The 144179-nt window shown below is 40.3% G+C and overlaps 2 protein-coding genes across 3 annotated transcripts; both read left to right on the top strand.

Annotated features, from left to right (window-relative positions):
- Positions 1–52668: 52668 nt before the first annotated feature.
- Positions 52669–89133, top strand: LOC116398571 (tissue factor pathway inhibitor-like). The gene is made up of 7 exons (XM_031874979.1): positions 52669–52876; positions 73707–73907; positions 83373–83549; positions 84083–84160; positions 85337–85390; positions 87841–88017; positions 88184–89133. The coding sequence occupies exons 1-7, from the start codon at positions 52777–52779 to the stop codon at positions 88249–88251; spliced, it is 855 nt and encodes a 284-aa protein (XP_031730839.1). The 5' UTR covers positions 52669–52776; the 3' UTR covers positions 88252–89133.
- Positions 89134–89592: 459 nt separating this feature from the next.
- On the top strand, positions 89593–118340 carry calcrla (calcitonin receptor-like a). Of its 2 annotated transcripts, none has more exons than XM_031874977.1 (13): positions 89593–89937; positions 107016–107124; positions 107951–108107; positions 108341–108451; positions 109639–109751; positions 110405–110496; positions 110604–110730; positions 110964–111117; positions 111459–111519; positions 111949–112015; positions 112517–112735; positions 113461–113502; positions 114644–118340. In XM_031874977.1, exons 2-13 carry the CDS (start codon positions 107050–107052, stop codon positions 114863–114865), a joined length of 1440 nt encoding a protein of 479 aa, XP_031730837.1. In that variant the 5' UTR covers positions 89593–89937; positions 107016–107049; the 3' UTR covers positions 114866–118340. The 2 variants fall into 2 exon arrangements, with proteins under 2 accessions (XP_031730837.1, XP_031730838.1); XM_031874978.1 differs by lacking the exon at positions 114644–118340 and adding an exon at positions 113598–113786.
- Positions 118341–144179: the final 25839 nt, after the last annotated feature.

Genomic DNA, 144179 nt, shown 5'->3' with positions numbered 1-144179 from the left:
ATCCCGAAACGCTGTCGGGGGGGGGGGGGGGGGGGCTCCGAGAATTTTATTTTAAATATGAGCTTTAAAATGTAGCATTCTGGTGTACTCTGAGAATAAAATTAAGTGATAAGACATTTACTTTAAGCAAAAAATTAATTTATTCAGTTATTAATCAGTATTTCTGCTCTATTATTAATATTAACCTTTATTTAGACAAAATCCATTGAGACCGAGGTCTCATTTTCAAAGGTTTTGGTCAAATAAAAACAAAGATAGCAAGAGTAGCGAGAACCATTGCCTGTACAAAGGAAGTGATTAGTTTTCATTGAACCCTGTAACTGTATGGCTTCATATTAACTTCTACTGTTAGTGTAAAGCTGTTAGAATTGTGGCCTATCTTCTATTTGCAATTAATATGCATTCAATCCAGTTCAATTATCTAAATGAAAATGATAATCTACTCTGGCTGAGGTAACTTATCAAGAGTAAAATAATAGCTGTGATCTATACACACCTCTGCATTAGCAACCCGCTGAAATGAAGGTACAGGCACCTTAACCCTCTCATTACTTCAGGGTTCTTGGGAGCAACGTGGGACTGTTAGTACACTGGCTGTGGTCATTACAGTGAACAGTGTGATGAGAGGACATGTGAGCCCTTGGAGCAGAGGCTGCATTCAGCATACCCTGCCTTATCAATGTATTTAAAACACTGTGACAGCGGGAAGCTGTACTCACGTCTGTTTAGACCTCCACCTTTATCCAGGCCCAGCTCCACTCACAGCTCAGCCCTGTGTCAAGCTGCGCTACACAACCAGCATCCTCTTCCTGAAGCTCTTTGACCTCATCATCTCATCAGTATCTGGGCCTCATGTTTCGTGGTCATGAAAGTTATTCTGACCACGAAATCATCCTCATTCTACTTTGAGTTCAAACAAACAACCTGCAACCATATGCGCCGGTGTTCCGGTTTAACGTTAATGAGTGACCGCGTGAACTGAACCGGAACACGGGGGGGGCTGCATGTTTCATCACGTTACGTTTTTTCCTTCTAAATCGTGATAATGACGAACGTTAACAGTCGACAAAGTTCCGCATGCAGTGGACGCTAACTTAACCCAGCAAGTCTGAACGGTAACGGAACATAACGTAACTTAAACTTTAACAGAGGGAAATAAAGACGCTGTAGACATCTTAACGCTGATTGGCCAAGACTCGACACATCAAAGATGTTCTATTGCGAAGATCACGACATCACATTTTCTCCTCGTCTCACTCCAATCTGAGAAACGCTGGCTGGCCAGTTGACCCCCCCCCCGAAAAAAACCCCCTACGGATCTACACGATTCACGTGGATGACATATTTTTGATTCAAAACGGTGAATTTCACCAAAAAGTGACAAGTTTGCAGGTATGTAAGTGGAATTACAACTCTTAAAAGTTGTGAAACTGACTAATAGCCGAATGCAAAGGGGTTTCTTTCCTCCGCTCAAAGGGAACAATAGTGCGCTCGCTCTGTGGGCCTCATGGATGCAGACAATCACAGGAAGATCTTTGTGTTTTCATCTGAAATCTACACTCGGAAGTTAACCTTTTTTTTTTGTTTCATGCGCCACTGAGCAACTTTCATAGGGAATGAATATCCAGTTATTTTTAATACATCCATGCACTCTAAAAACTCTAAACATTAGTTCCTTAAAAAAATGATGGCAACAAAGTGACACGTAATATAATTGATTCGATTTTAAGTGCTACAACATTGAGTAAAAAGTATTGAATAAATAAATTAAATCTAAACAAAAAAAATATGTAAATGACTGAATATCATGATTTATATTTACTGAATATTTGGGTGAAATTGATTTATATTTATTAATTATCTGGGTTAAATTGAGTCGGATTCACTAAATAAAATAAATTATATCAATTCACATTTTAGCACATTGTTACTTAATTCAACACATTTCCACTGCTATTCTAATTTCAAGTCTATTCAATAAAATTGATTGTCACTTTGTTGCCTAACTCACTCAATACTGTGTACTCAATACTCAAATCAGTATAGTTAACATTTGAACAACCACATGCAGCACTAAAACTCCGGCCCGCCACGTCATTTTATGTGGCCCGCGGATCCGCCAGCAAAAAAAAAATATATATATATATTTCTTTTTTTTAACTTTGAAAAGTTAGACTTGAAAATAAAAGTATCCCCACGGTCGAAATTATGAGATAGAAAGTTGAAATTATGATATAGCATGTTGTCTGTGTACCGACATTAAAACTATCACAACAGGTGGACAGGAGAGGCAACAGCCCGTAAAGCGTTTTTCCAACAAGTGATTGAGTTGAAAAAGATCGACAAATAATCCCAAAATGTCCACGAAGAGAAAAATTGATGAAGAGGGAAGAAAATGTAATTTAAGATGGGAAAGCGAATACGTTTGTTCTTCAATGAGAAAAACGGGTCTGTCTTCTGTGTTATGATGCGTGTCGGTGATGAAGGATACAATTCACGTCGCCATTTTGACACCAAACACGAAGCTAAATTTAACCTCCAAGAAAAACATAAAATTGTCCAATAATTAAAAGGCAGACTGCAATCACAGCAGAATATATTTACAAAAGCTACAGCCTAGTGCAGGGGTCGGCAACCTGCGGCTCTTCAGCCCCTCTGTTGCGGCTGACTGAGTTCACATCCACACTTATACGATTTTGTTAAACGATCTCCAATATAATTCGACACGGCGTTTCAGCATCGTTTTCTAAATCAGTGGTCGGGGGCCGTGGATCATTTGGTACCGGGCCACACAGAAAGAATAAATATATTATTTCCATTTTATTGATTATCAGAGTCCGAAAGAAGTTTTATTTTGAATTTCACCCGCCTGTGCCTCTTGACACATGTCAAGACACTTGTCTCGGTCACGTGATACGTTACCTCAAAAATTAAGCCCGCAAACTAGCGAAAATGAGTAAATAACTTTTGGAGAGCGTCTTTGCAAAGGGGAAAAGGGCCACTAAGGAGACAGAAGAAGAGCTACAACTTCCAAGAAAATGAAAGCTTCATCAAACAGACAATATCAGGAGTCTGATTAAATATCAGGAGTAATTCTGACGGTGCCAAGCCCGCTCTGCAGAATATGTGGCGACAGAGGAAGATCAGCTGCTGGAGATTGCAAATGACGGTGGCCTTAAAAGTATGTTTGAGACAACAACTCTGCTGGTGTTTTGGATTAAAATCAAGGCTGAATATCCTGAGATCGCCACTAAAGCACTGAAAACCCTGCTTCCATTTCACACGTCCTCTTTGTGAAGCAGGATTTTCTGCAGTGACGGCAATAAAAACAAAAAGGAGTAGACTGGACATCAGGAATAGACTTCGGGTGTCATTGTCTCCCGTTACCCCCAGATGGGACCGTCTCGTTGCAGAGAAACAAGCTCAAGGCTCCCACTGATTCAGCGTTATTGTGAGTTGTATTTATTTATGCATTTTATATTTGCTTTCATGCCGATCGTATCATTTTATTTCGTCGTGTTTTTCCGCCACACCTTGAAGGCCGGTCCGTGAAAATATTGTCTTGCATGAAACTGGTCCGTGGTGCAAAAAAGGTTGGAGACCACTGTTCTAAATGATCTCTGTCCAGACTCAAATGCCTGAAATCGAATATCACGTGACTATTCACGTACAGTGGGCATGAGGGTGGGTGCTGGTGTAAACAGGAAGTGGATTGGTTGCTCAAAGCCGCTAACGTGACTTCAGAGGGCCGCTCCGTAGGTCTGATAACGCCGCTAATCGCTCCAATAACAGCTGCTTCCTCCGTAATTACACTCTCAAAACAGATGTGTTGAAAATAACACATCATGTGTTTATTTTTAACACACCTGTGTGTCTAGTTAAGGACAACACATTTTGTGTTGCTTTCAACACAGTCAGTGTGTTAGCACATTTAACACATGCTGTGTGTTACATAGTTCAACACAAAGATGTGTTTATACTTTTTTCAAAAAATTATCCTTAAATGCAATTTTTGTCCATGGTAAAATAACTCACAAAATAAACAATTACATAAAATTCAGGTGACATTTATTAAAATCATCAATTAAAACATTTGACAGATGTTCACAGATCTGTTTTCCAAAAATGACCACTGTCAACAAACATTTCATACACAAAATACAGTAAATACATTTCATTTAATTGCTTGTCAATGGCGCATGTCAAACCCTCGTCTTGAAGAGGGATGGCGACTTTGTCGATGTTTGCAATGATGATGTGCTGACCTGTTGTGCTGGGGTGTCCTAAATACACAAGATGAAATTATTATTATAATTATTATACAAATATCAGCCCAATATCTGATACTAGTATCTATGCATCTCTCAGACACAAACCTCCCACTGACCACTTGGACCAGCTGCATCTGTACTTGGTGGTTCAGCCTTAAAAAGAAAATAATGTCACTGATCGATCAGGAACAATGTAAATGTACAGCTGCACATCAGTATCACACCTATTGCATCTCTGTACAATAACAATATTCCAACTTGATCACTGTGTACATAACTATTTGTATCTATGTAAATATACATACCAGCTGCTTCCGTGGGTCATTTGGCTTGATTGACTTGAACAAAATTTGATATTTGTCAAAGTTTTGGACATTGTCGTTGATGTCTGTGTCAATGAATTCACTAAAATCTGTGTTAAATTTTAGAAATCTATCACATTCTGCATTACAAGTCAATTAACTTTTGCAGGCATCAAGAATTTCTGCAATAGTGTTCAGTTGATGAATCTTCTTACACATCTCCCTGCCATCTAGGAACACTGTTAGGTCTTGGGAGTCTCACTCCCTTCCATTTGAAAGCTGTAAAAAAAGCAAAAAATAGTGTTATTTTGCAAATGTGACATCCACTATCCCAACTTAACCCAGTTAAATTGTTTGTACCGTATCAACATATCACACATTATTACTGACAGAACGTCCTCCAACTGATTTGAAAAATAATTTTGAGTTTGAAACGCCTGAACAATGAACAAAGTGGCGCGTCCAGAAAATCTAGCTAGCTTGCGAATCTTCCTTTTCCCGCCTTTACCACTTGACTGCTAATTTTGTTCACAACCTACTTACGTTAACCTGCATTACAGTATAGATAGTGGAAAGCATTACAACCTACTGTACCGACTGCACGAAGAAACATGACGCTAACCCACCCCCTTAATGCTTATTACTACAGCTTGCCTTGTCAAAAACACTTGCTAAATGTAGCACGCTCTGTTTTACATCATGGTAAATAGCTATAAGGCTAATCTTGTGTTGTCGTTAACTTTCAAGAAAGGAATGGTAACATTTAACGTTGACATTACCGTGAGCTGTCTGCTAAAATAATGCTGTTAACGCAACCATCACTCATTCCGACTTTGACCGGTGACAGCATCCATCATGTTAACGTTAGCTTGGAGCATCAGATAAGATGCAGACCCATACAATTAAATAACGTTTAGCTCATTCCATATTTCACAGCAAACATAAACACACGACACTAGTAGTGTACGCCAATATGGAGAAAGCAGTTAGCTACGTATTCACTTTTAATGCCGTCGCGATACAACATTAAAGTTAATTACCACTTGTTGAGTTACTGTTTTCCAATGAATAATGTTACATTTTCGAAAACTCTGCCACATTTCACAAGCTCGGAAACGCATTTTCAACAGCATTAGCGCTAATATTGATGACTAACTTACCTGTTTGCGTTTACTTTCCTCGCCTCAGCAACCCGCTGTCACAGTCATAAGTAACGAACGTTCTTCTTCTTCTTTGGATGTTAATGGCGGCAGTGTTGCCAACTCCTCAGTAAGGAAAGTAGCTATTGGCTGTCCTGAAAGTCGCTTGAAGTCGCTAAATGAAGTCATCGCCTAATTTGCATAATTGTAATGAGCGCTGTAGGAGAGAGGCGGGAACAGAATGGCGGTTGACAAACCAACATTACCGCCACCTACTGGATTGGAGTGTGGAGTAGTAAAAACGGATTGACTTTTGGGAGGGTTTTTATTTGGATGATGACGTTGGCACCACAGTGTGTAACTCGATTGGACAATAATTTAACACATGTTGTGTTGGTCACTCCTGTGAAATATTTGTGCTATTTTAACACAAACATTGCATATTTCAACACGTGTTGAAATAGTACTAACACAAGAAGTGTGTATGATATTAACACATCCTTTCTGAGTGTGTATGCAGACTTTAACTGGACAACAGCTGCTAGTAAAGACAACAAGGTCAGTAATACCTGACCTTAAATAAAAATGTTTTAATATTTAGTCAACTAAAATGTGCGTCACATCCTTTAATACCTGTCAAGCGCCTTTCCCTGCAGGTGGCTAATCATGATTTGCAGACCCCCGCCCTCGGTAAACGGTCACGGAGGAAAATAGAGTTTAATTCTGCGTGGACGTATTCATTTGCTTTCACTGCCAACGATGCTGGCTTACCTGTATGTTTGATATGTGCAAAAAATGTAATGTTGAATGTCACTTCCAGAACAAACACACAGCATTTGCTGAAAAGTATCAAGCTGGAGATGATTTCTCAACTGCTGCAGCAAACTCTCCTCTTCATAAGAGCTTGATATTGTTATAACAGGTAATAAGCAATAAAATGTCAAGAATTGTCTTTATTCTTGTTCTATAATTTCATAAATACAACAAACTATAGTTTTTGTATATATAATATAACTATATACAAAACATTATAAACTGTGATATCAAATAGCTTTTGCGGCTCCAGACAAATTTTATTTGGTGGAAAATAGAGCAAAATGGCTCTTTGGAGAGTAAAGGTTGCCGACCCCTGGCCTAGTGCATGCTAAAGGTATGTGAGCAGGTGTGCTCCGATCAGATACAGACTTTTACAAATGTCAGTTCGTGAAGAAACACCATCGCAGACTGAGTTCAGGAACTAGCAGCAATCTAACAACACAGCTAGCCGAATAGACGAGCAGTAATTGTCTTCTTCATTAGCTGTTGATGAAAGCACAGACAACACGGATACAGTGCATCTATCCGTGTTTATAAGACCTAACTCTCAGTGAGGAGCTCTTGGATGTAGCTGCCATGCACGGGACAACGACAGGGAGGGACATTAGTGATGCAGAGAGGTGACAAAAATAGCTTTGAATAAAGTTAATGTAATAACTTGTGTTTGATAATATTTGTCTTTGTTATTTTCTTTAAAAGTTTGATCTTTGATAGAGTAATGTGGGTTTCTTAACCCTAAATTATAATGATTTATGTTATAATAACAGAAATGTGCTTAAATATCATTTTACAATATAACTGCATGTATAATATTTTTACACTTGAATATACAATAATCAAATGCAGAGAGAGTTATTTAACAATAAGTTAGGGAGTAGTTACAGTTATAGTCTTATGCCGTGTTCACACCAAACACAGCGCGAATTCGGTCTCGGTCTCACCGGGGACCATTTGTGTTCATTTGCGCGAATCGCGCCGGAGAGTGGGCGTGGCTTATCACCCTGAAAGCTGTTCAACTGTCTGTCATCAACCATGGACAAAATAACCTCTATTTCTGCTTAGTACATGTTGTGGAAGTCACAGATATCCCAGGAAACTAAACGGCGTCACGTCTGGGTTCATAATATTGTCCAGAGGAGCTCTGTGGATTTTATCGAGGTGTATTCACTGTGTCTAGCAAAGCCACCCGTCGCTGTTTACTACAGCTGTATGAACACAAAATAAACTGATTTGGCTGTGATTTAACGGCAATAAACCGACAAAAAAGGACTCCGAAATAACTACGTAATGATGCCGATTTGTAGGCTACTTGTCTTCTCAATGGAGCTCAGATGGATCGGTGCTAGGCTATGCTAACGTTGTAGCAGCTCCACCAACACTCAGAATAACTAGACATCTAGACGTAAATACGGCAGCATCTACTCATTGTTTGTACCATGTGCTTTACACACACACATGTATACAGATAGTTTGGTCCGGTCTCTATTGGTATGAGGTATCGTAGCGCTCTGGGTGAACACAGACGGCTACAGTATTTATTTCCTGATTCAACAACGGCTGGAAGTCAGTGATGACAGGAGAAATATCTCAACGCTGATAGGCTATCGCGCCGGGGCGTAACGCGAATATTTCGCCGAAGTTGAAAAATTTCAACTCATGAGTTTGGGGCGATTTGGCGTTGGATGCGAATTCGGGTCAATCGCGCCACGCCATCACAAATTTGCGCCGCCCCAGTCTCATCGCGTCTGTGCATAGACTTTGTATGTAATCTACTCGGGCGAATAATTCACGCAGCGTTTGGTGTGAACGCACCATTACCGTTATAACCGGCCCTTTGAGGGAAACCATGATGCTGATGTGGCCCGGAGTGAAAATGAGTTTGACACCCCTTATTTAGGACATTTCACATGTAAAATACACTACGGACAGCGAGTGGGGCTGTACACAGTTTAAATGTGGAGGACGTGAGTAAAACAAAGTAATGTACTAATAAGAACACGGTCAAAACATTGTTGTTTGGTTTATAGCAATATACAAACAATATAAAGTATATACTGTGTAATATCCAGGTCAGCATCGTTCCGTTGAAAACACGTTTAAAATACGTCTATGGTCTCCGGTGAAGAGACCTTCAAAACTGGTCTAAAAGTGAATACTTTAAATACTTTATTTACAGATGTCCAGCTTGAAAATATGGCAGATCTCCTGAAACCGGCTCCTGTGTGGCTTTGAAAACGACTTTTAAAGTAGGAAAAATAGATTATATATAAAGAACATTGTTTATATTTATATTTTGCTTAATAAATACAAATTAACTGTTGCCTGTGTCACTCGGTTTTTTGTCCTGTAAGTGGAAACTGTTGATGTGTTACTAACATTAAGTATTTAGTTGCTATATATTGATCTGAGAGCATTTTGACGGTTAAAACACGGTGACGTTGAAAAGTGAAAGTTTTTTAGCCGACTATTTGAAGACGTTGATTCAACGTTCACGTTTAGACCAGGTTTCAACATGATTTCCAATACTGGCTTTCAACTGATAAATGTGGATGTGGTTTCTTAGTAAGCCTCTAAAATCATGATATATTATTATTAGCACAATGTAGAGGACGAAAAATTGTAGTATTGCAAATCACGTTGAAATGGTCTAAGCGTGAACCTTTAATCAATGTCTACAAATAGTCGGCGAAAAAACTTTCACTTTTGAACCAATTCTGAACATCTTTTCAACGTTGGGCGTAGACGTCTTTTCAACGGAAAAATGCTCACTGGGATATCTTAACATGAAGCTCAGAATGAGGTTCGTACAGAAATGATGGAAGCGTCAGCTCCTATCATTTCCAAAGGCTTCTCAAACAAAGGTTTATATCTCAAATACAGAAATTATGGGAGCGTCACTACCGGTAAAGACTACCGGTAACATTGGCGTGTATATATATTGCGACGTCTTCGGGCAGTAGAAGCCACACTGTCAAAATTTCCTGCGAAATGTTCTAGTTATTTAGCTAATATTGAATATTCAATAATATTAAACTATGGTATTTAAACTGGTCAGCTTAGGTCAGCTGATCGCTCTCACTGAGACTCGTTTAAATCAGGCGGCAACCTCCGGTTCTGCTGAGTGAATCCGATGCTTCATGTGTTAAAGCTGCATTCTCTCTAGTGTCCATCAGGGGGCGACTCCTCTGGTTGTATAGAAGTCTATGAGAAAATGACTCTACTTCTCTCTTGATTTATTACCTCAGTAAACATTGTAAACATGAGTTTATGGTCTCAATCTGTAGTTTCAAGTCTTCAATACAGCATGATGTTCATTTAGTAAATTATGGTCCATTTTGAGTCAAACAGACCATAAAGCAGGGGATGCTTTAGGGCGGGGCTACACGGTGATTGACAGGTCTCTCTCTACCAGAGACGTATACGGCGTCTCTACGTCACTCCTCAGTCCAATAATAATAATAACTTCCGTTCATTGGTTGCCAAAAAAACTGGTCTCCTATCTTTTCTTTACGAGGCCGATATGAAACATATTAATGAAACCTATTTTCAGTTCAGAAACGTCGACATTTAACTTATCCCGTGGTTTGCAGAAATGAACAATGCCGACATTTTGGGTTGTGGATTGAACGACGAGCCGGGCAGACATTTAATGCAGCCTCCCCCGCGGCCATACCACACCATGTATAGCTCCACGTATTTACCTCCAATCCTCGCGCAGCTCTCAGATATGGTGGCGATGGAGAAGAAACCGAAGAAGTCACGTGTTTAATATCTGTGCTTTAGAGTGTTTTTACAGAGAGTTTAAAATATATTGTAAAGATTAAAATAGTGTGTGTTAGGACTGTTGGCGAAATGACAAAAAAGAACAAAAAGTATGATTTGGGAAATCGCAAGTTGTTAAAAACATGGCTACTTTATTAATCATTGGCTGTGTCCAAAGCAATCAGCTGAAGATTAGCCCTGTGTCTGCATTTAGAAGAATAAAAGTCTCGACCTCTTTCTGTTTCCTGTTGGATGTCGTGAACGTTTGGTGATTTTCTGATCATTTCGTTGCAAGTTTCATGGAAGAAAATCTGTAATTTGGCACCAATGACAAGGAAAATAAAGACTCAGTTTGGAGACATTTATTTGAGTTTGGTTAGTTGTATTGAGTTTATAATAATAATAAATGGTAATGATTATCATAATAATAAATGATTATTATTTAGGATTGTCAACTTAATTTTCCATATATAATTAAATGTAAATTAAGACGAACTTCACCAGCAATGAAACGGATTCAACTCAAACACTCAATTTCCCCTATAGTTAGTAGCAAATTACAAAGTGCTTTCCAGGAATCATCCTAAAGTTCTTCTACCTTCTAGGAAATTATACAAATGCATGGGACCTGTAAGCAGTGTTGCCAACTCCTCAGTAAGGAAAGTAGCTATTGGCTGTCCTAAAAGTCGCTAAATGACGTCATCGCCTAATTTGCATAATTGTAATGAGCGCTGTAGGAGAGAGGCGGGAACAGCGGCGGCTTTGCGCATGCGCGATTCATTTGCAGTCTGGACACGGAGAGTGTGGGTCTCCTCTTTCTGCAGCTGGAACTGCTGCGCGAGGGGCGACTGTGAGACTAACTGCCTTTGAGTGCTTTGGGGCGGCGGAGGGGCTCACGGCAGCTCCCGCGTGCCGAACGGTACGTGCTTTCACGTCAGAGTCAAAACACCAGAAAAGTCTCCAACAACATCAGAAAAAGTAGCTAGATTTGTCGCTAGTAGCTTTTGACAAAAAAGTCGCCAGATTTAGCGAGAAAGTCGCCAAGTTGGCAACACTGCCTGTAAGTTTCTGTGACAATCAAGAAAAAACATCACAAACCCACTGAGATAGAATTACTGGTTACTTTTATACACATTTTAAATACGTCAAAATCAGACACAATTGCACAATTAAGGACTCTGATTTCCACTTTAAGACTTTCAAGAAAACAATCCAGTATTTCCCTTAGTTTGAATATTTATTGATTAGACATTACATGAAATGTGCATTTTAAATGCAGATATTCACTTATGTGCAGTGTCTTTGGTTTCTTTTTGTTTCCTCAGACACAGACCTATTGTACGTCGTCATTGCTTTTAACATAACATTTTATTAAAGACAGTACAACAAAACAATGAAAACTGATGTGGTTCTTACTATTACAATTATGTAATTGATATTTCACAACAAACTTGTGATAACAATTTCTATCCTGTGTGGACCCAGTTGGCAGACGATGCGGTGGACAGTGGAGAAGCATCCCAAACACTCTGGAGACCACCCAGATGTACCACAAGACCAGGGCCTTTGTTGTGGCACCCCATCAGGAGTTTAGTTATTTTATATGTTCACTTTTTTGTTTTTGATGTTCCAACATTCATTTATAGTTATTTTTCTTAATTAATAGTTTTTTTTAATTAGTCAGTTATTAAATCAGTTAATGTTTTTGTTTTTTGGATGTCAATATCTTATTTATAGCAATGCTCTGTAAGTTCTATATTGGAACAGTCCTATGTAAAGACAACAGGAAAATAAATAAAACAATGTATTTAACAAAAAAACTTTATTTGATTTAATTTACATTTATTCACATTATTTATCAATCATTTATCAATCAGTTTCTCCAGTAGAGAAAAGAGCCTGACCATTATTTCTCTGCTCTCCTGCACTCTTCTCTCCTCTGCCTCCCTCTGGAACCTCATCAGCTCCATCAGCTCATCCTTATCCTCTCCCTTTCTCTTTCTCTTTCCTTTTCCTGCCTGGCTTGGCCCTGGCAGACTTTCCTCCTCCTCCTCCGCTGCCTCCTCCTGGTCACCCACTGCGCTACTTGGCCCTGGTGTGTCCTCAGGGATGGAGGCAATTAGGACAGGGGGGTTTATAGACGGCCTCTGTCCCAACATCTCATCCATGAGGACAAACCACGGCCAAGTTGCAGCAGTGGGTTTCACACTCACTCCCTCTCCTGACCCTGGATACTTGCAATCCTAAGGCAGAGGACAATCAAGACGGTTAACAAAAACAACAGCAGCGAAATTAATGTTGGCAAACGTGTTAATTAACTTGTAGTTGCACATACTTTATACTTTTTCTTGAGGTCCCATTTTGTTTTTGCCTGCAAGGGACTCACCTTCCCCTGCAGGCACATCTTCTCCAGATCTTCAGGATCTGACAGAGGTGCTTGCCAGTCTTCATAACTGAATTCAGTCTCAGAAGAGTCTAAAGCCGTTCCATCAGTTTGTGGTTGAATATCTTGATCCAGACTCCTGGCTGGTTCTGATCCTCCACGGTCCTCTCCGTCACTTTCTGTTTTTATTTGCTTAGCTGAGCTGCTGGCTGGAAGCTCTACTTCTCTGTCCTCGTCCCTTTGGCTTTGATGAAGCTGGGAAGACTGAGGCTTCTCTTCATCATCTTCCCTCTTCACAGGAACAGCAGTGAATGGTGATATCAGCCTGGTGATATCGGCCTCCTGCAGCCCACTGAGATGTTTTCCCTCCAGACCGGTCCAGAGTTCCTCTGGCTCCTCTTTAAGGTGGAGGGGCTCTGGGTCCTCCTGGTCCAGGCTGGGGCTCCACTCAGGGGGGGGCATCATCTTTAATCACCAGCAGCTGCTGGACATCTGCAAGGAGCACATTATGGACAACTGTGACTTCACACTGGTCAATACTATATTAGTGAATTCCCAATTCCGCCAATTCCCTCTGAACCACTTTTCTTTTGTGTTCAGGTAACCTGTAGGGGCGTAACCTCACCGTCACGCCCGGGGGAGTCTCAATTTGGTGCTCTATGAGGTCTGTGCGTCCTGGCCGGAGGGAGAACACGTCAGCAAACTGCTTTTGCAACTGGGCAATGTCTGTTCTCTGGGTCCCGGAGAGGTGGGCTTCACAAAGGAGCGAGGTAGATTTTTGAAACCTCAGGCCCCAGCTCCTCACCCTCAGATACTGTGGACACCAGAGAAACAGACTCAGCCTCTCTCCATGGAGGAGGAGGAGGTTGAGGTGGTAGATCTGTGTAGCTCCGCCCCTGTCAGAACGCACAACTTCATAGTCGACATCCCCACCACAAAGGGCCCTTGCCACTTGGCGAGGAGTTTAGAGCTGGAAGAAGGAAGCAATACAAGTACCTTTTCTCCCGGTGTGAATTGTCTCAGCCTGGCCCCTCTGTTGTACAGCCGTTGTTGACGTTCCTGGGCTTGGAGCAAATTCTCACGTGACATTCAACCCAGTGTGTGGAGTTTTGCTCGCAGGTCCAGGATGTATTGGATCTCACTTTTCCCGGTGCTCGGACCTTCCGCCCAGTTTTCTTTAATCAGGTCGAGCACCCCCCGTGGTGTCCTGCCAAACAGTAGTTCGAAGGGAGAAAATCCCGTGGAGGCCATCTTCGTTAATACATTTACGGATCATGGACTTTAAAGTCTTATTCAGACGCTCCACCAAACCATCGGTCTGTGGGTGGTACACACTGGTCCGAATAGATTTAATGCATAGCAATCCGTAAAGTTCTCTCTGTGTGCGTGACATGAATGAGGTGCCCTGGTCAGTCCTGAAACAGAGCCTGCGCGACACTTTTTGCAGGAATGTTGCGCAACGGCACTGCCTCGGGATATCGTGTTGCGTAATCCACCAGGACTAACACAAAGCGATATCCACGTGCACTCCGGTGAAATGGCCCGATGAGGTCCATGCCGATTCGCTCGAACGGGACCTCCATTAATGGTAGAGGACGCAAAGGCGCCCTCGGAATGGCCGGCTGGTTTACCAATTGACACTCTGGGCAGGATGCACACCAACGGCGCACATCCCCCCGAATGCCTGGCCAATAAATTCGGGTCATTATCCGGTCCAGTGTTTTTTCATATCCCATGTGGCCAGCCATCGGGTTATAGTGAGCCGCCTGGAAAATAATTTCCCGACGGCTTTTCGGCACCAACAACTGTGTTTTCTTGATCTGACTGAGTGTCACGACTCACTCTATACAGCCTGTCCCTAATCAATGAAACGTGCGGATATGACTGCTGCGTCAGGGCGCATCAACTTACCATCAATTCATATCACTCAGGGGGGCATCATCTTTAACCACCAGCAGCTGCTGGACATCTGCAAGGAGCACATTATGGACAACTGTGACTTCACACTGGTCAATATTATATTAGTGAGATCAGTGATGATGTTCAGTGGTGTTCATTTTATCTATATTACTACAAAAACATTAGTGGCAGTGGCAGCCATTTTCTAGGAAACTAGTAGAAATGTATTTGTTAAAGTCTTAACAAATTTGTTAAAGTCAACTATTCCTGAACTTTAGTTTATTGTAGCTCACTTAGTCACACATATTTTATTTTGCAAGTTAGAGAGATTTCAAGTAAAAACAAAGTCTAAAACTCGAAAGAAAATGGAGTATACAAAAAACAGACACTGAAAAAGGGCCTCACTGAAAACAGATGTCAACAATGACATCTGATTAAACAGATTAAAACAATGTCTAACGTGAAATAACTAGCTAACTAATGCTACCGTTAGCTACTGTACATGGAAACTGCCACTAAAATGTGACTAAACCGCACAGAACTAATGTAGAGACTGAGAAAAATGTTGAAATTGTACAAACCTGATCTGTTTAAAATCGAAGTGTAGGGTTGAAAACCGCATCCAGTAGTTTGTGTTGTCTCTCGTCGTCTTTTAAGCGACACAGTTCCTGCTCGTAATCTTCTACCGTTTTGTCAAACAGCTCAAATATGTCGTCGGCGGCCGCTTGTAGTCGCCGTTTCAACAATGATTTCAGCATTTCCTTGTTTTGTCATGTAACGTTAACTTAGCTAAACAAAATGATTGATGCCATTCTCTAGAAAATGTCCTTCAAAGTGTCTTGAGCAGTAAAATCAGTTTGGTCTCAGTCACACAATAACTGCTGCTATCATTCCATTTTCAGTTACTTTGAATGACGGCTTCATTTCTACAACTAATAAATATCCCCATTTGTATTTCACAGTTTCCAAAAATGTTATGCTTGAATATGCAACTTAGGCATTATCTTATTAATTATGTATATTAGAGTCAAAGGTTTTTACAGAGGGAATTTAGGATACAGTATATCTTTGTGTCACTTGTAAATTTGCAAACACTTTCAACCGCCATGAAAAAGCATCAATTTTCGCAATGTTTTTAAGAAGAACATGTTCTATAAATCAGGCTGTAGATTATATATTGACATGCCCATCTGTAAAAACCTATATAGATATATAATATATAATATAGATATAGTTTCTTGAATATGCAAATGATGCATTATTTATTGTTTTTTTTTTGGTGACTTCAGGATACATCTACTGATGCAACTAGAGTAGTAAAATAAATACCTAAAAAATATGTATTATATATAAATACTAGAAAATTTCGCAAGACATTTTGACAGTGTGGCTTCTACTGCCCGAAGACGTCGCAATATATAGCTACACACACACCGATGTTACCGGTAGTATCGTTGAGGTTCGATTGATATATCACTTTTCTCTTTTCTGCATTTTAGATTATACTCTTGGATTCAATCTTGTATTCGTGATGGACAGTCCACAAAAGGCAGCTCGGTGTAACGTCATGACATCGGTGTAAATGTCATGAATAAATAATTGAAATATGTTGAATTCAGCTCAATATAATTCCAAACTTTACAGTCTTTTTATTATGTAAAGGTTACCATTATTTATTTAGGAGATATTAATTAAAGCCAATCACAGTTTTTACAGTGCATAGGCTATACCAAACAAAAACAGCTTCTCCCTCTTTATAAGATTCCCAGGTAGCCAAAATGACCTGGCCCAGATCCGGCATAAGCCCGGCACGCCGGAAGAAACGCGTCGGGCCGAGTCCGGTTGCCGACTCGGCTGAGTCTCGGCATGAATGACGCCACAGAATCGGGCCGAATACACCGGCCCGATTCCGGATGCCGACACTGCCGTCACTGGGAACGTAATCGAAACTAACCGGGGCCAGCATCGGCCCGAGCTCGGCTCGCCAGAAGAAACGTATCGGGCCGAGTCCGGTTGCTGACTCGGCTGAGTCTCGGCATGAATGACGCCCCAGAATCGGGCCGAATACACCGGCCCGATTCCGGGTGCCGACACTGCCGTCACTGGGCCATAATCGAAAATAACCGGAGCCAGCATCGGCCCGAACTCGGCTCTGGTGAGGAGTGCAAGGTTGGGCTCTGTCTTCAGCTGGAAAGGAACTGCTTCAGGGACTACCCTGGAGCTAAAAAACGCCTCGACATGGACAAATATAACAGCCTGTAGCATGGACACTGAAAGCTCTAGGCAAACAAAACAGTTTGAGAAGATGTAAAATAGGTTGAGTTTCATTTTTGTAATCTCAAAAGTTCTGTTCATGTACAATTTACAAAGAGAAAGTTGATGAAATTCAAATCCGTTTATTTACTTTTTGTTCACACTGTTTTAAGCATTTATAACATATACAGTATTAAAAGGGTAAAATTAAATTAAAATAAAAACACAAACAACTGCCAAACAACACCACACTGTGGTAGGGAACTAGTTGTCACTCCGGCAGTGGCTTCAAATGCCAATCTTCAAACCCGGAGGTTGCAGCCTGGTAGAAACAGACAAGAAAGAGAGTTGTGAGATCTCACAATTTACAAAACATAAATGGTAAATCTATCAATAGTATTGCACATCGTTCTCACTCATTATGCATCAAATATCGTGTCTGTATATAATGTAATAAAATGTCTGACACCGGCAACGCCTGTGCGACACACTGTATGTGACGCACCAGGCTTCCAACACAAACACACCTGCGTTCTTAATACAAGCTCAGAACTGACGTAGTGTAGAGTGTGAGATAGTCCACACAAGCCGGAGAGTGATAAATGGGTCAAACAAACACAGGACTTTTGTCTAAACCATACCTTCCTGTCGAGGTGGGGATTTCTTTTTTTGTATAAGACACGTATGCATGTAATGAGCGTCCCTGACACATCCAAAACTGACACTAGAGGGGAACGTACAGTCATTGTTTGAAGCTTAATAGCACTGACTGCGGTATTTGACACATTGGGGTGAGAATGTGTTGAGTATTGAAAGCACACTTACTAAGACTGTGGTTCAGGGGTCGCTTGCCTCAAGGCCCACTCTCTTCTCCCTCCATCTCGATCGGATGCCAGCTGGAGCCATCGCTTTTGAAGCGCTCCGTTTCTCCATCGCTTGCATTTGCGGTAACAGAATTGCGACGGACTGATTCTTTAAAAGGAAGAGATACACCGGTCACTGGCCATGTTCATTAAAAACTAGTCAAGTCAATCACATCAAAGTTCTATACTGTATGCTTTACATCAAAATAGACCCTAAAAGGACCAAAAGGAGCGGAAGAAACGTATAATGTAATAAATTCAGCGCATAGTGTATAGTGTTGTGTCTGCCATATAAATAGAATAACATGTAAACTATAAAAAGTTATGAACCTTGTAAACGTTTGATATCTAAATACCCTATTTAGAGCTCCGACATGTTGAAAACTGATATGTTGAGAGTCGAAAAGTACAAATAATTAATTTCTAGTAATTCATTTCTTGGTGACACTTATTACTACTATGCTCAATGCTGTGGAGCACTTCTGAATAGTGACTAAAATGCATTGAAATAATCTTAATTTTATTTAAAAAACGTCATTTATTGATGTATTGACAGACTAGTGTCTGTTGAGTGTTAAAGATTCAGAATGAAAGAAACCAATAAATACTTACTCGAAACAACATATTTTAAACCAAGGGACTCAAAGCCTGTTTTTCCATTGACTCCTCTCCAGTTGATTGTCTTTGCCAATGTGTTTGACACCATCTTGCCAAGGACTCTCCAGACTCCTCTCCAGTCTCCTTAATGGTCAACCCTCCAACGAGGCTAAAATAGGTGACCTGAAAGACAAAATTGAAAAAAGAGGCAAACCCGAAAACAATTAAGTATGATAAATTACAAAACATTAACTAATAACGCAGGGCACATAGACAAAAACATTATTTTGGTAATATTAACACAGAGGAACTCCAGTATATAACATCCAAAAATTCCACATCTGTCACATAAACTTGGTAAGACTGCAGTGATGGATGGTGACACCTCAAAATAGACAGCAAGGCAGTTAATGCAACCAAAGTGATGCCATACTCCAAGGCCCAATTAACTAAGCTAGCACTGAGGCTTGGCTGTTGACTATTGTCACCATCAGCCTCATTTCTGCACTCTGGTTCTTCCTGAAAATGGGCTCCACATTCCTTTTCGATCATAGTCTCAGACTCAGTTTCCATCAAAGTTTCGCCTCTGCAATTAGTTTCCGTCACAGTACATGCTCCACACTCAATCATATTTTCAAATTCCTGATCACTGTCAACAACATTTTTCTCTGAAATGTCAATGGGCTCAAATGCCTCAGTAACGCAGCTTTGAAAGTTACAGAGTGTTTCCAGACGCTTATTGACGGTGGATGCTGACCTTCTACGCAGATTAGAGGACTTAATGTAGTCAGAGTAACGCCCAGTCATTGTGAACAGATGCAAGTACAAAAATAATTCAAACCGTAAGAGGACCAGCTAAATGATTGAAGGTAGTCACTGGGAACTCTATAAAGATGGCTGCAAAACTGTAGTCTGGAAAGACACAAATGACAAAGTGTTAGGTGAACAACAAAAATCTTGTTGTGATTTATGTGCCCTGGAAAAACAGTTTGTGATTTAAATTTCTAAATTAAGTATTCTCATTCGACATTGATATTATACAGTTTATACAATTCACAATACGTCTCTGAGCTCTTGTATAAAGGTACTGCATTTTTATATATACATACACATGTTTTTTTATTTACAAACCATTAAGGTGGAACACTGAGTGCATGCATGTATCAATAATACTGTGCTATCTTTAGCATATCCACTTTTTTTTTTTTAAATACAAGCAAATAAATGATGTGGCTTGAACGTTTTTTTTTCCTGGAATTTTAAGTAAGACATTAAGAAAATATATTTGTATTCATGGGGAATGCCCCAGTATTTCAATAGATTATTTTAGCAAAATGAAGTGAAAAGAGAGCTCATATATTACTGTTTAATTTGAAAATATCCATCTATTAATAGTAAAGAAAAAAATTAAGTCTGTAGGCCTTCTTCCAAAAACTATTGTAACTATTGTTTATTCCAACATGAAAAAAAGCAGTAAATAACACTTTGACAAACACGTCAGGACATCTTATTTTAGTCACCCACACAGGGAATGCAGTATAATATAATAATATATATACATCATATAATAATAGGCCCGCGTTCATAATGCCAGATTGGGCCCAGATTGGGCAGCCATCAACGGGCCAGAACCTGTTTCAGTGCTGGCTGCCGATTAACCCGGCTGCCATGTCTCAGCCAGTTAAGGCCCATTTCTATAATGCCATATTCGGCCCAGATTCGGCAGCCATCAACGGGCCAGAACCTGTTTCAGTGCTGGTTGCCGATAAACCCGGCAGCCATGTCTCAGCCAGAATAGGCCCGTGTCTGTAACAGCCAAATCTGGGCCAGATATGGCAAAAATGTAATGGGCCAAAGCTGGCTCACATTTGGCCGCATCGAGCCGGAACACAGCCGAGTCAGCCGACACTCAGCCGCAATACGGCTGAGTCCGCTGGCTACCTGGGTTGCTACTATATAGTAATATGTAAATATGTATACTTTCTTATCTCCTATATGTGATTATGTACTTGTCTGCGCTTGTTTTGTACTCACTTTTCTACACAATAAAAAAATATAAATTATAATGTGGCCATCCTGGTAGCCAATTGGTTTGCTATGATTGCAGGTGTCCCCAATTTCAGACAAGCTAAAGACCTTTGTTGCATGTCGATCCTCATCTTTCTCTCGCCTCACTCCCTGTCAGCTTACTACAATAGTGTTTCATGATATACAACCAAATCTAGATTCACAAATTATCATGAAGGCATCTTCCTATTCCATTCCTGTCTAACTGCTTTTACAAATAAAATACTTCCCAGCTGGAAATAAAGTCAGGTATTACACACATTTATTTCCCCCAAAAATGTATGCTTGTTTTCATTTACATTATGGCATTCTTTAGCAGATGGAGTTGCATCTCCTTTTCCCCATCCTCCTCCTCACTGACACCATGTTCCATTATGTGAAGGAGACGGTGACGGAAATGCCAAATATAAGTCACGTGATAGTAACTAAACAATCTCCATGACAACAAAGCAACTTCACTTGGGATGGCCACGAGATGCTGTTGGAAGCCTCTGAAAATAAGCTCTCGTAGTTCATCACGTACACGCTTCACATGGCTTTCATAACATCACTTTTCACTGACTGTCCTGTTCTTCGTCACATGGAGCATGTAGAGGTTGTGTCCCTTCAGCATTTAATTCCAAACCTATAAACATCAACCGCTTTTGTACAAATAACAATATAATTTCTTTTTATACCCATATTTGTCACTATTGAAACATATTTCTCAATGTAAAACTTACTTTTTATTATTAATTATTAATTTAATTTCTGGCTTTTTCCTTTTTTTTTCACCGATCTTTTTTTTATTTCATTGCCTTGTCTTGTAACATATGCTTTGAAATGTGCTAATTAAACACAGTTCATTGTTACTTATTCTCCCATTTACAGAGTACAGATCTTTTCTGCAGCCCTTTATCTTGTCGTAGGAGCAAACACACAGGTGTAACTAATGGTATTTATAGGTGTTCCCCCTAAGCGGTGACAAGAGAGCCAGCACAGCAGGGCCCCGACACTGGAACCCCTCATTTGGAGTGCGCACTTTAAAGTTATTAGTTACACCTGCGATTGACAAGTCAAAATCGACAGCATTAAGCTGCCTAATATCTCTCCACAAGCCCCTAATGGCCCATAATCTAGTAAACGTTTATGTGTAAGTGTTGATGTTAAAGTAAATTTGGAGAGAGAGAGAGAGCGAGAGAGATAGACCCGCAGTGCTGTAACTACGTCTGAAAAATAAAACTTCAAAAACTTTCCACGAACTGTGTCTGTTTGAGTTTATAGCTGACGAGCTTTTGGTGCAATGGTTTTGCCATTTACAGCTTTCATTGTTGCGTGAAAGACATCTGCTTATTCTTGAAGTCGGAGTAAATGCATTGGCCCCCGAGGTTACAATGCTCCGACTTTGAGTGGCATTCTATTGTACTTTTTTTCGAGTGGAAGGTCGGAAAATTTGGGGGTCTGATTTCTCTGGAACGCAGCATAGAAGTGAGGTCTAGCTGTGGTAACAGTTGGCAATCAACAGGTTTGACTCTGCAATCACTTTAAACAGTTAAAGCTACTTGCAAGTCATCAACTCACACTCTCTCACACACACACACACACACACACACACACACACACACACACACACACACAATCCAAGCAAGTGAGATAGAAATACAGCACTACTGGCAGTTATATGCATATGCAAAATAAACAAACCACGCAGGGCTATAACAACTTTTTTTTTTTACATAAAACTCTTATATAGTAGGTATAAAATAAAATAAAAATCTACATTCTGCCACAACAAAAGGTATGTCACTCCTACGGGAGTCATACATATGGAACAGCATTTCCATGCATACAGATGGTGTTCTTCCCTCAGGGGACAGAATGAGTTCAGGGTAGTGCTGCAGATATAGGAAATCGATACGAGTAAGACGTTGACTCATGCTGATGCGTTGGAAAGGTCCCCATCTACATGCTTTATAAAACTGCGACCCTTGACGCGCACTTAAAATCTCACGATTTCTAAATGTATTCTCCATAACTAAACAATATTGTGTTGAAGTTCTATCAAAAAGAATAATAGCACCGTTTTTTTTCTAAATGATGCAAAACATTTAGTTTTTGTTTTAGCAAATGCTGGACTAACTTGCACCCCGAAGAAGGTCAAACGAATGCATATGTGAACTGCTCGTCGTTTGCACACTGCTGTGATGCGGCCTACATCCTCACAGACGATTTAAGGTACCTCAACTGTTAGTGCGGCTTGGCCTCTAGTTTGAAAGGACAGCGCAAATATGCCGTGACCCAGGAGATTCACATAGTGAAGAGAAAGTCCTTTCAACAGTTGCCATCAACAATCACATGTGTGGCAGGAAGCGAGCACGTACTTGTTATTCAAAGGAAGTACACTATTGGACACAGATGTGAAACAGTCCTGCATCTGCCTGCCAAATCCAACACTCAGCATAACACCAAAAGCAACAAAGGGGCCTTATTTTATTAACACACCGTCACGCGGTGTTGCAACATTTTTCTGTTACCCTAACCTATAGGCACTGCCATTGTTGTTATGAATGAATTGTTGGGTCTTGCACACAGCACCGATCAGATCCACTCCTTATAATCTAACCTTTCACAATAAAAGCCCAATATTTTCAGGCGAGTATTTCGCATTTTTATGTTGTTTTGTTGTTATTTGTTATGCAGATCTGATGTTGTCATCTGTCGCCAAGTTTAAGTTACATGCTTCACGTACGTCATAAACCACGTTTCATGTCTGTTACCATTGCAAGTTGTCTCATTTTGTTTTTATCGATACGCCACCTTTTACACCTAAGCATTCAGAGTTTTTATTTTATTTTTTTTATTTCAGACACATCTACTATGTTTTTCTTTTGCGCAAATTGAAAAATGCTCATTAATACACGAGGGTTGGAAACACACTTGATGAAATACACGAGTGCCATAATTGTCCTCTAACTAGAGCTCGTGGTTCACCATCTCTTCAGTCATTTATAATCAGGGAGAGGACTATACCGTGGACCTGGTCTTTCCGTTCATGCGTTAATCACATGCATGATCAGATGATGTTGGTGAGCAGACTGATGAAACCCACTGCACATGTCGGAGGCACCACTTTAGTCATTAGTTTGCTCATGGATCATCTGCATCCAGTCAGACACCTCTGATTGAATTTGAAAAGGAAAAGGACGCATCTCGTCGTCGCGGTGAGTTCAAAATGACAATGACTGGCGACCTCAAGAGTCGCCACAGGTATGTGGTGGAGTTTTTAATTTGTTACTGACTGGCTGTGATGGATGGGGACGACATCATTCATGGACAACATGTACCCTGCTGCCTGATAATATTCAAATGCTGTATTTCCTGGGTTCAATGGGGAAGCAGAAAAAAAAACGATGTAAATATAGAAAGTGGCTCTTTCGATTAACCTAATAGTGCTACTGTGTTGTCTGTTTTTGTTTTCTATTACCAGTCCTCTGATTATGAGACCATGCAGGGAAATCCTTGTAATTAGGGATCCCATTCGTACATTTAAGTGGATGTAATTTCGTGCCAGTTCACAGGAGGACAACCACACTTAATTTCACTGTCAGCTTATTTTTTTGTACTGGTTGTGGCTCATACAATTAAAGGATAATTTGGGCTTGTTACAGAGTGTATTTTATATTGATGCTTTGGCCATCAAATCTGTGTGCTAAGCTCAGAATCCTGAGGACTTAAGTGCTGATGCGGGAAGGCTGGAAAGTAGTCTCCCAATGTTTTCCAAACCTTGTTTTTGTCTGGCAATAGGCTTGCACCAAAGTCAAGCCATACTGAAGTTTCACAAGTTGTTTGCTTTCGTCACAGTTTACAGACCAACTGGCTGGTACGACTTTGACCTAAGGTCTTCCTGTGCACAACACACAAGATTATTGCTAACAGGTTTTGCATTGCAATAAATGGTTATATTATGGCTGTTTTAACAGCTTGTTTACTGGTTGCCTGTTGGTCTTCATTGCAGCAATGTCTCTGACAGCAATGTTATCATTACCAATAGAAAAATACAACACTGGGACTCAATCTGTAATGAACCTGTTACTATTCCTTAAAAATGTAGTCAGCAAACTGACTCTATATGCTTTTATTCCACATTTCCCACATTTTAAGTACAACAAAGCTATAGAATGGATTCTAAAATGTGTCTTTTTTAGTCATTTATCCGAAGCTAATTTTGTAGGTTTCAGTGAGGCATTTGCTTTTGATTTTTATGCAGATGTGTCACCTCATTAACCAGGAATTCACCCTTTGTCATCGGGAAATTGAAAAAGCAAATGCCTGGAAAGACGTTGCAGCTGCTGAGAACGCAGCACTTGATTGAGGAAACCAGCGTGACAATCCCTGCCAGGTGACGTAGCATTGTGCCACACAGAGCACCATGTGCATGTATTCCTCAGAGAGCTGTCAGGCTCTTTAAGTGGTCTTGATTTAACGTGCTGTCAAACACATTAATTACACACTGCCGACAAAATGTTCCAGCCACTCTAGCCTCAGCATCTGGTTGATAATGCGGGGACGTGTGCAACTCAGCAGTCAGAGGTGTTGGGAGGTTAACACAGAGGCACTGGCCCTGCATTAATCACTGAAAGGTCAGGCAGGGAAAGGCCAACCAGAGAAAATGACTCCTGGCTGGACTTCAGGTGATCTGAATACCCATGAAGTTAAATTGATTCATGCACTGTTTTAATAGCTTGCCAGTGTGTTTAATTATGCCACCGCTTGTTTTGTCTAAAGGAGGCTCTCCTCACCAGATAAACAGCATCTGCAGTCGGTTCAAATGCTGAAGGTGACTTCAGTTTATCTTTCTGATCACGAGACCTCTTGTGATCTGTGAGTGTCCGCTCTCATTAAATTGGCATGAAATGCTCTTGTATCGCTGCATTATCCCTGCCAGCATATGACATGTCAAAACTCCCCAAACCCGTTGTTTTCTATGTAATCCCTTACGTGTCATTGCCTATGTACATCTTGATGTTAATTTGCAACCATCAATCAGCCAATTAAATGGCTGTTATCAGTTGTTATCACTCCCATTCTAATGCTTCAGACGGGCCAAACTGCACCTACCAGTTTGTGAGAGTGAAACTGTCCAACACAAGGTTCAAGTTGTAAGTTGAAACTAAACAATATCAAAACTACTTGGTTAGGTTAAGACAACAAATCTACTTAGTTTGGTTTTGGCAGAAAAGCTACCTGGTTCAGGAAACAAAACAACTTGTTTAGGTTTAGGCAACAACAGTACTTGGTTAGGTTTAGGCAACAACAGGACTTGGTTAGGTTTAGGCAACAACAGGACTTGTTTAGGTTTAGTCAACAACAGGACTTGTTTAGGTTTAGTCAACAACAGGACTTGGTTAGGCAACAACAGGACTTGGTTAGGTTTAGGCAACAACAGTACTTGGTTAGGTTTAGGCAACAAAAGTACTTGGTTAGGTTTAGGCAACAACAGGACTTGGTTAGGCAACAACAGTACTTGGTTAGGTTTAGGCAACAACAGGACTTGGTTAGGCAACTACAGTACTTGGTTAGGTTTAGGAAACACAACTACTTTGTTATGTTAAAACAAAAAAACTACTTGGTTAGGTTTAGGAAAAGGTTTTGGTTCAAATAAATAAATTTGCTAAGTAACTTATTTACGTAAGTCATTGTATTGAGTTTTGATTTCACACGAGACACACATACAGCAGTCTCCTGGTCTCCATGAAAGTCCAGCCCAACCCGCCATACAAACCAAACTCCTCCCCTAGACTGTGTCTCTTTTTACAGACAGATTTCTGTGCAATGCCACGACAGAGACACGCACACAACTAGAGGGTTCTCTCCAGGTTCTGCGGCTTCCTCCCACAGTCCAAAGACATGGATATTAGGTTGACTGAAGAGTCTGAATTGCCATTGTGGATGTGATGGTGAATGGTTGTCTCTCGTTATATGTCAGCTCTGCGATAGTCTGGCTAATAGTCCAGGGTGTGCCCTGCCTTTCGCCCAATGTCAGCTGGGATCGGCTCCAGCCCTCACCGCGACCCTGAACAGGATAATCGGTTAAAGATGATGGATGTATGGAACATTAGCTAGCTAGCGAGTGATTACTAAAACCACTTGAAGTCGGTTAGGCCTTCTAGAATTCCTATCGGTGAATAAGTGTAGCAGGCCCCCTCTAGCCCATTCAATGAGCTGATAACATTCAATGCGGATGCTGGCAACAGCTTATAACATTTGCGAGAAATGTATTGCTGATGTATATAAACCGGATTTTTTGTACAGTGTGGCCAAAGAAGCAGCTCGTTCACCACATTGGCAGTGCATCTGGTTATCATGATCCTAACCCTAACCTTGACCAAGCAGTTTAATTGGTGGGTCTTTTTTAGATTGCAGGACTTATACTGTCCCTCAGGTTTGAGTCCTCGTCGGTCAGAGTATTGTAGGCTGCAGCAATTTGTGTTCACCCATCCAAAGCATTCAAAAATTCTTTAATAGATTTAAAGACCAGTCAAAGGCACAGAAGAAGATACATCAACAAGTCAAACAGCTTCATATAAAAGAGGAGGAACATGGCCACATTTTCTAAATGACCTTTCAAATTTAAACCATTTCTTTTGTTACATTAAATATTTCCATTTGTCTCTGTTGATTGGTATGGACTGACTTTTTCAGCCTTATGGAAATTCCCTCGCATACAAGTTATTCATTATTTTCTCCCAGACTGACATTTTGAAATGAAATAAGAAAAAAGTCAATGCTATTAGTTCAGCATTTCACAAAGCTTGATGATAAAAAAAGTACATGTCTTAAGTATATAGAAGACATTTCTTATGTGAGCAGAACACTAGTGAACATATCGTCAAGGTGGAGGGTGACAATGATGAAGAGAATGCAGCCTATGTTTCTTATGCAGTCTATGCTGCCCTGGTTTGGTGCTGGATAAAGCCACACTTTTGAATTTAAATTTCAGATTTAGTTTATTAGCTTATTTCGAGACCTAATCAGCAAATCTGTTTCCTGGAGGAATACTTTCCTCTGTTAATAAGATCTTGTTTTTCTAATTGGCAGCAGTCGTTTTTCTCTGCAGTTGAATTTTTTGGTTAAATTCAAACAGAAACTTTATTTGTAAAATAAGGTCGGGTTGCGTGGTATATGTATGTTATCCACCATGTGATTCTTATCAATCCATTTTGTTCTTTTATATGTAAAGCTTTGGTGTGAAAATTAAAAAAAAAGCTGCTATCGACCACATCGTGCATCAAGGCTAAGTGCACATTTATCTCAACATGTGTTTCACAAAAAAAGTCTCACCTGAATTCTCTCCACGTTGCTTTCACACTGCACTGGTACAAGAAAGAGGCATCGCTAATCATTTTGGACAGATGATACTATCTCTCTGTTTGTGTGTCTCCCTGTGTTTGTGTTTTGGTCTGTGTCTCCCTGTGGCTTGTTTTTATTTTTTATTTTTTTTCAAAGCCTTGATTTTAAATGACTCCTAACACTGAAGAAGACATTAAACAGGAGGCTCAGATGTCAGATGAGACATCTCATCCAGGGAGATTAATGGATTCCCACTACGTAGAAGTTTTTTTCTGTTGGATCCCATTATGGAATCTAAAGATCAGCTCAAGGACAAAGTGTGAGCTCACAAGATGCCGGATCACATCAGAAAATTACTCTTTCAATTCACCCTGAGGTGACTGCTATTACTACTTAAGTTCTTATCATTCAACTATTGACTTTACAGAATCCAATAACCGCTGCTGTCTACGGATTCACAACCTGCAATTTTCTTTGTCTGAGGCTATTTGTTTGATATATTTATGTTGGATAGTGAGAGTATCTCAAAAAACACAGTTGTTAATGAAGAATTTGCTTCACATTTGAATTCTGCAGATTACTATTTACGTCCAATGTAAAACCCAGTGTCATTATTAGCTGGTCAGAGCAAGTGATGCAGTATAAAGAGGCCGCTGTTCACATCCCCAGTGAAACAAAGTTAACGTTGACTTAATTGTACCGTAGTCAGTGCAGGCTGCTTGCTTTTCCTCCCGCACGTTTCTGGTGCTGCTGGAGATTGTTGAGAGTGGAGATGACGTCAAGAAATAAATAAATGGCTCAGGGTTCTTCTCCTTTTCAAGCAACTGCCGCTCTTGAATAATGAATAACTTGTAAACACAATTACTTTGGCTGTTAATTGCGCATCAATACTCAAGGCAATCCTTGTCATTATGTCCAACACATCCCTCTTCAGTGTTTCTGCAGGGTTCATCAAGTTACTTTCAAGACTTTTAAAGACCTTCTCAGCACTACAGAAAGTTCAATATATACAATGTAATGCAGTACAGTCTTACTGGCAAAGGTATGACAATAGTAAAGAAAACCAATAGGGACAATACGGATATTACATTTTTGTCACTGCTTCTGGCCAGCAGGTAAGAATAACTCCTATTTGAATGGTATATAACTGAATACACCATTGTAAATGCTTCATTTGTAATGATGACCTAATTTAGCTCAGGAAATAAACGTCTCCTTATTATCAAAAGTCATTGATACAAAGAAATGGCAAACTCTTATTGTGGAAAGACAATTTATTGCTAGCAGTCTAGCCTTTCCACCACGATTACACAGACAGTGGCAGAATTTCAGCCTTAGTATTACTAGATCTCAGTGCTGCATTCGACACGGTCGATCATGCCATACTCCTAGAAAGACAAAAAGTCTGGGTGGGACTTTCTGGCACAGCACTTAACTGGTTTGAATCCTACTTGAAGGACAGATAATACTTTATCTGTAGCTAATTACACATCAGAGCTGACTAAAATGACATGTGGTGTTCCCCAAGGTTCAATACTGGGGCCTCTTCTGTTCAATATCTACATGCTTCCACTAGCTCAGATAATGGAAAACAACAAAGTGTGTTATCATAATTATGCAGACGACACACAAATCTACATAACTATGTCACCAGGGGACTATAATCCCATACAAGCGCTGGGTAACTGCATTGAACAAATCAACAACTAGATGTGCCAGAATTTTCTTCAATTAAACAAAGATAAAACAGAAGTAATTGTTTTTGGTACCAAGGACGAACGATTGAAAGTCAGCACTCAGCTTCAATCACTGATGTTAAAAACCACAAACCAAGCCAGAAATCTAGGTGTAGTTATGGACTCAGACCTCAACCTGAACAGCCACATCAAGACAATTACAAAATCAGCCTCCTATCACCTGAAGAATATATCAAGGATGAGAGGACGTATGTCTCAACAGGATTTGGAAAAACTTGTCCATGCATTTATCTTCAGCAGACTGGACTACTGTAACGGTGTGTTTTCAGGTCTCTGTAAAAAGTCTGTCAGAAAGCTGCAGCTGATTTAGAACGCTGCAGCGTTCTGGGTGGATCACATCACTCCAGTTCTGAGGTCTTTGCACTGGCTTCCTGTCAAACAAAGAATTGACTTTAAAATCCTGCTGTTGGTTTACAAAGCACTGAATGGTTTAGGGCCAAAATATATCTCTGATCTGCTGCTACCTCATGAACCATCCCGACCCCTTAGGTCGTCTGGGACCGGCATACTTTCTGTTCCCAGAATCAGAACTATACATGGAGAAGCAGCGTTCAGTTTTTCTGCTTCACATATCTGGAACAAAGTCCCAGAAAGCTGCAGGTCTGCTGAGACCCTCAGCTCCTATAAATCAAGATTGAAGACTTTTCTGTTTGCTGCTGCCTTTAATTGAACCAGATTGAATTAATATATTAATCAATTTCCTGCATTTCTGCATTTTACTACTGTATTTTATTTCTTACACTGTTTTTTTATGTTTTAATGACTGTTTTTATTGTTTCAATGAATGTTCTTAGTTGTTTGTAAGTCTCCTTTTCTTTTGCCTTATGTTTTGATGCTTTTAATGGTTGTATGTGAAGCACTTTCAATTACCTTGTTGTTGAAATGTGCTATACAAATAAGCTTGCCTTGCCTTGCCTTCCCTTACCATCCAGCAGGACATGTTGCCAGAGCTGTCAGCCGTCCCCACAGCAAAGAGGTCCACTCTACTTTTAGCCACACTGGATAGCATGCAACCACTGAATCAATTGTTTTCTATTTAAAATGGGAGGAAAACCTCTTACAAAACATCAATCATGGCCACATTTTAAATGACAGAATCATAAGATGGGAATAAAAATGTAACCTGGGAGACTGAACAAGCGCTATTAAAAGGACCCGTCTTCCCCAGGATGCCAAACAAAGAACATTTATAAACATAATCCCCAGCTCCCTTCATGCTATTTAGCGCTGCTGATGTGTTTGAGAGACAGGGTATTGAGAATCTCATTACATCCGCTGCCACTTCCCTCAGGTGTTGTGAGTAATGACGCCTCACCCACTGACACTGCAGAATCCATTGCCGCCGATTTAAAACTGGGCCGAGTTAGAAATTGATTCCTCAGCTCAAGTTTGAAGGCGATCTCGCTTTAATTGAGTTGCAGGGCGACGCATCAGTATTCCACCTCGTGGCGTTACTGGTACATGAACTGAGCTGGAGTTGAAACGATCCTCTCTTTTTGCATGGGGGAGAGGGATCTCTCAGCCAGGGAGACATCCAGGTGAGTGGTTAGTAATGTGAAGATGCACCGTTGTCGTGGATATATTAAGTGCCACAACAGATGAAAAGGATGGTGTCATTGTGACTCGTCGTTATTTGCTGTTTATTTTCGACTATTTCTCCTTTGTAATTGCTCCTTGCATATATCAAATGTACCTTTATTCTCTTGGAACTCTTGGAATAGATATTTATGATCTGATGGTGATATCATAATTCATAAACTGACACCTGAGGTATCTGTACTGGATTCAAGGGCTATGCAATTCATCAAACAATGGACCTTGACTTTTGAGAGGTAGACAAAAGCAGGCTTTTGCTCCCTAAAATGACGAAGCGCTAACCACACTAGCAGCGGTATCAGCTCCAGCTCTGGATTGAAAACTGTATTTTACATTTACAAACAAATGGTCATGAATAAGCACTGATAACATACAAAAAAAATGTCAGCATCCTTGCCAGTATATGATGAAGACATGGAAATGAACAAGTAGCATTGCTCTTGTATAGTTAGCATAAGTATTGATGTCATTGTATCAATTATACTGAAAAAGCAGAAACCCACTGCTATTTCCTTTTAACATAACACTGTTTGGATGCCTATTGGAAAACATAATTTGGACGATTGAGCCACTCAGTGTGGCTCCCTAACCCGTTTTCATTCCAACCTTTCTCACTCCCACCTTGTCACATACGGACGCTTGGTCAGAACCACTTGGCATCACTTTTTAACACACTTGGTAACCATTGGCATCACCTAGGTTTAGACGATGAAACTACTTTGTTAGATTTAGGAAAATAGCCAGGTTGGGATGAAATAAGTTTAGCTTGTTGAGTTAACTCATTTAACTTAAGATAAGTCAACATTGAAATTTGGTTTTGAGGGACACAAAAATAAATCTCCAGGGGGAATTTTCAAGTAACGTAAATAGATAATTTTCAGATAACTTTTGAATTCATTTGAGTTACACAATGGTTGATTATGATTGGATAAAAGTCCAACATGTTTGATGCCATAGGCTTAGACATTATAGCCAAGGTTCTATGACCGTACCACCTGGCTTAGAAAATACCTTTTTATTACCATAGCACCTGAAAGTGGGGTAACAAAAAGTCTTGTTGTCCCCATGTTCTGGCGCCAGTGCCGAGGGGCAAAATGAAGCGTCCGTATTTGACGACCTTGGCGTGCGACTTGGCTGGTCTCCCACACACGGTGGGGACAACACTACAGAGTGTTTCCTGAATATTTTCCTTTTTTGTTATGTAAACTGTAATCCTACAAAATAATGTTAGCAAAGGGTACGCTCATTGGCCTTGGATGTAACACTGTGAGTTACTACTGATAGTATTCAGCCAGGTATGCTAATGATTGAAGCTTAAGTTAGAGTATATAAACACATATAATTCTTTCAAACTTTGCTTTTATGTTTTAGTTTTTTTGAAATGATAAAAAAAGACGCCAAACTACCGAGTTATGATGGTTAAGCTACGACTGGGCAATCGCTGATCGGGGGGAAGGGTTGATCCATCTATGATGGACAGCGGCTACACTGCTCTGAATCTACAGAAACAGCCCATTTGTGAGAGACTGAGGGAAGAGGACAAGGATCAGTGCAAGGTCATCATGAAAAAAACATCAACCTAAATGTAACTAGATGTCAGGCCTTTTCAGACCACGGTGCTTCAACGACATAGAGATATTTAATCTAAACAGACCTCCACAAGGTTAAAGTCACAGAGTGCTTCGCATTCAAGAGAATAAAATGCTATGACGGATCAATGAACATTCAAAAGTTTTTGACCAGAAAGTAAAATTATCCTCACACTAAGCCTCAGTAAATATTTGATTGAACTTCGTAGGCTCTTTTTTTTTTGTCCTCAACCTGGTGTCAACCTGCTTTTGTTTGCCTGCCTGCCGGGAGAGCAGCTTGGCGGGGGAGAGAAGCGATGGCAGAGCAGAAGGGCTGGGGTTAATCCTCAGTGCCACTGGGAGAGGGTGAAGTGGGCGTGAGCCAACAAACCGCCGGCCTGCTGCATCACATTCTGGATGCCAACCACTGGCCCCCTGAGCGGCATTTTAACCATCAGCTCCAGCTCGTGCACAGCCGTCAACCCCACCCGCTGATCCCACCTGTGTAGGTGTGTGCGTGAGTAAGAGAGCGAGAGAGAGATAGATTGAGAGAATGATGAATGGGGAGTGTGGGGATTTCACTGTTTTAAAGAAGATGAAAGAAATCCCTTAGCGAGTGGGCTGTTGCTTTTCAGTTAAATGCATTTGCACACGCTCACTGATGGAGAAAATGTTAAAAACTTCAAATGGTGTGTTGCATCATATTCTCAAATTGCTAAGAAATGTGAATAAATGTGATAATGCAGGAAAACCCAGGCAGCTAATTAGCAGGAACAAAAAAGGCTCGAAAAAAGAAAAAAAAGCTTCGGCAAAAGCCACAATTCAATCAGCTTCACATTTTCAACGGCTCTTTGAAGTTAATACTTGACAGGCCTGGTGTGCTTCTCATGTCATACTCCTCACAGGGACAAACCTATCTGAAATGAAAATGTGCCGCTTTCATTTAGAATGCAATTTGCTTAAAAGTCCAGATCGGTATGCAAATACAAACAAAAGGATCAGTCGCATCGGAAGTGCATAGAAGGTGAAGCCAAAAGTCAATATTGCACAATCAAAGTGGAATTTGTTTTCCTGACTCCGTTCCTAAACTACATAGGCCTACAGCTGATTTCAGTGCTTCCTTGTAAATTTATTTGCAACTCATAATCATACTTGCCCTTCTTTTTTAGCCAAATGGCTTTGGGGTCCAGGTTTTTAAATGCAAAATAAATGCATGGTAATAATGCATTTAAATAAGCATTCAAATGTATGTAACTATTTACTGGAGTCTACCATGTGCTGTATCATCCAAGATGCAAAAAATGAGATGACGCAACTAATGTCTGTGGCTTTATTCATTTTTTTCTGATGACAGTTTCTATGTCGAAGAATGGCCGTGCTTGCAATTATTATTATTCTTATCTTATTTCTTTATGCTGTTACCTTGAAATGCACGAGTTAATTATTTGTTTTTTAGAGAAACAAGCTTTGTTACTCGTAATAACCAACCAGTGATTACGAATACAGAAAACATTGTTTCCTCCTACTTAAAATGTTTATCAGAGATCAGAAGTGTCGTGGAAAAAAACCTATGATACTGAAATTAAGAAACACTGAGAAAAGAAGTTTGTCTTTAAAGTATTTATTCTCTGCGCAGAGAAGGTTCAATCAGACTGCGATGCGGCCTGAAGGAGGAAGAACCCAGAGTGTTGGTTGTGTACGACTTATAAAGGCCTTGAACACATGGTGGGGTAGGAGGAGTTCATCACTAGGACATCTGGACAACAGTGACCATTCATTGGTCAACCACTGAATGGTCCACTGATTGCATCTCCATTCAGCACCTTATCTCAGCTGACAACATCATGCCCCAGATTAAGACACACACACAGTATTATTCAACCTGAGAGGACCCTCACTGACCATGTCTGACATTCATTAACCTTACTAAAACAAAAAGGGTCAAAACACTGAGTGGTCAGACAATAAAAACAGATACAGTAGATAAGTCATAGTGGACATTTGCCATCACAGAAGTGCCATGCCAGCATGCGTGGAACATTCACATATAACATATAACATTCAGATCAGTCCTCAGCATTTAAGGAGAACAGTTACTACTAATATTGTTTTTTAAACAGAGCTAACTTTATTCTGGGTTAACATACATGAGTTATCTTTACATGTCTGACGCTGTAAAGCTTACTGTATTTAACCCACAGAAATGATTTAACCCTGTTTAGCCTGAAGCGGAGCTGTCCAGGCCCCTGTGGTGCTGATTAGGTTACCGTTCAAGCGCAGCATCATGTTTTCCTTTCCCTCCACATCCAACTACTTGGACGTAGTCACGAGAAATTTGCCTTTTGTTTTCTGAAGAATTGTCATAAATTAACCTGTTGTCACCAAAAAATAATGTTTAGTTAACTCGAGATAACAAAATAATGTATTTGTGATCTCGAGATAATTTATATTTATAATATGAATTAACATTATTATTGCGGATGCAATTAAGCTTAAGTATAACTATTATTTGATTACTTTATATGCTGTTAGGTAGTTTAATCTATAACAATAGCCTAAAATGTTTTTTTAAAAGGTTAACATATATCTGAGGTAAATAAACTCCTTTTTTAAATCATCGGAATTTCACCATGTTAGACGAATGTGGCTGGCAATGTTACCTCGTGACAGTTGAGGCAAAGCAAATGCTGAGGACCTTTCTGTGGATTATGCAGTTTCTACTTGTGCTCTGGATGCCTCCCATAACTCAAAGACATGCATGTTAGGTGAACTGGCGGCTGTGAATTGTCCATAGATGTGAACGTTAGTCTGTGCAGGACATCCACGCTTAAGTGGTGCCCTCCACAGGACTAAAAGGTTGTGACTATGACCTGGTCATGGTCTATGATTCATAGCTTATGGTAAAGCTACAACGTGCATGCTTTTATTGCCATCTAACTAAATGGAAGGAGTTTCTGTCTGTCCCTCGATTTTCTGGACTGTTCATCCGTTCATTGACTTCATACTCGATGGGTGTATTGCTGAGGATTCAAGGAAGTGCGGTGTGGAGAGCACTTTTAGTTCAATTTTAGATTATTAAATGCCATTAATAGTATTTTGAATGTGCATAAGATCCCATATCTGACCGGCTGATTATCATTGCCTGAAAATGATTAAAGATTTCCGTCAAGGTCTCGAATGAATCAATACGTCTAATATACAATTATGATATGGATGCTTCCCCCCCATGGCGGGTTCTGTCTGGATTAGGTTAATTATCGCAGCCATATTCATGCTCAAACACGGTTTATCCCGCATGTGAGGGTACATTGCATACGCTGCATTGATTATGAGGGCATTTTTTATCTCCTCCTCTCTAGCGCTGCTATGCCTTACTAATGCTTCCTGATGAGGCTTGGCAAATGCAGTAAGGAAATGTAACCTCAAAATAGATCTCACAGCAGCTCAGCAGCTTTTCATCTAGTTGAAAGGACAAGGAAAGGGGTGGGGGGGGGGGGGGGGGGAAGAAGAAGTTTAAAAGAGGAGGAGAGATTTATTTATTTACTTCATTAGTCATGTTGTCGAAGCCTGTGACAGGTAGCAAATGAGGGATCGAGCAGAGTATTGACAGCACGCATACATAAGAGTCCCACTAGGACACATCAGGAGCAAACACGAGAAATATGTCAAGACAGAAAAGAGGATGCAGCCCCAGATACACATGATTCATAGTGATCACTTATGCATGTAATACCGTCTGAATCCTACCCATCTCTTGCAACTATAAGTAACAGCTAAGTCATGAATAAAAAAAGGATGCATTGATGAATTATTAACTAAAGATTTCTGTCTTCATATCTCTGTTGACATCACGTCTGTTACTGCCCCAAACCGTCTAATCTCGTGAACATTTTTTGTTTGTGTGTGTTTATTTGTCATCTGCCTCCCACTGGTTTTAACTGTACCCCGATTCAGGCGGTATGCGGGGGCAGCAGCACTTCTTATTTGCTGCTTACCGTGTGTTTATACTGCGTAGCTGTGTCAGATCCAACTAATGGATGTCTTGTTTGATTTAATAAAAGATAGCACTCCCAGGCAAAGTCCACATGACTGCCCCGTGCAATGTTTGTTTCCTGACCACTGGCAGCCTCTTGAGAAAGACGTTATTGATGTACGGTAAGCTCCGCGTGCGATTGGCCGCCATGCAATATAAGAGGGTTTTTTTTTTCAGTATGGTGGGCCTGGAGATAGAATCGTGTTTGATTGATTTTGCTTTGTCTGCTGTTCTTTTGTCATAAAGAAACACAAGAGAGAAGCATTGATCAAACAGGAAAACCTGTCTGTCAGCTGCCTTTCCTAAACACTGTTTGTCTGTTTTGAAAAACCCATTGACTTAAGTTACCATCTATAAAATACAACTATCTGTTCTAATAAAGGTTTTTAAAGTAGTTTATTAAATGGGTTTGAAATTGTAGTACCGATCAATATGTTTATAATATTTATTCATTTCTAATAGAGAAAAGTATATAGCATGAACGTATGCCGCATTCTGTAGCATTTATAGCTGTGGGTTAGCTGTTAGGTGTAGTTGCCCATCCCGAGACGGGCTTTTAAAATACACAAAACTGAACTCAACAAGAAACTGCTTACACTGCCACACGAAACACAATCGTGTGTACTTAAACCATACATCTTAATGACAAGCACCAGATGATTCATGACTACATGACCGATCCCCCTTAAAGAAATTCTAAGAGTTCAAAATGATCTATTTTTGAGTTCTGTAGGTAAGGAGTTCTGTTGATTGTTGTTTATTGAGTCACTGTATGCCCATTCAAGAAACCCACTGACTTTGAGACGAGGGAACCGGAAGTGATAAAATGCCGACTCATTCCCGTACCACTCTATTGTGTAGTTTCAGCACTTCAGCATCTCTGCTTGCGCACCAACTGGTAACTTACTTTTTCTTTTCAATGACTTCAATGATTTATTGATCATTTCAATTTGTATCGATTATATATTTTATATGACAATTGTTAAAATAAATTGAACAATACATTTAAAAAAAAAATTCTACAGTTGGGCGACGGCTTAAATCCTTAGGAATAGAATTAACACATTTACAGTTTCTAAATATGGACCACAGATGGGTGTGTTTGTAAAGCCAACAGGAATCTTGTGTTAACACTCTAAACACAACATTCCTGGTACTTATAGTCACATTAACATGTTGGCAATTGACACGTTTTGTGCTCATATTAACATCTGTTTAAAAAGTGTACTCCATTATATTTTATATGCAAATCGTTGTTTGCTTCTTTGTTAATGCTCTGAATTTCAAACTTAGTACCTTTAAGTATGAGACATGGAAAAGGTTTTCTTTAGCGATTTCAAAGATGTCCGGCTTCAACTACTTTGCAACACATACAGGAAGCCGGGAGCATTGTTCTGCATAGTGTCCCTCTTACTGACATTTCCATACACCTTGTGTGATACACAGTTTGCCACAGTTAATGGTGCAGCTCTCACTGAAGCAACCAGTAGTTCAAATCTATGCTATCACTGTGCGATAGCTGAGAATGCCCCCACAGTACACGGTATGCATAATGATAATTAACTTTTTTCATTTATGGTATAAATCTATCCAGCGGATGGGTGATAGCCCATTTCATCTCCGAGCTTCGGATCCATGCAGACACAGCATAGACGGTAGTTGATGATTAAAATGGGTTTTTAGGGAGTTGGCTTTGCGTTGCATGATGTGATTGCATCACTTTAGAGGGAGCGTAGCATTTGTGGGGCGGGGGAGAATAGCTTGCAAAGGGATATCACTGCCATTTGTTAAAATCTGTTGAGAGCATGGCCTCTAATTTTAGCTTGTAATGTAATTATTTCAGCATAGCCTTCTCTTCAGGTCCTCCGTGACTGAAAGGGCAGACTGGTTAATGTTCCCTCTCAGGCATTCTCATGTGAAGCAGAAGGACTGGCTGACAGGGAAACTAAGTTTAGCCATCATACATTTTACAAGGTCTGATTTATATTCAAAGAAGCACAGGTGAATGCATTTTACAACACATTGTTTTTATGTGCTGCGATCATTGAATTGCGACAGAGTTGATGGGTGTGTTGGTGGGTTGAGTGGGCATTATTTAAGGTTAGGGGCGTAGGGTTAGGGGCAAAGGGTTAGGGGCGTAGGGTCAGGGCCATAGGGTTAGGGGCAAAGGGTTAGGGGCAAAGGGTTAGGGTATGAAGGTAAATCACTGTCAAAATCCGAAATGAGATCCGTGCGGGCGTGGGTAGAGGTCCCGCGAGTGCAAATCAAACAGCTGTGCACGTATTTTACTTTGGCGAGCTCTTTTACATCACTCCACGCAGAATAAGCTTTACTTGCTCGCGCGAAACTTTCACCTGCTCGTTTGCGAGAGGGCGGACCCAGTCACCATTGTATAACTACATTTAATTGGTTACAATCCTCGTGCTGCATGTTTTTAACTCCTTTATATACTGTTGGTTAGTTTAATCTAAAGCAATGCATCATATTCTATAAGATCATGTTTGTAGTGTCAGTACAGTACATAGCGTCTGTGTCAGAGTGATATCCGGTCAATCTAAAGACGAGGATTGTAACCAATTAAATGTAGTTGTTGGAATGCTGTTAACAACGACTTGGAGGCATTGTTTGTCTGTCTGTCTCACTCACATAAAACTGTCTGTCTGTCTGATTCACTCAGTACATAAAACTGTCTGTCTGACTCACTCAGTACATAAAACAGTCTGTCTGTCTGACTCACTCAGTACATAAAACTGTCTGTTTGACTCACTCAGTACATACAACTGTCTGTCTGACTCACTCAGTACATAAAACTGTCTGTCTGTCTGACTCACTCAGTACATAAAACGGTCTGTCTGTCTGACTCACTCAGTACATAAAACGGTCTGTCTGTCTGACTCACTCAGTACATAAAACGGTCTGTCTGTCTGACTCACTCAGTACATAAAACTGTCTGTCTGACTCACTCAGTCCATATAACTGTCTGTCTGCACTGTCTTTCTCTCTCTATCTTTCTGTCTATGTCTCTATCTCTCTGTGTGTCTCTCTCATACAGTAATTCAGGTCTATGAGATTTTGAGAGGCGCGGCTGTTTGATTTGCACTCGCGGGACCTCTACCCACGCGCGCACGGATCTCATTTGCGTATTTTGACAGTGATTTGCCTTCATATTAGGGTTGTGTGTTCATTAGTTATTGTATTTTTGTGTGGACTCGTTTGACAATAGGGAGCCGGGCATTAGAAGAGTTTGTACCATTTTTTCTTCTTCTTCTGCTTGTCGGGGATCTGGCTCTGAAGATCTTCTTCGGTGGGCTGAAGATCTTTTTCGGTTGCCTGAAGGAGGGAAGACTTCTCCTGCTGCAAAAGGAAATGCTCAGTTTCTAACAGATCTTCTGTGTTTTTACGGGCTGCTTTGATCCTGTTTATCTCCACTCTCTGCTCCTCCAGCTGAGCTTGGGACGCCTGGTCTCTTTTGGACATCTGCCTAACTTCCTCCTCCAATGTTTGAAGAGTAGCTATGTTCTTCAGCTGGGCATGATCGAGGTCCCTGCAGGTTTTTTCCAGGTGTGCCGTGAGGAATGACTGTTCCTGGAAACGGAGACGTTCAGCTTCTAACAGATCTTCAGTCTTTTTCAGAATTGCCAAGATCTTGCTGGTCTCTGCTCTCTGCTCCTCCAGCTGGCCTTCATGGGCTGCCTGCAGCGTCTGCTTAGCTTCCTTCTCCAGCAGGTCCTGTGTTACATTCAGAGCTGCTGCGATCCTGTTCCTCTCCGCTCTCTGTTCGTCCATCTGGGCTTGATAGAAAGCCTTTTTCAGCTCCTGCTCGGCCTTCTCAAGAGCCGCCTTGAGCTTACTGCTGACATCTAACTATTCATCAACTTTTGCCTGACAGAGGTTCTTAAATATCTCCATCTCCTCCTCGGTGGTAGTTTTAAGCTGAACGTGACGCTCAATCTCCAGCAGGTCCTGTGTTTCTTTCAGAGCTGCTGCAATCCCTTTGGCTCCGCTCTCTGCTCCTCCAGCTGGGTTTGGGATGCCTGGTCTCTTTTGAACGTCTGCGTAGCTTCCTCCACCAATATTTTAAGAGTAGCTATGTTCTCAAGCTGGGAATGACCGAGGTCCCTCCAGAATTTTTCCAGGTGTGCATTACAGGATGACTCTTCCTGGAAATGGAGACGCTCAGCTTCTAACAAATCTTCAGTCTTTTTCAGAGGTGCTTTGATCCTGTTTGTCTCAGCCTTGAGCTTACTGCTGACATCTAACTGTTCATCAACTCTAGCCTTACAGAGGTTCTTAAATATCTCCAAATCCCCCTTTTCTTCGAAAATATTTAGAAAATGTTGCAGATAGTCTTCATCAATTTCTAGGAGGACGCTCCCCTCAGATTTTGTTTGGGTGAGCCTCGCCTTGCTGTCCAACAGTTTACATCTCACTTGTTCCTCCAGTGAACTTAGGTAAAAATGATTATATATATATATATACATACATACATACATACATATATATATATATATACATACATACATACATACATACATACATATATATATATATATATATATATATATATACATATATATATATATATATATATATATATACATACATATACATACATATACATATATATATATATACATACATATACATACATATACATATATATATATACATACATATACATACATATACATACATATATATATATATATGTATATAAAAAAAATATATATATATATATAAATCCTCTTAAAATACTGATTTAAATGATTGTGTAATGTTTTCAGTTGATTTAATGGTGTTAAACTAGAGTCTAACTTCTTACCTTTCTAACTGAATATTTAATTATTAACTTCAACGCCGGTGAATTAGCCGTGCGCTGCCCTTGGCCAACAGACGACCCGGAAACGGAAATACTTCACCCATCCAGGAACGAAACGGTTGTGATGGCAAAACTATATTGTTGGTCAGACGTATTCTCGAGTTTATGTCGAAAGAAACTATCTTTGAGAATAAAACTAGATACGAAGTAGTGAAACAGTGTTTAGCAATAGCTAGCTGGTGTTGTGAGTTCTGTGGCTACCTGACGTTAGCTAACATAACACCCTATTAGAGGCTTCAGCTAGCTTAGCTAAGTTAGCACCCAGATAGCATCACAAACACACACAAGTGGTAAGTAAAAGGTTTTCTCTTTCATCCCAAAGAAAACATAGCAACATTCAACATAGTCTGTGTCAGATAGAGTTTCTTAACTGTGACATTATTTTAAAGGTCCTAATCTAATTCAAGTGTTGAACTGTCAGGCTGCACAACCAGCTCTGCTCCCATTAGACCACACAAACATGAGATTCTGAAATACAACTTTGTAAGTAACTGACGCATTATCACAAACATTTTAAAGTTTATTCCATGAAAAGAAAGCTTCCATGAGGTCACAAGGTCTCGTTTGCTCCTATTTTGTTGACTCAGCGTGTTGACGTGAAAGGAGGAAATATTAATGAATAAACTCCTTTCAAAACCCAAGTGTCTGGACTCAGTGACAATAGCTAACTGGCTAGCTCTGTGCTGACTGTTGGCTCCAGGCTAGTCCAGTTGGCTCCGGGCTAACCCAGTTAGCTTCTCTCCCTGGGAAAATAACGCTGACCTGTGACATCGATTGACTGCCTGGCGCTAAATTGGACATCTAAGTCTCTACGACCTCTTGTTTGTCTTCTTGTTTATCGCTAACACAACAAACCAATGTAGCCTGAACTGTAAGCTAGCGACGTCCACCATCAAAGATGGAGTAGGTAGAGGAACTAGACAAGGTAAATAAACCACCATCACCTTGGAGGACATCATTTGTGAGTAGATCTTCATTTGATCTTTCTAACAACGTAACTAGTCAAGACACTGCCTCTACTAAAGCTCCATTTGCTGCAACTAATGCATTTTCTGCTCCTGCTACTACTGCTGGCGAATGGGGCTCCTGTGGCAAAAAAGTGAACGAGGACGACAAAGCCGTCGTGTGAAGTCTACTTACTTTGGTTTCACATAAAATGTCAGAAGGTTACAATCAAACTGTATGAAGTCCTCGCTAACAACGACAGCTACTCCTGGTACTGTTCCTTCTGTAAACGCTGAGCCAAGACACTTCGACTGCAACTAGTGGCTATCCAAAGAGACCAACTAAATATGCAGGAAGCAATTGAAACTCTCTCAGACAACACCAGTGCAAACACGACTGACATTGTAAAGCTGCAAACTGATTTACAAATGACAAACACCAGTATAAACTCACTGAACAAAGATTTAGGAAATATAATTGAGCGGATGGAGGAGGAACTGAAAAAGCCCAGATCGCACAGCCAACTTGCCGCTGACCTCAAGACTGAAGCAGAACATATATCGGCATCTAATGCACTAGCTACGGCCAAGATCAACTCACTGGAACCAGATCTAAACTTGCAAATTATTGTTTGCTCCTATTTTATTTCTTGGAATTCTGTATATAGAATATTTAACAAATAGTTGAGACCAAGTGTTTGATGTGATTTATTTTATTTCTTGTATATATTTTTTTCTTTCTATTTAGGCAGATGTATTAATTGAAATATTTGTAGACAGAGAGTTGTTTGAATCCGCTCACTCCATCGAAAGGTTGGAGAAATGTGTCGTCACTTCTGTCTGATATCAGGAAAGACAAAGAGCTTAATAATTATTATTATAATGCACTTCTAAACTGAAATAATTGTTGCATGCAGGTAAAACTTTGAAGAGGTCTTGTCAGCAGACTCTTCAAAAATGGATGTGAGCATTGCCGTGATGCTGATTCGAGGCCAGATGGGTGCCGTGGTGGAGCGAGCGGTGGCCGAGATGCTCAAAGAGGTCCAAAAAGAGAAGGAAAATGACAACATTCGAGCCAAGCTGTGCTACACCGAGCTGAAGCTCAAGTACTACAGGCAAGGAGTGGAGGAGGAGCTGCAGCAGAGGGCCTCTGCCTCCGCTCAGGTCCGCATCCACCCGTCCACCTTTCTTCAGGCACAGAGAGATGGTACAGGTGTTTCCTCCACCGAGGCCTCTTTTCGTTATGCTCCACCCAGACCAGGACTTCAAGCAACCAAGGTAAAGACCACGGAAATGACCGACTCCTGGGCTGTCCGTCCCATGGATGTATCTTAGAACTGGATACCAGACCACAACATGGCGCCTATTCAGTCCAATTGATCTCTGGCGAGTTCCCACTTTGCCTATAGACTTAACATTGTATAATTAACAAATATCAAACCTATACGGATAACAAATTCATAATAGCAGACTCATAACTGACCTAGTTTGCAGTTCGATATATCTTAACCGTCTTACAGACGTTTCTTTTATAATTGTGGTCTATGGGGAAATGCTTCTGGGGCTGCAGGTATCCAGTTCTGATTATACATCCATGGTCCACTCCGAAGTGTCTAACCCCCTCCTGTGTTTGTACTCTCAGAATGCACCTCTATATACAGCACGAGCAGGCGTTCAATCAGAGTGCGTGGTAATTCAGACGTGGGAATTGTTAGCTGTGGCACGTCCGACTTACTGCTGCCTGTCTCTCTCTCTGTGAACACGCCAATAGAATCTCTGGACAGCAGTGCCGGTACAGAGCCGAGGGGTTCAGGAATGTGTGTGTGCTCTCAGGTCTGATGCCTCTCCTGAAGGAGAATGTCTTAGTTTTGTTTTTTTACATGGATGAATGCCTGAGAGGTTTGTATTTAAGAGTATATTGTTTACATCTTATAATAAATATTAAAATGTTCTTGATCACTTTGTGTTGTGTCTATTTCCCTTTTCTGTTGAGAAGACTATAACGACTAGTAACTACCTGAATTAATCATGAATTGCAGTATTAATACGCTTTTATAAAGCATATATTAACATAGTCCCTAACCATTAGTGCATATCTAAATCAGTATATATCTAAAGGCATGGATAATGAACATCTAAATAAGTTGTTAATCATTTACTTACACTTTACAAATTATTATTAATCATCTACAACTCCTTAATAATTGCTTTGTAATATCTTTAATACTTCATTTACAAATGGGGAATCCATCATTTATAAAGTATGAAAACACAATCATGAAACAATCATAGACAAGCTCAAGAATAAAACATTTATAACTGTTATAAATTGCATACTAATGAGTGTTAATGTAGGAGCAATGCTTTATAAATGATGAATTAAGTGTTTACTCATACTTAACTAATGCTTCATAGTGTGTAGTTATAAAGTATTACCGGATTATTTTATTCACATTAGCTAAGGGATTTGTTGTCTCTGTAGTGGTGTACTTCATGCTGTAAGCCCATAATGAGTTTTTGGCCACTTAACAGACCTGCAGTCAAAAGAAAATACATTTTTCTTTGTAGTCCAACTGTGTTACACTGGTTAATTCACAACAGAGTGAACAGAGTACGAGGAAAGTCTTAAAATAAATGTAAAGTTCCTGAAATGTAGCTTGATTTTGATCTCAAGACGCTGCGTCGATGAGGTTTTCTCAGTCTCGCAGGATAAAAACATTAGCAAAATGATATATTTGTTTTCAGAGTAGATAGCTCCAAGCACAAAATAAACAGCGATAGTGTGTTTGTGTCAGTGTGTGTGTGTGGGTGGTTGTGTGAACTTGTTTTTTTCAGTGATCTGACTACAAAGCTTACTGACTTTGCTTTCGAAAGAACAATCTCTTCAAAGTGAGACTACAGTGTCATCTTAAAACTTACAATAAGCGTAAAATTTACAGACTTCATGAGTGCATTTGTTATGCCTGATTTTCAATCTCCAAGTTATATTTTTGCCCTATAACCACAATAAGATACTAATAGCTTGGGATACAAGGACTTTAATTAAAGAGCAAATGCTTTACTCCTATTTCTGTATGAAGTCATTGTGTGAATTGGAAATCCCCTTAGGCTCCTTAGGCCTTGACATTAGCCTAGTATGTAAATCCATTTTAATCAAGTTCCAGTTTACTTTCCCTTTAATATGTGCATGCAATTTAACCTATTCATGCTGAGAGAGATATGTATTCTCATCCTTTCTTAAACTAGGTCTGGATGCTTTCACAAAATGTGCACATGGTGAAAGGATTTAGAGCAGTGATACTACTGCAAAGTAATACCGCATATGTTATGATTTGGTAAAAAAATATATAAAGTATAGTATTGTAATATAGTACAGGAGGAAAATATCCATCAAAACAGAACCATCCGAAATGGTGTGATTCTGTGTCAGCATGACTGCCACCAAGCTGTACTTTGCAACACCATCTAAATAGGTAGCTAGAATTAGATAAACGGAATTAGCTAAAAGTAACGGATAAACGTAATAAGCTAAAAGTACGGATAAACGTACCTAGCTTAAAGTAATGGATAAACATAGCTAATAAACAGTTTAAATAGATAACTATAGATAATGGATAAGTAAAGGTTCACTCCAAGTTGTAGAACCAACTTAAACATTGACTATTAAAGTGTAAGCCAGTGATTAAAAAAAACCTAAAGTGCTGTACTTTATCAAACCATGTTGATAACTGTTCTTCATAACTTTTCAGCAAAATCATTTCAGCTCTGCATGCACGCCTGTCTGTCAGGCTGGCCGGCTGGTGTTGATTCCAGGCTATAGGCATACTATAATACATTATAGAGCGATACCGAAGGCTACAGAAAACATAGGGACGCACTTTTTGACAATGAGACAATGACATCACAACTGGCACAGTCTAGCATGCTTTAAAAATAATGAATTAAATAGGAATAAGTAGCAAGAGATTGCTGATATCGGCTGATGCACACACTGACATGAAAAAGGGAGTACTGAAACTTATTTCTTTTCACTTCAAGCACTAGTATTTTGTACATTTTTATGAACACATTTTAACAAGTGGTGTTTATCTGATGTTTGTGTGGGTTTGTCAGACAAAAAAGGTGAAACTTGATCTAACTCACTATCTTTTGTGTGTGGCTTTGAATAACTTGTCCAATATGCCCTTGCAAACTGCTTATCAATGATGCTCTATCACAATACGGTGGCTGCATTAATATTACTGTGACAGTCGATAGCAATGATGATCTTGAACTTAATGATGTTTGAGTTTCCTTGTTCTCACTTGCATAACTTAAATGTTAATCGCTCAGAAGAAAGAAAATCCAATTAACGGGTGCAATTTAATATTTTACTGCCCTGCCTTGTGACATAGAGATCACCTTTTTTGTATATCAAGAAGTGTAACATTTAATATCATAGGTTTTCTTTCTCCTGATGGAAAATGAAACATCATCCTGTGGAGATGCAATTAAAGTGTCTCATATATTTAACTGAGACTTGAAGTTAATGCAACCTTGGTTTACACGGTGCCCATGGGAACAGCTGTACAAGGCGATAAACAGCAATGTACAGTATGGTGTTGTGTTATTTCCTCTTGATATTAGAGCAACAGCAGCTTGTATTTCAGCCCCAGGTGACAGCTTTTGTACAACCCTCCGTCAGTGTTGTCAACCGATTCCAAGTTTCAAACGGCTGCCAGCTGTGAAAGACATGTAAACATATATATATATATATGTGTGTTCCTGAAGGTTTCATGCCAATGAAGTGTCTGTGAATTAGAATTTGCTTACTCACCGGCTCCTAAGAAGTTACTAAGCTTATGTTGTGACAGACAATGAAGTGCACCAGGTGGTAACAGAATCCAGAAGGGGAATTTCACATAAAAGCCAGCAGGTGTTGTAAGTGTGAATCATGCTCAGACCCACACTGCAGGCCTGTATTCAAGAATCTGCTCTCTCACCCACCACCTACAGGACCGTCCTTTGTCAAACGAAAACTTCTACCGACTCATTAAATTCATTATTGATTTGATGATTAACTCACCGTGGAGTGTCATTTTAATTGTTCGCTTCTTTGCTTGATTTAATAAAGGAACGCCGTATTGAAGTTGAACTTTTATGAATGTGGCAAAGTAATAACACAATAAATCGCATGGAAAGCCTTCGGCTCAAAACAAAAAGCCTCATTACTTGCCTTGCTTAATCGCTCGTATTGATTTGTCCCACCAACGTTATTTGGCTATTTTTAAACTTCTTTTCATTATAACTTGAGACATGTCTGGCTCCAGTAGAGGATTTCTAATGGAGCTAAGGCACAGCAAGTGTTATCTGAGCCAAACAGGGTATGACAGAACGAAGTGGTCTTAAGCAGGGCTTAATCCAAGTCTTTTGGGGAGAGCTGCAATATAGGACAGAGAATGATGGCTTTGAAGACTGAGACTTTAACCTACAGACAACCGGGTGTACTTCTGATAGTGTTGCGTGAATGTATGGAATGAGGAAATGAGTTGTTACTGACTTTTTAGATGGAACAAATTGTAGGAACGGGACGGCTCTTTCATTACCTCACAAGCCCACACTACACATTTAGCAGCTTGCTGATTCTCCACAAGGGGGAGTTGTTTGGTCATTGCCTGTCCAGATTTCATGCTAACCTGCACCACCCGTTGGAAAAGAAAGTAATAGCTGTGACAGTTTAGAACTCCAGATGTGGACATGTTGATGTCATCTCCTAAAGCCCTGGTTCTCAACCATTTTGACTTTTATTGACAAGCCACCTGCTACCAAGTTGCTTATATCTATATAAGAGTGATGTTTCCTTCTTAGATAGTTCGTTATAGGTGGTGGTGGAAACTCCTGAATTCCACAAGCAAAGCAACGATTTATTGAAAAGCCAGAAAAGGTATGCTTTTTTTTTCTCCTTTCTTAACTTGATAATAATCTTGAGACCCTTCAGATGTATCTTGTGGCCCCTTTAGGGGTCACAACCTGGGGGTTGGGAACCACTGTCCTAAGCGATAAACAGCGGAATGTTACTGCTGCAGTATTTTCCTTACAGCTGATGTTTATGTGTCATGTGTTTGGGATTTTACGATAAATGACCAGTTACCTAAAATAAAATACAAAAAAACAAAAAATTAATAATTTTGGCCTCTGCATTTCCAATACATATTTTATTTTCCCTCCAAAGACATAAAAAAATCAAATCATTCATCTCTGAGGCCAGACAAATGACATCACGTCTTCTGCTACAAGCCAAAGTGTGTCAGGAGTCTTCTCCTCCAACACATTGTTTCAAGCGAGAAATATTGAGGCCATGATATCGTGGGAAAATCAGCACACAGGAAATTCCATCAAAGCGTTGCTGCGGATTTGACCATGTGACTTTGACTTTCTCTCACTCGAGGACTTTCCATGCAGAAGGTGGGGGGGGGCTACAGAGGCACAGTTTCCCTGAACGGAGTGAGTAATAGTGCTGCCCGATTAGTCTCACAGACAAGCACATTCTTGTCCACTGACATCCCACACGTGCACAAATGTACGACCAAGCATGCACACACAGAGGGTGCCAAGGCTGTGGACTGGTGTGGTACAAGTGATTTAGTGCAATTTCCAGCCTCCAGTGCTCATTTTTCTCAAAACTAGAACAAATCTGGCAACGGTTTACTTCAGCTTGTGTGGTTTATTTGGTTTCAGGGATCTTCAAAGTGAGTTTTATTATTTCATGTCTTACTATTTGTATATGCATGCACCACATTCAGACATCTTAACATTTGTTTGCCATACATCTTCTACTATTACACCATTATACACTTAAGTTGAAGTGGCAAAGACAATAACTACTGTACCTTCTGAGTTAGGATACGAAGGTAATCCAAAATAAGCCACTATAGTCGAGCTCTACTGAGCAGCATCAGCGCAATTACGATGCTAATTTGAGAGAGTGAAATGCATTTTGGGAGAAACATAACGATGGTTGAGCTACACTTTCCTGAAACATATTAGACACAATGTTGATTGTGAATTTGGTTAAAGACATAGGCAACTAAAACCGCTAGTTTAAGTTAAGTGCTGATGGCATTATGGTTAATGTAGATTTAACCTTCATTAATTCAGTTTTTCGCCACTTGGGGACAGCACTACACTAACATTTACATAATATGTCCATGGTCCCAACATTAGCATTACTTTTGAGCCATGTTTCTGACAAAGTGGAAAAAACGTAAGTCCAATATTCACTCTCCTTTTAGCTCTGTTCTGGTCTCCACCAACTCCTGAGGAAAATGCCTGCCTCTAAGCTTGCCGCTAACTGTGTCTCTATGCCGTTTTTTTCAGTAGTAGTTGTTTTTTTTGACAATTTTTTGCTAAAAGCAGCTGTTGCCACTGAAAACAAGGTTGGTAAGACCAGTGACATTGAACCAAACAGTAAAGTTGTGGGCCGTAAAAACCAAAAGTATGAGCTGATATTTTCCAGTGGGTTAGTCATAAATGAGCACCACATCATCATCGGCCCTCCTGGCGTGGTTCTTATTGTGGGTCCTCACATTTCTTAGGCGGCCAGTTGTGGTACCAGAAACCTTCTGGCAGTGTGGTCTTTGATGTGAGGTTCTGGAAGTGGGAAGAGGGAGAGCCATTTTGGTGGGGACTCACGGAGATCGTCTTCATGGATTGAGGCTCCAGCATGTAATCTGTTTTTCCATGCGGCTCTGTTTTGGAAAAGGTCTTGCCAGTTAGAGCTGTTATTGTGGAATTAAATATTTATACATATGTACCTTTGGCAAAACTATATGAATTCATACGATCAAACTCTCAGTGAATGTTGCCATTCAAATTAAATTGCTACTTAAGATGAAGGTCATTCACAGCAGACAGCTGCTTGTTTGGAACCGTGCTTTAAATCTATTTGAATACAACGGACTGGAGCTTTGTCCCCTTAATAAGATTTCCAATTTCCTTTCTACGTGCAACTTGGAAGTAGGCGAAGTTTTTCCAGAAATCCCGGTTCTCTTTCGACAACACAGCAAGCTGCACCTCAGAATATGACACCACACCTCCTATAATGATGACACAATGCTTGTCAAGAAAAGCATTTTGTCAGGAAGATATTGGCCCATGCAAAACGAAATCGTCATCGTTTACTCAGGGTGGACTTACGTGATGTAACTGACTCATGCAGTTAATAACATCTCCACGTATCACAGTCAGTTATCTTAGTGACATTTCGAGAGACATATCACTATTTTATCATTTTTACTATTGTATTTCCAAACCTTTATTTGCCAAAGGAAGGTGGAGGGAGCATCCTTGCTCAATTCCTTTCTCTGCATCACACTTGTAATGTTCCACACAGTCACTCCTGGGAGCTGACTAGTATGACCACTGTCTGCTGCTGCTGCTGGAGGTTTATGAGCGCTATGAGAGCAGTTGGGGGTTTAGGAGGCTGTCTTGATGACAGCACAGCAGCCCTACATGGAGACAAAACAAATATTAACTTTTCCCAGCTAACCCTTGCTCCAGAAAGAGAGCTTGTCTTGGCAACTGTGGCACCATCTGAGGACAGCACAAAAACGTTTTCAAGTGTTGACATCAGTTTAGGAACAATTTGGATTTGTGAGATCTTTCACTTTCTTTGAAAGCAGTTGGATCTACTGATCTACTGAATCCCTAAGCGTTAATCACTATATTGTATCATTATTTCCACTGTCCAAATTAGTGACTTTGTGCTTTTTTCCTATATACAGTATGTAACATCGTGGCTTGAAGCTTGATGCAAGACTGCGAAAGCCACAGAAGAGATCACGACACGCGTTCACTTTTGGTGTAGTTTGGAGGCTTCTGAGGTTTGAAGTTTGTTCCCAGTGCTCATATCTGCCTGGTTTTGTACTGAACTGAATGAATAAAGTTTGAACCAGCAACAAAAATGGTAAATTGTCACGTTGAAACAGGAAAGGGCCTTCATCAATCTGTTGCAGTAAAAGTTGGAAGCTTTTGTCTGAAATAGCATTGCATGCTTACAGGAGTAGTTTGACATTGTGGGAGATACACTCACTTTTGGCCAACTGCTGGCTAAATTAGCTTAGCACAGCAATTTGAAACAGGGGGAAGCAGATGGCCCGCTCTGTCCATAAAGCTCTTATATTGTTTATTTTGTACCAGACCAGACTAAAATGTGGGTTATGTTCCAAACTATTTCATAGCTGGGACTGTTTACTTCTTGGGAGTCTCTGCTGGTAGCCTGCTAGCTGGTCCTGGTTATGATATGAGCTGTGTGCAGTTTATCCCTTCACACAGACACTGGGATATTTCTTTGTATTACAGCTGGTGGCCTTGAGTCTCTTAACAAGTGAAGTATTCCAGTTGACTGTGGATTTAACGTCATTGCCTTTGCTTTCATCTTAAAATCAGCTTAGCACATTCTAAGGATAAGGATAAATTCCACCAGAGTGCCTTGCATGACATTCAAACAGCAATAATATTTATTCTGGGCAACCCCCAACTGTGTCTGAAATCTCCTGCCTTGGCACAGTGCAGTTACTGTGCATTGTGCGGCATTTAACACAGTGTAATGAATGTATTGAAGTTCTGAAAGTACAAGGCGCAGCCATTTCAGCGTATATGTGCCAGCTTGAAGCTCTATTACAGTATGTGTCACTAGAGGAGCTGAAAAGGGGGGGTTTCAAAACCTCTCTAAAGGCCATAACTCAGGTACGCATCTCCTGAATGAAACGGACAGAGCTCTGAGTCTGGGCTTCAGAAGTATAATTTCTCATCACTGCAAGATGAATTGGAGTGAATTAAAGTGTTTTAAAGGGGGTTGAAAAGATGCAGCCTGGGTTCTTGGCTTGCTACAGTTCATCCGCTCCCAACAGAGAGAGAGAGAGAGAGAGAGAGAGAGAGAGAGAGAGAGAGAGAGAGTGTGTGTTTGTGTGCTGAACGAAAGGATCAAGTTTTCTGCTGACATCCCATTGCCCACAGTCCTTTTATTGAAGTATTCATGTCATACTCCTTATTTTGGGTAATATGAGAACGTGCCATGAATAATAAAGAAAAAAAAATCCTCATTAGTTTTCTTTTTAATTCCTCGGTAACAGTTATGAGTCATGGGGGATATTGTATTTCCTGAAGTGTATGACCCTCCAGGAAATTACTTGCAATTTAGATTGCGTAGTGCCTGATGACTCTACTGTTATCAGACGGAAGGACGCGCCCACACGCACACGCGCACGCTCACAACTTCAGCGCTACAACTTGATGAAGTGTTCCTCTTAACTTTACATTCAGCGCCGACCAGCCCCACATGAACAATAGCATGACTCTGTCCAACAAGTGGTGGATTTTGTGCGCCGTTTCGCTCTCCTTTGTCGCCCGCTTTGGGTCTTGCAGAAGACACATAGAAGGTAAGGTGATTGAAGGAAACAGACGTATGTGTAGATCAATTATTTCAACTGTGCTCAACGTGTTTACAGTTCGTCTGAGCGGTTGCAAGACAGCGCAAGGGAAAGTTTTAGTCACGAAAGTCGTGCGTAAAGTGGAGCTGAGTCTAAAGTTTGTTTACACGTTCTGTATGTCCTGGCTTCGGTTCATTCTTGTTTGGGCTTTACATTTAGTGTGTTTTCTTGTAGTACGTGTTGTCCTCGATTTAATGTTGCTTTAATATTTATTGTTGTTTATCATGTTTGTCTTTCAAAATTGAAGCGCAATCTCGTTTCCAAACGGAATATGTGTGCCTCAAAATGACTCGTTAAACTGGCTAACACTTGTAAAATAACATCTTATCTACTCTGCCAGTGTTGCTCAAAGAGTGGTCAACCACACACACACACACACACACACACACACACACGATCCACAATCTGCTTTCACTGAAATCCTGCTGCGTATCGACACCACCGTTGACGCAACCCTGAGCTTGTTTTGATCCGTTAGAGGCCTTTCTAAGTCCTTAATAGCGACGGGAGAGATGTGACGTCATGCTAGGCCAAAGTCCACACCGACAGCAGTTCTCATACCGGCCACGACCCACACCTGAACCGCCTGGCACCTCCTCCCGTCCTGTCATGTCGCAACAGCCTTCCAGGCGGTAATGAGGCTGTTGGGATTGGATGTCAGACACCCAACAAGCTGAGAAAGGTCTGAGTGGAGGCAGGTCTGATCCAAAGTGGAAGGGAAACTGCACTCCTCCATCCCTGAGAGCAAATGTTGAGGTGGCCTGGCTTCACTAATTAATGTGATGCAGTTTACAGAAAAGTCCAGAAAGGTCATTCCAGCTGTGGTAGGTCAGAGATGTCCGTCTGCAGTTTAGAGGTTTGGGGATGAACTTCACTGTATCGCCTTAATGTCAATGTCTGCCTTTCTTATCTTTCGGTGACATACTGTGCAGGCGGTTTTATGCGTCATTTCCAGCATTTACAGTCTATGAGCAGCATTTGCAGCAAAGCATGAAGGCTATGAACCTTCTTATGGGAAGAAAATGTGACATACTCGCCTTTTTTATATTTATGTCAAATCTCCTTAGTTGTTACAAATTATATTTTAGTGATAGCAAGTCCATTAACATTTTGTTTTTTTAAGGTGCATCACAAACTAACAAAGATTGGATAGTCCTTCATGCTTTGTTACTTTGGGGTCATTTTAGCCAGGGCTGGATTAACCCTCTCGTGGACCTTGGGGCAAAATTGAGCTGTTGGCCCCCTTTCGCTCCCTTAGTTCGTCTCACTAACTTTGCATTTTGTATGTATCCTGTTGTGCTTTTCCGCACCCAGGTATATCACTTTGTCCAGAATCACAAAAACCAACCACTTCTTATGGAATATTAGAGTATCTAGTATACTATTCATCAAAGCACCACAGAGTAATTTCCACACAGTGATTTACGCAGACGCCAGACAACACAAAGCCTTACATGCGTTTGATAGTACTCTAAAGTGACATCTAAAAGAGATTGGAAGCCAGTGCAGTGAAGGCGAATTTGGTGTGATGTGTTAGAAACACTTTGTCCGTGTCCGTAGTTTGGCTGCTGGATTTTGAACAATTTGGAGCACCTCTGTATTGTTCAACAAGGCGCTGCTATAGTCGAGGTGGGAGGATATAAAGCAAGTAATGTGATGTCACTAAGTAAAAGATAGCATCTCATTTCGAAGGTATTCCTCAGCTGATAACAACATCACAGGACTTTGTATTTTGCTTAAGACTCAGAGTTTTGTGTGTTGACGTAATGTTATGACCAGGGGGTGGGCAAAGATTGGCTCTATTTAGTTGGAAATGTGTTCAGGGCCAATAACACGGACCTCTGTTTACTCAAAATGACTTGCCTTGAACAATAATATATGTATTGCTTACTTCCTGCTGGGTGACATTATTTTGTTGTTGTGTGTTGGTGACAAATGGTATTATGTTTGTACTCCATACCATAATAACATAGTCTGGAGTCAGTAAATTGTAAATCTTAATGTACGGTAACAACAAATATATCTATGCTGGATTTTGCTTTTGAGCCTGATACTAATATATTTAAGTAAGTGGAAGTGCAGACCTGGTTTGGGCCACAAAACTACTCGGTATGGTTAAAGCAAAGATCTAGGTTTGGGTTAAATGAACTACGTAAGTGGGGCTACTTAAGTACAGAAATTACGTAACAAATAAGTTAGCAAAGAGCAGTCTCCAGGGTGAAAGTCTAGTGCATCCACCCTGACCTCCTCCCTATGAAGGATTTGTTGTTTTTTATAGTACAACATGAATTATAGTGCATTACTGAGGACAGCCTTATAGGCCAAACAATTAACATAAACAACTGCGTTTTTGATAGTTGTGCCCAGTGGTCGACTTCTTCAAAATCTGATCAAGAATAGCAACAAATTGATTGTTGTTATCGATTGTTTTGTCCATTAGTCCCTTTAGCATCAGTTGATTTTCCATTATAAAAGACAACTGGACGGGGTGTGCGTATCCTATATGGAACAGCAAATAAATGGATTTGCAGATAGATTTTTACTGCACCTTGAGACAATGATGAATATTACACTATGCTACAGCACAGTGCCATTGTGTTATAAGAGCAAGCATCACGTGTTTTGCATAACATGTATCTTATATGCATATCTTTTAATTTAAATGTATTTGAGCTTTATTCATAACAGGATTTAATATTATCATAGCCTTTGACCAAGCATTTAACATATCAGCTGACATTTATTGATATTTGACATTTGCAAACAACTCATGTTTACTGTTTTAACCCCGAAAGCACAAAAGGAGTGGTGAGAGGTGAGAGGTCTTTAAATATTCCAAAATAAAAATAGGGCCTCCAGGAAGCATAACAAAAACGCATTACCATTTGGCAATTATACCTTGCATCCTTCAGAGATACGACAATACAAGCCATAGGTAAATACAGAGAGGCAATCTGAGCTACTTACATTACAGGGGCCTTCGACAAGGTTTTGTCCAACGGGGAACATTAGCTTGTACTATTTGCATATCATTTAGGTGCTCTTGAGAGGTGAAACAATAAGGGACTCACCGAGCCCCTTTGAAACTAAACATCAGCATCATGGGTGCACAGTCTTAGTAGCTTCACTAATCGTCTCACGGAGGAGTAAACATTGTGTCTCATTAATTCGTGGAGAAATTTAATTAGATGCTCACTTGCTGTTTGAAGTGGCCCTTTTATTAGGACGCCTCAGGCCATAGGATGAGAGGAAACTGTGTTGCATGTACCATCTTAATTAACATCGCAGTAAGGAGTAGACTTCAGAAAAGTGTTCGCCTAAACTGTCACTAAAAACTATTTTGAGTCCATTAGATGAATACACCTATAACTGGGAAGTGAAGACACTTCTCCGCTTAGCCAATTAGGTGTTAGCTAATGTGTTCTGCACTTACTAGTACGCAGGCCTTTGGTTGTTTTTTTTTTAATGAGAAAAAGTGTTTTTTTGTCTCAACATGAATCTCACCTTTAAGCTATTCTACTGCAGCGGAAGCAGCAGCTCTTTCAGGGGGTGACACCAGCATTATAATGCGGACTGTTAATAAACCAAACAATATAAAATCGGTTCATTACTCTCTGTCTGTTTTCTGGTTATACACGAACGCACCCACTTCCACTTTCTATTTGAGTTCAATCTTGAGCTTCAGTGAGCAATATTTCTTTCGTCTTTTTTTTCCATCTTTTTATATTTTTTGTCATGGCAACTTATTCAATAATTTCTTAGTTGGAAATGACTTGGACTTGCTCTTTCAAGACCTGAGAAATGACTTGGACTTGCTCTCTAAATACTTGAGACATGACTTGGACTTGCTCTCTAAAGACCTGATGCTGGACTTAGACATGCTTTCTTAACAGCTGAGACTTGACATGGACTTGCACCATAAATACTAGAGACTTGACTTTGAATTGCTCTCTAAAGACTTGCGACAGGCATTGGACTTTCTTTCCAAAGACCTGATACTTGACTTGGACATCCTCTCTTAAGACCTGAGACATGACTTAGACTTGCTCTCTAAAGACTGGAAACTTGACCTGGACCTGTCCTCTAAAGACTTGAGACATGATTCAGACTTGCCTTCTTTGGACCTTGTGACTTGGACTTGTTCCAAAAAACAGCCCAGCATTCAATCTCTTAAAGGACCTCTTGTAGACTATTTTCTTCATACACTAAATAGTCGGAGCACGTCTGTTTTGTCAGAAGAATTTTAAGGAGCCCTGCCTTTTGTGGTGCTTTTAGTTGGCTGTGTGGATTAAGTAACGATGGCCAATTGTGGAAATGAGTAGTGTGAGACATAATAACAGCAAGAAACATGTAATCTTTGCTGCACCAAAGCACATCCTGTGACCATTAATGACGGTCTTTTCAAATGTTTCGTCTGCTTCCTGACCATTACTGCCCACGTCTAAGTAGACTCTCAAGTCTGTGACATTGTTTTGAAATGGAAAAACAGACTTTATTAAATCCCATTGCGCATGTGGCCCAGCATTGACATTTCCAGTTTGTCCCTACACAGCGTCACTGTAGGATACCATACTTCTCAGAGGCCAAGGGTTGAATTCCTCTCGCTTTCACGCCTCCAGCTAGTACACTGGTTGTCTGGTTACATCTTGTTTTTGTTGTCTCTGTCTTTGCCTCTCACTGTCTCAGTAAATTGCAGTGAATATACAGCGTATATTCCCATGTAGTTGATGCAGAATATATGCACTGATACTGTATATTAGTACCCACCTGAATAAGGATGCCCCACAGCTGAGTGGGAGTCATAAAGTCATTATGACTCCCACATTATGTAATCCAATTGACAGGGAACACCTAGTTGATTTCAAACAACTAGAGACACACAGAGTGTAGAGTTCCAAATGATTTGCTTAGTCATTTATTGGAGAGTAAAAATATAAAGGACACCTTGTTGTATAACATGACAACAGGAATGCTAGTTTAGAGCGCTAGTTGACTGTGTTTTCGGGGCGTGAGTTGGTTTAATGTGATCTTACGCGCCACTTGGTGTGTTACGAAAGAACCATCTGAGACCCGTCATTGAAAACCGTTTGGAAATGGGCAGGCACTTTCGAAAAATACTTGAACACCAGCCACACACACCTAAACCACTCCCCTAGCTGCCGGTAGCTCCTCACAGGTCCGCTGATTGGTCAGAATCATTGTGGTTTCGGACACAAACACATTGCTTGAAGCCTGACAAGATGGATGTTTGTGTAATCTCGTGACCCGGCGATTCTCGGGTAACCTTGGGATGTTGGGAGAATCCTGCCGCAATGCAACAAAGACAAGAATACAAATACTGAGTTCGTGTACTGTCAGTAATTTTTTGACAACTACGCAGTAAACAATAACACAACACAGCATTCGCATATGTGATTTATCAGATGCTCGACCAAAAGACTTTGCTCCAGCAAAATTGGTTTGAGTGTCTAACCTATGAATCATTAGTATCATACTTCCATATACTGTATATGGCTGACTACATTGCAATATGGTGAAGACATGTATTCCTGTGTGAGAAAATGGCTGTCCTCTCGAGGTTGACGCCACAGTTTCGATAACAAATACACTCGGTGGAGCACGGGCCACACTGATAATCTGTGTGTCCTCTGCACTGCCACTTGTATAAATTGGCAAAGGATACTTCCTCGGCTCTATGTTTAGAGAGAAGATACTGTCTCCTTGGTCATTTCTCCACTAACTTGACAGGATGGTTAAGTTAACTTTGCCTTTCGCAGCTACAGCAGGGCAGCCTCAGAACTGAGGGCAGTCTGAGAGCAGATTCATTTCCAAAACCAACAACTGAGAAATCTCTCTGTCATCTTATTTGCTTCACCGGCAGGAGAAGATAGGACAGCTCACTGGCCATCCGCTGATCACGATATACCGGACCAATATGGATAAAAAATAGTCTTATCATGTAATGTTTGTGCCGGAATCAAACCAAACCAATGGTTGTTATTTATCTGCATGGGAAGTGTCAGATAGAAACATTCAGCATTTCCATAACTAGCTTCCATTATTTGTAGTACACGTCATGTCCTCTGTATTGGAATGTGAGTTGTGTGTTTGTTTTAGAGGCATAATTTACTAGCCTGACATGGTCAGACCAAGTCTCAGAGGAAAATTGGTCCTCGTTTTCCAATTACCAAGGGGCTTTACCAATGAGTCATCAAAAACGGGACATAGCACTGAGCGACCAGTGACCTCGTCTGCCGTGTACATGGTCAATCACGGCACCTAAGGGCGGGACCGGGCGCAGAGCAGGTGGGGAAAAAAGTAAAGCCTGAGTGACAGAAAAATGTAAACACGCTGCACCGTGTAGAGATGAGCTGGTAGTTTTGAGTTGGTATATGAAACTTTTGCCAAATCCTGTCGGAAGTACGACAAACACATCTTTCTTCGAAAGAAAAGCTTGAAAGCGGTCCTTGGAAAGTTCAACCAATATTTGTGAACGTGAGCTAAGTCTTAAACTTGGGATGTCATCAAGGATAAAGTCTGGAGCTGCTCCAAAGAACGGGAGACTGATTTTGTTGACCCACAGAATGCTTCCTTTCTTTTTTATACCCACGTGAGCTTTTTGGACAATCTTAGACCATTGGAATAACATGTATGACCATAGAAAATGGGCTTAGTTCACCTTTAAGTGCATGTAATTGTACTTCTTGCAGAAAATATACCGTCCAGTTCAGCTCTCTTCCATATCAGCTGGAGCCATCTTGTTGTTGTCTTCGAAACTGCCTCAACAGCTCCTGTCTTTACGGTCTTAATCTCAAACGCGCCCCATGTTAGATAATTGGTTGTGATTGGCCCGGCCTGTCTTCGGTCAATGGAAACTTGTCCAAAGCAGAGAGACACATCGGCCAGAGCAAACAAGCTCCCTCGCAGATTCGTCTGGTTCCCAGGCAAGTCATTTTTTAAACAGACTCCTGCAATGTCTCCGAAACTCATTTCAAAACCACCTTATGGTTGTGGTAGTTTAAAAATCCGCTCGTGGTGTTCAATTTCCATACTTTCTGGTTTTGGTTGATGCCGAATATTTGCAGAGCCGTTTTTGTGTAAATGTAAACGTCTGTGTGCATAGAGTGTTGTGTCTGTCAGGGCAGTGTGTGGAGACAGCTGGGGATACATTATTAGTGCGTTTCTGTAGCTCACAGGAAGCTTTAATCTGTTGAATGTTGACACATAATTGGATACATATTTTGCATATTGGGTGGGGGGTAAATGACACCTACACCGACCCTTATTAGGGATGCAGTCTTGTCCTATTCATGCCTTCATGACTCACTCCTCTTGGTTTGTCTAAAAAGAGAGTGGTATCTTTTCTGAGCTGGGAAAAAATAGTTTCCAACTGGCCGACTGATAAGGCTATACTGACATTTCCTGTATGAGTCGTACTGACGATAATTGCAAGCTATATTTAAGGTAGAGAGTTCCAGGAAGTGATGCATCTCACAGGATACTGAACTTGTCCGAGATAGCAATTAAATAATTAATAATAATAATAATAATAATAATAATAATTAAATAAATCACTTGGAAATGACGTGCGGATGCCATAAATGCAAACGGAATATTTACGGTGACATTTAATGGTGTGCGATTGCTTGTGTTATTGTGTCATTTTATTTCAAATATGTTTTGCAAGGCATAAAAAGAAATGGCAAAGCAATATCTCAAGTCAATATTTCAAACCAGTCAAGTCTAAGGCAGAGATTCAGCCCAATAATCCTTAATCCAATATTCCAACAAAGAAAGAGCCTACCGCTCTTCATGAGAAGGTGTGGAGACTAATTGAAAGCGTTGCACTCAACCATAGCAACTGATGCCAGTGGCGTGAACAAAAGGTTTAGGGAATAAAAGAAAGTGGTTAAGTCTGAACTTGTTGAGGTAGCACTCCGATAGACTACACGATAAAAGAGTGATCACTTCGTCTTCACTCTGTGCCAGTTCAGACAAGGTGGGCGTCTTTTTTTTTATTGCGGCTGAGATGACTTTTGCACTCCAAAAGCTGCTCAACAAAAGTGTAGTTGAAGTTGAATCAATATCAACTTGTTAAAGTGAAGATCGAGATTTCTGCTGTCAGGGCTGTGTGTAGTTGGATCATGTGTTTGGATCTGTTTACTTGCAGCCCTACATTTTTCTAACTTTGAGAACATGCAGGTGCAGAGCAGTGTGTCAGGTTCAACGCAAATCCTTTGAAATAGAAACAGGTTGAGCAACTCTCCACCAGTACACCATTCACTCAAATGTTTTTCAGCTGTTTTGCCTTCGTCATGGCGGTAGCATCAGCCGCACAACAAGACCTTTAAACAGATGAACACGAACAGGGTTCAACAAAGCAAAAGATAGGAGGACAAATGGAAACCACATCAACAAGTTCTTTCTTGTACAGTTTTCCACCATTTACAGAAAAAGATGGTTATGAATCTAAAATTGTGTGACTCAACTATTATAGTGGTAATATAATCTCTCAGACTGTGAGAAAGAAGCAGAGACAAATACAATCAAAATGTTATTAGAAACGTGGTGTTTGCAATTGCATACTGAGATGTGTGAATAATAATAAGAGCAGGATATGGCCATATCTGTGTTTCTCAGCAAGTGGAATATTTAGTATCCCAGATAATAGCAGAAGTCCAATGTTACATCTGGGCCACATACGCTAAATAAAGTCCCCAAATATAGTGACGTTTACAACTGGAGAAGGGATCCGTGCACACAGTAGATCAGTGCAGATCACATTATTTTTCTTATATGGTCCGCTTTAATTTGTGCAATGTGAAAATGTACCAGACTAAATAGAAAACAAACCCAAAGTATTAATTTGCAGTCGTGGTGCAGTGTGTTCTGCTTATATTCTTTTGTTGAGAGAAGACAGGTACAAAGTGACCACATCAGACAGAACAGATGCTGTTGATTTGTACACAAAGCAGGCTTAATCCCTCTCAGGAAAGCATGCATTCAAACTTTCAGTTTCACTAAAGCTCACCAATTACTGACACAGAAGCATCCCCCTTTTTTCTCATTTGTACTGTTTGAACGATTACCTGCATTGCAGAAAAGGACCGCTGTATCGATCCTCTCATCTAATCAAAGAGTGAATCTAGGGTACGATCAGTCGAGGATGACATTTGCATAGACGGGGAATGAGCCACTTGCTCTCGCCTTCTGTCCGCCCTATTGATTAATCTGCGTAATCGAATCCGCATCAAAGGAGAGGAGACTAAGACACAAATGATCATTGCTGCAGCCTGTAGAGTCCTCAAAGGTCAATTCAATATCCGACAAATCGCAGCTTCATTGTGTGTGGGGGTATTGAAGATGCGTTTAGAAAAAATGGGTTTCAGCTTGTCTACTCAGGCTGGACTAAATAGCAAATTCCCAACTTGTGATGTCCACTATAAGAAGTTATTATTCCCATATGTCAAAAGCTCCCAGTGGTTGTTCAGAAACCTGCGGTGTGGTGTTCTGCTTTGGGAATTATTCCCTCGCTAAAGTGTTTACTTCTCTTTTTAAATTTTCTGACAGCAAATAACTCAGATCGCAAAGGTGGCATAGTGCAGATAAGGAGTAGTTTGTATTCATGATATTGCACTGGGATAACACAATATCACATTATTGCAAAGACAGCAATATGGATGTTTTAAAATTCATGTTTCGATGATCGAATGAAACCCTGAAGAAAGCAATGACATTTTCTGGCGGGCGTGCCTCTTTCAAAGTGCACCTTCCTTGTACATTATGTCTTTTGTGGGTCAAACCTACTATAGTCAATATGAATGAGAGAAAAAAAGTTGGACTCTGTAGGTACGGATAAAGATTAGAGCCACACAAACAGACCAATATTCATATATAGCAATGGTAGTCAAGCTTCATTAAACCAAAATAGAATGTGCTGTTGGCCTCAGGCGTTGTGCAGTATGTCTTTACTGCCACTTGAGAATGTACTTTAGGGTGTCTTTATCGGCTCATATACTTATTCATTGTGTTGGTTGGTAATGTGTAAATATTTACTTGCAGGGCTTCTAATTAGAGCTCATCTTCAGTCGCATGGTGCCCAATGTAAGATTTCCCCAAGGGGAGAATAAATAATGTCATAATCAGAACAGAACGGAGCACACTTTAACATTGTGTACAACGTACTAACAATTTAGCCTTTAAAGACAATTACTTTCTGTTTCACACAAGCTTCACTGTCTAACAGGCTCTTGCAGCAGCTGAAAAAAAACAACCAAAAATGACAATAAGGAGCCATTCACAATAATTTACATCAAATACTCAGAAGATGTGAGATGTGACTGGTTGTGTGTTCCCACCTCATCTTATGTCTGACCTCTTGGAGAGAATCAGAGTGCGTGACCGTTCTGGTAGCTCCTGATGGCACAACGACAGGGAGCTACCTGCAATGCTTGGCTGGTCCCCCATCTTGTGAGCCTGTGTGTTCCTTCACTTTATGCTCTGATTACATGCAGGAAATCGGCACGTGAGATCATCTGCGCATCTCTGGTTTAGTTCTAAACTGAGCTATTTAAATTCACAAGGAACTTAAATTAAGGCTCACATATTTAAAGATCTGAAAGAAGTAAATGATCTGGTACAGTTCGTGAGCACGGCACAGAAACCTGAGCAGCTGCCGTTATATAATTAAATACCCCGATATATTCACAAGCAGAAGCTTCATCGACGAGAAAACACAAAAGGCACATTTCAGAAACCATCATAGATTTTACTGTCGATGTGTTTAAAGAAATGGTTAGAAATTCTGCCCCCCTTTACTATGCAGCCTCCGCGGCCAGGGACTGAATCCCATTGTGGCTTTTCTCTCTACTCTTTCTTCTCTCCTTTGTGCCATTTAAAATGGATCTGGCTTTCGTGGGATCGGCATTATGATAGAACGTTCTACTGGCCTACTTTGCAAAATGTGTCCCTTATTAGTTTTACCAACAAGATGTACATCTCCTATTTAAAAATGATACTACACTGACAGAACATGTATATAAATTCAAATTAAATCCTGATATCAAATTTGGGAAATGTATCAACTTTACAGCGATTCACTTACAAATAAGCAGCTCACACATTGCTACTTTCCCCCATTTTAAAATATGTAGGGAGATTTGATGTTATATTACAATCCTCTTAATTAAAGTCACAGTTGTTCTTGGCCTCTGTTTCACTTCAGGCAGTTACATACATGTTAATGTAATCACATTCTAATATGTCTTTGCTCTTTGTATTGAAAACATTTGATTTGCTCCTGTGTTGAACATTTTCTATCACTGGTTTGAACACCTCCAATCTTGTGGTTTTTATTGCAAGCAATGTGATAAATAATTCACTGAGTGTTTTGTAATTGGGACTGCCTCAATTTGGCAGATGGTGCCTTGGTAGTATCTACCCTACGGGCTTGTGCAACGTATGGCAAACTTATGCCCACATCATTGTTTGCCATATGCTCCTTCTGGACTGAGAAGCGGCCACACACCATTTTGCTCCTGATTTTTTTTCTTTTTTACCAAAGGCATGACCGGATGAAGGATATATGTCACCAACCTGCAGTTCATCTAATTATACACCCCCCCACTAGAGTGCTGCCCATGTAACACACTTTGTCGCATTGATTGGCTGAGAAGCAGACGAGACGGACTCTAATTGGCATTGAGTGGGATTGTTCGGTTCGACATTTGCAAAGCTCAGACTTTGCAAATGTCAGAGCGTGGATTTGGCGGAATCACCAAAGGGAGACGGATTTCTGGTTCCCACTATTGTTGCGTTATCAAGACCAAGTGACAAACGGCAGGTAGGGGCTCAACTTGGATATTGCCAGGAAAAGATAATGCCATTGCTGAGGGAGAGCGTGGAGATTTCCTGCCAATGAGCTGCCATCGGAGAAAAGTCGCTTGATTAAAAGAGCTGCTAGATATAGAGGGAAGGAAGTTAAAGCCATGAAAAGGCAGACAGAAAGTTTGATTTTTGTCCCGTTTGAAAGAGCGAGACAAAAGAAAATCTGAGACTGTGGGTGGAAAAGCTGAGATGAATGTTAAATCTGACTTGGCAGGAACAAATGGGCCTACAAAAGCTATCGAATTACGGAGCGACAATTAACTCGCTCATTGCATCCCTCCTCCCTCAACACCTGCCATACCAACACGCAGGCTCTGATTAAAAATGCAGGGCTCTCACAAGCCTTTTAGATAATTCAGCAGGTTTCCTTGCTGTGCTACTAGTTAGAACAAGAGGGTTGGTTTCAATCTTTTCAGAAACACCGCATTCAATTTGTATAGTAAGGCTTGCACATGGGTCTGTGGGCTAAAAGACATCGCATTGACATTGATCTTTCATGTGAGTGTAAAGTTTTTCCACTTGGGCGTCTCCAGCAACAATCAAACCTGGCAGAGTTCGTGCTATGCTCTGTGTACCGAGCTATACAGGACCAGGCCTGTTGCTGCCCAAACACAAATAGGTTCACTACTCACTCAGCCTTCAGGGTAGCCCCCAGTCTTGTTTCCCAAGCACACAACGTGAGCTCTCAAAGATTTTACTGTTTGTCGAAATGGCAACCGATTTCTCCTGGAGGCACAAACGTGTCCGTGTTTCAGTGGGATTCCTTTGATCTGCAAGAGAAAGTGCTTTAGAAGGTCCTTGAAGCCCACTTTGATCTCTCATCATGAAACACTGTAGGAAGTGCTCTGCCTGTTTGCAAGATTGCTGCTGGAACGGGGTCATCTCTCTATGGCTGCTGAAAGGCCAAAGTCTATTGCCTTAATGAGATGCATTTGAGATGATCTGCCGAATCATTGTTTCTTTTTAGATTGCCTGCCCACCATCTTTTTCAGTCTGTTATCGAGCTGATCCACCGCTTTTCTTTTGCTGATAGTAGCCTCGGAGGAATTTACATTAAATATATATTTCACACTTGATTCAAGTGTTGTGAAGGAGCACCGGTCTTCTTGCATTTCATACTGTTTGACAGAGCCTCTTATTATAATATCAATACGTCGTCAAGTAGACCGTCACAGTGGTTACTATATTATTAACTTATCGTACCAATATGTGTGTGACCTCAATCATTTTTATGATGAATTATCCTACAATATATGGACATGACCTCAATCATTTTAACGTTAACTTATCTTACAATATATGGACATAACCTTGATATTCCCACTTCTGTTTACATGTTTTTTTTGTTTACATGAGAATGTCACAAACACACCAACATGATGCCAGAATAAACAGTAGAATTTCCCACCCATTATAGCACTACGGACATTGTGCATTTTTGTTGACAGTGCCTAAGCGTCAATTATTTGGTTTTGTTTGATTTGCATTTCATTCATATAGGATATATTCTTTTTTAATATTCCAATTCTAATCTCGGTATATCTTTAAGAATTAAAAGTGTATTGCTCTTTTCAATGGTGTTCTCGCATCCTAATGCTATTTTATTATCATTATATCAGCGGCATAAAATGGTCATAAAATTACAATAACATTGTTTATTGCAATTATTTCTGGGACAAAATAGCATCCAACAAGATCAGTTATTGTGACAGGGTTATGGTCCAGACTCCGCATGGAGAGTTAATGAGACTCTTTAAAATGAAAAAATAAATATATTGTGCAGGAAGCCAATAAAAAATAACAACAACAAAATATTGATCCTTCTTCATTCACCAACTCTTATAAAATCTGCATTAGTAGAGCTGAAATTACAATTTCAAAGAGTGCAATTTCCTACATTTTCAAGACTGTAATTAACAGAGTGTTAACAAGCGCTAAGAAATGGGAAGATTTCCCCGGCTTTGATGACAACTGTCGCTAGGAAATTTACTCAGTTGTATCTAATTATCTTCAATTACGTGAGCGTGAAAAAGCAACACAGAATAATGTATTGGTTCCTGCCTTGTTTACCTGCTCTCTAACAACATTAAGGCTTTTAAATTGATAAGCCCACTCTATAGACCTCTATGGCATTGCATTTTCTCAATTCAAAGAGAGCATCTGCAGTTTTATTTCTTGAATTTACTAAAAGCCCCCTGCTATTTTCACAATTTCCATGAAGAAACATGCAAAAATGTTGTGTTCTCAGGGCCATTAAAGTAATCCATTTGGAGGTACTTCTATGAGAGAAACACACACATAGATTCAATGAGGGTAGCCTCATTTGTTCAGGGTTCAACTGTAAAATCTTGGGACGGGCTGTGACTCACCGTCAGCCCTTTGTCCGCTGGCCTCAGGGCATGGCGCCGATAAACACTGACTGTATTTCTTAAATTGCAGGCCTATCTACTCCACAGTTGATGCACCCTTTTGGTTCTTTCACCAAAGCACACGCATACTGCACTGACCAAAGTGTTGAAACCCAACATTGCTTCTGTTTAATGGAACTTGTACCCATCGCTTCATGACCCATTCAGCCAAGTGAGTCACTAAAGACAATACCTTCAAGTGGTGACTAACTTGGAATAAGGAATAAGTGAGTTCTCAGCTAAGTAACAACAATAATACAAAATGATTAACAGTTCCAGGTCCTTATTGCCTTCATTGTCGAGGTTTCGTTTTCAGTTTGTGTAACTTTGAAGCATGGGAGCCAAATTAGTTTCTCTTGGATTTGCTTGGTCCGACACATATATTTATACCTATAGGCCCCACCCCATTAATACCTCCACAATATTTACATACAAATTTGGAGCATAACAAAATGCATTTATTTGTTTTCCATAACCATTGATAGATTCCTTTGTCCTTTTAGCTTTGATTGTAGACAATTATTCAACAAATTTAGATTAGGATTTGAGGTGGCACCTGTTGGACATGACCATTTTAAAAGCCTTAATTTAGTGTTTGCATTTATACGTTGTTATTGTAACAATGTCATCACCATGTGGATTGGGACACAGATGCACATGAAAAATGTCTAAAAGAGTTGTTTTTTTTAAATCAAAATCACAGATTTGTTAGTGCTGTGCTCTGCCTTTTGTTTTGTTAAGAGAAATGGAAAATATTTTTCTGTAATTATTGCGCTGTATATAAGCACTAATCAGACACAATGAATACCTAAGTACTGTAGGTAGCCATCTGTAAATTGTATCCTAGAAATGATGTTTTGTACTTTAATAATGAGTACACGTTAGAATGTATTCTTGTCACATGCACTATTTTCTTCTCACTTCCCACCACTGTTGTCATTATTTTATTTCCTTTGCTTATTTATATAAGGGTCTCTGAACAAAGTTTGGTATTGTTTCAACTGAGTTTTATGCATACCTTTTTACTTTTTCTGCTATTTCCTTTTCAATTACACAGCATGGGGAAATGATGAGAAGGATTCCCCTTAGAAAGCATACTTTACAATTGTCTCTGATGGAGTGTAATGTCATATAGTTAAGGCTACAGATGCCAGAACCACTGGGAGCTGTCAACACTGTGGCATTCTCTGTGTCTCTGTCTACATCTGTCTGACTTTCTCCAGCTGTTTCATTAGTACATCATACTTTACTGTCATCCTGGTAACGGCAAGTGTGCTTTCTGGTGTTTTGTTTTTTGCCGAGTCATCAATAATGGGCTGTGTTTTGTTATTCGCCGCTCCATGGCTGCTGTACAGTTTGTACCTAAGTCCACTTTGCCTAAAGACCTAGAAATGGAGGGGCAGGATAATCTTCTGGTACATTAAACAAGCTCGGACTGGGCCTCAAACCGACTCAACCTGCCCATCTCTGGCATTACAGAGGTGCTTGGCACAGTGCATGTTGAGCAACTCAGATCTTTATCCAGTATGTGTGCAAATCTTGGCCACACTGAGCCCGTCAGCGATACTCGGGAGACCAGCTGCCAATGGAAATTTGATGCATCTAAAATCTGCCTTCCTTTTCAGCGTGGTCTCTATTTATGGGAGCTGGCTGATGTGTTGGTTGAGTTCCAAGGGTTTTGTTGAAGCATTGTGTTAGGAGGACTATATTTATTTACCTTTTGTTCAGCAACATTAAGGATTCCTGATGACAGATTTGGAGCTTTGCACGGATTTGTGGATTGCTCGGAAAAGTTTGCATTCAGATCCGTTGTTACGCGTGTGAAAATCTATTGTTTTGTTTTTGTAACCCAGTTTGACATCAATGTCTAGTCTGGAAAAACCATTATAGCTCATATGAACAAAAAAGTTATACAATTCATCATTTAAAAAAAATACCTGAAGTCATCTTCTCACAAATGTTTTCCTGTAAGAGCGTATTGGGAACAAACAAGACTCAGTTTGTGCTGTTCATTCCTTTTTGTTTTAATGTTTAATCACCTTGTAGCCCATAGCTCTTCCAACTGTGTCTGTATGACTCTGTAACTTAAACTAAAAGTATCTGTGTGTTCTGAAGCCTATAATAGCTGTGGTGGGGCCCACATAAACAAGTAAAAGTCACTCATCAAGGCCAGGTGAAAAAATATTGAAATGACTTGCAGCTCACTAAAGCAGCTCACATGGTACATTTAGTTTAAAACTGCAGAATTTCTCTCTTTTAACAGATTTGTTTTTGCAAACTCAATAACTACAAATTCATTTCAGACATTTCTTCTTTGACGTAGCCCTGATCGATATTCCTGGTGTTCATTTCCGTGTGTTTTTCACATTAATAGCCTTCCATTAAATGCCTGGATGAGAGACCTTTAATGCAATTTGATAGAAGTCTCTGAGAAAATGACCCGACTTCTCACTTGATCGATTACCTCGGTAATAAACATTGCAAACATGAGTTTATGGTCTCAATTGCTAATTTCAAGTCTTCTTCAATACCGCATGATGTTTATTTACCAAATGATGGCCTCATTTAGAGTAAATTAGAAGATAAAGCAGGTGGCGGTTAGAGGAATGAATGCAAAATGGTTTTCATTGTACCCTCTAGGCTTCAGAAAACAACAAAAAACACATATTTAGGAAAAGTTGTGGGCTGAAAGGCGTTTAGTTTTTAGTTAAACATTGTAATTTGCATTATAAAAACCCAAACAGTCTGTGAGACCGTCTTGGAGGTACTAGTGTTAAGCACAGACACTCTTATGCAGCTACCAATAAGGGTCAGTCATTGCAGGTGTCGACTGACTGGCGGTGCTGGTGACTGATCACTGCAAGTCTTAACAGCTTCTTTCTGTGTCCATTCATCATATTTAATTCAAAACAATGCGCTTCATTTTGTAAGTTATTGTGCACTTTTTTGTGTTCATTCCCGGCTGCAGTTCAAAACGTAATACAAAATAAAGTACTGTATCAAAAGCTCAAAGTTAGAACTCGTAACATGTTGTCTATTGCTCTTCAATGGACAATGTTACAATTCACGGTATGGTTCTCCCATCGGTGCTCACGATTGCCCATGGGTGCCTGAGCTCCCGATCGTCCACGCAATCAGTACCAATGTGTTGTGCTGTGGTTCATGCGATGGCTTCATTTGAAAGTGTACTTTACTGTCAAAGAAGTGTTTTGGGCCCATTGTATGTTCATCTATCGTAAGATGCCGTCTGTATTCTTTCTTAAAAATGGACTTAAAAATATTTACTTTGTGAGTGCACGCATGTGTCTATGTGGGTGTGTACGTTTGTAGATATCCGTGTGTGTTCGCAAGGACCATTTTTAGTTTGCTTTCAGAGAAAAAGTTTAAAGTTGGCTCTCAACATTTTGTTTGGATGGGTTTCTTTTGGACCGCCTGACAATGCCTCTGTCTGGATATTGGACATGAGTGATTGACGATCACACTGCTTATTGTGCTTTGGTCCGTCTCAGACAAGGGAACCAGCAATCAATATGAGGAAGCTGTTTTCTGCCCTCTCCTTGGGCGGCCACAGTCTGGCATAATGAACATTCTTAGTTACTAGATTTACAAAACAGCAGTCTGCACCATGTTTGTACTTTTTTTTTGTTTTATCCCATAAGGAACAAATCTGATTTCTTTGTCATTGGATGCCTCAAGCTGAGAGCAAAAACATCAATTTCCCTTTAAAGTTTGTGGAATGAGGTTTAGCAGTGCATTGCTATGCTTACATACCCTAAATGGGGTTGGCTACTAGACGGAGACATAGATTGTGTGGCGCTGTGTAATTTCTCCCCTGCTAGATGGCCCTATTTTCTACTGCTTATCAGAAACAAGAAGAAGGACGCAAATAAAAAACACCACACGTCTCTGCAGGGAACGCAACCTCCCACATGCAATAGCATTACCACAGGTCAGGTGGAGGGAAGGAGATTGGAAGCATTTGAATGGTGTCCCAAATAAATTCAATTTGGACAGGTTTTTATGGAGGGGAGGGTGTAGTGCTGAGCTGCTGGCCTCATTACCTCGCCTGGCAGAGGGACTGTTTGTTTACTGCTGTGCTGATAGGATAGGCAGGGTGGTTCCAGTTACATGATTTGTTTTGATGGAACTTTGTACCTTACTGGAAAGAGAATTTAATAAAATGTCCAGTCACACAAGAGAAAAAAATATATAGTTGGATGACAATTAAACTACCTACGAAACCAAACCAAACTAAACATGCGTTATCAGTATTGTGTTTATAAAAAGCAAAAAAACTTAAATCCAAATACACTAAGAGTCTTCAGCCATGCTAAGCAGCTCTGTGGGGCTGTACTTAGCAAAGAGGTGCTTTGAGCTAAATGCTAATGCCAACATGCTAACAATGACTATTTTCATCATGTTCACCATCCTGGTTAAGCGTGTTACCGTGCTAACATTAAAGTAGCACTAAACACAAAGTGCTAGAGCTAGACTGATGAATCAGCCGATATAGCTTATTGCAGATATATTATGTGTTCATAAGCCGATAATTTCAGTACAGCAATGTCCACGTTTATTTGAGGCATTTCAGAAATTGTTTCTCCATTCAGCAGAGAGCACTGACAAGTTATTTTTTTAATAACCAAAAAAAACAAATTATTGGACAAATTGAAATTTGGACCTGATTATGGCACAACTTATTACGTTTTCTTATTAAGTATTCATCAAAAGTCGGATGTTGTTTCAAAACCAAACACCTTTTTATTTATATATGGCCACTGGAGTGTTTTTAACAGCAAATGACATTACAGCTTATGCTAACATTAGTGCTAACTTGGTTGGTAGTAAGTCAAGTAAAGAACACATATTTTCAGAACCTTTTTCAGAACTATGTAGTCCTATTGCTTCGCTTACGTCTCTCCAATCCCTCACTTTTTTTGTTCTGTCTCTATACTGCAGGAGTTGCAGGGCTTTGTCCTCCATTTGTGATCATCGGTGACATCAGGAGAAAGTTAATGCTAATAGGCTTTTGCAACACAACATTGCACGAAGTTTAAATACTTCAACTCGTGCGACGAGTTGCCTGGTTTCAAATTTGCGTCTTTGCAATAATTGCATGTAATCTTGCCGCAAAAATAAATTGTGTTTGGCCTGAACACACCTTTACAGTTCATCTTGTGGGGGACATGAACATCTGTACCAAATTTCATTGCAATCCATCCAATAATTGTTGAGACATTTCTCTTAAAACCACAAATGTCAACCTCATAACAGTGTCAGATGAAAAGTCAATAGGATTCATCCTCTGGGGAACATGCATACATGCACAGATTACATGGCAATCCATGCAGTGGTTGTTGAGAGATTTCAGTCTGATCTAAATTGGTGTATCTATTGACCGACAAAGCAGCACTACTACAATCCATAGAGCCACACCACAGGCCTGGCTAAAAACCTGACCACATTGATATTTCAATTTATAACCTCATTTCCGACCTTTCCCTTTTCGTCCCTTTTATGTTGCCGATCTCCTCTCTGTGCTTGTATAGTGAATAATCAGTCCCCCAGCCTTGGCCAGCTGCAAATCCCTTTGGACAGAGATTCCTCTTTTCTCTGTGGGTTTTGAAGTAACTGCAACTCTACAGGCAGGCATAACAGAGACCTGTTTTAAAATCAGCAGGGATGAGGCCCGAGAAAGACATTTCCCAACAGCACACTGAGATAGTGATTTGACATCGGCAACGGTGGTTAGTAGAGCTCTAATGTCACCTCTATCCCGGATCGGACCAGGCTAGCTTTTATGAACAATAATGACAGTGGAGAAGTCGATTCAGAGCTAATTCAGGTCGCAACGGTATCTGTTTTTGACAATTACGGATAATGGTGCCCCTGTCTTTGTCCAGCAGAATATTCACCATACAGCTCTGCAACACACTGCTCGATCTGCTGCAGTGCAAACTGTTGCTGTGTGCTGCATCCTGTGACATTTCTGCTGCTTCCACTCACTGTTCTCCCACCAGCTGCCACCTGCAGCTCCCCACTGGGGGGATTTAGTCTCAGTACAAAAAAACCCACCTGTAAGCTTGTGTCTACAGCATAAATTGTATTTTGAGTTCTTTTCTAAAAAATAAAAAAGTAGTAAAGTGGCTCCCCTGGCTTTACAATATTGTATATTTAATTATTAATATTTCAGTCTAAATGTTAAGTGAGGTCACACAGTTCACGATTTGCCGTTAACAAATCCCTCACACAGCTTCCATCTGCCACAGAGTATCTAAAAACAGTAAGCTGTTAAACCACACACTGGAGTCTTTTAGAAATTATACAGTCATGCAACTTTACCTTATCTCGAAGCCCGAGGTTAGAGTTTGATGTTGTGACCTAATTTCTCCCCCCCCCACACACACACACACACAAAAATCCTTTTCACAGAGCGCCACAGGAAGCAGAGTACTAAGTGTTTTTCTATCTTTGTATCCCTCCAGATGGAGCTCAACCCGAGCTCTTCATCTTCAATGAGCTGTGCGCCCTGAAGGACGAGCCAGGGCCTTGCAAGGCCATTAAGGACCGACTCTTCTTCAACGTCGACACGGGCCGCTGCGAGAGGTTTGAATATGGAGGCTGCGGGGGAAACGCCAATAATTTCGAGACCTTGGAGGCATGTGAGGAAATGTGCGTCGTCTCAGGTGGGTACGACCCTTTAGCTGACACTTTCAACTACTTTATCAATCGGTTTCTGACATGATTCCAATGATTCGCCTTGATGTTTGGTGAACAAATTCAACTGCCTCCACTTGAAGTTGGCAACAGTGAACACAGACCCTGACATCATTGATACAAAGGGAGTATTTTGTACAATCACAGTACATGGGATGAAGATGTATTATGGCTTTGCATTGTTATGTTGTTAGCAAATGAAGAGTTTTGTTCTTCATGGACTGTTGTTCCTCATTAGATTTTATTGCCACCTTGGGCATAAAATCCTATTACAAAGTCATTTTCTTGGTATGTGGCTAAAATGGAATATTTACTGAACTGATGATTAATTGAAGTTAAATGAATTGATAATAACTAGCGATGCCCTGATCAAGTTATTATTTTGTTTTGCCTGTGATCCCGATCCAAGTCATTCAATATGGAATGTACCGAGTTGTGATCCAATACTTCTATTTTCTTAGACAATACAGCTGCACAGTGCACACTTCAAGCACATTAAAGTTATTACATCAATCCAATGTATATGCTTGACAGTTTTGAATGGATCTGCATTGCATTAAGAAAAGCAAATGCCTGCATCAAAGTTTATAAACCATCCCTGTAATCTTTTTGGCCTCGTTGCCCTGTCGAGGGAACCTCTGTTTTTCCTTTAAAAGTGGCCTCCAGTGTTTGCTGCTTCGGTGGAGCCTTTTGCATGAGTTACCTGAAGGAACTGTGTTCCGTTAAGTGTTTATTTCCGTCGTCTCTACACGTTTTGCGAGGAATACATTAATAAATGACTCTCATTGCTTGGCTGCGGTGCCTTTTTTGCACTTGCAGTGGCGTGACAGGGATGGCTGTCATCGGCTGTCCACTGCTTCCTGCCTTTGCTGTCCGCCGTTAAGCAAGGCAACGGAACTATTGGTTAAGGTCAGAAAAAAAGATCACTGTTTCTGTTCAAATAATATCAACCTAACCGAACAACCGTAAGAACATAACTAGCGCAAATGAATATCCGCCTTTAGCGGACTATTTTACGTTACTTAACAAGCATAAACACACAGGACACAAACAGAGGTCTCCTGGGTGAAAGTTCTGTGTTTGTTTGACGCCAACACCACCTACACGTTTTTGGTGGACTTTCTCGCTTGGTATACTCGTTGTTATACCATGTAACTTTCAATAACGGCAATAACTTTATATAATACGTCACTTGCTCTGTGCATTGCTTGTTTCAATATCATTGCTGACATTGCATTGTCATTGCTCGGTCAGAATGCAAACAGAAACATTGACATTCAACGTATCCATGGTTTGCAGGAATGTACAGTGCAACCGCCACAGTGTGCTACACAGGTGTTAAGCGACTCAGGTAAATGGATACACGCACACAAAACCTCAATCATGGCTGGCATGCAACATTGAATTTAGATGTTTTATAACTATGCGAGAGAGCCTGAGGGTGACTGAAAGTAGAGGGTTGAAGTTCACTGCGAGTGCATCTGAATATGACTAATAAGTGGACTAAAAGTTGCCGTGACAGAACGCGCTCGTTGGTCTTTGCTGCACCTTCACTAATCAATCGTTGGTTGGGCGATACCTGCGAAGTGCAGTCTTCGCAGTGCAGGGATAAATTGTGTCACTCACCACGCCACACTTAGCTTTTGTGACATGTCAGTAATGACACTGCTGCTCTTGAAAAGCAATCAATGGATAACACAATTAGACCTTTCACCCGTGGGAGTTGAATTCATCCACAACAAGACGAGCTGGTTTGCTTCAAAGGCACTTCAGGTTGATGCTGGGTTATTAGTGTAAAACGCTATGTCCACAACAGGAAATACCTTTCTCTCTTATTTAACAGTATGTAATGATATGTCAAGAAAACAATACACCTTTAAAACTCAAACTTGTCACAACATGAAATGTGCCCTTGCGTGAAAGCAATGGCACATATATCTTGAGTATTTAGATGGCATGTTATTCTGTGGTGTGACAAAGTGCTTTCTCCCACTGGCAAAGAATAACCTTCACCTTCGTAATGCAATGCCATGACATATGTCAGACAAGAGGACCATCAATTAATTAGCATCTTGCAGGCATCGCCATAATGCAGTAGGTTCCTGGGTTTTGTGTTCCGTCATCAGTCTCCACCCAAACAAATCTGGGCAGTAAAGACGAATCTGGAGTTTCTGGCTCCAGCTGAGGTGATATTGAATAAAACTGCTCGGACGGAAATGTGAAGGTGACTGTCAGATATTAAAAGCTGGTCTGAGTGTACAGTTTTACCATAAAGAAAATGGCATTGCATTAAACAGAGCCATAAAACTTGCATTGGTTCCATGGCATTTAAAGGCCAGTTTGCAGGAAAGCATAACACCTAGGAGTGGTCGCTTTTATCTAAATTGAACCCGCTTCCATGTGTGCATCCACTTTTACTGGGCTCGGTGGTGACTTTGTCTCAACGAACAAAGTCAAAACTAGAACGGAAAGATAAACACTGTCCGATTTGGCTCCAGTGAGTTCACACTGAAAAAGTGCTTGTTACGAGTCTGTCCCTTTGTTTGTATCACATGCACGCGCACACGAGCTACGCACATTCCAACAGCAGGTTTTTTGTGATTCTGCTGATGACGATCAGTGGCGGTAATACGCAAAAGACAGACGAGAAGACTGCGAGCCATCAAACAGATGTATACAACACAGGATTCACATACAATGTTTGGGTCAGGTAAACACAAGTTTCTGTTTGTTTACAAAAAAATCGTTTCAGGGTATCTTTGAAGGACCTCAATACAAAATTCAGAGCATATCTTTGCCTCACCACGGCTCTCAACATCGCGGCTGCTCATAGCTAACGGCGCTAACAGTGCAAACAACGGCAGGAGGTTTACAGGAGGAGGAACCCGAGGATAAGCGATATGCTTCTGCGCCGTCGTCGGACAGGACGCCGTTATCAGTTGCAACTGCTGTATAGTCATAAGCAAACAAGTTCGGGCACACTCACATGCACTAACATGCACTGAAGTGATTTTGGCCTATAGTTGCCACACATGTTTTTGCAACTTCTTGGATCATCATGTGATGCAGACTAGCCGAAAAAAACTCTTCTTCCCATCCACAATGATTGAAAAGAAGCAGCTGTAATATATTTTTCTGAGCCGAAATTACATTTTATTATCAGAAGCGTGAGGAGTTTTTTATTTTATTTTTTTAATCGCATGCGCCCAGTCAGGTTTCAAAGGAATGAATGGGGTGCCATCTCTGCGCTCCGTATCCACTTCTCCTTAATGCATCCATGGTGATTTAGCTACAGAAAGGAAAAAGTGATAAATCCTTAGAAACACACTTTGCTTTCTTTTTGTCAAGTTTAATTGACATGTCTTTCCAAAGTCGCATATTTTATCATTGCCTATTGGTACACAAGTACATGTTTTGTTGGGAAAAAGCAGTCACCTATACTACAAAGATTGGCATGTGGCAGATAGCAAACACAATCAGAATGCAGTGTGGACACCGCTGTATTTTACAAACAACAGACATGATGGAGATCGCTGCAAACAAGCCATTACTGAGACTATTAGTTAGCCTTGAGCTCCGTTGCAGTGCAATTAATGTCTCACTGATCTTGTCTGGCTTATTAGATCTGATTAATTTGTAAGTTGATTTATAATTGAACTCAATTTACAACAGTCTTTTCATTTTCAGTGATTGAGACTGACTTTTTAAAACTTTTCCCGTACAATATGTTGAATGTTTCTTTATAAATGGTAGATTTATGCATTCGATTCTTACCTTCATTACCTTCTTGTATGCACCAATGTATGTTGGAAATGTCTATATTTATGTAAAGGAAAACACAAAGTTCAGGCACCAGGTGACAAATCAAAACATGAAAATATAATGGAATAAAATAGTAAGGCTCTCAGGCCTACGGGTATCGCTTTCAAACATGTATTCTCCTTCTCTCATATAATGTTTCCTCTGCTGAGTCAAACCTCATGTCGGCATGATTCATACTTTTCTCCTCTTTCATGTCTTTTGTTTGGGGAAAACAACTCTTAAAAGTGCATGCGCCTCTTGTTAACATCAATGATGCATTAATCAATTAATTTATTAACCCCTGGACTTAAATAACTCAGATGTGTCACGCCCGGTCTAGAGGAAACCTGAGCGCAGCATAACAATGAGTCTCCCTCTCTCCCAATAATGACCAGTGCTGCTGCCACAGTGCCACACTGTACAGTCCACAATATGTATTTATTTAGAACAGTTTGCAGTAGCAGTAAGCGTCAGGGTGAGCCTGGCCCGAAACAATAAACAAATCTATCTTTATGACTATTATAACTTACCTATTCCCAAAATAAACAAAACAAAATACAGGCAGCGTACCTACCTCCCCAACAGATAAACAGGAGGGAGCAAGATTGACAAAAAGGGCTTCTCACTCCTACAACTACCCGGACTGCCTTGAGGCTACATGTTACGCATGGACAATCTGATCAGTACCTCCCCCCCACCCTAAGGATCAGCGACCCCCATGGCAGTGCAGCACGGCCTGGTTGGGAGCTAGAGCGAAAAGACAGAGAGCACCAGCCTCCACAGGTTCCTTCTTAACTCAGTCCTAATCAGTCCCCCAGTCCAATCACCTGCAACGCAACAGGTCAAAATCACAGACCCAATGTAAACAGCACCACCCTCAGGCAGGGAGGTGAACAACATTCCTGTTCATTATCTTATCTTATGACGCTGTGACCATGTATTTCAGAAAGAATTCTCCTCATGTTCATTTCCCACATATATGTGTTCTGAGAAGTCGTTATAATTTTGAGGAAAAAAAATTATGTTGCAAGAATAATGTCGTTATTCAATTAGTTTAAAGTCATAATATTCAAGGAAAAAGTAGCAATATTCCAATAATAAATGTGTAATTTCCTTAATTTGTGAATTTTGTTTTCAAATTAATAGTTTGAATTATTTAGCAAGAAATGTTTATCAAATTTAATGTTATTATAATATTTATATTTTGGATGTTTAAAAGCAAAAGCTTATTTGGACAGGCATTGCCCCCAAAGCACCCCCCCCCCCCCCCCCCTCGTGCCGCCAGCACCCCATGTGATGACACAGCCACTTAACAAGAACACTCTTCTAAAGGTCACACACCTATGTGAGCGGCATTCTGCCGTACTGTGTGGGAAACCTTTGCCTCCTATCTCTGCAAAGGTTTTTGCTCTCCAGCCCTGATGCTTCACTGAAACCCCAATGAGTCACAGCCTTTGTGTCCCACATTCCCCCTTTGGTCCTCTGTCCCCTTTACAGCTCTGCCTGAAGAGGTCAGAGACAGCAACACAGTGTTTCTCTCTGACAGTTGCACTTTTTTTTTGCCCTTAGCGCAGGGCTTATGCTCAGTCTGTGAGCCCAGACCAAAAAAAATAATAAGATGAAGAAAAAGAAAGGTTAGGGAAGGAAAAAAGGGAAGAAAAACACAAACAACCGAATGTTGCCGGAGGTGACAGAACTTGGCAGATTATTAAGTAAAAAATGTGAGCCTGCTTTGTGGAGCTGAAACATCGAGTTGATTAAGAGATTAGTCAATTGACAGAAGATGAATCAAAGACTACTTTGACAGTTAATCGTTAAAGTAAAAAGTTATAGTTCCAGCTTCTTAATGTTTTTCATCACCTAAGGCAGTGGGATCTCAACCGTTGCAAAGACATTTATAGCTCATAACCTGTCATCACATCAACATCTCCCACAGATATGCTCTGATGAATAAATGTGAATAAATAAGGCTCTGTTCATGGTGACAGTTTAGTTTCAAGATGCTCCAGACTGTGGATTTTAGATGTGTTCCGTGACCTTTTTCTCTCCCCCTGACGTGCTGGAAATTCCCCGTCAGAAACAATGTTATTTTACCCTGTATCCACAACCACCTGGAGATCCACTGGCCTAATGTTAAGTATACCGACAATCTAGGGGCTTTGGGATCTGAAAAAAATAAGCTTTTTGAAGAGTAACTCTCACTCTCCTTAGAGCTCAGCCTGCAAACATGGACCTTTAACACTCTGCTACATTGGTGCTTTGATCCCACTATGTCTATGTGGCACTGTGCGATATGCAAACAATAGCACTGTGATAAAGCAATCAGAAATAGATTTTCTATATCTGGATAGGCTGATTTTGCTGCCGAGGACAGTGTCTTTCTATGTGATTAGATTACGTCTGTCTCCATCCAGTGGCAACTGTTATTTAGTGCAGTCTAAACATTGTTAGTTTGCAATAGATCCGCGGTACATTGTCATGAAATATCACCTTTCTCATTCCAAAGGGGCCAGAATATGAAGACAAACATGAACATATGCATGTTCATTTGCTGCTCACAATCATCTGAGCCTGACAAAAAAAGGCCAAAACTCTCTGGAACGATGGTCCGTCTATTTTACACCCAGCGTTTGAAAAAAGAGCTGACCGATAATTCTCCTCAAAACACAAATCACCTTCACAGCTCTCATAGAGAATTGTGTTTCTGAATTATTCATTACTGCATTGCTCCACGGAGAGCGCCAGAGTACTCTTTGACACGTCTCTTTGCCCATGCTTTTAAGTCAAAGTCACCTCGTAAAACGCATCTAGATGTTACAATGATAGCCTATTTAATCACCGTCACCCCTCAGTAGTGTGGTTTTTCATTGACTTACAGGATAAACCAGATAGTGAGCGTGTAGCATGGTGTAAGACATCCTCTGGCAGCTGTTGGGACACGTTGCGTTTAGTCAGAAGTCTCAACAGAATTCTAATTTGGCTACTAACAAAGGTGATTGATTTTTTTGTTGTCAGTTTGTTAGCCAGTAAAGTTCTTGTTGCAAAGCCTTGATGGCTACATGTCCTATAGAAGTTATGAGAGCTTAAAGTGATAGTTTGCATTATTTGAAGTGGGCTTGGATAAGGTGCTTATCCATAGTCGGTTTATAACCTACAGTAGTAGCATTGCACTGATGTGGACAGGGGGAGCACCTAAGGCAGCCTTTTCTGACGGGGGACTGAAGCCGTTATCAATGCAATGCTGTCATCAAAGCCACAAGACTCCTTCGACAAAAACTGTAAGTAGCTGTTGGAATACATTGACTATGGAGCCTACCTTATACAAACCCACTTAAAGAAAAACAACTGTTGCTTTAAAGCTAAAATCTAATAACGTAAACGCTACATAAATAGAAGATTATAGCGGTGTTGAAGACAGATATTAAGTAAACAATCTACAGTGTGGCAGTCCCCTCAAATCTCCGAATTATTAATTTGTTTTGTATATTGTATTTGAAAATGTAGTGTAATCTATTCATATTTAAATGCATTAAAATACCTGCCCCTTTATGTTCCTTTAACTCTTGGGCCTCACTTTAAAAAATTTGCTCTGATGATGTTAGAGGACAAAAAGTCTGTATAAATAAATGTCCTTGATATTATTATATATTGATATTATTTTCCACTTTCACAGAGTTAGATATTTAAATCAACTTCAGTAGTGATCAAAACTACCAAATCAATTTCAGAATTTTAACCCCTCAAATGGTCGGTTGTCCGGTCTGGGACTTTAACCCTTTCAAAGTGTCTTTGCGGTTCATGGAAAATATTTGCAATCTTATTGGTTGTCTTATTCAGCTTTCGGTTGTATTTAGATCCACCCTCTCCTGTCAGTTCTGGTTGCAAAAAAAACGAGATGGTGACAGTCAAAAACCAAGATGGCGACGGCCAAAATGCCTAACCCGAGGCTTCAAAACCGCAGTCCAAAAACCAACGGATGACGTCACGATGACGACGTCCACTTCTTGAATACAGTCTATGATTCAAACCCAACATTCTACTGCTCTATATGCACTCTGCATCATTTTAGACACATCTCTCCAAAATACAGCCTGGCATAGTTTGGTACTTTTGGTGGATTTGATCAAAGTTTGGGTTCACAGCATGAGGTTGTACTGACGAGGTTTAAGAGGTTTACTTATTTATTACATCGCCTCAACAACCTTTGGATTACACTTATAGAAGACAATGCCTCATCGATGTCATTTTAAATGTGCTGTAATCATTAAGTACTACATTCACAAACCTTCCACATCACAGACATGTGAAGAATCGTGTAAGTATCAGGAGATAGAGCTGCACTATTGTTTGATAAATAAATCATTATCCATCTCTGTGGGTGGACGCCAGTACACATGCCATGGTGGGATGCACACTCTGCTGTTGAAAAACGTCAGCTAGTCACACCTAGTCAGGCTGCACCTGTCTTGGCTAATAATGACATGAATAAAGTTAGTTTGAAACAGTAAACTGGAAGTTATGCGTTTTACACTATGGTTGCCATCATGTTACAGACTCAAATCAAGCATCAGCCTGTCACTAGCTTGAAGAAGTTTTTTTTTTTTTAGGTTTCGTGACGGCTTATTCAATGAATGGGACCTGACAACCCTCCACAACAACTCTGCTGTCGAGTGCTCCACGCTGCTGCAGGTGTTGATAACATTTAAAGCTACAGATTTCAGATTGAAGAGAATCTGACAGCAGTTTGTCTGACGGATTCAAAGTACGAATAATCTCTAACTTTTAGATTTCCCTTCCAAACGTAAAAAGGTTGGAAAGTAATAAGAATTGCTATCAAGGAAACAAACATGCACTATTACAGCAACCTTACGTCAACTCTGCACGATGCAAGATGCAGGATTTAGAGCTGCAATGCCCTGATCCCAATACTCCAAGACCCGAGGGTTATAATGTATGCGACGAGCGCTAAGAAGTGAACATGGGGAGTTAGAGCTGAGGTAAGAAGTAGGAAGAGATGTGCCAGAAAAGAAAGCAGAGAAAAAAGACAGAGGAGGTGATGTGGTTCACTGGGGAACACAAGGAAGTTCTTGCTGTGAGTGTTTAAAGAGTGTGAGTGGGTCTGAAAACTGAAGAAAATGTTACAGTACAGCTGTGGGGACAGGAAGTGGGCCAGCTGTGACCCCAGAGGCCAGTAATTGCAAACTGTTGATTCCAGATTTCAGTTATGTTCAAAACAAAAATGACACTGGTCCATGCCGAGGCACTTCAAGCAAGCCTTGTGAATTTCCACCCCCCGCAATGAGGCCAGGACATGACGGGCACTGATGTGGTTCTTGAAGCGGCGACTCCGATAGGCAGTCAGCGCGCAAAGCGGGGTTCGCCAAAGAGAAAAAAGGATGGCACTTGATTAGCTGGCTACACTTCCGCAAATTGTCAGTGGGCGAATGCGTGCTTGTGATTGGAGGAGTCCAGTAGAGGGCGGGGCCTGTCGGAGTAAGAACTGTGGACTGCTGGGCAATTTGATGTGTGAAGAAAAACAAATAAATTTAAGACATTTGCTCTTAATTTATTGAGCAACAGACTCAATCATTTTTTACTTTCTAACAATTGTTCTCTCTCTCTCTCTTTCCTAGATGACAAGAACCCGTGTCACCTAGCTGAAGCTCCTGGTCCCTGTCGAGGGCTGGTGACACGCTACTTTTTTGACAGCCAAAGTCAGCATTGCAAACATTTCTTTTACGGCGGCTGCTTCGGCAATGCCAACAATTTCAGGAGCATGTCTGAGTGCCAGGTGAAATGTCAGAACCCAGGTAGGCCAGGTTGAACACAGCTGCTGCACAACAAATGCAAACTCATTTCAGAGCGGTTACATAACCAAATTAGTTCTACCTCAGAAAATTTACTTTTGGATGAATTGTTTAGCTGGCCGTGAAATCACATTTCACCTGGATTTTGCATTTAAGTCCTTTAAAATTGACCAAAGCACACCCAATTATGCTGGACTTAGGCCCGATTTAAAGTCATTTAGAGATTGAAATTATCAAAGAATATAATGAGAGAGTCGCTCGACTGTGATCAGTGTACAGAAAATCCATTGGAAAAGCTTCTTTTTTTTCATGGATAACAATTTCAGATAGAAGACTTTGTCTGGTTTCATTAGTTTTTCCAGACCAACACCCTCTCTGGTCTGATACGAATGAAATTAAACTTATTTGAATTATGATTGATCGCTGGGATTTAATGTGATCTGTTCTAAATATAGGCATGAATTCATTGGATTTACGTTGGCCATGGAGACACCGTCTCAGTTGGTACTTTTTCTTTTTTTCTTTTGTCAATATAGCAAAGCCCACCGAGGCACCAGAACTGCACACACTGTCTGCCAGAAAATCCGGTGTTGTGCAGCCAACCATGTTAACTGGTAAGACTAAATACATCACACTTGAAGTATGTGTTTAAGTTTTGTTGCAAAAAAAAAAGTAACCTGTAAGACATTCTAAAAATTCCATCAACCCCTAATCACTGGGTTTGTGTTGAATCATCTCAAAACCCTTTACATTACATATTTGGTTTATGTGTAATTCAGGTTTGAATTTTATGCTTATTTGTTGAATGTCTTCCTCAAAATCAAATCAAATTACTCTATAAAAGAATGGTTCAACATTTATGGAATACATTCTTTTAATTAAAGAGAGATGAGCTTTGGCGGCGGGGCCGCAGGTTTAAACCTGGCACTGCTGCGACACAGGTCACTAACATCATCAGGTTCTAACATTGGGTTTGAATCTGAAAATGCCAAACAGGTGCTTTTGCTTTTCGCTTTGACACCAAATCCTCAAACATAGTCTTTGTTAGTCAACACTACTTACTCTCTGCACGTTAATAATAGATCTTGCAAAGGTCTGGCTCCACACGTTATTCTGGTAAAGGAGAAAAAATGCTCTGGCTTTTTTTGCATTATCCAATCACGATCGTCTTGGGCAGCGCTAAGCCCAGGAGGCAGAAATGTTGTATTTGCAAAATAGCAGCAAGAAAGGGAGGTACGTAGCAGACACTTTCAGTTTGTAATTGTAGCGTCATCCCACTAAGTATTGATAACAGGTTTAGTATTTTACACATTAGACTGTTTTTCATAAATTTCATGAGGCAAAAATGGCAAAGCAAAACAATGGTGGGGGCGGTGGACAAGTAATGTTATCAGTGTATTCCTGAACACAGTGTAACACGACTAGCACTGCAAGCCTACCAAAGTCTTGTCGTCACAGTGAGGTTTCCAGTAAACTCGGTGAAGAAGGTGCAACTGTGGTCCGTCTCAAATTAGTTAACAAGACTCAATTTGTCATTTCCTTATTACCGTTTGTGTATTGATCAAACAAATCAGGTAAAACATGTTGATTAGTGAGCCTCAGAGGCGCTGTTTGGCAGATTTTTGAACTTCAGAGAGAGCCAGACTAGCTGTTTCCCCCGCTTCCAGTCTTTAAGCTAAGATAAGCTAGTCAACCCCCAGTTCTAGTTCTGTCCTTAAGACATAAGAGTCGTAGCGATCCCAAATTAAAATGACTGATCTCTTGATGTGTGTGTGTGTTTTTTTTTTCAGGGGAATTGATTGAACCTCAGGTGCAAGCAAATGACACTAATCAAGAGCCAAAAGGTAAGAAAGTATGACTCCAAATGTCAATATAATGTTAATGGAACCAACCCCTAACATGGTCGGTTCATGCGTTACAAGCTAGCTTACAGCTAATGGCGGTACAATTGCTACATTGCTAATTGTGGCGGTTAAACGCAAACTGCACAAACTGTTCTGCGTCATGGTGTGAGGCAAACGTTTGCTTTTTTTTTGTTTGAACACACGTTAAGAAGGAAAACTTTTTTCAGTTTGAAGAACATCAGAGATTAGCCGATTGTGTTGTTGATTACAGTTTTTAGTCCAGTGACCTTTTTAGTGCAGACACCAAGGCCCAAAGCCACAGTGCAGTGTTAATTCATTACAGAAATCCCAAGGCACCAGACATTTGGGATAGATTAACTTTTGTTAGTCATAATCACATCAATCATCCTGTCTTGAGAGTAGCAACCAGTCCATGCTGAATTCTGAGTTATGCTTAAACCTCAATGTAAGCTAATTTAGTTCATTCATTAAACCCTTGTGGGCTGCCAATAACTTAACTGTAATAAAATGAAATGAAAACTCAAGGTGCAGCGATGCATAGATGGTAGACAGCTTGCAAAATTGCTTCTGCTGTGCAAGGCAAAGGGCAGAAACAGAGAGCATCGGTGTCTGCATTTGTCATGTATTCCCATTTACTAATTTTCTGTGTATTATGATTGAGGGAGCATACATCACGGTTGTCGTGTTCCAAGGCTCTTTTGTGCCACAGCAGGAGACCCTGGCCTGCTTCCCTCAGCTCATTCAAAGAGTCATCATTATAAGAATCCAATTTCCGTCTTGTCAGAAAATGTTGAGAGGGACAGATTCAGGATGATTTAGCCTCAATAGCATCGCCTCCTTATCAATCAATTTTCGTTATTCCTTCGATGAGATCACAAAACGATCACTCAGAAACAATGCTGGCATGAAGGTAAAGCCCCTTAAAGTAACAATGAATTATTCAGATCTTAAATCAGACAGATTTAGAGGATAATCTTTGCTAATGATTCATGTCAACGTTTGTGCTTTTACTACTGCATTGAAATGGGGCCTTTGAATTTCATAGTCATAAAAGTTGCACAATTAGCATTATGGAATTGGCATACATCTTGAGTATGGTGTCATTCTGCCATGCATATACTGCGATGTTGAAACCAAAGACTGCCATCTTGTGGTTATAAAGTGATGTACACCTTAAGTGTCATTGGGAGAAGTGGAATTGTAGACTTTTGTGTCTGAATAAAATAAAATAAAAATTAATTGATTCAACCGTGCAATGTGGGCAACAGAGGGAAGTACGAGTTGGCTGTTTTAAGCTTGCAGCTCTCTGTCTCTCTCTTACAGAATTCAGGGTTTTATTCCGAAAATAGTAAATCAGACTCCAAAAGTTAACGGGGCCACAGCCCCTCTGGGCCCCGCTTCCGCGGTGCTACGACTGAACCAAATAATGGGGCTATCTTTTGGAGGTTTGTCAATGTGTGTATATTTTTTTTCTTTTAGTTCAGGTTTGAGCAAAAATGTTTGAGACATGGTACAAAATGTTGAGTAAAACATAATTTAAGATTTTTGTTTTTCTTATTTAATAATTGTTAAACTGAATAAAATAGCAATATAAAGAGATTTCTTCTTGTATTACATATGTCATAATGTCCCATGCTTTGCTACTATTGATGATAATAATATAAAAAATGTTGAACAACTTGCTCACGTTTTATTCAGTCCTCAAAAGCTCTAATTTTTCCAATTGAACCCCAACAAATGAAGTCATAGTGATTAGATAGTTGGACTTTTGAAGTTGTAGTGTTTGCCTATGAAAACCAATCACATTTGCTGAAAGAACATTCCTGTGTTTCTCACCATGAAGAAAGCTGGAGAAGAGATCAGAGAGGATAAGCTTACACAGCACTGTGGAGTCAATATAACAACTCACACTTTTTCAAATCTGTCCATTTCAGGATGAGAGCCTGCAGACCCTGGACACAATTATTAAGTCAGACTGAAGCTTAATGGATGAGGAGTTGGAGAAATAAATGTTAACATTGTACTTTTCTCCAAACCAAAGGATACATTGACTTTCAATGTTTTTGAACCAAAAATACTTTTCATAATGTTTGTTACGTAACAACAGCTGTAAACTCAATGTTTTCTGTTGGTTTCACACGGGACACAAACAGCTGTCTCCTGGGTGAAAGTCCTGTGTTTGTACTATGCCAATTAAAAGCAGTTAAAAGCTACGAGAAAGTTGATGAAAAGCAAACAGGCATGGTTCTTCTTCAGGAGCTCCACCCCCTTACCTGACCTGTAACACTGCTGGAATGGATCCAAGAGATCCAAATGCACCATGATATAACATTTAATGGATAACGTATGATATATATCATTTGAAAAATGAAAATAATTGTTCGTTATAGCCCCAATGTACTCTCTGGCTCTCACTTTCTGTTCCACAGCCTTGAACCCCTCCGAGCTGTGCTCCAGTCCCGTGGACAGCGGGACGTGTCAAGGTGCAGAGAAGAGGTTTGCATTCAACCCCAAGACCAAGAGATGCCAGATGTTTCACTACAGCGGCTGCGGGGGAAACGAGAACAACTTTACACAGCGGAAAGACTGCATCAGCAAGTGCAAGCGTAGGAATATTTTATTTATTTTCTATTCACTTTGAATTCATTACTTAGTATTGTTTAATTGTATAAAGTAGATGTACTGGCTGTAAGCATAGTACATATAGGTTTTTCATTCACAATACTTAATGATGAAATTAATATTGTATAATGTGGCCGTGTTCTGTTGCAGCTCATGGGAAGAGGATGATCCGAATAAGGAAGAAAAACATAAACAACATTGCCAACCGCTCGGTCTGAACACTCGGCTCTGCATCACATCCTGCACTACTGTGGAGCCACCTTTATTTATGTCCATATGTTATGTTCAGCTACACTCATATCTATTGTTTTGTAGTGCTGCGGTACTTGTATACATGGGACTTAGTGTACGTGATTTACCTTTGTAGTGACTGGATGCAATTATCATCCTTATCCACATTATTATCCAATATCACATTGACAAAAAAACACATTTGTTTTGCTGATCGTAGCAGCTCTCCACACCGACGCTCTCTGTGTCGATGCTTATGTATAAACAATATATTATGCTTTTTTTTTTTTTTTTATTTTATTTTATTTTTTTACAGTTTCAGGGCTCTGTTATTATCACACTGATATAAACATTTCACTGTAACTTTTATGGGGAAACATTAAAGCAATATTTTTTTTCAGTAACAAAATGAATGCTTCCAGTGCTATACAGTAACTGATGCTTCTCCACAAGAGTTTTGGTAGAGCTCCACTTGTGTCAATCAATGTGAACAACAGCATTAGCTTGGTGGCAATCCTGATCGACCACAACAGTACACAGAATGATCAAGATGACCATGTCACAGCTATAAATCAATGTGAACAAGGTAATGACTGTTTTTCTTTTGTCGGATTAAACATGAACACCTTTTGTTTTTTATTATTTTTAATCAATTGTATGCAGTTCAGTAAATCACTGTTGCAGTCCTGCTGGCGTTGTTGGTAAGGAGAACCAGGGAGGGGCAGTGTTGTGTAAAGTACGTTTTCAAAGAGGTCGTCAGCACTCTGTTGGCTGCATAGTATTCTCTTTACTGTATCTTTTTATAACCATGGTTGTAAAGAATTGGACTGTACGAGTTTGTATAATAAACTTTGATGATTTTCTCTTTCCTCTGGTTCTTTGTCTGATTTATTTCCCATCTGTCTGTTTGTATGCAAGTACAAAATGTTTAACATTACAAAAAAAGAAAGCTAAACAAAACATTAAAATAGCATGCTAATATAGAATATAGCTTTTTTCACATGAGGAAAAATAGTGTATGAAAATGCAACAACTCTATACTTTTAATGCGTTGGATTTTTTTTTGATAATTGATTTGTTAAAAAAAAAAAAGGATTCTGCAATTATTTGTTATCAGTTTCAAACAATACCTTGAAAGTAAATGTAAAGTCATTAAATGAAACCTGATCTTTAAACTTAACTTTGTTGGCCTCCCTTCTGGGCTGCAGTTACCACCGAGGTCACATCCTGTGTGTTTTTTTGTCAGGGAATCTGAGAGGTTATAAACTCATACAATCAACACTTCTTTATTTTAAGCTGATTCTAGGTTTTTTTTAAACTATTGCAATGTCATCAATCTTCCTGACAATTCTTTACTTCTGAGTCTGTTGCACATTGTCTTTTATTTAAATCTAATTAATGAATGAACAAAATACTTCAAACCAAACTCGCAGGTCTGTGTTAGCTCATGCACTGCGCTCCACTCGCCACTGATCCCAGGTCCTCGGCTGCAGGCTCCGGTGTGATGTAACAGGAAGTGGTGGGTTAGCCTTCCAACGTCAACCTGACAGCCGCCTCGTCTGCGCTCATTGAGCGCCGGAGATCCCCAGCGTTTGGTGCTCTGCGCTCAAGACAGAAGACACAAGCCCTGAGAGAATCTATTCCAGCGCTGCTGTTGGATTTGTAATTCTCCGGTAGGACTCGCCGAAACGAGAATTGTGTGCGATGCGCTGTGTTTACTTCCATGTTTCCATTTGAGCTCGGCGGTAACGTTGTAGCGGATTTAACGCAAAGTTGACAGTGCAATTTGTAAATCTCTCTCTGTGTGTGTGTGTGTGTGTGTATGGAGGTCATTTAACTGTATATCTGCATGGATTAGGCTCGAGGCATGTGCACTAACAGAATATTGCTGCGGTGTCCTCAGTCCATTAGAAACGTCGGGACAGCAGCGCGAGCGTCAGTAACCGGGGTCCAGTTAAGCTTCTATGCCCTTTTGTCAAGAGCTGCGCGTGAGAGCGACAGATGTGATGGGAGAATATAGTGAAACAGCGGTAATTTATTTTGTGGGGGTTTGTGGACGCCATCCAAGCGCGTCGTGCGTGATCACGTATATATGACATATAATGCACAGTGCCATTAAGATGAAATAAGATATTCCGAGCTACCCGTATCTGCTTTGTGGAGCTTTTTTTATGCACAACATGTGTCTGATTGTAAGTCGAGTGATGTATAAGGGGTTTACGCACGTGGACACTGTAGCCTACAGTGGTTTATTTATGGTACGCGTAAAAGCCGTTTAAAGTACGCAACCGCTCTGATTCCATTAGCACTATTAACACTATTGGCACATAAACTCAAATGATCAGTTTGAATATCGACTTGCATGCATGCCTGACTCGGCTATACAGCCAAGGATTGCTCCTGTACAATCTACTAGACTTGGCATTCATTCAGTAGATTCAGTAATCAATATTAAGGGATGACGCATACACACACACACACACACACACACACACACACACACACACACACACACGCGCGCAGCCTTTTTCTGATTGTTTGAACAGGAATGCAAAGGTGATTCAACTCCATTCATCAACGGGGGGCTTTGATGTCAGCAGTGGCCACTGGTTGATATATCGTCTGCATGGTTACATAAGCAGCATATTTGGACATACTGGAAGTTTGTGGGCTGGACAGTAAAAAAGAAAGAAAAGGAGAAGGGTGATGATGATGATGATGGTGATGTGTAGGAGGAGGATATGATGACATTGGTCACCACTGCGCTGATGAAAGATGCACTGGAGTGCCAATAAAGGGAGGTTGCAGAGCATGCAGGGGCAGATTGGTTGTTCACAGCCAAGTTTGTGGGCACAAGTGAACTTTTTTTTTCTCTGTCAACAGGTCGAATGTGATATTGCTGCAAGCTGACCTGCAGACTTCTCGTGGGTTTTGCAATGACATAGGGGCAGTGTTCCCAAATGGTGTCGTTTGATTAAGCGCTTTTCTGTATTGATGAATGGGAGAACGGCAATTATCACAAATCAGATTAATCCAGTCAACATGTGCTGGTTTTATACACTGCTTTGCCTTTTAAAAGTTTAAAGTTTCAAAGTGTTAACCCACCAAGAAGTAACATAAAGCCCCCCCCCAAAAGAAAAACAAGCGAAGAAGTGGTAAGATGGAACCACTAAAATAAGGAAAGTTTGGTTGAAAAAAAAAAAAGTCCCTGTGTTATTTTTTAAGAGTTTAACTCTTAGAAACCTCCAGTGTGCTCATCTGCTTCAGCGGGATTGTGTGGGTGTGGGTTGGATTTGATTGACAGTAGCCTTAGCTTCAAAGTGGAACGGTCACACAAATGTCATTGTATCTTCATTCAATTTTGATCTTCAAACTAGTGGGAAGAAAACAGCAGAGACACAAGTCCAGAAGTCTCCCACGGGACTTTGGCAGATTTATCTTTGCGCTCGTGTGGAAAACCTTCACTCATAATGAGAAGCTGGTTGAGAAAATAGGTTTCGAGGACCTTTGTTAAAGCGAAGCAGCGAGTCGTGAGCCGTTCAATCAGAGGCTTGAAGAAATAAAATTATCCAGCCATTCACAAGAAAAAAATATGGATGTTACAAGAAAGTCTGAAAAAATCATCTAAATTTTATGCAGCAAAAATATATATATTTTTTCTGCTTTCCCAGTCTGGTGAAGCATTGCATGACCCCTCCTCACAGTATGTCTCCACTGCATGTCAGGGACCACTACTATACAGCTTTACTTCTCTCAATGCAAAATGAATGTCGTGCCGCTTCTCTGATGCAAAATGTTGCCAGTGAATAGATGTAAAACATTTCATATGAATTATTATGCTTGATTGTAACTTATAACTTGTTAAAGGACACATGTTCAGGAATGCCAAAAACTTAGCTTAGTGTTTGTTTGTTTTTGTATTCACTGCCCATGCATGTCAGCCAGTCAGGACACTTTGGACAGCGGACACGTCAAAGCTGCCAGTTGGCAGCCCCGTCGGATGAGTCCGAGAGGCCTCTTTGCTCTGGAGTCCTCCAATCGCCCTGGCCTACACTAAATACATGAGCTGATTGTGCAGTGAGAATGTCATGCAACCCAACAGACTCAACCCCCAAACCGTCATGCCGTGTATTTACTGCACGAGTCCAGAAAACGGCTATTAAATGTAAAGGTCTCGGCCACATAGCTCCCAAAGCCCTTTGCTCATCTCCATGGTACGGTGGCTCTCTTCCCTAAAGCGATGGCATTTGGGAGGTTGTGCCAGTGGAATCTCATTCACACTGTATCTGACACTGACAGAGGAGCTGTGTGGGGCATTGGGGGTTGGTTGAATTTATGATTCCTTTTTGCAGTCAATCAGCGAAGGGGTTGGTTTTCTTTCCTCCTTCCATTTAGGAGGAGTTGTTGTGATAATGGATGGCAGTTTGTAGTGATTGCGTGTGCTGCGTGTGTTTAACTGATGCTATTATGAGGGGTATAAAAACACTACTGGCAGCCAACTCCGATGAGTGCAAAGGCCGCTCCATTCACAGTCGCAAGAGTAATGACGGTTCTCCTAAAACTTAACCCCTCATAAATCACCATGGCACACTGGACTTCTGCAGCCTGCATCGTATTGATTTATCTCCCATGTTCCCTGGGGACACTGTAAGAGCTCTCGCATGTGAACGCCAATTCCATATCCTTCCAGCGTCTTTTATTGTCCTTTTAAACTTCTTCAAGTTTCAAGTCTTCATTGTGTTTTTTTTCAGCCTGGATCAAATCAGCGGCCCGAGTATACATCATATGTTTGTTTATTTCCTGTCTGCTTACCCCAGGCCGAAGATATCGCATTACATAAAAGCACAATGATGCACGTATGCACCAGTCTCAGAGCGCTCTCCTCGGGTTCTGGATTCAGTTTCGGGGATGTGAAACCTTTTGAGGTAATTCTTCCGCTCATACATTATGGAGGGTCTTTTTTTCCTCTTCAGTTTAATTTCAGCACACAAAGTGCCCGATGAGAACTGTCATGGGCTAATGTCTTCAGAAGCAGCATCGGGGGAGCTTTGTCTGTGTGCAGTGTGAGCCGCAGTGCTTTGTGGACGATAGAGGACGGTGGAAAGAGGCGGTGTGGTTTCTAAGCATGTATCGTGTTTGTGTGAGGTAAACAGTCAGTGAACACAGGCTTCCTGATTTATTAGCTGGCAGGGGGCTTCTGGCATGTACAGAATAGAGGAAACGGCCCCTGGGAAGCTCTGTGTGTCTCTGTTTGCCTTCCAAAAGTGAACCTGCAGAACTGTATTGCTGTCGCGTTATGTGCACATGTTGCTGTTTGAATTCTCCCTGCCAGAAAGGTACTGAGGAGTAATCGCAAACTAGCGAAGCTCCTCTTTTTGGTTCTTGTAACGCAAATACTGTTTTGTTACCAGCCAGTATACACGGCTCTCTTTCTCCTTGTATTTTCTGCTGCTGTGAGCAAATGTCTGCAGCAGACATTTCTGTCGGATCCCCAATTAGCTAACTTACTCTACTGTGAAAATGTGACTGTTATTATTGTCAAAGTCGGGCTGCCGTAAGCTGTGGCAAAAAACTTAGCAGTTAATTGGTTTCCAAGGTTTATAAAAGTCCCAAATTAGTTTGTTCCTCTTCAAAACCACAGTCCATGCTCTTTATACTGGTCATTATCCCAACTCATAGAGTGAGCTGGATTAATACTCAATTGTCAAATACTCAATACTCACTTATTTTAGGGTTAAGGTTTTTGGAAATTCCCAAGCTTGTAATACAATATATCAAATTTGTTTTTGAATACGTTGTCATTGCACTCATTTGAACAGAGGGTAAGGGGCCTATATTAGCTTTTTAAAGTCCTTCCAAAATGACATATTTTGTTTCTGCTCAAACTTACCCTTCTACTCTGTAAATCAAATCTCTCCTGGGAAAAAGTCAGTTTTGGAGTCCTATCATTGGCACACAGTAGACCAACGGTGTACCTACACAGGAGACTTGTCAGTTGTTTCTGTCAGTTGTCCGCCTCATGCCCGTCTCGGGCTTTGTAACGGTTTCTGTCACCCTTTACCCGGCCCAAAGCTGCTAGCACTAATGTCGCCTTTCCAGGCTAGTTGGCTAATTAGCAAGTGTGCTGCAGCATGTTAAACAGATCAAAGCCATACCTGTAAATGTTATTTTTGGTCAGTTTACAGTGGTGTGGTCCTTCCTCATCAGAACCATTAGAACTGCATTAATGTCTTTGTGGCCTGTTAGCTGCAGCGTCAGTTGGTTTGCTTTATGTCTGCATTGCCTTGCCGGAGCTCAGCCTGCCAGTTGTTGTCAATCAAATACAGACACTTCCCTTTAGCAACTGACAAGACAAGAAAAATAAGTAAGTTTATAAATATTAACAAAAAGGGAATGACTTACTTACTCATACATCTAAGCTTTTCTAGCTATTCAATAATTATGATGCTGTTTCATATTCTTACCTAACCACAAGCCCACCTTCAAAACGTCTGTTTTACAATTGGCCTTGTTTCATTGGCTAACAAGAAGCCTGCTGTGAGTGGTGGCACTTGTGTTATGGCTGATACTGTATTTTGTCATAGGTGGTTATTATCAACAGTTTTCCCAATTCAGATTTTTCCAATAACCCTCATACAATAATCCAGGCTATTTTCACAGTGTCTCACTCGTGGAAGTAGTTAAATGTTTTTGTAACACACACCCAAGGCATACAGAGCAACTTGAGCTTGTTAGTAATGACGTGAGTAGCTCCCCTGGAGGTCAAGTCTAGGGCCCACAGCAAGCACATGGAGGATATTCCTTGGGGCCGTCTTAAAACAGTGTGAATCTGAGCGAGCTCCAGAGTTATTTTTGTCGTGGGAATACCAGAAGGGAACCACATACAGCCTCTCACTGTTAGTTCAGACTCCAATAAATGCTAAAAGAGGTGCGATCATACTTTGACCTCAACCTTTTCAAAGCATAAAATGTTCTTGTTTGTGTCTGTGTTTTCACAAAGCATGTCACATATCTTGCCTTGGGAATTTGAGAATTCCTTTCACTAACACAGAATGCGAGTGCGGTATGGAGCTATGGGAATGTTCAGATGGATACAATGACCCTTAACATAGGGAGGATTAGTGAGTGGTGCTTCACTAGCTTGCATAAAGATCCCAAAGGGCATACTGTATTTCTGGGTTTATAATGTTTCCACGGACAGAAGGAAAAAACATTGAGCCGAAACACCGTTGATGAAACCCACCGATAGAAGGAACCATTTCCCTTCCCCAAATCAAATCTGCACACACCCGTTTAAAGGTGCTGTATACGAGATTGTGAGCATTTCTACTGCCTCTTATTGGCTCTCAACATTGCGACGGTTGAGCCGATGTTTTGTCAGCTAACGGCGACAACAGCGCAAACAACGGCAAAAGTGCTGGCAGAGCTAACCGTGTTTACCTGAGGGGGAATTTGAGGGTGGGGGCGCTACGCCTCCACGGCGAACAACGGAATTATCAGCTGTAACAGCTGTGTGAGCACAGTGCAGAGCGGCGGCCATGAGCTAGCCAGTGGGGCACGCTCGCATGCACGAACATGCACTAAACGCATGAGCGGATTACAGCGAACACTGAAGGAGAGGGACTTCACTCTCTGCTCAGGTAGACATTGCTCAACTATATCCTTTCATAGCAAATAGGTGTGTGCTGCCGTATGCTCTGAATATCAAATTCAGCACCTTTAAACTCTCAGGGCAGTCTTTTGCCTGATAATCCCTTTCGGATGAATGCCAGTTCAATGACCACTAATTGCTGAAACGAACTCAGCCATGAAACTAAAATCTGTCAACAGCAATAACCAGTTAGGAGCATGCAGGAATATCAAACAGGAAGGAACAAAAAACCAAGACAGCATAAACTGTTGTATAAAGCCGTCAGCCTGTCAGTGCACTTAAAGCACTCTGATAAGAAAACCTAGTGACCTGTGAAACTGTGGCTCCATGTAAGTGGAAAGAATCTGTGGAATTAGCCACACTTTCCCACCAGACTGTACTGTATGCCTTAAGGGAAACAGTGAGCACATGCTGAGCAGGGTAGGATATTTTAAACACAGCCTAGAAGCCCTATAGCTGCAGCAAAACATTTGCATTAAGACCAAGGAGAATTACTAGCAGCTATGCAGGTGAAGTGCACTATGGAGCCTGGTTTACCAGTGTATTTTAATCAAGGTATTTATAGTATTTTTTTCCTTTGCGTAGACTACAGGCCTGTGGAATAGGATCCCTTGTCTATGGTAAGAAATCTAGTACTCTCAACCTCCTTTAAAAGAAACCGAAGACAACCGTGATGTTTATCTTGTTCAAATAATGATGGCATGGTATTCAGATTCAGAGGGGAAATGTAATGTTTTCTTTTGGAAATACACTTACTTGGTGAAAGCTAGATGAGAAGATCCATTCGTGCGTGTTAGTGAGCTTTATTTCTGTACATGCCACAATGAAAAAAAATATATTCCATTACAATTTAAAGTCCTGCATTTAATACGTTACAGAAGTAAAAGTACACAAATATTATCATCAACATACAGAAGTAGTCCATGTTTTGGTGAATTTGCCCCTGAGAGCGGTTGAAATTCTCTCATTTCACGCTCGGCAAGAAAGCAATGTGTTTATTTCCCAGAAAGAGAGTTTTTAAAAGTTATTTGCTTGGAAGCTGAATGAACAAAAACAGATATTGAGCCAATAGTTTGGCTTTACAGCGGCTCCTTTTGATTAGTCTGGAGCAACAGGACTCGCAGCAAGGTGCTATGTTAATATGTCTTCAGTTTTGAGGACATTGTTTGTGATGTTAAGCAGTCATCCTGACACAATAACGGCGCATCTATCTGCATCAGTGAGCTGTTTGCTCTTTGATAAGGCTGCTGTGTTTAGCCGTTTTTCACACTCTTCCCCACACTGTATTTCCTGTGACTCATGTACCGACTGAAGAGCTCAGGCACTGAGTATTTGGCATCATTGGGACTTTGTTAGCCGCTCCATGATGTTTTCAAAACTGGCATTAAACTGGCATACCTCTTTTAAAGCTCACACATACTCGACATCTAGCGCAGTATGACTCACCTGTGTTACTGCCTATTTTATTGGATGTTTGAAGGGGTAGCTTTGTGATATTTTTGCCTGTCTTATGCATACTCTATGTGGTAAACAATAGCCTATAGGACGTACATGACACGTTGTACTCTGTTTAATAGGAGTACTACTTACAGCAGCCATTTTCCCCTCTTTTATTTTTTCTCATTCAGTGTTGCCCTAATTCTACCAAACTTGGCAAGAACTCTTCATAGACTAAGCTCTCACTGTTAAATGTTGGCAAAATATTTATTAATTGGCTGATATAAATCGGTGACATGCAAGAGACTGCATAACAGTCTGGCAGTAAGATATTCAGATTCATTTGGTCAAAATGTGACCAGTCGACGAGCTGCACTAATGGATATATTTATACTGACCATGACTCAAATGAGGTGTCATGTGAAAGGAGTCACTGGTAGTGATAAGTAATTAATAACCTCTGCAACCGGACATAAAGTCACGTGACTAAGTAGCGTAGCTTCACCTGACGTAACATTGAATCCCTGTTCCCTGAGTAAAAGTCCTGCGTTTGGACCATCCACCGCGACTCCCGTCCACCATTTAACAGACGTCTCACTGTGACTACTACGCCTGTTACTCCGAGCATCTTATAATGACGCGGATGGGTTCATATTAGAGATAGTTGAAAGTCTGGTGTACAGACGCTGAAGTTTGCCTCGTGCGTCGGTGTCAAGATGCCAAGGGCCACTGCCCAGGCGTTGGTATTTGACGCCCCTGTGAGTGCAGACCAGTGGTTTATAAAGGGACAAGAACTCCCACACATTGACTATCGTGCTATAAAAAGAACACACTATGTTCTGCACTGAACATTGGCCCTGGGAGAAGATTGTGTGTGACAGAATCTTTGAATATTCATAATTCCTTGGGATACTGTGCTGCATCAGCTGTCCTTTACTGTAACCATACTGCCTCGAGGGCTTCGATGACCAATGTGATTGTTTGCGTATCAAACATCTGACCTCATCCAACAATATTTAGCACCAGCAGTGAGCCCTCTCCTTTTCCTATTTCCCCCATGAAGTACATATTAGAAATGCAGTCTTTTCCTCTTTTCAGCACCGTAGTTGTAAGTAGATCCGTGTGCTTGCCCTGAGAACGCTGGCATGCTGGCAACAAGGGCGTGAAAGTAATGACATGAATACTTCGGCATCCGGGTTGTTGTCTGAGCTAGAGCGCGACCTCCCTCTTGCCATGTTAAAGCAAACAATATTGCGTGCATCAGTCAGGGCGGGTGGACTGAGAGTTAAGGAGAGCTTTTCATGGAACAAAGAGGTCTCCTCCCTCACATCTGTGAGGGATTGTTATTGTTTTCCTCGACATCTGGTGGTGCCCTCGGTAACATGGAGGTTTGCATGAGGTTTGCTCTCATGTCCTCGGTTTGGTACGATCAGTGGCTTAGACGTTAAAATCTAAATGTGACTCATGAGAGAGATTATCTAAATGTTCAGCTGATCCCATGGGAATTCTCCACTATATACATTTGATTTGTCACTTTTTTGTCATTTCAACGTATTACAGTTCTATAATACATAGACATTTTTTAATCAATGATCATTAATGTATTAGAGCAAATCTATGTTTTAAATGTAGGTAGAAACTGAACCATTGGAAAAAGCCTTTAGTGTTTAAGTACACCAAAGCCGTGTCTAAATTTCAGGGGCTGAAATTAATGTTACATTAAAAAAAAAGTGTTTCCCACAAATGCCCAAGAAAGTGTAGTTTGTGAATACTCACTTGTGACCAAATCACTTCACAATACATAGCAGACATGTGTTCTATTCTTGAATTGAGTTATTAAGCCTGTGAGAAAGAGAGACAGAATGCGGTTTACTGTCCAACAAAATTCCGTTTTTACAAACTTTTTCAAATCGTTGAAGAGATCTGATTTGATGCAAAATGCACATGTAGACCTTCATGATAATAATAATACAAATGCATATGGGCATGCCTAACTGCGGGTTGGCCACAGAAAACCTGGATAGGGTCCCAAAAGGCCAAAACTGCTTTGAGCCCTGCAAGGGCTTACCCATGGGGACCTACATGGGGTTAGTGTGGGCTTGGTCTCGTTGATTGAGACAGGAAGTTCTCAGAAGGGACCATGTTTCCATGACTATCTTAAAAGCTTCTCCTCCTGTACATTGTAATTACGTGCCCGGTATCTACTGAAGACAGCTATGGGGCCTTCTGAGAATTTCCTGTTTCATGGACCCTCTTTGGTCCACTCTATTTAAGCATCAGCTCTCATTGTGCTCACAAAATGACAGAAAACAGCGGGAGACCAAACTGGTTGGAAACTGAGCCCGTTCCTTCCTCCCTGTCCATGTCAAGACTTCCTTGTCAGGATCACGCACACATTTTTGATTAATTTTTGTAAAACAAAGGAGATTAAATACAGGTATACCATTTGATCACATAATCAGTAATAAATAATACATGGAACTTAATACATTTACATGCAAGGAAATCATAAGAGCATTGACAGAGTGGAGTTTAGCTGTCCATTATCTGCATCTGATTTAGAAAAAGCAAACACATGGAAGCACAAACTGTTTCCCAACACGTGTTCGATGCTGAGGTAACGTAGTAAGCCTAGCTGATAAAGGCACAGACTTGGGACACGTGTTGCATGTAGCGAAACTTGAGACGTCAGAGTAAACACGTCATGATAGAGTTTCCAACATCAGGTCGACACGTAAGAAATCAGTATGATGGGATGCAGCTCACATACAGAGAATGTTGAAGTATCTGATATTATAATACAACCAAAGGTACATTCTTACGTCAGCATTTTATCCAGCTGAGCAAAGATTTTTTTATTTTTTATTTTATTTTTTTTACATCCTTCAGCAGCTTCATGAATTCAAAGATATATGTTGTGGCTATCATGCTTGGTGTTGGTTAGAACGTGACCTTCATCATCAACAAATGCTCCAGATGAACTTAGAAGATATTATTCCCCTTCCATTCATTCACCAGCTGTAGGCCTAGTTTCCCATCTGCTGAACGCCTGTGTGAGGTCGGTCTCTCTCTCTCTCTCTCTCTCTCTCTCTCTCTCTCTCTCTCTCTCTTTTTTTAAATTTAATTTAATTATTTTTTTTGAGGCAGCTACTGGTATTGACATTTGGGATTTTTTGAGATTTTTAACATGAACACATAACCTAAACAAATAATCTTGATAAGGATGTCTTAGATTCAATATTAATATTATTTCTGAGGCAGCATTATTGAGAATTAAAGGAAAAAAACCTCAATACCATGTAGTTTAGGATTAGGCTGTGTGTCCAAATTAACCCAAAATTTAAAAACAATAATTGCAATCTTTCCATAATGGCCAAATAAACAGGTGATGTGTGATCAAATGTTTGTATATCGTACCAAAGGAATCAAGATATGAACTCTTTTATGAGGTGCAGTCTGCTTTTAGAAATACAAATGCTATATGCTATATTTATATGCATATATGAATCTAACTGTGCTTGGAACATGACCCAGAACCAGAGGTTTTCTGACTCCCACTGTTTATCTAAATGATATAAGACTGCAGGTTATTTGAAATTAGATTCAGAGAGCAGAACTGCCCCATGCTGGGTATTTTCTTCTTCATACAACACAAGATAGTTACCCCAGTCACCAGTTTTGTGTTTGGCTTTCGTAGATTGATCAACAGTATCAAGCCAGCATTGCAGTGCAACGGGGCAGTGTTTATTTTTGCCTTCTCACCAGATGCTGCTCGGTGCATCGGAAAGCCGGCTGGATCAGTTGGGATTGTCTTGGCTTTTGGTGAAAGGGAAAATATCTCTTTATAGTGTCATTCTTTTTTTTTTTTTGCTAATTAAATTGTGAAAGGGGGCCTACACAAATACTATTACTGGATTATAGACCATTAAGCCTGTTTAATACCACCTTAGAACAAGAATTACCACACAATCTATATTTACTTCACAAACTCCTTCAAGAATCCGGGTCACTTCATTTGCTATATGCAACAAATGAACAGGAATATGTCTCGGTGCAGGGCTGTTTTCTTACAGCATTGGTAACACCTACGAAAGTGAATGCGCTGTATTTATCCCACAAAATCAATTTGTATGTAGTCCACATAACCATGAACCGGGAAGTGTTAAGCAAAAACCCACTCATGATGGGTGGTGGTGGAGGTGGATCAAACAAAACAAAAAATGTTCACCCAGGCGACCGCTGTTTGTTTCCTGTATGAAACGAGAAGTCAACGTTACATTTTTTGTCACGTATATCCGTACTTAAGTAATGTCACTTATGTAGTTATTTAAACCCAAACCACAGTCTTTTCCTAAACCTAACTAAGTTATTTCCTGTAAAGACGGAAGTTCATTTTGTAATGAGTGGAAATTGTTGCTAAACATCCTCGGAGTAACTTTTTTCAGAAGATATCTTACTAATCGTTTTATGAGAATACACTTGCTTGGTAGGAAGTAAATGTGAACAAAAAGTACAGAGACATGGGACATAAAAACAAAAACGGCACACTATTCTCATATTAAGTGCCTCTGCATGAAGGGTCTTCATCAGTTCTCATGGTTACTCCCCTCTCTAGTTAAGCCCGTTTCCAGCTGTAGAATAGGGCAGCAGTAACGATGTTATCACCAGCCTAATGGACATCCGAATGCCACTGGGTGGAACTTGGAGTATGAGGCGCCAAACATCCTGTGAGGGCAGAAGGATGTTTACAGCACAGCACAACATCCCTGCGGGGACAGTGGGAGTTGATAAGTACAGGCTGAGCTCTGGCACTGGGCGAGAAGACAGCAGCTGTTATGCATGGATTGTTTTTCCAGGTATCTTTCTGCATGCTGACAGATGTAGGTGATGTCAGCTCTTGTGCAAAGAGTACATGACTAACCACTTCTGCGAAACACTCTTGAGGTACTAGAGATAATAGTGGACCACCCACAGTTGTCACCGGTTTGCGGTTGGATGAAGTTGACCCAAACGGATCAATAATCAAGTGTTGTGCCTCTGTAGAGGTTTGCTCTCTTAGCTTTGAGTTGAAATTAGCAAGGTTTTCATGAAATATGTTTTTGTTTTTATCAGGAGATATTTTCAGAGTTTTTGGTCTTGTGGACCATCATTCATTTATCTGTTCATTCTTTTCTTTATATTTACTCCAGAACAATGCTACTGATGGGTGCCTACTGTACATCTGCATCGTGGTAGTAAACAGTTATGGGTGACATTTTGATTACCATTAGCTTGTGTGTGACTAGCTATTACAAAATGTACGAGTTTTTATGTGATATACAACTTGAGATATTAAAATAGTATTTTATGCTTCCAAGGAGCTGCGAAAAGTAAAGGCAACAGATCACTTTATTTTTAGACATAGGCTCTAGTTATAGCTTTTTTCTCATAACTTTTTCGTAAAAACGACAAATCTAGCTTCCGTTCTGGACCACGAGAAACACTGTGAATTTTTAGATTGCAGCAAATGCAGGATGACTTCAACTCCTGAAACACAAGACGAAAAAGTCTTGCAGTGGCCTATATACATTACCTTGCACCGCAGTTGGATTTGGGCGATATCATGAGGTCAGGGCGTGGTTTAGGTGTGTGTGACGCAACACCGACTGTTCGTTCAAAACATCAATGGCGACTCCTAAAGAGGTTAGCGTCAATAGCATCAGTTATATCGGTACTGCAGAGTATTTCTGAGTTGAAAGAAAAGCAAAAAAAACATACATTGACATTTTCCTCGATGGAAAAGATATTTCCTCTCTTGTCTGGACTGGCTTCGGCAAGAGTTTGAGGGTTTGATTGACGAATGTTTCATCCAACACTGACCGAGTATGTTTTGAAAGTGCCTGGCCTTTTCCAAACAGTTTCCAATGAAGAATTCGGATGATTCCTTGGAACAAAGCATCCGGTGTGTCAGGTCATATAAATCCAAGGCCTCCTAAGTCATTGAAAACACCTTACTGTTAGTGTTATACATTTTAGATTAGCGGAATATTCCCATCCAACAAACTACATAACAAGACAGATGTTCATTTTACCGTTTGTAAAGATGCATATTGCATGTTCAGAATCTAAGACCAACATATTTTTCTCAGTAGTTCATGGAGAACAAACCAGAGCTGAAAGTCCAGTGAATATTGACCTTTGATTAGTCTGGTAGCCAAGAGCAGAGGTTAATTGGGATGTCAATGTTGCTATAAGCAATAACAGTTTTATCATGGAATTATATGTCTGTCGGCTGGTTTTGGAGTTCCGCTGCCCCCTAGTGGCCAGACATATTGGAATACAGCTTTAAGGTATCGGGAAACATTATGGTCATGTTAGATTACAGCTTGTTGTGGCTGGGCTGGGACATTCCACTGCTTCCTGTACTGGAACTGAATGTTGCTAGTGAACATGTTGATTATAAATTAGGTGCATATTGTATGACTGTGGGAGACAAGGTTTAGAACACATAGAATTAAAACCCTGTTTCTCAGTTATAACCAGAGTAATTTGGTTTGGAGACCCAAGAATAGCTTTTTGAAAAGTGGTTTCCCAAAGATCTGAAAAAGAATAATGTCCAGAAGGTATTTAAGACTTGAAATTATTTACCCAAGGTTTTATCATTCATTTACACGAATGGTGTACATCATGATCATCTATATTGGCTGTTCAATAGTTCAAAACCTAGTCTTTTTTTCCCATCATAAACAAGGCTTTTATGGCAGAAGTGTACAAAATTTCATGCTGGAAATTTGCCACCATGACAAATGGGAGGGGCCAGGTTATTTTTCTTCACGGTCGTCTTTAGTATGTACAGTATATGAACAAAAAACAAAACAAGTAATTGCCAAAAGAAAAATCTAATTTGAAACAGAGCACAACTAGCTATGACTAACATTTGAGCAGCTATTGGAAAATCATTCTGCAACGTGTGTTCAGTGCTGCCATCTGACAAGATATATCCTCTGTATCAGTCTGCTAATGTATGAAAAACAGCCTTTGCCAAGAAACAGCTGGGGAACTTGGCAAAGCGCAGCGCTGTGTGTATATCTGTGTGTGCATTTGTGTGTGTTCGCGTGCATGTGTGAGAGAGCAGCTGATCTTTTCCTGGCTGTTTCTAATTTGCACATCACTATAATGTTTTACAATCCCACTTTCAGTAAGCCCTTCCTCCTCCTCCTCCTCCTCTTCTCCTCTCCCCGGGGTAATGCCGTTTTAACTCTGAGCAGACTTGAGGAGGCACTGGGCCAGTCCCTCTGGTGACAGAGCTGCAGGGAGACTTGTAAGAATCAGCTGGGTCAAATCTCTCAGTGATGTGCTGCCCGACAGCCCCCTGCTTTGCCTCCATCGTCAGTGTGTTGCAAGACTGTACTAAATGTGTTCTGGCAACCAAACAATGAATATCCCAGCTTGAAGCAAAGTTGAAGCTGCTTTATTATTGCATAATTTGTACCATTTAAAAGTATTTATTTCAACTACTTTATATATAAAAAGTAAGTTTTATAAACCCAGTCAGTTTTTTGAACCCAGTCAGTCGGACACTTTTTTTTGGCATGGTACGTTTCTGCAAACCTCCGGATTTGTTGAATGTTGACGTTTCTGAACCAAAAGTGTGTTTCATAAATACGCTCAGCCTCGTATTGGCTTGCAGAATCACACAATGCCACATGGTTAACACTGTGAAACGTAGTTAGGATTAGGCAACCAAACTACCTGGTAAAGCGATAGGTCCGGTGTTTTGAAGTGGGGTTGTATGAGGTACTTATCCGTAGTGAGGACAGTATACGGCGGTCGGCATGCCCTAGTTTGAAGAAGCGGACAGGAGTACCAACAAGGGTGCAAAGTAATGTGATACTGTGGATGGGGGCAGCACAAAATGTATTTTAAGCACCTAAAGGAAAAGCCCTCCTAATGAAATCAATATACATTTACAACATTTTGCCGACTGTAACACTGACTATGGATAAGTACCTCAGACAACCTCACCAAACACCTTTTAAGGTTACAAAAAAAGATCATGATAAGTAACAAAAAGCCTTAATTGACTTTCTTACCTTACTTTCGAGGTGTGAACTCAACGTTTACTATTGGTTCACATTGAACACAAACAGTGGCGTCCTGTGTTTCTGTGACCCATCCACCACCATTCCCACCCGACCTAAGTGGATTTTTTTTCTCTCTTTCTCAATATTATACCACTCAACTTTCATACCACGTAACTGTCAATAACGGTCGCTCCATATAATACACCACTTGTGCTGCGCGTCGCTCGTTGTGATACGTCACTTGCTCTCGCCGAATGGAAAAGTCCACCTTCAGTGAATGGGCGGTTTGCAGACGCATAACATGCAAACATTATTTTTTCCTCGCAACTGGGCTGACATTTTAGTCTTGGCTTTTATTTTAAATGTCAAAAAGCTCCGAACAATACCGATATCTGTTTGAAAATCCAATTCTACACCTTTTTATATACATGTTTCCAGGTTTCCAAACATTCTGGGATAGGCGCATATCAGCTGGGTGTGACCAATAACTTGATAAATTGAAGTTATTGGACACACAGGATTATAACAATACAGTTTATGGCACAAAAACAACTTGATTTCTCATCAGTTATAGAAAACAAAGGGCTTAGGCCCTGCATCTTGTGAATGCTTGCCTCTTCAATGCATTTTACTAATTTCCTGTTGCAGAGTTTGTCTAGCTGTTCCATTCCACCGGATTTAATTAGACTTGAGATGTTCCAAATACAAGTCATGACCTAGTTCCTTTGGGGTATAAAAGACTTTATTAAATTTCACTTCTGAAAGAGATGCAATCGACTCCTGAAGGCCATGTACCTACATGTATGTCATCCTGAGTTCAGGTTCTCTCTCGGTCTCTCCCATCCCTCCTTGTCTCTTGTTGTTTCTGCTAAAAGCAATGAACCTGTGATTTGTACGAGGTATTCTAACGGTGCTTACTGCCTGTTTCTGGATACCTTGGTTGCCATTATGGAACTCTTAGCTTGTGCTGTGATACATTTATGGTAAAGATAACAGCAGATTTGAATGACCGGGGGGGGGGGGGGGGGGGGGGGTGTATTTTTCCCATTTGAATTTTGTCTCATCTGCTATGCAGCAGCCGTGACATAAAATCCCAGCGGCCTGCACCTTTGCCCCAAACTACTTTCTGGGATTCTGCTTTGATGAGACACCAGCGTCACCTTTTACAAAAACAAAATGTGTAATACACCCCCTAACCAATGCCGAAACATTTAAAAATTGATGAAAATGTATTATTATAAAATGTTAACTTGCTGACCCGCTTGCTGCTTGCCGTTCCCACTAAGATTATTTTGAACGTTACAACTTGAATCTTGACCGTTTCAAAAACAGCAACCAGACAAATCTGTATGTTGTAAATAAGCTGTGTGTGGGCAGTGATCTTATGTTCTCTATTGTATGGGCTTCGCCCTCTAAGAGCTGTCCTAATGGGTTCTGGATTAATTGTCTGCGAAGGCAAATACAGAAGCAACATTTCATTGGATTAGAACCAGTGAGTGAGACACTTATCAACAGTGGGAGAGATAAGGAGTGTTATGAAGTGGCCTTTTATTTTTTATTTTTTTGCTTTAATGACTTCATATTTTATTCTCCGTTCCAGATCTGCAGCTGTTAAATCATCGACCAGCTTTGACATGGCCAAAAGGAAGATGGATAACATTGTGCGGAATGTGATGGTGGCACTCGTACTGCTGTGTAATCTAACAAAGGTAGGACCGCCTGCATGCAATCAGGCAAATACTGAGAACATGCATGCACAAAATATACCCCATTTAATAAATGTACCATTGTCAATAAATCACATTTGTCTATGCTTAGTTGAGTTGCATTGGTATACCGGTATTGCAGTATACCATGATAACCATTATTGATATTTTCTATCTTTACTTTTTATTTTGTAATACCGTGATATTTTTGGAGATGTTTATTGTAACATCTCATTCGGTTGCAACGCAAATACTTAGGTAGTAGAAACTGTATAGATTATATAGTTGAAGTCAATTGTATGTTGTATGGAATGCAATGGGTTACTATTCAACTCTGACTTAATTTGACTTATTTAGACTTATTTCAGTTTCAGTTTATGTTGGGGATTTTGTGAAGTATTAAAAAGCTGCTTCAGGTTAGTATCTGCCGTGTGATAAATAAGCTGGATATTTTCTCTTTGGCAATACTTCTGCAAAGATGTCATATTTTCCATGAAGCAAAAATGGATTTAATGGAAGTTTGTGTATATTGGACTCCCTTTCCTGGCGTTCTAAGTAGGATGTAATGGACAGTCCCATAGAGTCAGAATACACAGACGAAATTGGGTCCAGACATGTGCTCGCACGCAAACACTTTTTTTTTTTTCTGGAAAGAAGCTCGGTGGTCATAGACTTTGAACTAACATTTTTATCTGCTGAATGCGGCAGTTCCGTGGTGCTCATGCATGTGTCTTCAGTGAGACACCAGCCAGGACCTATTTGGGCAAACGTCCTTTGTTTGAAATCCGAACCGAAAAGATTTATTCACCATGTCTCACCTTCCTTGCAGATTTTTGTGACGGCAAGCCTGGAGGTGAATGAAACCCACCAGCAGCAGCACCCAACCCACGTCTACCATGACATAGGAGTTACCAGGAACAAGATAGTTACAGCGCAGTTTGAGTGCTATCAAAAGATAATGAAGGACGATACCCAAGGCAGAGAAGGTAGCTCGTTATGTTTCATGTGTCTGAACTTTACAGCTGTCAAGAGTAATTGGAATACACTGCTCTGCATTAGTATTTTTGGGGCTTAGTGTAGTAGGACAACGTCCATTAGTCTGGATAATAGCATATACTAGTAATATGATTTCTGTGCTAAATAATTTGGACAAAAATATTATATTCTTATATTTATTGATAATATATATCTGAAAAAAGGTCCTTTCCTGTGATTTCAGAGCCCATGTGTAATCGCACTTGGGATGGCTGGCTGTGTTGGGACGACACCAATGCGGGTGTGAACTCAGAGCAGCACTGCCCCGACTACTTCCAGGATTTTGATCCTTCAGGTAACAATCTGCGACAAGGATGTTTGGTTTGTAATTGAAAGTGTTACACCAGCAATTAATTTATGCACTTCCATAAAGTTGGGGGACCTTACATAGACGGATCAATGAAATAATAGTCAAAATAGAAGCAGCAGAGACGGAGATATTCTGACTTTTACTTTGGATCAAGTTACAAAAATGCTTGATCCCATGCTTCCCTTGATGTTACTTCTATCGATAAGAAACAGCTGAAAAAAATGACCATGAAATATAAGTCTTCATGGGTACAAGTAAATACAGACAGCAGCAATCCTTAACCTAATCGCCAGAGAAAATGTTGGCATCGTACGTTTCAGCAAACCACGGGATACGGTGAATGTCGACGTTTCCGAAACCAAACAAATGTGTCCTGAATACGTTTCATATCAGCCTCGTATCACGCTTGCAGAAAAGCACAATGACACGCGGTTAACGCTGTGAAAGCACTGGTTAGGTTTAAGCAAAATCAATGAAGAAAAAAAAGAAGAAAATTCATGGTTTATGTTATTGTAATACAACGTAACGTAACAACGTATCTACAGTAATTACAACTTAGCGGATTTTATTAAATAATGTTACGTAACAAGCGTAACAATGTAAAAGTCTTGTGTTTGTTATACCGTTCCGCCGTTAGTGGACTTTCTGACACTTCATACTCATTATTATACAAGATAAATGTCAACGGTCGCTCCATATCTGTGACTTGCTATGCACTTTGCTCGTTGTAATACATCACTTGCTCTGACTGAATACAAAAACATCCACATATTTATGAAAGAAAAAAAGCTTTTATAGAGATTGATTAATTGTGTTTCCATGTGTGAAGTGTCTATGCATGATTGTGTTTATAAGAGTAAATTATTTGTAATTGCTGAAATATCCTGAGCTAAAACCTTCAGTACAGCACATCCTTCAACAGGATATGCAGATGAATGATGAGATTCAGTCCCTGTAATCACTGCTCTCTGTAGTTCCATGTGTATTAATGTTTGGTTGTGTGCCCAAGAGGACCTTCTTCTTGACTTAGCCCTAGGTTTCCCCACCTGCTTAGCAGCAAATAATATACACCAAGAAATATCCTCTAAGAAGCACCCTACAGGATTGTAGTATATCAAAGCTTTCAGTGGAGGGTGGTTTGTCTTCATCTTTGTATCATTATTTACCTGCAGAGATAGTTACAAAGATCTGCACCGACAGTGGTCTTTGGTTCCTGCATCCAGAGAGCAACCGGACATGGACCAACTACACCCGCTGCAATCTACACACCAATGAAGGCAGAGTGGTAGGTCACTTTATGAAACGGCACTACATGCATATATTACGCAATTATACACAAGTGTCATGCTCATGTTGGCTGAAATGTACTGGAATGATTCTTTAAATGTGCAGTTTGGGAGGGAGAACCAAAACACAGAACACAAAAAGTGGTTATTGAAGCAATGAGACAAAATCGCAAAGTTTGTCCTCTGGGTTCCCCGCAAATTTTAATGGCAATCTATGCACACATTATAACACATATAGCTTCTAGCTTGCAGAAAGGTCAGGCAGTTAAAACATCCAGCAGTCATCCTCTAGAGACCACAATCATTCACAGCCATTGATGTATATATTGTACCTCGGTGTGGAACAGAGTGTTGACCAGTGGGACATGTTGGTCAATGGGGTGGCACTTAATGAAAGGATGAGGGGTCCCCATGATAATTATATTATTCTCCGGTGACCATGAATATCCATAACAAAATCTGTCAGTAACTAATGACGTTTAATGAACTTAAATGATAGTTTAACATGATTGTAATGTCATCCTTACATACATTTCTGTAGGAGTAAAGGATGTGAATCCTCTTCAAGAGCACATTAGTATCGTCTCACAACATGACAGTCCATTAGGAGGTCCAGATAATCTAATCTGTGTCTATTTCTTTTTCCATCCAGACTGCAATGAATCTTTTCTACTTGGCTCTCATAGGACATGGCCTGTCACTGACCTCCCTCTTGGTCTCCCTCGGGATATTCTTCCATTTCAAGTGAGTCAACAAACCTCATCTTCGGCTCAGTTTACGGGCCGATGTGTCCCATCGCCTGCATAAATGAACAGCGCCGTGATTTAATGTCGCCTTTTGTCTCCTTGCAGGAGTTTAAGTTGCCAAAGGATCACGCTTCACAAAAACCTCTTCTTCTCTTTTGTTTTGAACTCTGTGATCACTATCATTTGGTTGACAGCGGTGGCAAACAATCAGGAGCTGGTGCAGAGGAATCCAGTGAGTTTATCTATTTAGTTGTAGTTTTTGTTATTATTTTTGCATTCATATAATAAATTTCTACTTATTTAATTTGATCTGTTCCTTTTATGATCCTATGTTAAATATGTAATCATAAATCAGGGTGAAAGGTGCATTTCCATTTATTTGTATTTATTTATTTCACAGGAAAAATAGCAGAAGCAGAGTTAAGCAGCCGCATTGATTACGTGTGCATTTTCTTTCCTCTTCAGACGAGCTGTAAAGTGTCCCAGTTCATTCATCTCTACCTGTTTGGCTGCAATTACTTCTGGATGCTGTGCGAGGGAATCTACCTGCACACTCTCATCGTGGTGGCTGTGTTTGCTGAGAAGCAGCACCTGATGTGGTACTATCTTTTAGGCTGGGGTAAGTCAGGATAATGTGTTGTGTCGATGGCAGTCGCTCTCTCTTCTGTAAAAAGTCCATCACATTTTATCGAGTGACGTCGAAAAGCCAGTCTCTTAATTCTAGTTTATTGACACGGAGAAAACAAGGTTTGTTATCCTTCTCATGGCTGAGCTGTAAATACAGTACAGTATTTCAAACCACATTTGTACTTTAAAGAAAGTGTTACTGCAAGGTTCAAAGGGCCAGTGTGTCGAATGTCGGGGGATCTATTAGCAGAAATGGAATATTTTTAGTATTTGTAACTCTGTATTTGTTAATGTTTAATCACCTGAAACTTTTCATTTTTATTTATTTCGCAGGCTTTCCTCTAATTCCGGCTTCCATACATGCCGTTGCTCGAGGTTACTACTACAACGACAAGTAAGCATTCAAGTGCATTATCTATTATGGTTAATATTACAGCTTATAATCATATAAGTAGTAAAATAGACTAAATGAATGCCTAATAAAATAAATATGACTTTAATAAAAGAATACAAGAAAACAAATCCTGCCTAGAAATGTGTTTAAAATGAGCGATTCAGCTGATTTGGCCAACATAATTTGACAGTAATAATAATATATTCTTTAAATACGATAAAGATTGTTTGATGTTTATCCGTACCTTGCAAAGGTCAACAAATCATTCAACCTCGCTGAAAGCTTCTTTAATCAATCCTCCCATTAAGCTGTTGATGCTAATTCATTTCTCATTAAACTCATTGATCTGCATCATGGGTCAGCTGTCATGTGATGCACTGATACTGTTGTGTGAACGTATCTCTGTTGTCCCTCTCTTCTCCACTGAAGCTGCTGGATTAGCTCCAAAACGTCGCTACTCTACATAATCCATGGTCCCATCTGTGCTGCTCTTTTGGTAAGACTCTTCCCTGACAGCAAAGTCAGTCACAATAATAACTTATTTGTTCCATATTTCTCTTGGTTAACTGTTATTATTGCGCAATGAAAAAAAAAAAGAAAAAAGTCTGTGTTTCCCTTTTTTTTGAGTGGACACTGTGGGGGATCTGAAACCAGGACATGTTTTCATAGCATGCATAATTCCGTTTATCTTGCGAAATCAATGCGTCTGCTCCTGTGAGGATCCACCCACTGGTCCCCAGGCCTATGTTGCATTCTAGGAATTCACCTAATCAGCACAGCCGGGCATGCTTCAGAGAAAACGGGTCCCTTAGCACTCACGCACTTAGTGTTTCAGGCCCAAAAAGGGTCTTGGTGTTGTTTTTCTTAGAATGGATTTTTATTTTATGTTTCATTTCAAAATGGTAAGAGTCAGGGTCTGCCAGGTGTACCAAAATCTATTATATACGTATATACCATGCCGATTTATTGATGTCCTCTTTGCCGCTACCACCCCTAGGTCAATTTGTTCTTTCTACTGAACATTGTGCGAGTGCTCATCACCAAGCTGAAGGTGACCCACCAAGCGGAGTCTAGTCTCTACATGAAAGCTGTGAGGGCCACCCTCATCCTGGTGCCTCTTCTGGGAATCCAGTACGTCCTGCTCCCCTACAAGCCAGGGGGACGGGTGTCCTCCGAGATATACGACTACATCATGCACATACTGATGCATTACCAGGTGAGACGGTGGTCAGCGTGAAGGTTTGAGTTGTGCTTACAAAACAGCCGGCTAGACTGTGGGATGTGTTTTAGCTGTGGCTGAGCGATTGTCGCCAGCTTCCTCGAACATTTCCATTTTATAAGCACATAAACAGCTGTACATTATGTCGTGCTCTTTAAATGTGTAAAAGGATATTTTTAGAATGCTATTCAAAGTTTACAGTTTGCTGTACGGCAGGGTCCCTCTGCACTATTTATGACATCCTGTTGTCCTTGTGACATGTGTACCATTTGTTGTGAAATGTGGTTACATGTCAACGGCTCCTTCCTCCAATTCCAGAGAAATTAATTTTACTATTATGAACTGTTGCCCGGGCAAAAAACCCCATCTTAACTTTCATTCCGAGCATTCCCGTTGGCCTCTGACCGGGCTTTGTTTATGTTGTAGCGCAGGGAAGAACAGCAGGAAGGAAGGCATGAATTATCTGAGGGGGATGAAATCAGTTGGATGTTTGTCGCGGTGTTATCTGATCATCCTCAGCTGTCCCAGCACAGGCAGTGCTTGGAGAGAGCGTCTTGAGCAATAATCGGCTCTCAAAATTAATTCAGTTTAATCTCTTAAATTCCTCTGTTTCACAGCCCCTTAGGCTTTAAAATATCACCTACAAACAAGTGACTGTTGATGCTTAAGACCAGTTATTTCAGTGTGTATCATCTCTCTTTCTCTCATTTTCTGAATTTCAGGGTCTGCTGGTGGCCACCATCTTCTGCTTTTTCAATGGAGAAGTAAGATGGGGTTATGCCCTTTCACTATGTGTATATATGTATATATATATATATATATATATATATATATTTTATTTTTATTTTTATTTTTTTAGACCTGCATGCACACATCCACACGCTCATCCACACTTCCCCTTTGTGATGAAGGATAGACGAGTCAGCTTCCTCTGCATGACCCTCCGAGCAGGATGGTGAATAAGCGGAATGTCTTGATAAACTCAGTCTTTGGTCTGGACTAACGGTTGTTTACTGTTGGCAAACAGCCAGGGATGGTACACTGATTGCTATCAATTATTCGGGTGATTGGTCTGCGTAAAAAATAACGGAAGTGAATGTCTTACAAGAGCCACTGAATCATGTTAACAAGGGTCAACACATAGTGGAGCTTTACAGCTGTCTCATATCATTTGTATATATGCATGGGCTAATTATACAAGGATAAATATCAGTCTCATGTCTGTGCAATAAGTACGGAGCTTGTATTTAGCCAAGCTTAGCATGAACACTGAAAGCATGGGGAGACAGCGAGCTTGCTTGCTCTGTCCACGTATGGTGGTTACCAAACCTGGCTAGCTTACTATGACACCAAACCTTTTCTTTTTACATTTCTGCTTGTGGACTATTAAACTAAAGAGATGTAGCTTGGTCATTTTTGGGGAACATTTTGGGAAAAACACTTTGTTTGAGATTGAGTGGATGATATTGTCAATGACATGCTAAGCTATGAGCCTAGCTTAACACAAAAATAGGTAGCAGGGGGAAACTGTTAACCTAGCTCTCTCCAAAGTCCACATGGCTGTTATTTGCACACCTTCTCCTTAGTGAGTTACAGACGTGTATTAGATATTGTCCTGGACCAGCCTCACAGCCTAATTGGACAAGGTGTGTAAAATGCCTAGCCAAGCTAAAGGAGCAGTTTCCCACTCTGTATGCTAAGCTAGGCTAATTATGCCCACGGTGTAGGTCCATACAACATACATAAATTAAACTCATATTGATCTTTTTGTAATTCTGGAAGAGAATGCAAATACGTGTGTTAAGTGTATTTCCCTTAATGTTGCACTTTTACTTTAAATGCATAAAGCATGTCTTAGCTAATGATTCATTAGCGGTCCCATTAATATGTGATTTCTCTGGGTAGGTCCAAGCGGTTTTGAGGAGGCACTGGAACCAGTATAATATCCAGTTTGGAAGCAGCGTAGGAAACCACTCGGATGCCATGCGTTCAGCCTCCTACACAGCTTCCTCCATCACAGAGGTACAGGGTTGCTACAGCATCGACAGCCACACAGAACACATGAACGGCAAGGGCTGCCACGACGCCGACGCCTCTATCTTAAAGACAGACAGCCCTTTCGCCTGACCACAACGCTCCTTCCAAGCCCCCCCCCATTCCCCTCCTTAAAAACTGCAGCATGTTTGGAGCGCAGTGTCAACCAGGGATACTCACCTCTTCCTTTACATACAATATAGGAAGCAATGAGTGAGGATATGGATTGTATACCCAGGCTCCCAGCCACCTGAAGGAAATCGTCACCTCTCTGTCACACCGACACAGACCATTTAACAGTACTGTACGGTTGTACAGCTTGATACAACTATTCCTGCGCTGTGTTTTGTCTACAATTTGACACTGAACTGCTTCACTTGACCTAAGATGCACTCTGATAATCACAATATTGTTGCGACCTTTTCTGCCTGACAAAATTGTTTTTAAATGGATTCATATTAACTGCTTGACTGTCCTTTTGGGGTCATGTTGTGCACAAAAAAGCCTTTGGTTACACTGTAAAAAAATGTTGACATGGTTAGTGCCAAACCAAGAAATCTTGCTTGCCTCATTTATTTTATTTTAAAATAGAATTAGAACGAAGATAGGACGTCTAACAGGTGCATAACAATATATTACAGCGATATTATATCTTTCACATGTTAAACTTAATTTATCTGAACGTATAATTGTTTATTGAATGAAGAAGTAATAAATACCATACAGTATTTATTGAAGTTGATATGCTACATGTTTTCAAAATTAGTCGAATACGACTTGTTGCCAGCTTCATGTAAATGTTCTATGTATTTCTTGTTTGTTTCAGTGTTTGTTTCTACGTGTGCAGTTAATGCAGATGATTTACGGAATCATACCGTTAGCTAGAAATTGTTATCATGCTAATATTTCAGCGTGTTTAAAGTGATCCTTAGTGACCTGTGCATCCTGTAAACCACATGATAGGTTGTAATGTAACTTGTAAACACAATATTATCACAAGAAGCCATCTTTAAATCACATGTACTCCAATATACACTCATTACACCTGAATGTAACAGTGAAGTTAGAAGACTTGGCTTCCAACAAAATAGGTATCGCATTCCCCTTCACTGCTCTCTTTAGCCTTACTCCTCTGAGATTCTTTAGATATAACCACTATATAAGCATTACCGGGTGTTCGGACTTAAAACAGCACTGTAGTCAAATATGATCCAGCAATGCCAGTTTGAGTGATACATCCATGACTTTTAAAGAAAAGGTTTGGATTTTCCAGGTCCATTTTAACACAATACTTGCATACTATTCAAAGGGTTATTGGTTGCTGAATTATTTCCCTCTGTTCGTATTGGCCGTGAATCAATCCCGTCATAGTGCAACTACACTGTTGGGACGAAATCCACAGTCCCTGGTGCAGAAACTGAAAAAGTTCACCTGACGCTAATGTTGTTAACCAAATCAAGTGAGTTTGTACCTGCTAGCTACTTGCTAACCGACAACTCTTTCAGTATTAATGTGCAACATATCCTAGCATACAACGGTTCATATGATATTTTACGAGAGGTTCTTTTTGTGTGTTTTTCTACGAATGTACAGCCAAACTGTGCACAAATCAGTGCACAATCCCCTACGGTGTTTAGGCGACAAAACTACTTGGTCAGGTTTAGGAAAAGATCGGGGTTTGGGATAAAATAACTACAGAAGTGGGGTTGCTTAAGTTTGAAAGTCACATGACGAATTGATTAGGTGGGTTATATACACATTATTATGCATTACTTGTCGTAGGTATAGCTTCAAACAGTGTATGAGAACAGCCTTACATGTGAGTTTTGTGTTAAAATAGATTGGACAAAATCCAAACCCGTTCTTCAAGGCTTATCAAAACACCAAGACACTAGGGAATTATAACACCGTGAGGAAATATTGTACAACTCTGAGTTGTAGACCATGGTGGAACTAATTGCATCCTCTGTCTCCTCTGATTTTGAGGTGTGCAGTAGACATTCCTGAAATACACTTTTTGGCCAATGTGTCTCCAGATGTTGCTGGATTTTATTGCGTCAGGTTTGGCTTTTTTTGCCAGGGCGAGCTGACCTCATTGAAATAAATGAGGGAGATGCGTTTTCGTAGTGCTAATGTCAGTCTGAACACACGCCTTAGTCAGAGGTAATGATATTATCAGGTCTCACAAGAAACAGTGCAAAAAAATAAATAGTACTGCAACAACCATTCTTTGTAAAGCATTTAGCTAAAGCAGGGTGTGTGTCATCCGATGTAATATTTTTTTGTAAATCTAGCGTGTCTGAGAAGAGGGGAAGTTGAACATATGAGAGTGTGTGTGTGTGTATGCATGATTTATATATACAGTATTTATGAGTACCTTATACTCTGACGCATATTCAACCACGAAGCGACTGTCTTTATGTGACAGTGTGTGGGATGTTGATACAGAAGTTGTTTGTTCTACGTGTATGTTTTAAAAAAAGGGAGGGTGTGAAATAGCTTGCAACAAGCTACTCGTATCTGTCTGCCCATATTATTTGTCATCATCCTCGGTGGAGTCTGTCCACCTTTCTATTTTGCCTGTATTTGAAAAGTGAAAAAGAAAAGTATCACTGCGTTCTGTGTAAGATGTTCATGCCATATTTACCAGAACAGACATAAATGTTTCCTGAAACATTCACCGTTCCATAGGGCGTGTTTTCTTTACTATTTAAATCTGTATTTAAAACAAAAAAATTCACAATCCTGTGTCAGTTGCTTTTGTCTTTGATGGGTCATTTTGTTTTACAATAATTTTGAATGTTTCAAATATTCTTGTCATTAATACGACTGTGATGACTTACAGCATTTGAGTCCACACACAACAGGTAGAGACATATTTTCAAGAAATGTATATATTATTTTCTCCTGTGGAAAAGGAGTAATCTTGGCTTCCAATGTTCGAGGCAAAGAGTTCATTTCAGACACAGGAATATATTCTCAGTATTCTTAGCAACAGGTGTCATTGTCACGCATACAGTTTATACTTTTTTTATGTCAGATCTGCAGGACAGTTACTCCATTGAATCATAAACTATGCAGATAACATTTCTGCCTGTCACAGTTCTGATTTGCAGCAAGCAATTCATGTTCAATGAAGTCTTCATAAACCAAGTCATGTATTGTGAAGTGGATGCATCATAATCTTTTATGAAGCTACAGCAATTTAATCACAAATGTGCAAAAGCTAGAGGCTTCTGTCAAATGTATTAACTCATATAAGTATTATTTTGGTTGTGTACAGTATTTTATGTATGATATATTTTCATATGGCTCTCCAAAGGGTTTGTAACGTCACCTGTGACACTTTTGGTGATATGTTGTACAAGTGCAACAAAAGCATCAAGGGCAATGTGTGTAGTTTTACTGTACTGTATTTAACTTTGGTAGTCCTGACACATTGACTCCTCACTGTTTGATTGTAACTGGTTGTTCTATATATATACGTATATACATGTGTATATATACATATGTATACGTACAATGTGTGTTTTTTATTATTTCACTAAATTAAACAATTAGATTACAATCTTGTGTGTATCTGCATACTAATACAGTACAGCACAGCACCAGCTGAAAGAACATTAAGTTAATGTTGACTTTTGGTTTCGCAAGGGACAGGAACAGCTTCCTCCTGGGTGACCTCCCCATCCAACCCATGCTCCTTCCTACCCAGACTATGAATTTAAACGCATTTGTGAAAGGCCTATGTATGTAAAAACAACGTGTCCTCTCGAATAAATTAATTGACAATACGGTGTCATTGCATGGGAACGTTGTTTTTAGCAAACCAGGCTGGAAGGTTGGTCCAGCCCCAGTGAATTAAATTGCTAGTGATTCAAATCTTCACTTCACAAGTGACAATCAAGGGTGCACAGCTGCTTTACATCTCAGTACTACACCGTGCCAGTTAATTAATCGCACACCTTATCATTTCACTACTCGTCATAATGCCACTCAGAGACCTAGCATTCGAGACCTACAAACATTTAATTTCCTTCGTGCCTGTCTCACTGACTGTATACAATATGAGTTTAGTGTCGAAGTCAAGTCTGCCAAATCTTAAGAACACAATGTAACTGACTTGACACTTCTGTGGCTCTGTGGTGGAGCCTTGTACTGAGAAACATCTGCCACACTGGCAAAGAATCCCCACAGTGACCGTCAAATCCCCAATCCCATTGGTAGTGAGGAGACTGTGACTGAGGATACATGTTCAGAACAGCAGCATCTTTTGACGTGTATAGTATAGGGCTGGACACCTTATTATTGAAATGTTGCAGAGTAGAGAAAAATCCCTGAGATACAAGTACATATTTAAGCACTTATAAGTTACATATTTTTATATAAAGTATATATTATCACTCAATGCTGCAGCGACCTCACAGAGTTTCAAAAAGGTTACCATAGAAGTTGTTGAATATACTTTATAAGTTGAATATGACGTGGTGTTATATTTAGTGGAAATGTGTCTCTGATGCTCATTTATTGTCCCCTTTTATTTAACTCTCCTCATCGTGACTTTTTGAGGAGCTTAAAACTAATTATTGGCCATGGTGTAGGTGGGTGACAATTCAATATGTGTATCATGGCAGAAGTTCTCATATTACAATATTGTGGTTTAAATGAATAAATGAAGGTTAGACTTAACAAATATACTCCTGTCACAGCATGAGATTCATTATATTTTCGAGTAAAACACAGGCAAACATTTTATTGTTTGACTCATGGGGTGACCATCCGTTGTGATTTTTGAATACTTTGTTTTATATTGTAACATATCTTTTGGAGCCACTCTTATACGCCTGTTGAGTGCCGTACCTCATTGAATTTCCTCTCCCTGATTTGGACGTAATATAATACATTCAAAAGCAAGGTGTGGGACTTTTTAATGGTTACATTAAAATACATCATTGAGGCTGTTGATGTAACAAATTAAATGCTGTGCATTATTAATTTCCAAAGTGCGGCCCCCATGGAATATTTATGGTGTTATATTATTCATTAATTAAATTATAAGATGTGTAAATGGAGGGCTGTTAGAATATGCAAAAGTTGCATATTTTGTCATTGCACAATATTACCATTACATTCCATCCACATGGTCCAGAAACTGTTCACAAATAGACCCTAATGATTTGTTGTCATTGTCTTTTTTTTTTCAGTACATGCTTTAAAACAAAGAAGTCCACTAGAGCAGTGGACAGTTCTTGTTTAATGCCGAGGCGTCGCTCCACAAGAATATGTTCACATTGTCATTTCCTAAGCTGCTCTGAGTTCATCCAAAGTTCATTCACAACGCTCTGACTGTAGTCTGTAGAACAACACACGGCTGAAGACACGTTTCCACCACCAGCCCCCTCTGTATCCCATTTTGTCCAATTATAACTCCATGTACCACTCATTTTCTTCTGCTCCACTGCCTCCAACCAGCCTGAGCTGACCCCTTATGACCCTTATCCAACTTTTCAGCATGTGGCAGCTCAGAACCAAACCACAACAAGTCACCTGAGCAAAAATGTTTGAGGCACACATTTTCCTGTAATTCAATGTGAACAAACATTTCATGTCTTTTCCCCTGCTGGCTGGCGGCTTGTCTCCCCCTTCCGTGACCTGAATATGTAAGGCTGCTCGCCACTGGCTGGTAACTGGTAAAGGGAAAGCTGCTTCAGGGTGCTGTCGCCTGCACTTAGCCTCAAATGCAGTGATACATATATACACTGCGCAACATGGGGGCTATTACATTGTTCTCTCATTTACACTTTTTGACTGGAGCAGGAGAGTTTTTCCTTTACGCACGGATATGAATGTATTCTGGAGGAGGATTAGAGCATCAGGATTGAATGGCATAAAATATTCCAACATGTGCTACTTCAGACTGAACAACAACAGTTGCCCTAAAATTTTGTTGAGTGCCTTTAACAAGAATGCACACCCTTATCAAAAAACACTGCTGTCTGACATACTACTGTCATAGTACTGCCATACTAGTGTATGGGATATGTCTGTTCACATGCAACATTTTTCTTCCTTCAAGTCCATTTCTGGCTTCCAATGACGCGACAGCAACCGCTGTCGAGGAGCACAAGTGCTCCCAAGTGCCTATTTTGGGTTGCACCCGAAGATAAAATAGTTAAACTCTGCAGCAGACACCGCATGTCATGTGACAAGGAACAACCAGTCACAGCTGGCAGATATCTCTTCTTTCTTTCGAATATAATACCTGTATTGAAGAGATGTTAATCCTTTTAGGGCAGGGCTACCCAGAGCTTTACCATCTGTCTTACTAGTGTCTGGTAAATGGCATCTTAGATAAAACGATGGAAGAGGCTGGCGTTTTTTACTCGTTTTTAGACGCAACATGTGAACCCTAACCCTAACCCCTTATGGCCAAGATATATGTGCTTCATTAAAGAGGCTTTAATCAATATATTTAAAGTAACAATGTATCATCCTAAAATTCAAACACATTTTCAATTTGAAGTCTCTGCAGTATGTTTATCTGCCACAAACAGACTTTATAGACTGATTACTGGCTCTTTAGTATATACAGTACCTGCTGCAGTGCCAAGTGGTGTTCTTGTTACATTAAACCTTCTAGCTTTCATTTGATCCTCCATCAATAAGCCAAGGGAAGATACAGCAAAGATAAGCAGACTCCCTCAACCCATTTTCTTCACTCACACAGGGACAATATTGATGTATAAAATATACAGTATAAGCATGAAAGTAGTATTTGAAAATTGTGGCAGTACCTCCAAACCAAAGAGATGTTGCATTCCTCACAGTGCTTGGTTGCAGTATTAGTGCATGAGCTTCTCATGGAAGACCTATAGTTAACCCCCTTACTTAGGAGTGCAATGGTAAATCAGGTTACATTAATTTCAACACAACAGTGTAGTCTCAAGCCGTCACTGCACCACACTGAAAAGGCTCCACAGGATGAGTGGGCCCCAATGTGCGTGCTTCCCTCTATCTAATCAACCCCCATCCCGCACACCTCTTGACAGCAGAGGAAACGGGGACGAAGGGAGGCCTTTAGCTTAATGAAAACATTTACCCTGTTTTGTACAGATAGCTGATGTTGTGTATATGTAGGAGAAAGGCCAACTTCACTGGAAAGATGCTGAGCATGATTGTTTACCTTTGGGGAATCTCAGAAATGACTGTTAACGGGTCATACAAGAGGGTTTTTTAAAGAATGTTACGCAACCCAGGGCAGAACTGTTGGAAGGAATTTTTTCTAAAGAACATCTTGTCCTGCAAATGTTAAGGTGGATACTCAGAGGGGAGTATTCATTTTATATTGAGATAACACAGCCCTTATTAATGAAGCATTTGTACACTCAGATTTGGTTTTGGCTTGTGTATAAAATCATTTAGGAGGCTAGTAAGTCAATGAGCTCATTAACTGTTCTTAAACACAGTTTAACAAGCGCAAATTCGCAATATTCGCCAATTGGGAAGTTAGCTAAGACTCCCGAACCGCCAATCCATTCCAGGCCGAACCGGCCGGTGGTTACAGTGTTTTTATTACTGATATCAGCAGTTACTTTATGTGGCACGGGCCAGCCTGTTCCTCCCATCGGCAGACAGAGCCACATCACTCGACTGCCTCCTAGATTATTATTATCAACCATACGTCTATCTTGCCATCCTTCTGTTCATCTGTTCAGATTCTCGAGTCACTTATCCTGGTCATGGTCATGGTGGCCACAGACAAGTAGAGCAACTCAAAGACCTTTTCCCCCAGTACAGCTTCCTCCAGCTCCTTGGAAAACATGGAGGACTCACACCACAATGCAAATTTGGTAAAGGCACAGACCAACCACTGAGCTCTCAGATGGTGTAAATGCAAGCTGTAATACACATGAATGTTTCTTGTTGCTATGCGAACATGGACTTATCCTCTGTGTACTGGCCATTTTAGGTCATCTTCAGAAACAGCCTATCAGACCCACTCTATGTTACATCAGTGTTTGTATTTCGTCAGCCTAAACTGTTGTTTGGGCTTGTGCTTTTAATGTTCATAATCTCAACATGCTAACATGATAATTACCAGATGCGACAGCGACTGTAGAGGGAACTACAACAGAAGGGTTTTTGAGTAAATGTCTGTCTGTCTGTCTGTGGACAATCACAAAGCTTTACAGGTGTGTACTTGAGATCAAAATGAAGGCCGAGTTCGATTGGTATGATCCAAGCGAGGACACCGGACGTAGGTGGTAGGAAGTAGGGAAGGGGCCATTGGCCCCCCCGCTTTACGCTCCTTGTCCGATTTGGCAACTGGTTTGATCCCATCACAAGATGGTCTCTAGTTTTATCTTGTTTACATGCTAATTTAAGAAAACATCTTATCTTTAGCTTGGTTTTTGCCACCCTAGGGATGAGGCTTAAGGGATGCCAGGGTTGATTCACCATTTGGATCCAGACTACAATATCTTGACAGATGTATTTTCGTAAAACTTTGAATAGACAGTGCAATCTGGTTCAGCTACACCGGTTCATTCTTGTCTGTCAGCGCCATTGGTTAGCTGAGAGATTTCAAATTTGTTTCTGATACACTATCCATATATCAGAATCAGACTTTATTGATCATTTTGGTAGAAAAACAAGCAAGAGTAACTGCAACAGGCTGCATACTCGGGCTGTTGCAAACATCCAAACTATTTGTGTTCTTGTTAATTTGTTCATGTTGTGTACAGTTCATTTTCATGTTGATTATTCTTCCTGTTGTGAAATATTGAATGTTTATCCCACCGTATTTAATATAGGGGTAAATTCAGAGCGAGTGGGGAGGCTATCTGTGTTCAAAGTTATTACCTAAGCAACATAATGTACCAGGAAATTGAGCCTTACTCTATCTGACCTCTTCCTAGCACTCTTCCTCTCCTCACTGTCTATCTCTCCATCTCTTTCTGAACCCTCACAAACTTCTTTTTATACTCCATAGCTTCTCAGCAGGGGCCTCCTTGGGTTCACAGCATGGACAGGTGCAGATATCTGAGAGTCGTGCTGTTGCTTCTCGCCCTCTGACTGTAAGTGGGGTGAGGGGTTCACATATTGCCTCATAGTTGATGACTGCTTCCTGAAGTCGGGGTAGCTGGATTTGCCCCAAGATTAGAAGTAGGATCACCGACTTTAAATAGCATTCCATTGTCATTTTTGAATGTCTGGAACGCAGCATAAGAATGTACGTTTGGGTTAGAATGCTGTGGTTGTTGTTCACATACTAATAAACCTGCTGATAAACTTACTGATTGCAGTGCAATCTGCCAGAGGTGCAAACAAAGTCTTTACCTTTGCATGCATCTGGCTCTGTCACATCTTTCACTTTCATAAACAGTTACAGTTATGCTTTGATTTGTGATTTCATCTTGTATTTGTCTCAAAACAAGGGGGGCTGTGGCTCAGGGCATAGAGGGGGTCATCCATGTCGAAGTTATCCTTGGGAAAGATAACGACCCCCAAATTGCTCCCTAAGGCTGTGCCAGCAGTGCATGAAGAGAGGAGCATTTAAATTAGATCCTGATGAGCAGGCTGGCCGGGCACCTTGGATGGCAGCCTCTGCCATCAGTGGATGAATGTGTGTGTTAATGGGGTAAATGTACGCATAAAGTGAAAAAACGCTTTGAGTGATCGGAACACTAGAAAGACACTATGTCAACGCAAGTCCATTCACCATTTACTAAAATATGGAAAGATTGTCCTAAATATCTATAAATAAGTGGGCTCAACTCAATATATCCACCATGCTCACTAGTATTGCACATCAGCGGTAAAAAGCTATTTGGCAGCTGACATTGGGGAGTGTGATGACAGGTGTATCGTAAAAGTGGCACGGACGCTGCAGAAAGTGAGAATAGAAGGGTAGGCCTTGACATAGTTTTTGCGTGTGTGTAATGAGAGCCGTGTGTGTCTTCATATGTGCGTGCAGCATATGTGCATGTTTCCGTCTTTGCATGTGTGTGAATAGTGTGCATGTTGCATGTCTGTGCAGTGCAAATAAACATCCCTATTGAGAAGTAGTAATGCCATATATTTAAATCTATTAAATGTTGCATATCGTGGGGTTTTGCAAACCCATTCATGTTGTGCATTTGTGTCCATGGCAACGAATATACACTCACTGTGTGCTGTAATGGCCATACTTCCTGTGCCCTTGGATTTGACACCAGAGGTTTACAGATTTAATTCCTTGCTAAATCTGTCGCCTGGAACTCGAAAGAGATCAGCAGTTGAACTAACACCAACAGCAGCAGCAGCAATACTTCCAATTCTGATTGGAAAGCAAGATCAACTTGAAATCGTAAAAAGAGTAGTAAACCAAAATCTTTTCAAGTGATATGCATATTTTGATTGCTGTTCTATTTCTATAAAAATGGGTAAAAATGGGTACATCTGCATGTGGTGCATGTGCACTGTTTCTAATTATGCCAGCAGCGGGGTGCACTACTTTGATCCAGAGTGAAATGTCTCTAGATGAGATGGGGTATATACATTATGTCTGCACGAATTGAAAAGAATTGTGAACAAATTAAATAATTCATCTCACCCTTCAATCACTGTGTTATTTTTTTCCGTTTAGACATTTTTATTTCCACGTAGAGTAACCTTGTCTAATTCATGCCAAAGTTTTGGCAATACTTGCATTTCCTGTTCCATCCACTCAGCGAGAGTTGTTACGTTTCCTGGGGAAGGCTGGTTAGTACTGTGGGTTTTGAGCCTACTTTGCTTTTGTATGGGCCCCACTGATGAGTTGATGAAGGCTGACATTAAATATGTTTGGTCTCCAACCTGTCAACAGACATTTGGCCAAGTGTAGAGCCTTGGCCAAATGTCTGTTAACATTATGGACGTATGGTGGATATGAGCACTCTGCTGCAAAAAGCTTTACAATGGAGTTGACTGATCAAAGCAATGTACCCCATGTCTATTGTGTATTTTACAGGTTTTTCACCCATTCAACTGAATGGATGTTGTCTTTGAGTCTGGCTTCATTGACTGTTTAACAATGAGTTCCTCTTGCTTCGTGAAGACAAAACAAGTTTTCGTAAAGTCAAATCTGTCATTCAGCAATGCATGATGGAATGTTCAACAATTTACACACATCCTCCCAGCTAAGTAGAGAAAAGGGGAAGAAGAGGCTTGTTTATGGAGCCGAATATCCAGGACGTCTGCTAACAAGACAAACTGCAGCTCTGCTATCACACGAGGAAATGTCTGCCCAGGTTGCTCCTTAGTGAGAGGGCCACGAGCACTAAAGATTCTTCCTGCAATTGTGGGAAACTACTGCCTCTCAGTGTGGAGACCCTCTTTGCTTGTTGATGTAAAGAAAGTTATTTTTCTCCTCCCAAATGTAAGCCATGCTAGTGCGTAGTCGGGTAGCAATTTGGAAACAAAAACAACTCTACAGTCCATTTTCTCGAGAGCAAGGAAGTCAGTAATATTCCAATTCAAATAAATGTATTGAAATATATTTGATTTTAAAAAATGAACAGGATTATATAGGAAATCGGATCGTGGTGAGAAGACACAATGTATTTGTTTACAACATTTGCCACATTGGAAATCCTGATTAACCTTGTTAACTCATTATAGTTTGTTGTCATCTTGCCCTGCTCCAATAAACCTATTGGTCAACAGTACTACAGTGTATGCAGTTGCCTCTTTAGCGCACAAGACTCTATTGACCGGATAGATTTATAACAAATAATAATAATAATACAGTTGCTTGACTGTTTTTTTAGGCTGTCCTGGCCAACTTCAGCGGGCAATAGGCTGACATGGGAGGGTGCTGTCTGCTGATGAGGCTCACCTGGGCATTTCAGCTATAAATACTGGTCCATGTGTTCACTCTGGCTCCCCCGTCCTAGCATTCCCCCTGCATCATTGTCTTTGTTTTGCACCGCAACGCCTCCACAGCACACAGAACACCCATCCATGCACTGCTTTCATAGTTGACAATGAATGGCACGATCCATGGTTTGTTTGTTGTTAACCCTAGTCTAATAAATGATGTTTGCTATGTGTGGCTCTGTGTGTGTGTGTGACAAGGTGGAAGCCCACACAACGTTATACTCAAAGCAAACATAACTGGAGGAGATGGCGCTTTATTTAATCACGAGCTGATCAGTAAGATCCATGTGTCCCAACCAGCTTGTTGTGAACCTCAATTGGTCATGCCAAGAAGAGAGATAAGCATGCACCCTGATAAAGCTCTATCTTCTACTGCAGTGAGACAAAGAAGATTAAGAATCTAGCTGTGAGCACGTATGCACCCTGGTTTTTACAGTAACGGAATGCACGCTTGGTGAGGGATGGTTGAGCCAGCATCGGAAATACACGAGGGCAAAGGGCAAAACTGCCCCTAAGAAATATAATTTTGCCCCTGATATCACTAGGAGAGGGGCAAAAAAATGCCCCCATAATTTCCTCTAATAATAATGATAATTTAATGAACTTGTCAAAAACATCGTAACCTATATAACCCGGTCCAGTTGCCATATAATGTTTTTGATTTTCGCCTTGACTGATGTTGTGTGTGAGTGAAGAACCGAACGCTCTAAACAAATACATAAATGTGCGCTTCTTAATCAGACCTGTGACTGCGAGACTGCGGTCAACTCAGCAGACACTTAAATTTGAGTGCACCTATATGCTGAAATTCACGGTAAACGCATTCAAACGGCACAGATCGGGAGCGAGCGAAGGACTTTGCAAAGTTAGCGGAAAGATTAACGTGAGACAACATCCGGTTTCTTCAGACGAACATCCGGTTTTCAGAATAAGATGCCAACAAAGTACACATATTGCATAATGGAAATTAGATTAAATTAATTATATTCACATTAAATATAAAACATGCTACCTGCATCTCGTGAGTTCAAGGGAAAATACACCTAAATTGTGTGTAAAGTGTCTTCATTCTTTGATTTGAGGCTTGCTAATGAATAATACCTGACTGACAGTCAATTAAGATATTTTACTTAAGCAAAAACTCTGAACTGAATTTGTACCTTCAAATGGCACATTTTTGAAATTTTTAAGGTGCTATAAAAATGTTTTTCTCAAAAACACAACGACTAATGCATATGTTCAGGACAAAAATGGGTAATATCACAATATTTGAGGTGCTACAGAAATGTTTTTCACAATAATTCCATACAATAACTGATGTATATGTAATCAAGGCATCGTTGACTTAATAATTGTTAATAGTTGTTTAAAAAATGTAATAACAACAATAAATAACTACAAAGAAATAAGAATAAATTGAATATGATTGTCTGATTTATGTTTGTTTTTTGTTCAAAAAATCTAAGAAAACACTTTAAATCTGTAGACTACTGCCTAATAGTCTTATTATTGCCATATGATGACAATTGCTCTTATCCTGTAAGCCTAAATAAGTATATTTATTATTTTGAACAAAGGTTGAATGTTATTTCACAAGTTTCAAAAAGTGCCCCCAATTTCTTAAATGCCCCTGGATTTCAGTCAGTGGGGGCAAAAATTGCCCCCTACAAAATATGTACATTTCCTACCCTGGGTTGAGCTGAGAGGTATTCAGTTGGTTGCAATGTGCAACCTAACTGCTAGTTGCCACTTAATCCTACACAATGATCTTTTAAGTAAACTAGTGCAGTGGCTTCGCAAAACATGCCTGCTCGGAATGGGACAAATGCTTTGCTATTGCTGCTTGTAGCTTTGTATGAGAACTGCTAATACAAACAGCTTCACACTCGACATTGTGCTTCCTTGGGTCCTGAGAAATACACCTGCCATGACATGGTTGCATCACACACCCAAGTCACAGCTACTCAGGAACACAGGTGAAATCATCAATCGAAACATCCATCAGCATACTTAAACTTAGTTAATGACATGGTCAACTCAGTCCGCAGAGCCGGCTGCTGCACAGAGCTCTATTTGCTTGTTAATTCAAAGTCTATTGATACAGAATGTCCATGTCAGGGGCAGCAGCACATTGCACACGGTAGAAATAAGCAGCATACCAGTGTAAGTGTTATCACCTTACCAAGCAGCAGGCTGTGTGCTGCAGGTCTTGCACCTTGAAAGATGTACTAGACATAAATGCGAACACAAACCATGATCATCTAGAGGTGTTCTTTCCTACTAAATAGCCTAATGTAGTTTTTCCTTGTACTGCACAAGCACACTCTCCTTTAGTCTTGAGCCTGAAGCGAGGAACAACCAGCAAACCATGATCAGAGCACCTTAAAGACATGCATGTGCCTGACCACACACGGCTCTAAATGTGATCTCAAGATACATATATGTCCACAAGCTTCACCTGGTCTAAATAAATAGCTAACCAAATAGTGGATGTTATCATATAGTCCATAAAATGAATTAAAGCCTCTAACAAACAGATTTTTCACAGAGGTGTTTATGTCTTCCCTTCAAATGTGCTGTGTGTCAGCACAATGCAACACGGCAAATGAACGTTAAATACAGATATATATTCTTCCGAATGCACTAGTTCACACCCCTTTTGGCCAATGACCCTTCATAGCTTGGTTCTGCCAACTTGTAACCCCTCATCACAGGTGATCTATGAGCTGCAGGAACTTTCATCAGATAGTTCTGTTTTTAGGTTTTACAGTTCTGATGGTGTAGAAGTCTCCAGCATTTCACTCTAAAATAAATAGAATTTATGTGTAGCGGTGATGTTTTGTTTTGTTCTTCCTCATTTCATTAATCATCTCACGACCCCGTCAGATTTATCTCGCAACCACCCGAGGATCTACGTCTTTTGCTCACATTAAGAGCAACAGACCTATGAGCAAATCCTAAATGTAACAGCTTGCTTTTATGTTTAAAATACATTTTAGGTTGAAATAATGACAATACATGGAAGATACAATATAAATATTTAAAGAAATAAAAAAAAGTTCACTCCTGCTAAACTGATGTCATGGTTTAATTGTTTTTTAAAAACGTGGTTTGAATTTATGGTTGTAGGTTACATCTACCAGTTTACTGAGTCGCAATGCTTTGTCCTTTTCAAGTTGGAAAAACAAACTAAGTCCTCCCTTGTTGAATCTTCTGCACATCCCCCGATTAGAAATCTTTGTAAACAGAGGATGTGTTGCTTACAAAATCTCTGCTCTATTTATTGCCCTTTGCTCGCAATTGAATGCAATTAAGGAAATGATATTGAATTAATGTTGACTTCATTGTGGGAGTGCTGCAGAGCTTGGCATCAGAGGTCAGACTGAATAAAAGAAAAAGTTACAAGTTTATTGTTGCTTTAAAACCTCATAAAAGAAGTAGTTTGGGCTTGATTTGCAATGCATACTAGCATATACTCACAATCTGTGTTTACAAATAATTATCCTTGTCTAATCTGCTTGGTGGAGTCTAAAGGCTGTAGATGATGTCAGGTGATCTCTAAAAGAAATATTAGCAAAATGAGTTGTACTGAAGTCTGATTCAGACAAGTCGATCTTTTTACTTAAAACAGAGACGAGAACCTATTAGTTAACCTAGACAACTAAATACAACATTCTATATCACTGCTTTGATTTCTCAAGTACTTTATGGAGCTTTTTAAACTTAGTAAAGCACTATGCCTCTACTTACTGCCAAAGCAGCTTTCATCCTATGTGGTCTTCCTTTCTAGGGACAGCACTTTAAAACATCTTATTTACATGAGGAAGACACATGCTTATACAACACATCCTACAATGTAGGAGTTTGGGTTTTTTTCAAGTTCAGGTTTATGACTCAGAGATATAAATGCAGATAGGATTAGTTATGAGGTAGAATTCCATTTTAAAAATGGAATGATTAATAAAGCAAGTGTGCAACATCCTGCATAATGAGTGCGTTTGACTGTCTTTTCATTTTCCTCTTTTTCGACTGGAAGTGGTGTGCTAAAACAAGCTGATGTGGAAAACTGTGAAAGATAAATAAAAGACTATTGATGAGCCTCAGTTGACCTTACATGAATACATAAGTTGAGACAAACCATATCTTGGTACAGCTCGTATGCAGACTTACCAATACCGTAAAATATTATATTCACTCAGCTTTATGCAGTCTACCCTACGTCATACAGAATCACGTATAATCCCACCAACAGGGAGGCGGCAATACAATGTTGTGTAACCCTCGGTCGAGGCTCGGGAACATCTAAAAGGTCTTCATCTTATCTTAATCTCCAGACACCCAGAGCCTCCTCACATAAGGCATGACAAGTGTGAAGGACTCTCCAAATACCAGACCATGACAGTGCACAAATCAAACATTTCTTCATGTGTAATAACATTTTCTCTCGACACACACGCCCCAACCGAAGTTACGCTTTTCCTGGAGCTTTCAACTGCATCCCAGTGGATGGAGCTGACTCAGTTGCCATGGAGATCTGTTGATAAACAATGCTTTCATCCCCCAGATAAGTCCTAAAATTGCTATGACACCATAACAGATGCTTGCATGTAAACACATCCATCTCCACTACAACTGATAAAACTCTGTCTACTGATGAAAACCATATGAGGTGATTGAAAGCTCCAGAAAAGCAGTAAGTTAGTGGACTTAGTTGTTGAGTCTTAGCAGTAGTACGTTACAATTTCTTTTTATGTTAAGGTTTGTCACATTTGTCATGAAAGTGAAACAATCATGCTAACTGGATGCTTTATATTTTAGGAACCCTGAATAATAAACTTATAGATGATATTATAAAAATAGATATTTAATTTAGTGTTTGGTAGAAAATAAACTCTGTATCTGACGCAGAGTTAGTTTCAGCACTGCAGCATGAATGACTCATCATAACAATGACTAACATGACCTGTGAGCCCACTTAAAGTGACTGTCAACTCACGGAAAATAGAATTTGCTCTCACACTGTTAGATTATGGAGGAAAAAAAAGGCAACAGAGGCCACCCACGATTTCAAGTGCTCAACACACGGGTTTTGATGGGTTTCAGGAATAGTCCAGCCACCCCCACTCAATGATCATGCACAACATATGAAATCAAGTCCTTAATTGATTTTGCTGTTCAGTGGATGTGCATTTATTAATTCTGCATTGTACAAGTGATGCGTGTTGTTTAAAAAAAGCCACAAAAAAGGCCTTTCAAAGATTGCTCCATGTTCAGCAAAACATCAAGTCTCGATATGAGAGGGTTCCTGAAATGACACACTGCAGCACAGTGATACCCCAACATGAGGAATAATAATAGTGGTCACTACCATGGAAAAGCTCAACTGTTTCCTCGCCTCTCCCTGATAAATGATTGGCTCACCAATAGCTTACTATTACTAATATTAATAATAATACATTTTAATTGTATAGCTCTTTAAAAAGGTACTCAAAGGCACTTTACATGGTGAAAACAGAAACAATTAAACCAATAATATTTTAAACAAGGCAGAGAGATGACATTATATTAGTAATAAACAAAAAAAAAACAGACATAAGTAGCATCACAGGTTTAAAGCAGATTTAAATTGATGAGTTTTAAATTCAGTTTTGAAAGTGGCAAGTGACAGAGGATGTGTGTGTTGGGGGAGCAGCAAAGAGAAGGCCCTGTTGCCCCAGGTCTGATGCTTGGACAGAGTAGGGGGGGGGCTAAGAAGGTTGGTGTCGGCGGATCTGAGGTTGCTGGTGGGAGCGTGTCGATGTAGAAGGTATGAAGGGGCGAGGTTGTGAAGGGCTTTGTATGTAATGATGAGAATAGTGAACTGTATTTTTTGCTGTGAGGGCGAGATTAGGGAGAATTGGGAGAGTGATCGATCATAGGGTGGGATTGACAGATACAGGGTTGGGGGGGGGGGGGCTAGAAGTGGCCTGTTGGTTGTAGATGCTTTGCAGAATGACAGGAAGGAGTTACATTTCTAAACTGTGAAGAAGTGCGAGAGATTGTCCATAGGTCTGAGATGTTTATTTATTATGGAGAAAAGAAACTCGGGGTTGGCAGAATCGGAGTGGATGATTTGTATTTGTATTGCTGTATGTATTCCTTGTAAGGCAGGATGTGTACTGTGAGGCCGGTTTTATTGGAGAGCCTCTCTAGTTCTCGTTTTCGGAGTTTAGTGGTAAACCAGGGAGCGGTGTTGGTGAAAGAGACAGTTCTGGTTTTGAGAGGGGCAAGCTGATCAAGGCAGGAGGATAGTGTGTTATTGTAGAGGTCGACCAGGTCTGTGGGGGAGGGGCTAAAAGAGGGGGTGAAGGTGGAGAATTTTTTGTTGAGACAGGATGAGGGGCAGACAGACTTGATATTACGGAGAGTGATGGTGCGTGTTTGTTTGGGTTCTGGGATGGGGATGTCGATCTCTATGATGATGGCTAGGTGGTTGGAGATGGTGAGGTCAGAGCTAAAGAGGTGGTTGATGGTGATCCCAGTGGAACAGACCAGGTCTAATAGGAAATCTTTATTATGTACAATTGTAAAACGAAAACTTGATGAAGTCTATAAAAATGACATCTTACAAGTAAAAGATAACACATTTAGTCTGAGCATCATGCAAGTTGTTTTAAAGTTGACAAGGCCTAATGGCAAAGGCCAAATCATTTGTCTTTAATCTGCAGCCAGAAAAACTGCTGATAAAAAAAGGCTGGAGGACCTGAGGCTACAGTCGGGCTCATCTGGAGTTTAACCGGCTGTCTCATCAGATTACACTGCCTCTTAACTTTAAAAGGAAATGCTTTTTATCCAGAGCTACCACAGGGCATTGGCGAATTGAGCATCTTCTGTGCGTCATTCCATCCAATAGTTGGTTAAACATATCACTAAAACCACAAACACCAACCACATGGAAGCATTAAAGTTAAGTCAGGGTATTATCAAAGTCATTAAGATTTAACATATGCAACAACATGGATATGCGTAGCAAATTTCATGGCAATATTTCCAATATTCGTTGGGATATTTCCGTTTGGACCACAGCAGTGGATTAACAGACCAAAAACCATATACACATTGGGATAGTGCTTGGAAATCAAACAAAACAAACTCAAAGTGCTCCCAGCTTATGTTTTTTGGGGGCATTGTTGGGTGCTGTTTCACAATACACGTTTCACATCTTTTAACACATGGTGGGCATGCTACAGCTACATCTTGGGATTTGGGGAACTACACCAAAATCAGAGCATGCATATTTCTGCTGTGATATCTCATGTTTGATGACATCTTCCTGATAAGTGACTTTTTGCAATTGTGCAAATCATGTCTGTCCTCTCTCAGTTTCAAAAGTGAAAGTGAAACATGTGACTTTAACACCAGGGACAGCATGTCGTCTCACCATCTCCTGCCAACACTCAATGCTAATTTACTGACGGCAAATTTCCCCTAAATGTAACACATTGTATCATGTTTTTCCCTCAACTCGTTTTATGCTGGGTAGGTACTGTAGTGTATAATAGCATATTAGAGTTGCATTCTGAAAACAGCTGTCTGGTACGTCTGGGAATTCCAGTGAAGTTGCTTGAACAATATGCTGAAAGACACCAGAACGCTTTTTATTGCCGATGGGGACTGCAGAGCAGAGTGATACTCATCATGCTTTTTACATCCACATAGTTATTAAATCCATTGGTAATAAAAAAATATTGATAGTAGCTTGAACTATAGGAGTGGCAGATCAGAAAATGCCAATGAGAATGAGCCAAATGGGTCGCTTTGATGGTCAAAAGACCTCTTTTGTCATCAAAGTCTGGGGCTTTGTTGAGGTTATTGTTACCAGTGTCAGACGACATTGTATGACATTTGGTTTGTCATCGAGCAGCTAAATTCTACAGGGCAAAGCATTCCTTCTCATGCCAGTCTGATTATATCTACTGTGTCGTTGGCAGCAGAGCAGTTCATGTTCACCTAAGCTCCATCACATAGAAAAGACAATGACTCTATTCAGGCCTTTTTCTGTCTCAAATGATTGTTACAATATGATTTACAGTAAGCATCACAATCTGTTTCCTGCCTCTGCGATTTGCTGATACAATCTTTATCTGACAGCTACAGTGACTGTTAGATTTGAGAAATAATGTGCTCTGTTTGGGTCTGATACTTGTATTTTCTATACACCACAATGATTGCTTGATTGTAGATATTCAGGATTCAGAATCATTTTTAGAATCATTTAAAATGCAAAAATGTCAAGTTGAATGTATTTGCTCATGTTGTTATTTAAAACATGATTTGTTATCCAAGGTTTATAGACGCCATGTATCGCCTATATCCCAACGTTATCAAAACAATTATATTATGTCTTAGTATATTTGTTCAATTCTCATATAGTATATATTTATTTAAGGCAGCTCTAAACCATTTACAGTATTGCATGTATTTCCATCTTTTCAGTTTAATCACCACCTGCTGCACTGCCTATTAAACTCTTTGTCTGTATACACAGCTAGAGTTTTCTAAGTTAAAAATGCACTACAAAGTGTTTCATATTGAGCTCTTTAAATAGCAGAGCAGGATAAAATACATCAAGGACAACCGTCTTTTGAATGGTAGCCCATTATGAAAAAAGCCCTTCATGGATTCCCCATGCCATTCTCATTCCTGTCTCATTCATACTGTAGGTTATGCAGAAAATAACATAAGATTGACGTTGCATTTTCTAGTTCTCACAATATCTTTTACCAATTTCAAATGAATTTCCCAGCTGTTTTGTTAGCATCCTTTCAAGAGCACAAACCTGGAGAAAGTCAAGTATGAACTGGATGACTTCAAAATGATGATATGGGTGAGCCTGAAATGGAAAATATGAGAGGCTCTCGAAAGATGAATACACTTTGGCTATGAGATGTAGGTGTGGTGAGTGAAGATGAAAAGGCTTTGTGTCCTCAAGGCGATGGGTAGGATGGGCAGGAAGGATAAGGTGGAGCTAAAACAAACTAAGAGACACTGATACAAACAGAAGTGTCTCTTTGGTCAAATCTGTGGAACCAAAACCCTTTTTTAACCCGCTTTTTTTTTGGTTGTAAAGTACATTATATGTTGCTCAGATAGAAACAGGGCATCATGGATGAAAGCGATGTAAAATACTGTAAGTCCTCCTATGAGTGTTTAAGCATTAAAGCACTCATTGTATTGTCCAAAAAAAAAAAAGTGTACCAGTACAATAATCTGGACCATCCAGATCCCCTCTCACATTCAACATTGAAACCAAACATTCTGATGTCTTCCATTCAGCCGGTCTGTAGGACTTTACGCAACATCTACCTCAGGGATTAGCTGCATCCCATAGTGCTCTTCGAGTGGTAGTGAAGTGTCATGTGAAACAAGATACAGCGAGCCAGCCCAACCTCTTAAACAAACTCACAGCAACTGTTGAAAGGAAATGGGAGTTGGTGTTGGTATTAAATGGAATTAACAGCCTAAGTGGTGTGCCTGTGATGGGGATGGCCTGTGGAAACTTCCTGTGTGTGTTGAAAAGAAAGTTTCCGTGCACTTTATTTGGACCTGGAGCCTGCTGGACACCCTGTTTTCTTATTTTCGTATAGGAACAGTGGCTTCCCCTTAGCTTTCCTGAACTTCTGTTTTGGAAGCCTGCTTTGTTTAACTGCAATGAAGTGACCATGTCTGTAAAAAGTCTGTGATATGTAAGAGAGATGCCTGTAAAAACGCCTGTTATTTTTGTTTTTCTCTCTCAGCCCCCTGACAAAAACGTAGAAATTGGAAGATTATGCAAAATCCCAGACTACACTCAGTCACAATGTTTTGGTTACTTTCTACACTTTCTTTTAATGTTCGGAATGATTGTGGGAATGGCATATTAGATAACGGGCTGCCTCTCAGGTCAATTATACCTTCGTATTCTAAATTGTGTTCAGACTGAATGTGGAGGTTTAAAGGTTTAAAGGTCAATGCATAGACACCTTTTTGCTCTCGGCGGCACTATTCATTCATCCATCCATCCATCTGTTAATTATCTTCCGCTTATCTGGGTCTGTCACAGGGACAGCAGGTTTATCCGGGAATTCTAGATGTCCCTCTCCCCAACAATGTTTTCCAGCACTTCCTGGGGGACCCTGAGGCGTTCCCAAGCCAGACGAGATATATAATCTCTCCAGCATGTTCTGGATTTACCCCAGGACTTCATACCCATGAACATGTCTGGAAAACCTCTAATGGTAGGCGTCCAGGAGGATCCTGATCAGATGCCAAAATCACCTAATCTGGCCCCTTTTGACACGAAGGAGCAGCAGCTCTACTCCGAGCTGCCTCCGGATGTCTGAGTTCCTCACCCTATATCTCTAAGGCTGAGCCCAGCTACCCTACGACTGAAAACTGAGTTGTTTTCCAATGAATCGGGCGCTCCTCTCCTCTGAGAAGGCAATCTTGCAATGGAGGTCTGCAACTGAAGAATTTGCACTTGTCCCAAGAATTCAATGGCTCCCTTTGTGCACAAAGTGGGCAAATAAACACAGACTACAAAAACAATTCACCTCTCATTCAATCTAAACACACATTTAGTAAGTAAGCTAATGTTTAACAATACATTGGAATGTTACATGTTTTGCTGTTATTCATCTGGCTGAGAAAAATAGATATCCAGAAGTGTTTTTTATTTACTATTTTAAGTACAATCCACTGCTTCCATGTGCTCCAGACCAAGAATGAACCATGGATCAATACACCAGTGCTAAATCCTAAATGGGCCTCTGGTTGAATGTTAGTAAGTACATTTACTCAAGTTCTGTATGTAGTTACAATTTAGTAGTTATAATATGAACTCAACTACTTTTAAAGCAAATATTGTAGTTTTTATTCCACTACAGCTTTTAACAGCTAAAATTAAATATTTTACATACAAAGCATGATGAGCTTATACAATATGATACATCTTTATAAATGAAACTACCCACCTGAATGGCTATGAGATCCTGTAACTTCTCCTTAAAGAGGCTAATTCATTTTTTTTGAAGATTAATGACTCTCTCACTAAACAGTCACCCCTACATGCAATTTAAATAGCAATATTATTTCATTATTTATTTAACAAATGAGCAAGATTATAGCAAACAGATTCAACTTCACACACTGTGGCTTTTTAAAAATGGATGTAAAATGATGCACACATTGCAGAAAACTTGGCTCTGTATGCTACAATAGATGTAAGGGCAAGGTAAGCCAATCTCATAGTTCAATGGACAGACATGTAAATGTTCTTTCTAACCCTGAAGACAGATCCCTCTCTGATAAAGTGTTCATGGGAGCTTCTACATTGTCAGTAAATTTTCCTGAGTGCTGTGTTGATCGAATACAGAAATCAAGGATCCATATTGGCTGCTCAGAGTGTGGTAACCCTCCCCCCCCCCCCCCCCCCCCATATTGCTTTACTTGAGGGAAAGTGGGTCAGTTTCAATCTAGTTAATGATGTGTATATGAGTAACAGCGCACAGCAGCTTGTGTCACTGCTGTGATGGGCAAGTACAATCTGTTTTATGTGAAAACAAGAGAAGATAGGGCTAAACCATTCTGACAAGTGATACCACGCCATTCGTCGAGTCGTCTTTCTTGTGCATGAATTCCCACAATCCACAAGACGTGAAGCGACTTCCTGAGAGAGTTATTGCATAACGTGCAGTTATGTGTGTTTCCAGACCAGATCAGAGCTGCTCTGAGCTGAGCACTGTCTGTGTGCTCACTGGCCTGCTTAATTGATAGTTTTTTTTTACCCTTGAAGCCATGAGTCCATAAAAAATAAACCACCAGTTAAAAATGTAGACATTGTAAATACTTGATCCTCACATTTCTCCCTTAATTAATGTGTCACGGTTCTCATTTTTAGTGTTGTAGCAATGGATATGGATCCACTGTCAGGGGACTAATTAGTATTGGGATTCCCCTCAGCTGTTACTGTGACCTCGCCATCAATGCTCATTACGTGTCTGAATGAAAACTGATGCCTGAAGTATAAGGTACACATTTGTGTTGTTCTCACAGTTGGAGACTGGTTGCGCTATGTCCTGTCTTTTGAGACCCATTGTTTATTCGCCTCTTGTCTACAGCTTGTGCAAAAATAATTCTTGGCATCTATTGAACTATGAAAGGCTTGATCATGCTACAGCGATCCTTGCAGCCCTTTAATGGTGGTCTAAGTTTAAGAATGTGATATTTTATTATGTATATATATAGCCATATATCCATTATGGCTGCATGCATCTGCATTTTTCTCAAAAGGCCACACTGACTTCTCTCATTCTGCCAGCTCAGATATCATTATGTTTTGATGACAGAAATTGTTTAACATAGAGATTATTCTTCCCAGAGGAAGAGTGTACCAAAGTTTTAGGAAATATTATAGGGGAAACCGCTGTCTCTCGCATTCTAAAAATATTGTTGCTCTAACTTCCTTGTCCTTGTCCAAGCTAGACACCAACAGGTGCATCCACTCTCACTCAAAACACAGATGTCTATGGGAATATTTTGGAACAGAAAACGGAAGTCCTAAAATATAAAGTTTCAGTCCTAAAGGGAAACAGACTGATACTGTATATGGATGGTTTGATTAAGGAAACAGGTTTTCACTGCTCTATTGTGCATGCTGAATCTCAAAGCAAAACACTATTCTGAATATATTTCTCAAATTCATTTCACAAATATAGACAGCAGAGAAAATGGATCTCCTGTGGGACCCGACTTAGTCTGCATCACGTATCAGCCTGCTACTGCCTTAAATCCTCAGAACTCTTTACAAGATTGAGAACAGGCAGCGCTGCATTGCAAAATGTAATCATTTGTCATTTACAGAATGTTTCCACCAGTAGGATAACTCAATTTTTAAGTTTTTGGTTGATGTGACCCCTGATTCCACATTTAGACTGATTATCTTTGTGTTAGTGAGTGAAGGTTTTAATATTGTGCCCTCGCTCTTTGAGGAAATATCAGAAGGTCGGACACTCACTCCCAGTGATGTTTAGTTAATTAATCAAAACAGCATTTTAATGAATTAAAGTTGACATAAAATATACTTTAAATTCGTCAGCATCACTTAATTATCAAGGTCCCACAAGCTTTACAATTAAAATGTCTCCAGGTATCCATGGCATCGATTGCAACCACAGTCCTTCCTAATTCTTGCTAACCGATGAACATTAAGATATTCTGCTGGGTGTGCTCCCTCTCAAGAAGAAGGCAGTGTGAGCGCCCAGGGTGATGTTTGTATTATATATGACCAGGCTTGTCCCCAACCAGCAAAAAAAAAAAAAAAGACAGCACAATAGAAATAGAAAAGTGTGGAAGTTAACGTTCCTGCTGTTCTTCTTTTGTCCCCTCCTCGAGTGAGAGAGTGTGTTAGAGACTCTGGGTGTGTCTGTTTTTTTTCTAAAGTGGGAAATGGGGTTGGGGGGGTTGAAGACCCATGCTATGTCCTCAGGAAACTAAGGGAAAAAAGAAGGAAATGGTCCTACATATTTTTGTATGGATGCTAGCAAGACACTGTCAGCTCACCAGACTAAGCATCAGCACATTTTCCACTTTAAAGATGGGTAAACAAAATGGCATTGTTAACGTATGTTGCAGCAGACCGCCAGCCGGGAGACTGAAAAGAGGGAAGGAGTCAATAGAGGAAGGAAGTGGTCGTGGTGCCGACTGTCTGATAACTGGCTGGCAAGGCAAGAGATACTCTAACAAACAGTTCTAGTACATTAAATACTAAAATAGGCCTTACACCTTATCATCACTCACCATTTAAAAGAAGTTACAATATTTCCAGTCATTGTGCTAAGTGATTAAATGTATTTCCCAAAATGTCGACCTGTCCCTTTAAGCTCTGTACCTGTAATTGCACAATGATGATAAATGTTCGACCAAATGCCAAGTGCCATATGTACATTATGGCTTAATCCCAAACCACTACGCCACAAAAATAAATGGTTTCCATCTTTTCAGAGATTTAATCTTTCACCAGAGAATTTGCACTCATCTCCATTTCGACAGAAAGGGGCAGCAGGTCCTGTCTTCAAAGCCAAGCTCCGTGAAATGCAATCCAGATGTTACCCCAGAAAAATTCTCACAGAAGAACAAAAAAAAAAACATGCATCACAAGGGCGAAAAAACTAAACCATATAGGTACATGCCATTAATCAAATACATCCTGAAGGGTGAAACGCCACAAAATTATTTTCATTATTCCTTCTTTTGGAGAGAAAAATGTCCCAGCCTTGCAATGGCTCTTTTTAAGTGAAGCGAGTCTCATGTTGTAGAGCAAGGACAACATGGTTGCACAACAGCATAATAATTACAATTAGAAGTGCCGTTTTCTAAAAATGGAGAGCGGATAAACAGAATGAAAGTAAATGTCAGCACCTGAAACCTTGTCAGCCAAAAGCACAGCGAGGGGGCTCTGCCTCAGAGCAAAGTTACCAGGACAACAGATGACCTACTCGCATATGTTGGTTGAACCTTTGTCATTCTCCTTCCTGTGGGGCCTTTTGGGTTGGGGAGGGAACATATTACACACTGCAGGCTCTGAGTGGCCTGCAAAGTATCAAGAAGGAAAAGGTCCTGGCGAACAGAATTTGCGGAGGGTTACAGATTGTTGGCCAGAGAGGAGATATGCGTGTCATATTCCATGATGATCATGAAAAATCTAATTTGTTTGGATATATGGAAATTGTTATCTCGCAATGAAGGTTTTATGAATCATTCGGAGAAATTTAGATTGAGTTAAGTATATGCGAACCACATAAACACAACAATTCATATCAGATCATAATGACAATCTGTCATTGTGACATTCACTGAAGGGGGTGGATTTATTTGTAAGTTGCTAATTAGTAATGCTTCAATGATGTGGTATTCCACCATAATCTTAAACATTGGTGTATAGGGAAGCTTAGTCTTTTAGGGCACCAACACATTAGAAGTGAAAAAGCAAAGACATCTTTTTAACAAAAAACAGAAATAACTGCAATGATTACCAGAGGCATCATAACACTTCTCACTTCTGACAGATTTACAGAGTGTCTCTCTTACTCTAAAAAGGCTGCTTCCTTTTCCGACTTTTAAACTAATGTTTATCAGGACAGGCGCATGCCTGCAGGTTGAAATGTATGACATGTATGTATAGTGTTCCATGATGGTTCATAAAGACACTCACAAGCTCAAGTAATTCTAGTATTCAAAAGATTATTTGTCACAAACCCAAGCAATGTTTAAGTGAGGCAGAGTGTGGCGTGCCCCCATTGGCTGTGTTAAAATACTGGTTGGAAAAATAAGAATTCGATGAAATAGATAAGAGAAGTGATGCAAAATCTGCATGCATAATCGTATGTGTTTGTCAAAGTGTTGAGCGGCGTTTTCTGACTTACCAGACATCAAAGTCCCATCGTTTTCAGAAATCCATTTAAAGCTTACAGACATGTACTGCTACCATGACTGATGTAATATATTGGGCCTCATGCATGAACATTCTCATATTCGGATCTCAAATCTATCAAATAAACATTTCTTCCTGGCATTACTTTTTTTTGTTTCGTTTTTGCTCTACAATGGCAAGAGCTGCAATCAATATTTGACGCAGTGCTCCATCCTGCAAAAAAACAGACACAAAGAAGTAGTTGCACACACTTAACTGCTAATAGAAGTAACAGTGCGTAACAATAAATGTAACATTTGTCTCCATTATGTCTCCTTGTTATTTGCTGCATACGGTCAGGTCAGAGAAAACTGCAATGCAAGTGAATTTGATGAATTAGGTTTTACTCAAAGTGTATTTGGATACTCGATAGGTACAGTTAAAATCACAGGTTTGTGTTTCCTTGATAGAGGTGGTATGTAATCATATGGAAATAACACTTCCTGTGAGATATTATTGTCATGTTGATTTAAGTGACAAAGATGGTAGTCATGGGAAAGGATATATGCAATGTCTGCAACCTTGGATTCCTCTTGGAACTAACCTTGGAGCCTCTGCTATGTAATAACCTCTGCTGATGTTATTAACAAAAAAAACACCATATTGCAGGGTAATTTTCTTTGCATCAAGAGATGCAAACACAGGCATCTTTATAGATCAATGGATCATTGGCATCATTAGGAACAGGCAGGATAACAAGCTACCTTGTTAAGTGCAGCTGCACGATCAATCGTCTAGGATCAAACAGGTAGACACCACAACAGATCAATAAACATAATAGCCTTTAGCTACAGGCATAATCAGCTGCATACATCAAGCCCTCACAGACATGGATGCCCTATAGCAGGTTTCAGACAGGGGCCCATAAAGATCACACCTTACTTCCATGGTCCAGGGACTACAAAAACACAGCAGGTGTTACATTAGTGCAAATCAGTGTTTGTGTGTTCAAGACAAATAATTGCCCTCTATACCGTTTGTGGTGGCGGGCGTGGGTGGCTCAGCTGTGGAGGGGACAGAGTGTGGGAGTGGTTTGAGGGAACGGTGCCGGGAAGAGACTTAATTAGGCGCAGCTGAAACTGATCCTGATTGTCTCACTCTCAGCTGTATTTAATCAACAGTAGCGACGGAGGCGAGAGGGACAGCTCGGGACGAGGGACAGTGATACACTGGGACGGACAGGACGGGAGATCACTGCAAACTCCCGCGGTGTGTGCTCGGAGGCGAGGCAGGAGAGCACACGGCCAAGCCAGTTAGATTATATGACAATAAAGAACATTTGAAACCATCATTCAACCGTGTGCTGGCATCCTTGTGCTCACCAGACCCACCGGGTAGCAGAGAACCTGTTACACTGTTATTAAACATAGTTAAATTATATATGCTCACTACAGTAAAAGATTGATGAAGACATGGCTAATCCTTCAAGATCATGGTTCACTCTTATTTTCAAATGTCACACTGAGGAAGGATCAGAACTTGGGCAGGAGAGTTAATGTGTAGGTTAAAGCCCCACCATTCACCATATTTTTCGAAGGGCTTCATCAGAACTGCAGCTCTGAACCGCGGTTGCAGACCTGTGGTTTTAAGCTAATTTTGCCCGGCTAGGTAACGCAACTTTCACGGATGCTGGAGTACGGACGTTGTATAAGCTTCTTCTCTGTGGCCGTAAGGACAACCCATGGGCCCACAAATAACTGTTATATTTAGCTTCACTAGATATTCAGACCTGACAAGCAGCAATGTGAACTATATATGACTATGTACAGAGACTATCTTGAATGGGAATAAATATGCTTCCAGTGACTGTCAAAAGTCAACAGTCTCTCCAGCAGAGCCCAACAGTAGCTGACTACTGATACTGCTGCCATCGACGTTGTTATCTTTGCAACGAGCGGTGGTCAGCAAGTGTCCCCCATGTCCGTTCAGCCCCGGGTGTTACCACACACTACAAAGGCACTAGGTCACACCTCACTCCGTTTTTTATCCCGTACTCGTCTGTCGCATTTTTCTGGTCAATTC

Source organism: Anarrhichthys ocellatus, unplaced genomic scaffold (assembly GCF_004355925.1).
Source record: "Anarrhichthys ocellatus isolate YVR2014 unplaced genomic scaffold, GSC_Weel_1.0 scaffold86, whole genome shotgun sequence".
Taxonomy (NCBI): Eukaryota; Metazoa; Chordata; class Actinopteri; order Perciformes; family Anarhichadidae; genus Anarrhichthys; species Anarrhichthys ocellatus.
The sequence above is the reverse complement of the archived record's forward strand: the minus strand, read 5'-3'. Positions and strand labels throughout refer to the sequence as shown.

Excerpts from the sequence above, each read along its gene's own strand:
- calcrla (XM_031874977.1), top strand. The coding sequence starts at position 107,050 with ATGGCCAAAAGGAAGATGGATAACATTGTGCGGAATGTGATGGTGGCA. Across the intron at positions 108,452-109,638 it reads CCAGGATTTTGATCCTTCAG|AGATAGTTACAAAGATCTGC; the intron begins GTAACAATCTGC and ends ATTTACCTGCAG. Across the intron at positions 111,520-111,948 it reads GGTTACTACTACAACGACAA|CTGCTGGATTAGCTCCAAAA; the intron begins GTAAGCATTCAA and ends TCTCCACTGAAG.
- LOC116398571 (XM_031874979.1), top strand. The coding sequence starts at position 52,777 with ATGAACAATAGCATGACTCTGTCCAACAAGTGGTGGATTTTGTGCGCC. Across the intron at positions 83,550-84,082 it reads GGTGAAATGTCAGAACCCAG|CAAAGCCCACCGAGGCACCA; the intron begins GTAGGCCAGGTT and ends TTGTCAATATAG. Across the intron at positions 84,161-85,336 it reads GCAGCCAACCATGTTAACTG|GGGAATTGATTGAACCTCAG; the intron begins GTAAGACTAAAT and ends TTTTTTTTTCAG.